The following is a 121,896-nucleotide window of genomic DNA, read 5'->3' on the forward strand; positions in this document are numbered from 1 at the left end:
CAAACTACCGCACAATTGCACTCATCTCACACGCTAGTAAAGTAATGCTCAAAATTCTTCAAGCCAGGCTTCAGCAATACATGAACTGTGAACTTCCAGATGTTCAAGCTGGTTTTAGAAAAGGCAGAGGAACCAGAGATCAAATTGCCAACATCCACTGGATCATGGAAAAAGCAAGAGAGTTCCAGAAAAACATCTATTTCTGGTTTATTGACTATGACAAAGCTTTTGACTGTGTGGATCACAGCAAACTGTGGAAAATTCTGAAAGAGATGGGAATACCAGACCACCTGATCTGCCTCTTGAGAAATTTGTTTGCAGGTCAGGAAGCAACAGTTAGAACTGGACATGGAACAACAGACTGGTTCCAAATAGGAAAAGGAGTCCATCAAGGCTGTATATTGTTACCCTGGTTATTTAACTTCTATGCAGAGTACATCATGAGAAATGCTGGGCTGGAAGAAGCACAAGCTGGAATCAAGATTGCCGGGAGAAACATCAATAACCTCAGATATGCAGATGACACCACCCTTATGGTAGAAAGTGAAGAGGAACTAAAAAGCTTCTTGATGAAACTGAAAGTGGAGAGTGAAAAAGTTGGCTTAAAACTCAACATTCAGAAAACTAAGATCATGGCATCTGGTCCCATGACTTCATGGGAAATAGATGGAGAAACAGTAAAAACAGTGTCAGACTTTGTTTTTTGGGGCTCCAAAATCACTGCAGATGGTGATTGCAGCCATGAAATTAAAAGAAGCTTACTCCTTGGAAGGAAAGTTATGACCAACCTAGATAGCATATTAAAAGCAGAGACATTACTTTGCCAACAAAGGTCCATCTAGTCAAGACTATGGTTTTTCCAGTGGTTATGTATGGATGTGAGAGTTGGACTGTGAAGAAAACTGAGCGCCGAAGAATTGATGCTTTTGAACTGTGGTGTTGGAGAAGACTCTTGAGAGTCCCTAGGACTGCAAAGAGATCCAACCAGTCCATCCTAAAGGAGATCAGTCCTGGGTGTTCATTGGAAGGACTGATGCTAAAGCTGAAACTCCAGTACTTTGGCCACCTCATGCGAAGAGTTGACTCATTGGAAAAGACTCTGATGCTGGGAGGGATTGAGGGCAGGAGGAGAAGGGAATGACAGAGGATGAGATGGTTGGATGGCATCACCAACTCAATGGACATGAGTTTGGGTGAACTCCGGGAGTTGGTGATGGACAGGGAGGCCTGGTGTGCTGTGATTCATGGGGTCGCAAAGAGTCAGACACGACTGAGCGACTGAACTGAACTGAACTGAACCTGTAAATAGTAAATAATCTGACTTTAGAACCTGACTCTTCATCACACTCTTGTCAACTCTCTTATAAAACTGTGTATATTTCTTGCTTCATGCTTGGGTTCCATCATTCTCATCAGGTTCTATTCTCTTTATCAAGTCCTAAATGAAAGTTTCCCTCCAGTTATTATTATTGGTCAACACCTAAACCAAATCTATTTAAATTTCTTCGCTGCTTCATTCCCCCCTCATTATATAATGTATTGTTAATAGTCTTTATAACTACCATTTTTAACTGAATAAATAACCCTTTGTTGAATAGATCTATCATTATTTGCTCACAATGATAAATAAATAGGGCACATAAAGCCCTATTATGATATATTTGGGCAGTTCCCAAATTTTTTATGTTATCAATAACTGCAGTATACTTCACCTTTTCTATACTTACCATATATATTTTACTTTAGGTTAGCAGAGTTTTAATTTTCTTAAGAAAGTCAAAGCATGATTTGTATCTTTGTGAGTTTAGATAGGAAGAGTTTAAGAAAACCTAGATGGGCCATGAGCTAACCCAGAGGTCTCAGTCAGTTCAGTGAACACCATGAAAGGCCTGCATAAATCAGCAGTGACAAGAAGAGAGAGTTGCCACATCAACCAAAAGAATATGCACAAGCAATTTAGGAAGGCTAGAAACTTCATCACAGCTCAGAGTCCTGGCTGGAGAGACAGCTCTTATATCATAGTGAATACTGGCTACTCATCTGGAGCAGTTTTTCAAAACAAGACAAGTTAATCATGATTCCCAGATCACTTGGGAGCATTCTCAATTCTTTGCAACAACCACAATGCACAGAGCACAGCACATACACACACATGCACACACGCACACACATACATGCACACACACACGCACACACACACACATTTGTTGTTCAGTCACTCAGTTATGTCCGACTCTTTGTGATACCATGGACTACAGCACACCAGGCTTCCCTGTCCTTCACTATCTGCCAGAGTTTGCTCAAATTTATGTCCATTGAATTGGGGATGCCATCCAACCATCTCATCCTCTGTCGTCCCCTTCTCCTCCTGCCCCCAATCCCTCCCAGCATCAGAGTCTTTTCCAATGAGTCAACTCTTCGCATGAGGTGGCCAAAGTACTGGAGCTTCAGCTTTAGCATCATTCTTTCCAAAGAAATCCCAGGGCAGATCTCCTTCAAAATGGACTGGTTGGATCTCCTTGCAGTCCAACGGACTCTCAAGAGTCTTCTCCAACACCACAGTTCAAAAGCATCAATTCTTCGGTGCTCAGCCTTCTTCACAGTCCAACTCTCACATCCATACATGACCACAGGAAAAACCATAGCCTTGACTAGATGAACCTTTGTTGGCAAAGTAATGTCTCTGCTTTTGAATATGCTATCTAGGTTGGTCATAGCTTTTCTTCCAAAGAGCAAAAGAATCTTTTAATTTCATGGCTGCAGTCACCATCTGCAGTGATTTTGGAGCCCAAAAAACAAAGTCTGACACTGTTTTTACTGTTTCCCCATCTATTTCTCATGAAGTGATGGGACCGGATGCCATGATCTTCATTTTCTGAATGTTGAGCTTTAAGCCAACTTTTTCACTTTCCTCTTTCACTTTCATCAAGAGGCTTTTTAGTTCCTCTTCACTTTGTGCCATAAGGGTGGTGTCATCTGCATATCTGAGGTTATTGAGATTTCTCCCGGCAATCTTGATTCCAGCTTGTGTTTCTTCCAGTCCAGCATTTCTCATGATGTACTCTGCATATAAGTTAAATAACCAGGGTAACAATATACAGCCTTGACGGACTCCTTTTCCTATTTGGAACCAGTCTGTTGTTCCATGTCCAGTTCTAACTGTTGCTTCCTGACCTGCATACAAATTTCTCAAGAGGCAGATCAGGTGGTCTGGTATTCCCATCTCTTTCAGAATTTTCCACAGTTTATTGTGACCCACGCAAAGGCTTTGGCATAGTCAATAAAGCAGAAATAGATGTTTTTCTGGAACTCTCTTGCTTTTTCCATGATCCAGCAGATGTTGGCAATTTGATCTCTGGTTCCTCTGCCTTTTCTAAAACCAGCTTGAACATCAGGAAGTTCGCGGTTCACATATTGCTGAAGCCTGGCTTGAAGAATTTTGAGCATTACTTTACTAGCGTGTGAGATGAGTGCAATTGTGTGGTAGTTTGAGCATTCTTTGGCATTGCCTTTCTTTGGGATTGGAATGAATACTGACCGTTTCCAGTCCGATGGCCACTGCTGAGTTTTGCAAATTTGCTGGCATATTGAGTGCAGCACTTTCACAGCATCATCTTTCAGGATTTGGAATAGGTCCACTGGAATTCCATCATCTCCACTAGCTTTGTTCGTAGTGATGCTTTCTAAGGCCCACTTGACTTCACATTCCAGGATGTCTGGCTCTAGGTCAGTGATCACACCATCGTGATTATCTGGGTCGTGAAGATCTTTTTTGCACAGTTCTTCTGTGTATTCTTGCCATCTCTTCTTAATATCTTCTGCTTCTGTTAGGTCCATACCATTTCTGTCCTTTATCGAGCCCATCTTTGCACGAAATGTTCCTTTGGTATCTCTAATTTTCTTGAAGAGATCTCTAGTCTTTCCCATTCTGTTGTTTTCCTCTATTTCTTTGCATTGATTGCTGAAGAAGGCTTTCTTTTCTCTTCTTGCTATTCTTTGGAACTCTGCATTCAGATGTTTATATCTTTCCTTTTCTCCTTTGCTTTTCGCTTCTCTTCTTTTCACAGCTATTTGTAAGGCCTCCCCAGACAGCCATTTTGCTTTTTTGCATTTCTTTTCCATGGGGATAGTCTTGATCCCTGTCTCCTGTACAATGTCACGAACCTCAGTCCATAGTTCATCAGGCACTCTATCAGATCTAGGCCCTTAAATCTATTTCTCGCTTCCACTGTATAATCATAAGGGATTTGATTTAGGTCATACCTGAATGGTCTAGTGGTTTTCCCTACTTTCTTCAATTTAAGTCTGAATTTGGCAATAAAGAGTTCATGGTCCGAGCCACAGTCAGCTCCTGGTCTTGTTTTTGCTGACTGTATAGAGCTTCTCCATATTTGGCTGCAAAGAATATAATCAATCTGATTTCAGCGTTGACCATCTGGTGATGTCCATGTGTAGAGTCTTCGCTTGTGTTGTTGGAAGAGGGTGTTTGTTATGACCAGTGCATTTTCTTGGCAAAACTCTATTAGTCTTTGCTTCATTCCGTATTCCAAGGCCAAATTGGCCTGTTACTCCAGGTGTTTCTTGACTTCCTACTTTTGCATTCCAGTCCCCTATAATGAAAAGGACATCTTTTTTGGGTGTTAGTTCTAAAAGGTCTTGTAGGTCTTCATAGAATTGTTCAACTTCAACTTCTTCAGCATTACTGGTTGGGGCATAGACTTGGATTACTGTGATATTGAATGGTTTGCCTTGGAAACGAACAGAGATCATTCTGTCGTTTTTGAGATTGCATCCAAGTACTGCATTTCGGAGGCTTTTGTTGACCATGATGGCCACTCCATTTCTTCTGAGGGATTCCTGCCTGCAGTAGTAGATAGAATGGTCATCTGAGTTAAATTCACCCATTCCAGTCCATTTCAGTTCGCTGATTCCTAGAATGTTGACATTCATTCTTGCCATCTCTTGTCTGACCACTTCCAATTTGCCTTGATTCATGGACCTGACATTCCAGGTTCCTATGCAATATTGCTCTTTACAGCATCGGACCTTGCTTTTATCACCAGTCATATCCACAGCTGGGTATTGTTTTTGCTTTGGCTCCATCCGTTCGTTCTTTCTGGAGTTATTTCTCCACTGATCTCCAGTGGCATATTGGGCACCTACTGACCTGGGGAGTTTCTCTTTCAGTATCCTATCATTTTGTCTTTTCATACTGTTCATGGGGTTCTCAAGGCAAGAATATTGAAGTGGTTTGACATTCCCTTCTCCAGTGGACCGCATTCTGTCAGATCTCTCCACCATGACCTGGCCATTTTGGGTGGCCCCACGGGCATGGCTTAGTTTCATTGAGTTAGACAAGGCTGTGGTCCTAGTGTGATTAGATTGACTAGTTTTCTGTGAGTATGGTTTCAGTGTGTTTGCCCTCTGATGCCCTCTTGCAACACCTACTGTCTTACCTGGGTTTCTCTTACCTTGGGCGTGGGGTATCTCTTCACGGCTGCTCCAGCAAAGCAAAAACCACAGAATAGTATAGTACATAAATGTTAGCTCTTACGTATTGTTATGTATGCATGCATGCTAAGTAGCTTCAGTCATGTCGGACTCTTTGTGATCCTATGGACTGTAGCCCGCCAGGCTCCTCTGTCCATGGGATACTCCAGGCAAGAATACTTGAGTGGGTTGCCATGTCCTTCTCCAGGGGACCTTTCCAACCCAGGGATCAAACCCAGGTCTCTTTATGTCTCCTGCATAGCCCTAGCACCCTTAGGGCATTGAGAAATGCTGACTTTGGAGACTTCCCTTGGGTACAGTGGTTAAGACTCTGCACTTCCATTGCAGGGGTGCAGATTCAATCCCATGTTGGGATGAATTCGTGATACAGCCAAAAGAAAAACAAAAATGATGGCTTTATTATATAATTAATATCCATCTTAGGGGTTGAGTGTGGAAGTGATTATATATGTAAAATTCGGTATTTTATACTTTCTTAACAGGGTACTTTACAGGCTAGTTGGGATTTTTAAAATGGGAGATATTGATGAATGATTTATATCTCCTGCTAGAGGAGATTCAAAAGAAAGAGTGGTATTTCCCCCTCAGCCTGCCCAGTGGTGTTCAGAGTCTAAACTACCTGTCTCACAGGTCTGAGCAGCTTTCTTGATGCTTGGCACTCAGAAGTCCCCCACCCTTCTTCCTTGCCTTCTTGTTGGGGAGGTAGGAGCCCATTTAATCAACTACTTATTTATAGGACCCCTGGAATCCTTGTAGACATTTGAGTTTGTGAACCCTCATTCTGAGAAGTCATGATCAAACCTTGGCAGTCTCTCTCACCTCCTTGTCCATTTGCATAATAAATTCAGTTGCCAAAATCTTTGGTTCCAGTCTTTCCATTGACGTCTCTACACTAGTCCTCCTGCTGCTATCCTAATCTGTCCACATTATATTACATCTTGCTTTGTCTAATGTGATCATCTATTTGGCATCCCTGCTTCTTAGTTTTCCCTCATTTCGGTCCATCCTACACATCACTGCCAGATATTAATTATATTCCTAAAATAGTATCACCTTTTGCTTCAAAATAATCTACAGTCTCCAGTTTACTTGAATTAAGTGCAAACTATTCCAACATGGTATTCAAGGGGCTCTGCAGAATGTCCATGTAGCCAAGACTGCCAGTTTTTCTCTCCTCCTCTTTAATAAGAGACACTCTTTTCCTAATGTTAGCCAGACATATGGCTGTTCTGAATAAGGACTACATTTCCAAGCTTACCTTTTAGTTAGGGAACCATGTGACTTAATTCTGCCAATGAGATGTAAGACATAACATGTGCAAGCTCTGGGAAGTACCTTAGGGAAAAGACCCATACATTTTGCCCTTTCCTTCATCCTTCCTGATGGCTGGGATACAGATGCAGTGGCTGAAGCTCAAGCAGCCATTTTGAACCATAAAAGGAAGCCACACACTGAGCATGACAGACCCTGGCCCCATGGGGCACTGCATCAGTCCTGACTTGACTATCTTGGAACTTGTTTTATATAGGAAACCAACAAACTTCTGTCTTCATTGTTTTATTTTATTACACTTTCCCAAATATGCATTTTTCAACAGTTTTATTTTGGTATAGTTGATATACAAAAACTGCACTTACTTAATGTATACCATTTAATGAGTTTGAACATATGCATGAACTTGTGAAACACTGCAGTCAAAGTGATAGATGTGTTATCATCTCCAAAAGTTTCCTTGTACATTTTTGTTGCTGTTATTTCTCTTGTTGTTTTTGTAGTAAGAACACAACATGAGATCCATCCTCAACACTTTTGTAAGTGCACAATACAGTATTCTTAATGATAGGCACAATGTTGTTCAGTAGATGTCTACAACTTATTCAGCTTGCATAACTGAAATTTTATACTAATTGAACAACTCAATTTTCCTACCCTAAAACTCTCATAACCACCATTCTATTCTCTACTTCTAGAATTTGATTACTTTAGATCCCTTTTATAAGTATAATCATGCCATATTTGTCCTTCTGGCTTTTATCACTTAGTATACTATCCTTCAGGTTCATCTGTGTTGTCACATATGATAAGATTTCCTTCTTTTTCTTAAGGTTGAATAATATTCCACTGCATGAATACACCATATTTTCTTTATTCATTGATTTGTTGATGGACAGTTTGTTTATTTCCACATCTTGGCTATTGTAAATAGTGCTGCAGTGAACATAGCAGTGTAGTTACCTCTTTGAGATGCTGATTTCAACTTCTTTGGATATACACTCAGAAGTGGGATTGGGGTCCAGATATGCATTTTCATAAGATTTATTGAGATATAGTTCACATACCATTATTTTCACCTTCTAAAAGTGCCATCTTCTCATATGTGCTGTGCTCAGTCACTCAGTTGTGTCCAACTCTTTGTGACTCTTTGGACTGTAGCCCACCAGCCTCCTCTGTCCATGGGACTTTTCAGGCAGGAATACTGAAGTGGGTTGCCATTTCCTCTTCCAAGGGATCTTCTCAACCCAGGGATCGAACCTGCGTCTCCTGTGTCTCCTGCATTACAGGTGGATTTTTTACTGTTGAGCCATTGGAGAAACCCCACCATCTTTTCATATATTTGTCCCCTATCCTTTGGATCCATAACTTTTTTGTTTATTTGTTAAGGTTGGCCTTATTTTATAATTATTACCCACCTGTCACATCTTTTCTACTCATATTCTTAGTACCTACCATTTTTAGGAGCTCAGTTGTTTGTTAACTTTGCTTGCTGACTATATTTGTGAATGTATGAAAACACTGGTTAAGTTCAAATTCCAAGATGAACAAAAATGAAATACATATGAGAAACCTATGTGTACTTTGATTTTTTCCTGTATCCGACTCTTTTGTGACCCCATGGACTGTTGCCCACCAGGCTCCTCTGTCCATGGGATTTCCCAGGCAAGAATACTGGAGTGGGTTGCCATTTCCTTCTCCAGGGGATCTTCCCAACCCAGGGATTGAACCCGGGTCTCCTGAATTGGCAGGCAGATTCTTTACCACTGAGCTGCCTGGGAAACCCTGACTTATTCCTAGAGAATGGGTATTCTTTTCAAGACAACACATTGAATTTAAAGAAGTTTAGCAATGTTAACATAATATAATCCAAGAGAGGATCTTAATTAATATATATGTCAATTGTCCTTTCATTATGCAGATTTTAGTCAGGATCCTGACACAGAAAAAATGGGTACCTCTTACGCTTAATCAACCTTATCGATCCCATTTTTAAAATGAGGAAACTAAAGCCCAGAATAAAAAAGTATTATTTCAGGAAATGGTATCTCATTATTTGATATTATCTAAAGACTTTAATCATAACCAGTTTCCTGCAGCTTGAGCATATTACTTCCCCTACATCAGTCAGCACTTCTCAAACTGTGAGCTGTAGAAGACTATAGATGCTTGATCATTATATGGATTCTGGGACTCCATCATCTTCCTATGAGTTAGAATCTCCGGGAATGGGGCTCTGAAATCTGAATTTTTTTTTTTTAATTTTTTTAAATTTTATTTTATTTTTAAACTTTACATAACTGTATTAGTTTTGCCAAATATCAAAATGAAATCTGAATTTTTAATAACCTCCTGAGAAGATTTCTATGTACATTGGAGTTTGAGAACCTCAAATCTGCATAATTAATAATACATTAAACCAAAGTATCTCAGCCTTGGTTGAGCATCAGAAGCCCTATGGAACCTGAATTACCCTACTTCTGGGCTCTAGTCCCAGAGATTCTGAGTCAGCCAGCTTTGAAGTCTTCTCCACTCTACTCTCATTTCACCAAGAAAGACTGAAGGCAAAAGGAAAAGGGAGCAGCAGAAGTGGGCAGTAGAAGATGTGATGGTTAGATAGTCACTGACTCAGTGGACGTGCATCTGAGCAAACTCTGGGAGATAGCAGAGGACAGGGGAGCCTGGAGTGCTGCAGTTCATGGGATCACAAAGAGTTGGACACAACTTAGCTACTGAACAACAACAACAATATGTTCTTCAGACTAAGTCATCCCTGCTATGAAAGAAAGTTGAACTACTGTGTGTGTGTGTGTGTATACACATTCAACAAGATCGTGTCAACTTCCCAGATCACCAGAAAAAACTGTTAATTAGGAAAAACTAAGATTCTTAGACTTACTGTAATAAGACAGAACATTAGCTTGACAGACAAGATTGTGTCTCAAAAGAGGAAAGTCAAGGGAGGATATTTAGAGGATTTTAAAGAAGGACAAATGACGTTGGGATAAAGGCCTTGGAAGTGAGGAAATGAACCGGGCAGAATTTACAACACAATAGCTTTGGGTTGTTGGGCATGGGGAGGTCAGGATCTTCAAGAGTCCTGATAGATGGGCCAGTTACTCCTTGTAAGTAAGTAATTTTCATCGGCTTTCAATTCTTATTCCCCAGGAGCAAATACATACTTCCTGGAGAAAGCAGGTAAATTATTTCGTCTGGTCCCAGGATTATTGAACACAGGAGGAAAATATGTTTATTTCCACTCTGAGTGCTCAGTCGCTCAGTCGTATCCGACTCTTTGCAACCGCATGGACTGTAGCCTGTCACGCTCCTCTGTCCATGGAATTTTCCAGGCCAGAAGGCTGGAGTGCCATTTCCTCCAGGGGATTTGCCATTCCTTGCCATTTCCTTCTCCCAGGGATCAACCCGACCTAGGGACCAAACCCAAGTCTCTTGCATCTCCTGCATTGGCAGGCTGATTCTTCACCACTGCACCATCTGGGAAGCCCCATAAATATTTGCACTGAAGCTTCAATTGTCCCTAAAAAAACACTTTCCAGAATTTTATATTCTGTGAGCCCTGTGGTAGAAATCTACCCAATAACATTTGTATTTTCACATTTTACAGAAACCATTCCAACACATTGTATATTATATTAGTGATACAATAACTTGTGAAGTTTTTAAGCTAAGTTATTTAATATTCTCATTTTACAGACAAGGAAATGAAAACTCAGGCAAGTTATGTAATTTGTCCTAAAAGTAAGGTGCTTTAGCTGGGAACTGAACACTGCTATTTAGACTCCTAAATCCATACTCTTAAATAGCACCACAAACAGGTTTTACTATGTTACACTGGAGGCTTTAAAAAGAAGAAGAAAGTGCTGAGAAATCTGGAGTTAGCCCTTGAAGCTTGCTTAATGTATGAATAATTTGGTCATGGCAAAACTGGAAGGACCTCATTATAATTTGGCCCCAACTCTAAGTTTCCAGAATCATGGACCCTAGAGAAGGAGCTATAACTGATCAACAGCAGAGCAGTAATTAGCCACGTATAAATCAACTGAGAAATAAGGGGAAAAAAATGACAGCATTCTGAGTGTAAAAAGCACTGCATAGCACTTTTGTCCAGATTGATTAGCTCCTTAATGCAGACAACCTAGAAGCTAGTTTTGTAGGTTCCAAATTATAAACTCTTACAGAGTGAAATGTGTTTTTCAAGGACACAGAGCACACCCCCACCCCCAAGTCTGACCAGGAAGTTACACAACTTTTCAAGTGGAAACTTACTTGTGGGGTACTTAATGACCCATGTCACTTCCATTAATGAAATGAAATATACCACACTTCCCAAAGTCTCTTTAAATTACAGATTTGTCTAAATGGTTCTTTTCAGATAAACAACTGCAAAAATTCCCTCCAAACTATAGAAGCATACTGGATGCATACAGAAGCATATGATGATCTGGAAAAAAAAATCATGAAGGAAAATAAGGGGAATAAGTCATTAATTTCTTCACTCTTCAAGCAGCAGCAGATACTTGAAAGTGTTAGTCGCTCAGTTGTGTCTTGAGTCTTTGAGATCCCATGGACTGCAGCCCTCCAGGCTCCTCTCTCCAAGGAATTCTCCAGACAAGAAGACTGGAGTAGGTAGCCATTCCCTTTTCCAGGGTATCTTCCTGATCCAGATATGGTAGGTCTAACACAAACAGTGAACTATCTCTTGGATACTGAATGTTGAAATAGACATTCTTCTGCAGTATCTTCTGCAGGGCTTCCCTGGTGGCTCAGATGGCAAAGAATCTGTCTGTAATGCAGAAGACCTGGGTTTGACCCCTGGGTCGGGAGGATCCCCTGAAGAAGGGAATGGCAACCCACTCCAATATTCCTGCCTGCAGAATTCCATGGACAGAGAGCCTGGTGTGCTGCAGTCCATGGTGTCGCAAAGAGTCAGACACGACTGAGCAACTAACACTTTCACTCTCAAATATTTTCTGCTGCTTGAAGAGTGAAGAAATCAATTGTGCTTTCCTCAAGTGGGGTCCATACACTAAATCAGGGCTCTCAGCCTTCACTGTACCTTGCAATCATCTGGGAAGCTTTGAAAATTCCTGATTTTCAAGCCTCACTCCAGACCACAGGGTTTTTTAATTACCCCAGGTGATTCCAAAGTGCCAGCAGAATTTAAAAACAGTGCTCAAAACCAGTGGTTCTCAAAATAAGCAACAGCAGCATCTGGGGACTTGTGAGGTATGCAAATTTTCCAACCCCACCCCAGCCTCTCTTGAAACAGAAATTCTGGGGGCGGGACCTAGCAATCCTGTTGCCACACGCCTCCAGGTGATTCTGCTTTAAGCCACAGTGCTACTCAGAATCATGGTTCTAAATATAAGGGCTGCATCCTTCCACCTGCAGCTTAAGACAACACAAGCCTGACCTGCCCCAAACACAGCTTGAGACCTGCAGCTTTTGTCTAAAACCAGAAGCCACTATTGACACAACACCCAGGCCTCTGGCTTTAGGTAAATTTTGTGAAGTATCCTGTGAGTATAAACTGTGGGGCTTTAAGGTAGACATGAACCACAGAAATCCCGGGCCCCAACTCCAGAGCTGGTCCTGTGAGGCAGGCTGGTCTGACACAGAGCACCTACTGGGGACCACAGTCAATAACCCATGGCCAACATTTGGGGGTTTCCTTGCAGGATACGTTACACCTTCTTCCAGTTGCCAAAATTTTTGCTCAGGAATTCACCTTTTCCCCTTTCAGTCCTTGAGCAAAGTCTCAGTCTTCAGGAACCAGGCCAGTCACCTAAAGGCTCTGGCACTGAGGACCTAGGCCCCACCTTCCTCTCCCCTCCATCTCCTCCCATTCTCCTGGCAACACAAGCATCACCCTGGAGAGCCATCCAGTTCCTCCACCACATACTTCTGAACTTCCTCATTTCCGAGGACCTTTCCCTAGGCTCAAGCTCACCCATTTCCCCTCCCCCCTACCCTCCACAAGTCTTTTAAATCCACTAATTCAAGCATCCCACCTCTGGCCCTCAGACTCCTCCCCTTCCAGCGCCTTTGCTTGGATACTCCTGGTTCACCTCACCTGCCCTTCTCATCTCTTGACCCTCATTCTCCTCCTTTTTTGTTTCTCCTAAGAAAATGAATGCCCCTCACTCAAGGGCAGGGAATTTAAAAAGGCACCTTTTTCACCCGTCCAAATACCCATCCTGTCACCACTATTTGAATTTCACTATTGCCTCAAATCTCTGCCACTCTAACATGATGGAGAAAGTCCCTTCTGCTTTTCAAAGGCTAATCAACCTACGTGTTCTGGTCCCTCCCTCTACCCCTTTTCTAAAAATTTTCACACCACTCAGTATCTGTCCTTATTTGTGTCCACTTTTTCAATCATACCTTGAAACTGGATCTTTCTCATCATGAAGAAACATGATGGCTAAACATGCTGGTTTCTCTGGTGGCTCAGATGGTAAAGAGTCTGCCTGCGACGCAGGAGACCCGGGTTCAATCCCTGGGTTGGGAAGATCCCCTGGAGGAGGGCATGGCAACCCACTCCAGTATTCCTGGCTGGAGAAGTCTATGGACAGAGGAGCCTGGTGAGCTACAGTCCATGGGGTCACTACTAACATATTAAACATGAACTAATCATTCCTGACTGAATCTTTCCCTGTATGAAGATGCATGCAGGCATTGTTCTATTCCCACCTTTCTTGCTCATTCTTCCCACAAGGGTTGTTTGCATTTCCTCTCTTTATGGGTTCATCGGTTGTTCCTCAGTCCTTCTGGTCTGGTTTCTGACCCCCTACACTACTTTTACCAATGAAGTCAGCTCCATGGGGTTAAACCCAGTGACTGCTCTTCAGTCCTCATTGTCCTTGACTCCTCGGAAGCATCTGACACCCTTGACCATTCCCTTCCTCTCCTCTTTCCTTACTTACTTTTTAATTTTTTTTCAATGGGGACCATTTTTAAAGTCTTTATTGAATTTGTTACACTATTGATTTTTTTGGCCATAAGGCAAATGAGATCTTAGTTCTCTGACCAGAGATTGAATCTGCACCCTCTTCACTGGAAGGCGAAGTTGTAACCACTGGAGTACCAGGGAAGTCCCCTCTTTCCTTTTTATGTTCACCCATTAATCCCCCCTAGAAGATACACTTCATGAAAACACATGGATTATCTGTTTTGTACCTGTTGTATCTATATCCTAGAACAGCCCTGGCACATAGTAAGTGCTCATTAAATATTTACTCCGTGAATGAGTGAATCAATTGCATAAATTTTCATCTCATTATAGAACATGAAAAGAAGTGCAACTAGGAAAGAACATATGATGGGGGTCTATCCTCATATTAGGGAGAAGCACGGTGTGAAGTCTTCTGGTTTTGACACTCCTACACTCTCCAACTTTTCTTTCCACCTCTCCAACCTCTCCTTCCCAATCTCCTTTACCAGATGCGTTCTCCTTCTCTCACCCTAATGTGCCATTCCTCAGGAATTGTTCCTGGACCCTATTTTCACCACACCTTACAACCCCTCCCCAGGTAACATTCATTTCAGCTCAGTTCAGTTCAGTCGCTCAGTCGTGTCTGACTCTTTGCGATCCCATGAATCACAGCACGCCAGGCCTTCCTGTCCATCACCAACTCCCTAAGTTCACTCAAACTCACATCCATACATGACCACTGGAAAAATCATAGCCTTGACTAGACAGACCTTTGTTGGCAAAGTAATGTCTCTGCTTTTGAATATGCTATCTAGGTTGGTCATAATTTTCCTTCCAAGGAGTAAGCGTCTTTTAATTTATGGCTGCAGTCACCATCTGCAGTGATTTTGGAGCCCCAAAAATAAAGTCTGACACTGTTTCCACTGTTTCCCCATCTATTTCCCATGAAGTCATGGGACCAGATGCCATGATCTTCGTTTTCTGAATGTTGAGTTTTAAGCCAATTTTTTCACTCTCCTCTTTCACTTTCATCAAGAGGCTTTTTAGTTCCTCTTCACTTTCTGCCATAAGGGTGGTGTCATCTGCATATCTGAGGTTATTGAGATTTCTCCCAGCAATCTTGATTCTAGCTTGTGCTTCTTCCAGCCCAGCGTTTCTCATGATGTACTCTGCATAGAAGTTAAATAACCAGGGTGACAATATACAGCCTTGACAGACTCCTTTTCCTATTTGGAACCAGTCTGTTGTTCCATGCCCAGTTCTAACTGTTGCTTCCTGACCTGTATACAGGTTTCTCAAGAGGCAGGTCAGGTGGTCTGGTATTCCCATCTCTTTTGGAATTTTCCAGAGTTTATTGTGATCCACACAGTCAAAGGCTTTGGCATAGTCAATAAAGCAGAAATAGACACTTTTCTGGAACTCTCTTGCTTTTTCCATGATCCAGCAGATGTTGGCAATTTGATCTCTAGTTCTTCTGCCTTTCCTAAATCCAGCTTTAACATCTGGAATTTCTCAGTTCACGTACTATTGAATCCTGGCTTAGAGAATTTTGAGTATTACTTTGCTAGCACGTGAGATGAGCGCAATGGTGCAGTAGTTTGAGCATTCTTTGGCATTGCCATTCTTTGGGATTGGAATGAAAACTGACCTTTTCCAGTCCTGTGGCCACTGCTGAGTTTTCCAAATTTGCTGGCATATTGAGTGCAGCACTTTCACAGCATCATCTTTCAGAATTTGAAATAGCTCAACTGGAATTCCATCACCTCCACTAGCTTTGTTCATAGTGATGCTTTCTAAGGCCCCACTTGACTTCACATTCCAGGATGTCTGGCTCTAGGTGAGTGATCACACCATCGTGATTATCTTGGTTGTAAAGATCATTTTTGTACAGTTCTTCTGTGTATTCTTGCCACCTCTTCTTAATATCTTCTGCTTCTATTAGGTCCATACCATTTTGGAAAATGACACAGGTAACATTAGCCATGTCATTTTCCATCTGCATACCCATACACCTTCAATGAGAAGACCTCAGCCTGGGCCTCTCTTCTGAGCTCCAGACCAGTAGATCCAGTATATCCCTGCCTGCTTAGCATCTGTGCCTGCATGTCTTATTGTTTGTTGTTCAGTCGCTAAGTCATGTCTGACTCTTCATGACTCAATGAACTGCAGCATGCCAGGCTTCCATGTCCTTCACCATCTCCTGGAGATTGCTCAGATTCATGTCTGTTGAGTCAGTGATGCTATCTAACCATCTCATCCTCTGTCACTCCCTTCTCCTTCTGCCTTCAATCTTTCCCACAATCACAGTCTTTTCCAGTGAGTCAGCTCTTCACATCAGGTGGCCAAAGTATTGGAGCATGTCCTGTATGCACCTCAAATGGAACGTGTCCAGAATCAAGTAGACACACTAGTGCTTCTCCATTCCCCATATTTGCTTATTTTCCGTTGTTCTCTGTCTCAACAAGTGACACCACCTTCTGCCTAGTTATTCACGCTTCCTTCTCCCTTATTAATTCTCCTTCCCAGAACTGAGGATAATGATTTTAGACATGATTATAATAAATGAGATTCAATCTATTAGGCCCCTCGTTCTTTTTTAATTTTTATTTATTTGGCTGCATCATGATCTTTTGTTGCAGTGTGAGGGCTCTCTAGTTGTGGCACTTGGGCTTAATTGTTCCATGGCTTGTGGAATCTTAGTCCCCTGACCAGGGATTAATCTATTGCTTTGGAAGGTAGATTCTTAACCACTGGACAATCAGGGAAGTCCTCCCTAATTCTTTTATTCTCTACTTACTGCTGCTGCTGCTAAGTCACTTCAGTCATGTCCGACTCTGTGTGACCCCATAGACGTCAGCCCACCAGGCTCTCCTGCCCCTGGGATTCTCCAGGCAAGAACACTGGAGTGGGTTGCCATTTCCTTCTCCAATGCATGAAAGTGAAAAAGTGAAAGTGAAGTCACTCAGTCATGTCCGACTCTTAGTGACCCCATGGACTGCAGCCTACCAGGCTTCTCCATCCATGGGATTTTCCAGGCAAGAGTACTGGAGTGGGGTGCCATTGCCTTCTCCATCTCTACTTACTAGATGTAGATAAATCCCAAGTATAGTACACATACATAACTTTCCTTTACAAAATTGCTTTACCTGGAGTTATTAATTGCCTCTTTTTGGTTTGTTCATTTGTTTGCTAACTATATCTTCCCATACCTCAAATAGCTCTATTAAACACTTCTTAGTACACTGTTTGACTTTGTCAAACTTGATACATAGTCCATCCAATCCATTTTCCTCCAAGGGATATATATTTTTTAAGAATCCTCTCTTCTTTTTATCTTCTCTCACTGTTCCCTTGTTTCCTCGACCCCATGTCTTCTTCCTTTCTTGGTTTACTCTTTCATTTTAATGAAGTATTTCCTTTAGTAGCTTCTGAGAAGCATCATGGGAAAGATTGAAGGTGGGAGGAGAAGGAGAAACAGAGGATGAGATGGTTGGACAGCATCACCGACTCAATGGACATGAGTTTGGGTGAACTCCGGGAGTTGGTGATGGACAGGGAGCCCTAGTGTGCTACAGTCCATGGGGTTACAAAGAGCTGGACACAACTGAGTGACTGAACTGAACTGAGAAGCATCAAGTAAATTTTTGAGGCAGCATGTCTGAAATGTCTTCACCTTATCCTCATATTAGATACTAATTTGGCTAATTTGGCTGAATATAGAATTCCAGGTTGAAAATAACTTTCCATCAAAATTTTGAACTTATTTCATTCTTTTTATTGTATAAAATAGGCTGTGGTTGAGAAGTTTGATGCCATTCGATTTCCAGTTCTTATATGTGACATGCTATCTATGGAAGATTTTGAGCTTCTCTGTTTCGTTCTGGAGATCTTAAATTTTGTAATGGACACTGATACATATATTTTTTATCATTCATTCCTTAGACTTTTACAATCTGAAAACTCAAGTTCTTCAGTTCTGATAACTTTTCTTATATTATTATTATTAATTTTCAATATATTATTTCCTTTCTAGTATTATTTTTTTCTATTCTCTCTTTCTGGATTTAAAGTTTTATTCTTTTTTTTTCATTGCATCATCTCTTTTTCCTCTAATTTTTATCTTCATATTTAATTTTGATTTCTCCCTTTCACACCACAGGCTTTCCCTAAAAGGCTGTCATCCTTGGATATTGTAATTCAGCTTAAGCTACACTGTGTGTTTGAATGAGTTTGTTGATTTGGTGGGCTTTACTGTGGGTCAATTGTATGGCCATCTGGCTTTTTCATGCTTCTGCTGCTAAGTCGCTCCAGTCGTGTCCGACTCTGTGCGACCCCATAAACGGCAGCCCACCAGGCTCCCCCGTCCCTGGGATTCTCCAGGCAAGAACACTGGAGTGGGTTGCCATTTCCTTCATAGGGACCTTCAAATGTCAATTTCTGCATGTTTTTATTCTGTGGTAGTTCAGTTTCTCCAGAGAAGATCCTGTGGTCTCCTGCTTGGTTGTGTGTATAAGCGTCCCTTGACTTCCTGGAGCAGGCGGATGGGAAATTTTTGAGGTCTTATAACCAAAAGTGGGATCTGGCTGCTCACTGCTCAAAAGCCAACAGAGAGGCTAGTTTGGTGGAAAGGAAAATTTCCTTTAGTTTGGATGCTGGCAACCAAAGGGAAAAGCAGATGCTTGTCCAAAGGCCTACCCTCCCATCCTCCAACAATCAGTGGGCAAGAGCTTTTATAAACAGAGTGTGGGGGTAACGTGCAGAAAGAGCATGGTCAGTTCTGACAGTCATCTTGAAATCAGTCATCGGCCATTCTTAGAATTGTGGCAGCTTATGTTATGGCTACAGTCTGGTCATCATGTAGTTAACTTCTTCCACCTGATGGAGGTTTCAGTACTACAAGACAGCTCACAGGATATGGCTCAGAATATTATATATAGCCTCTGAGAAGGAACTAAAGATCCTTCACTTTGATTAATGACTACATTATTATTATTTGGCCTCCTTTGACTATTTTTCTTTGTTTCTGCATTTTCTCACTTCTCTGATTAAATTTATTCTTTGGCTAAGTTTCTTCCACAGACAAAAGACAGGCTGAGGACATGTCAGACAAGGACCATAGGGGTCTTGCTCTGTTTCAGTCTCACTTTTCAGTTAGCAGACTTTCACTTAATCCCTCACTTTCCCAAATTCTGCATCTTGGTTCCGGAATACAGTATCCCTCTAGTTAAGTTTCTGCATGGGTGCTCTCCTGTCTTTCTGGGCTTTACAGAGTGATGATATGTAGGGAGCATTAAAATGAATTTATCTATGCAGAAATTTTGGAATCTGACCTTTCTTAGGAGCTGATACTATCTCCCCAGGGAGAAATAGCTGTGAGTGGCTGGATACAGGAAGGATTTCTTGTCCTTCCTCTGACTCCAGGTTTAGGGTCTCTTTCCTAATTCCCATGTTCCTTTTGCCTTTAGTATTTTATGTCGGATAGGAATATAGCCCTATTGATATGTAAAATTTGGGTAGACCTAAAAGGAAATCAACCCTGAACATTCATTGGAAGGACTAATGCTGAAGCTGAAGCTCCAATACGTTGATCACCTGATGGGAAAAACTGACTCACTAGAAAAGACCCTGAAGCTGGGAAAGATTGAAGGCAGGCGGAGAAGGGGATGACAGAGGATGAGATGGTTGGATGGCTTCACCAACTCAATGGACATGAGTTTGAGCAAGTTCCAGGAGATGATGAAGGACAGGGAAGACCCGTGTACTACAGTCCATGGGGTCTCAAAGAGTCGGACATGACTGAGTGACCAAACAACAAGTCTTTGTTCTTGTTGTTTAGTCACTAAGTTCATGTCCACTAAGTGGTGTCTCTTTTGTGACCCCATGGACTGTAGATTGCCAGGCTCCTCTATCCATGGGTTTTCCCAAATAAGAGAATTGGAGTAGGTTGCCATTTCCTTTTCCAGGGGGTCTTCCCAATCCAGGGATCGAACTCACATCTCCTACACTGGCAGGTGGGTTCTTTATCACTGAGCCACCAGAGAAGCCCAAACCTAACTCTTAAAGATTTATTTGTGCCAGACCTATGCAGTAGGGCTTAGACACATCACCCTTTTGTGCATTGTTGGGGTGATGGGAGAAATGGGAAGAGGCTGGTGAAGAAACCTAAGTGTTTGGCTGAAAACATCTTTGTGGGACTGTCTCTTTGACCAATGTTTCTTTCCTTGTTTCCTAGAGCAAAGCTACTGAGTAGTCATTGCCCATTTGTAAAATCACTGGATTTTGAAAGTTGTCCCCAGTTATGGCAACAACAAAGAAAAACCTTGATGTCTCACTAAAAGAACCTCAGAATTAGACCAAAAGAAGAACGTTATAGAAGGGGTGTGGAAAAAAGAGCTGGTGACTCTTTTCACAGTTGAGATGAAATACCTCACACTGTACTAGTCATTATAATGCACATAAATGGCTGAATATTTGTGAGCCTCATTAAGAAGGATTAAAAGAAATAGGTGAAACTAATTTTAATAATATAGTTTATCTAATTCACTATTTCCAAAACTATCACTTTGACATGTAATTAGTATAAAATGTCACTGAGTTATATGATATTTTCATGTTTGTTCTGAGTCTTTCAAACCCGGTATATGTTGTATTCCTCCAGCACATGTCAGTTGGGACTTAATCATGTTTCAAGTGCTTAATGTGGGCATTGGTTACTGTACTGGATAATACAGCTCTTAAACCACTCATTACCAATGGGAGGCAACGGGCTGTGACTATAAGTTATCACAACTGACTGTAAGCTTCTGGTGAAAACCCAGTATATTGAACCATTCAAAAGCAAAGCAGGTGTGATTGTCAATAAGCCTTGCACCTTTGAGCTGAGAAAACTGTGGGCCTGCTGGACATAAGGCCTTGGGAGCCATTGAATGGGAACAGGCTTTCTGTCTGAAGGATCAGCTCAAGAAATCCTGGGCATTTTCCTTTCTTGAGGCATCTAGTATTTCTACCCGCCCCTGCTCCCTTTACAAATGAAGGCTTTTATTTTCCTAATTTTCAATGGGAAATAAACTTTTGTGGTAACTAAGGTGTATTTTAGGTCATACCTGAATGGTCCAGTGGTTTTCCCTACTTTCTTCAATTTAAGTCTGAATTTGGCAATAAGGAGTTCATAATCTAAGCCATAGTCAGCTCCCGGTCTTGTTTTTGCTGCCTGTATAGAGCTTCTCCATCTTTGGCTGCAAAGAATATAATCAATCTGATTTTGGTGTTGACCATCTGGTGATGTCCATGTGTAGAGTCTTCTCTTGTGTTGTTGGAAGAGGGTGTTTGCTATGACCAGTGCATTCTCTTGGCAAAACTCTATTAGCCTTTGCCCTGCTTCATTCTGTATTCCAAGGCCAAATTTGCCTGTTACTCCAGGTGTTTCTTGACTTCCTACTTCTGCATTCCAGTCCCCTATAATGAAAAGGACATGGGGTGTTAGTTCTAAAAGGTCTTGTAGGTCTTCATAGAACCGTTCAACTTCAGCTTCTTCAGCGTTAGTGGTTGGGGCACAGACTTGGATTACTGTGATATTGAATGGTTTGCCCTGGAAATGAACAGAGATCATTCTGTCGTTTTTGAGACTGCAATCCAAGTACTGCATTTCGGGCTCTTTTGTTGACCATGATGGCTACTCCATTTCTTCTGAGGGATTCCTGCCCACAGTAGTAGATATAATGGTCATCTGAGTTAAATTCACCCATTCCAGTCCATTTTAGTTCACTGATTCCTAGAATGTTGACGTTCACTCTTGCCATCTCCTGTTTGACCATTTCCAATTTGCCTTGATTCATGGACCTAACATTCCAGGTTCCTATGCAATATTGCTGTTTATAGCATCGGACCTTGCTTCTATTACCAGTCACATCCACAACTGGGTATTGTTTTTGCTTTGGCTCCATCCCTTCATACTTTCTGGAGTTATTTCTCCACTGATCTCCAGTAGCATATTGGGCACCTACCGATCTGGGGAGTTCCTCTTTCAGTATCCTATCATTTTGCCTTTTCACATTGTACAGGAGACAGGGATCAAAACCATCCCCATGGAAAAGAAATGCAAAAAAGCAAAATGGCTGTCTGGGGAGGCCTTACAAATAGCTGTGAAAAGAAGAGAAGTGAAAAGCAAAGGAGAAAAGGAAAGATATAAGCATCTGAATGCAGAGTTCCAAAGAATAGCAAGAAGAGATAAGAAAGCCTTCCTCAGTGATCAATGCAAAGAAATAAAGGAAAACAACAGAATGGGAAAGACTAGAGATCTCTTCAAGAAAATTAGAGATACCAAGGGAACATTTCAGGCAAAGATGGGCTCGATAAAGGACAGAAATGGTATGGACCTAACAGAAGCAGAAGATATTAAGAAGAGGCAAGAATACACAGAAGAACTGTACAAAAAAGAGCTTCACAACCAAGATAATCACAGTGGTGTAATCACTCACCTAGAGCCAGACACCTGGAATGTGAAGTCAAGTGGGGCCTTAGAAAGCATCACTATGAACAAAGCTGGTGGAGGTGATGGAATTCCAGATGAGCTATTTCAAATCCTGAAAGATGATGCTGTGAAAGTGCTGCACTCAATGTGCCAGCAAATTTGGAAAACTCAGCAGTGGCCACAGGACTGGAAAAGGTCAGTTTTCATTCCAGTCCCAAAGAAAGGCAATGTCAAAGAATGCTCAAACTACCGCACAATTGCACTCATCTCACACGCTAGTAAAGTAATGCTCAAAATTCTCCAAGCCAGGCTTCAGCAATACGTGAACCATGAACTTAAGGATGTTCAAGCTGGTTTTAGAAAAGGCAGAGGAACCAGAGATCAAATTGACAACATCTGTTGGATCATGGAAGAAGCAAGAGAGTTCCAGAAAAACATCTATTTCTGGTTTATTGACTATGCCAAAGCCTTTGACTGTGTGGATCACAGCAAACTGAAAAATTCTGAAAGAGATGGGAATACCAGACCACCTGACCTGCCTCTTGAGAAACCTGTATGCAGGTCATGAAGCAACAGTTAGAACTGGACATGTAACAACAGACTGGTTCCTAATAGGAAAAGGAGTCCATCAAGGCTGTATATTGTTACCCTGCTTATTTAACTTCTATGCAGAGTACATTATGAGTGACTAAACTGAACTGAACTGAACTGAGGGGGTATTTTATGAGCCTCTTGGGGATTTCTGGAATTAAGATGTAATTTCATTGATGGTGTACTGATAAACAAAGCAGAACAGATTCCATTTTCCTTCTGGGATGGATGGGCCTGAACTCGATTATAACTAATTTCTATATTAATTGAACAAGCATGAATTCAAATAATATGCTACTTTGCCTCAAAATATACTAAGATTCCTGGGATCCCAAATGTATTATCAAGATGACCTAACTCATTCTCATTATTCAGACCCATTGTCTGGATTGGTAAATACGGCATTTTATCTCAATCTGCTTCATTCCATGAGCTGTTTGCTTGTTACTCCTAAAACAGACATGGCTGGAACAGGAGGGTGGGGTTATCCCCTTTCTAGACCATCTGGCCCCTCTTGTTTCAGATTCTAAGAACCATCCTTGGCTGCTCCATCCTCCATGTTTCTCATACACAGGTCTGATAGGCATTCATTAAGATGGAAGTGCACACCCTGTTTGACTTTCAGGGGAGCAGCAAAATTATTTTTTGTCTGCATGAAAGATGGCACCTTGAAATATTCCAGTCCTGGTCAACTCTTCAGACAAACGACCTGCTTATTGTCAAATTGCCAGCTCAGGCCAAGGCATCTCCCACTCCTGGTCTGCCTGAGTCCCAGCAGGCCTCTCCAACAAGCCTCTCACACGTCTAAAAAGGTGACATTTTAGCAGTCTGTTTATAAAACCGCCGAAGGAACATTTATCATGAGGTGCAAACAGAAGAGGCACTGGAGAGAAATGTTTTTCACCAGGTTTTCCAGAACCCTACATACTAGACATCTCTTGTTTCCCTGAGCAACCCCTCAAATATCAGAAGAACACGATTCAGCAGAACAGGGGACCCTGGAAGGCAGATACACGCTGTGTGAAAGCTTGGGCCAGGCAGACTGGAATGTTTAGAAGGGTCAGAATCCACCACAACTGTGTCCAAGGGATTATTAAAATAATATGCTGAAGGGAAATTTTTCTGATTACAGCAAGAGTCCAAGAGGTTAAGGAACTGCTGATAAAATATCCCTGACTGACTGGAGTTGCCCCTGGCATTATATTACATTTTGACAGGCTGCCCATGTTGGAAAACAAATAGATATTCCTTCAACAAGATGGTGCAAATCAATTCTTTTCCAGGAACAGTGGCCACTGGAGCATAGATTTAGGAGCATTATGCAGTTTTCTCTAGTGACTTATCCAGTTTGATCTCTGCCAACTTGTTTGAACTTCTTTGGGGGAAATACCAGAATCAGAAGTTAATGTCCTGAGGAGAAGCTACCATCAGAACATTACTCATTAACTGAGAAAACCTGAATATAACCAGAAAGATCTGGCTGCAGTCACTGAAGCCAGACCAATATGGAGCCGCTCTCTTTCCTCCAGAGGTCACTGGTCAGGCCATCCATGACATGCTTGGGAAATCAGGGAAATAAACTCTGATGGACCACCTAGCCTGTGTTATACTGTTCAAGCAGAGTTATGAGGTCTTCCAAGCACCACAGGATTCCCTATCACTGATCTCACTTAGATGTTTACAGCCGAAGGACGATCCACCTTGAGGCTACCCTGGTGGTTCAGCATAATCAGCCTGCCCTGGGTGGGGGAGATCCCCTGGAGGAGGGCTTGGCAACCCACTCCAGTATTCTTGCGGAGAATCCCAAGGGCAGAGGAGCCTGGAGGGTTATAGTCCATGGGATTGCAAAGAGTGGGACACAACTAAGCAATTGAGCACATGTGCACATACACACAGTCACACGCACACAAACACATACCCTCTCATACACTCACACTCAACACAAGCTCACACAGTCACACACACACACACTCACACACACACTCACACACATACACACACACACACTCGTGATCCACGTCAGATTCAAGAAACTCGCCTCAGCTGGACTAGCTGGCTCTCCCACCCTCCGCTCTCTTTCTTCTCTCCATGTTTGCACTCTCCTTCTCAGCCAACAAATGGAAATGGAGATTTAAGCAGTGGGGGCAGGGACTTCCCTGGTGGTCCAGTGGTTAAGACTTCACCTTCCATTGCAGGGGGTGCAGGTTCAATCCTTGGCCAGGAAGCTAAGATCCCTCATGCCTTGGGGCCCCAAATCCAAAAAAGAACAGAAGTAATATTGTAGCAATGTTCAATAGAGACTTGAAAAAATGGTCCACATCAAAAAACAAACAAACAAAAAAAAGGAATGGAGGGGTAGAGATGGGAGTCAGGCAAATGTCATGGTGTCCTAGGAAAGGAAAGAGACACACCCTGTGGCCCCTAATAATTAAAAGCCACTCAGAGGAGCCACTTTCTGGCTGAAGCAGGAGGTGGGTAAGGAACAAAGGTAAGTCCCACAGTGACATAACGAATATGTCTGCTTCTTTTCTAGGCTGTGGGCACCTTGAAGGCAAGATCTACATCTTAAGGTCTTCCTTTAAAGCAATATGGATTTTTTTTTCTGACTATGGAAGAAATCCATGCTCATTATAGAAAAATTGAAAAATATAAAAGATATTTTTGTACAGCTTTTTGAATAGTATTTGGAAAGTAACAGGCACTCAGTAAAATTGTGTTGGAAGAAAGGAAGGAGAGGAGAAGTCTAGGACGCCTATAACTGTGACATCAATCTCCTCATTAAGATGTACATTATTTAGCAATGGCCACGTGGGGGCCATGAGTCAGGAAGTGCTAAAGCTCAGAGCTGTTCAGGGTGGGGCTCAGGTTCACAGGCTGCCTGTGGCTTTGTTCTCTGGCTACCATCCTGTCTTTGCTCTCAGAAGCTTATCAGGAGGTATAAAGTGAATTTACCAGATTGTGAGGAACTGGATTACTTAGCCTGGAGAGAAGAAGCCTTCAGAACAACTTAAAATTAGGATAGCAATATTATTTCTATTATAAAAAGTAGTAAAATTTATTAGTGACAAATTGCAAAATATAAATAAATCCCCAGAGTTCCAGGCCTGTTGATATTTTGGCACATTCCCTCCAGGCAAGTTCTCTAGATGTATGTTTTTGTCATTTGCTCTTTTTCCATCTTTGGTATCATGCTCGATTAGTGAAGGGTCATAATCCTTCACTGGTGATGAAACCCATATGGTGGGTTGCATTGGAACTAACATCGGAAAAGATCCAATGGAAGCACAGATAAAATGCCAAAGTGCATTGCACCCAGCGTTGGCAAGCACTGTTTTCTGCAAATGTTATAAAAATATGTGTAAGGTGTCCTGGGTCAAGATGCAAAATGAACCGTGTGGACAAAGAAGGTTGCCTGCCATTCCAGTGAACAAGTGTTGGCTACCATCAAGCCATCAGCCAAAACACCACACCACCACACACCACTCTCAACCACGATGTGCCCTGAGGGGAATTCAGGACTTAGGATGGAGAAAAACAGAATAATGACCATAGATAATTATTAATAAGAAGCATATCAAAGGAATAGTTTCAATGAGCCCGATTCTTTCATCTTCCCATAGGTAGAGAAACACAAAAATCATTAACTTGAGGTGCCTGTGTTTTGTGATTAGCAGTAATCTTTTTATGTTCCACTACATGTTTTTGTTTTTCAGCAAAATTTTCTATATATCCTGGCTCCTCCCTTACCTCTTTGGCACAGTTTCTCAGAGCTATCTGAAAAATCGCCTTCTGGTCTACAGTCTTCAGTAATGTCCCTGAACAAAACATAACTAGCAACTCTTAGATTGAGCTTTTTTTTTTTTTTCCAGTCAACAACTGGTTACTCTGGGTCATGGTCAAAAGGTTTAAAAAATACAATATTTCTTTATGCTTGTTCCATGGACCAATTTAATAGAAAAGTAATTATATGCCATTTCATGTTAGCAGAAACATCATTGTAACTAGTAGTCTAATATGCCACCAGGTGGATGTACTATAATGTACCTAATCTTCTCCTACTGCTTGGCATTTAGGTTGCTTCATTATTATAAATAATATAGAAATAAAAAATATATCTGCATAGTTTTTTCTATTTTGAAGATTAGGTTTTCCCAAATAAAATGATTAAAGCATATGACTTAGAAAATGCTCAGAGAGCTCTATGCTTAATGACAGAGGCACAGACCCTATTTTGATGTTATTTGTCCCCAGCCCCACCCTATCTCCAGTCCACATTTTCAAAGATTCCTGTGGGAGTTCAAGTGCAGCTGGCAATGGGCATTTTGGATTTTCTTACTGAGAAAAGTTATCAAGAGGTAAATATAAGCTGATTTATAGCCGACTGGAGCTTTGTTTTTGTTACGCCATCACCTCTCCCAACCTAGGACAAATACTTCCCAAGTTAGGGTTGTGTGCCACTAAGATGACTTTATTTGATGGATATGCATGGCATTAGATGACCTTGAATTAAAACAGAAAACCGAACTCAGGATGTTCTCAATGACTGAAATAGCCTAGAGGGCAGGAGAGAGGAAGGCATCCTGGCTGGTCTGCTCATCTGGCTCTGGAGCCTCCAGTATGCTGGCCTCACTATTGGGCCAGCAGCATCTCTTCCCAGGGCTAAGACTGCTCCAGGCCTGGTGTTTGTACTCAACACAGGGGCCAGTCAACATTCAGAGTAAGAGATGCATTCTCTTTCAGGACCTCTCAAAAGAGAGAAAATCTTTTTTTCTCCCTCAAAGCCTCTAGGGAATTTTCTCCTCCTGTTTCAACAGCACAAATTGGTTCACATGGCCTTTTCCGAACAATTGAAGATTAGCCCTAAGCCTCAGGCCTAGGTCTGTGGCAAGGGGCCAGTGTGCTAAGGGGGTAAAGCAAGACTCTCTCCATTCCCTTGTTAACAAAAAGACAGCAGACCCCGGGATGCCTTTAGGCAAACAAGTGTCTGGCTTGCTTTGAATACCATACGGTGTTTGTTTTTGCTTTTCTTTTTTTCCCCCCATTGCTTTCTCTTGATGGCAAATAGTGCTAATTTTCTGTTTACAGTTGTAATAAGAAATTTTTAAAAAAAAATTATCATTCAGTTGTAAAACAAAATTTAGGAGATGAAGAATTCTATCTGGAGGGAGGAGTCAAAAGCACCACTCTGAGTTGGGGAATGGGAATATCTGAAGAGCAGTCACTGCCTTGAGACTGGGCCACAGTCACTGGGGCCATGCTCAGATCTCGCGATGTTTGGGCCGTTCCACACGGGAACTAGGGGCAGTTTCTCGCGATAGCCTGTGCTGAGGGTTCTGTGAGGCAGTATGTGCTGGTGTGTGTTGGTGTGCTGGTGAACATGAGCACTAGGAAGTGCTGAGGCTGTCACAGCGGTGGATCCTGAGGTACCAAAGCCGCATCCAGAATTCTGCTGTGGGCTCTTCTAAGCCCATTGTTTCTTTTAGATTTGCTGGGGCCTGGGCAATCTCAGTCGGAGAAGGCAGTGGCAATCCACTCCACTACTTTTGCCTGGAAAATCCCATGGATGGAGGAGCCTGGTGGGCTGCAGTCCATGGGGTCGCTAGAGTCGGACACGACTGAGTGACTTCACTTTCACTTTTCACTTTCATGCATTGGAGAAGGACATGGCAACCCACTCCAGTGTTCTTGCCTGGAGAATCCCAGGGACAGAGGAGCCTGGTAGGAGGCCGTCTATGGGGTCGCACAGAGTCGGACACGACTGAAGCGACTTAGCAGCAGCAGCGGCAGCAGGCAATCTCAGAGCCCAAAATTTGGCCTGGCTGGTACTGCGGCCTGAGCCTGTTGGCTTAACAGTAGCAATCGGAGTGGCAGCAGCTGCAGTCTTCATTCAGAATACAAGCCTGGGAGTGGGCACTTGTTTAACACTTGGAAATGAATTGTCTGAGTAGACACACGTGCTAACAAAGCAAAAGACTTTATTGGAAGGAGGTGCTGGAGCAGAGAGCAGCTGGGTAAGGAAACCAGGAGAACTGCTCAGCCAGGACTTGCAATCTCAGGTTTTATGGTAATGGTCACCTTGTTTGGGTCTGTATTCGGTTTGGCTTGGGTCCTTCTGACTTGGGTGCTTGCATCTCTCAGCCAGGATGGATTCCACTGTGAGGCTTTCTGAGCGGTTGGTGGGATGTAATATGGACTGGCGTCTCCTCCTTTGTTTTGGCCTCCCCTGGTGGCTCAGACGGTGAAGCATCTGTCTACAATGCAGGAGACCCGGGTTCGAACCCTGGGTCGGGAAGATCCCCTGGAGAAGGAAATGGCAATCCACTCCACTACTATTGCCTGGAAGATCCCATGGACAGAGGAGCCTGGTAGGCTACAGTCCATGGGGTCGCAAAGAGTCGGACATGACTGAATGACTTCACTTCAAATTCTGCCAGTTAGTTTTCCATGGCAGCACCCTGTTCCTTATTAGAACCTTCTTTTGTGACATGACTTGTGCAAGCGGTTATTGTTGTGCTGGTCAAGGTGGGCTATTTTAGTTAATGGTCCCCTAACACAACAACAAAAAAATCACAGACCAGGTGGCTTACAAGCAACAGATATTTATTTCTCATAGTTCTGGGGTCTGGAAGTGTAAGACGAAGGTGCTAGAAAGGTTGTGTGAGAACTGTCTTCCAAGTTGCAGGCTTCTCTTTGTATCTTTACTTAGTGGGAGGGGCAGGGTAGCTCTCTCGGGCCTCAGTTATAAGGGCATTAATTTCAACCATGAGAACTTGGCATTCATGACCTATTCACCCCCCAAAGGTCCCACCCGCTAATACTATCACATGGGGCACTAGGATTTGAATGTATGTATTTTGGGGAGATATAAACATTTAGATCAGATTAGAACCACGTAGGAGTTTTGATAAAGCAAATTTCTGGGCTCCACCCTCCAAAGATTAGAATGGTCTCCATTGGGGTCTGAGTATCTGTATTCTTTTTAAGAAAAAAAAAAAAATCTTCAAAGACTATTTTAATAGGTTTCCCAGGTGGCGCTAGTGGTAAAGAATCTGCCTGCCAGTGCCAGAAACACAGAAAACAAGAATTTGATCCCTGGGTTGGGAAGATTCCTTGGAGAAGGAAATGGTAACCCACTCCAGTATTGCCTGGAAAATTCTCTGGACAGAGGAAACTGTAGCCTTACAGTCCATGGGATTGCAGAGAGTCAGACATGACTGAGCACACACACACAAAGACTATTTTAAAGTAAGCCAAAGTAAGAACAACTGCTGAGAACTTTGGAGAATCCTTTTGAAACTGGACATTTAGAGGCAACATGGGTCTTGTTTGGTTTGATCTGCTGTCTTCATCCAAGAAATGTCATGTTTATCTTCACTATTAATCCAGTCAAAACGAATATAAAGATATGCAAGGTTGGCCATAAAGCAAAAGGGACAAAAGCTTTATTATAGATGATAAAACACATTTGAAAATACTGCTTTCCAATTAGTGTTCTCACAGTAAATTTGCAAGGATAGTTATAAATGCAAGAAGATATTAATTTTAACTTGTGATGTCTTTAATGTGTGCTTTTAAAAAAAAGTGTACATTAAAGCTTGGAGTGTTTGAAAACCTTTTTTAAAAAGCCAGTGTCCCTTTTGTTATTTTCTTGGTGATATGAAATATTAACTTAATATTTTGAAACTGAACACCTAAGGGTATTCAAGAGAAGGCAATGGCACCCCACTCCAGAATCCTGCCTGGAAAATCCCAAGGATGGAGGAGCCTGGTAGGCTGCGGTCCATGGGGTCGCGAAGAGTCGGACATGACTGACCGACTTCACTTTCACTTTTCACTTTCATGCATTGGAGAAGGAAATGGCAACCCACTCCAGTGTTCTTGCCTGGAGAATCCCAGGGACAGGGGAGCCTGGTGGGCTGCCGTCTATGGGGTCGCACAGAGTCGGACACAACTGAAGCGATTTAGCAGTAGCAGCAGCAGCAAGGGTATTCAGCTTCAAACTTCAGGTGTTCATCTGCTCAAGATTTCAGCCAAGAGTCTGAAGATGAGTATAGTCCCTGAGAGAGCAGAGTTACTACATTTTCAAAATGCAGTCTTTGTCATAGTCATTTGAAAAGTCATATATTTATACTTTGGTGCTTTTCTGCTGCTTTTGGCATTTACAAAATAAAGTACCTCACTCTTCACTAGTCAAAAGTAAGATCAATGTAATTTAGGAGGTTGCTAATCTTCCATAATTCCTCCCTATGAAATTATACTTGTACCTTTGGTCTTCCTTCTGTATCATGAAAGTGTTGACATTTTTAATCTCAACTACTTGTAGCATAAATGAGTGTTAATGAAGGGGCTTTGAGTTCCTATGTAAGAGCTGTTTAAAAATGATTAAAGAAGACAATTTAGATGATAGAAACAAACTACTTAACACTTCATGAAGCAAGAGTCTTCTTTTGCAGACAGCTGGAAGATAGGAACCTTTTATAGGATAAAGACTAAAAAGCAAGAAAGAGAAAAATAGAAACTCTCTGATTGGCAGGTACCACCTAGTCCACCCAGTTTCAGATGAAAAGGCCCAGAGTGGGCTTTGTGTTTGGGAATTGGCTGGATGGATATATTGCATTTCTGGTCAACTGGAGCATTTATAGGGACACAAAAGTTATCTGAGTTTCCATTTGCTGATGTGGCTCACCATCCAGGAGTGTCTCCATAATGGACCTAGAAAGTTACTTCAACAGAACTAAAGGTGAAATGGCAACAAAAGAAGAAACCCAGGCAAAGGACTGAATGAACTTTCTGAAACTCTGAAAGGTGCCTTGTTTGTTAGGGGGATTCCCATAAGGGCCCTGGTTCTAGACCACGAACAAATGATTTATTAAAGAAGGACACCAGATGAAGAGAATGTGCCCACCACTGTTAGCTCCACTTCCCATCCTGATCATATTTCTTTATTTGAAATTCATTTATTCAGCAAATATTTAAGCACCTACATGTGGACATGAGTTGAGCAAACTCTGGGAGATAGGGATGGACAAGGAGGCCTGGTGTGCTGGAGTCCATGAGGTTGCAAAGAGTCGAACACGACTTAGCAGCTGAACAGCAACAACATATATGTGCCATATTCAGGCACTGAAGTAACAAACATGAATATGGAGACCGCCCTTGGAGGCCTAAGTCAGGTTAGAAGGCAAAACCTTTGTCTCTAGCTAGAGAGTTCTTAGGACAGTGAGGCTGACATTCAGTTCCAGAAGGACTAAAATTCTACTGGGGATAGTAACAGGCAAAGAGACTTGAGGCTGGGAGGATAGAAGTCCTTCAGTGGGTGTCAGAGAAATTCTTCTGGCATGCTCTACTGTGTCTGGACTGCCTCTGACGCAGCAGGCAAGACCCTGGCTCAGGTTTTGTTTCCTCTCCTTGCCCTCCTGGTCACCACCGCTTCTCACACCATCCCCCAGCCCACTTTGGCTTAGCTTCACTAAACTACCATCTGCACCTGTGTGTGTGCATGTGTTAGTCACTCAGTCACGTCCAACTCTTTGCAACCCCATGAACTGTAGCCCACCAGTCTCCTCTGTCCGTGGAATTCTCCAGGCAAGAATACTGGAGTGGGTTCCCATTTCCTCCTCCAGAGGATCTTCCCAACACAGGGATCGAACCCAGGTCTCCTGTATTGCAGGCAGATCCTTTACTGTCCGAGCCACCAGGGAAGCCTGAGTCTCTGCACTATCTGGACCTCTGTTCCAGGAGCCCATAACCTTGGTGTGGTCCTCAAATTTTATATCTGTATTAGAAGCCATTAGCATGGAAATGTTATTTAATATTCCAGAATCATATCTGGAAGATCACTTTTTCACTCTTTTGTTCCACATTGAAAAAAAAATTTCACCTAAAATTTTTTCTAAGAATTAAAAAATAAGATAATTTATAACCTAGACCAACTGTATTCTTGATGCAATTGTGTCTTATACCATGATACATTAAAAACACAGGGACATTGAAACTAGCAAATAATGTGACTGTAAAGCATCAAGAATATTCCTACTACAGAGGTACCAGTAAGATGATTTATATGTTACCATCTTTTCAAGTTGTAAAGAAAGTACTTGAACTCTGCATCATTTGAAGTGTGATGGCATATAAACAGGATATTTAATTCCAGAGAAGAATCATGCATTGGCAATGTGATGCTTGTGTTTGTGTATGTGTTTAATAGACTGTTATATTCCAGTTTTGCTTTTTGACAAATATGCATTTAAATGTATGTCTTAACTATATACTTTTTTAACAAATGTTTATTTGCTACTCACCAAAGACAATATCCTTTGAAACCCAGCCCAGAAAGCGACAGCTTAGAGAGACTGAGTGAGGTCTGATACATTCTGCCTTTAACTTAGTTTGTGTGCGTGTGTGTGTGTGTGTTCAATCAGTACTGATGACTTTATGGCAAGATTTGTGGACAGAGAAAAACAAGGAGACGTTCAGGTAAACCAAACTATTATCTGTCAAATTATCTTTTTCTTTTCTAAAAAAAAAAAAAATATATATATATATATATATATATATATATATATATATATATATATAACATCAGAGATTAGAGCCCCAACAAAACAATTTTTTCCCTTTCTACTTAAAAGCACTCTTGCCTCATTGATGTTTAATGCTTAAAATGATCACAAGGCATGCCTTTGTTTGCATCCATGTAAGCTGCCTTCCTTTAAGTTCAATGTTATAGCCCTGGAGGGCAATTCATTTACTTAGTTGCTTTTGGTCAGAATGGTTCCTGGGCCCTTTAGAAGGATATTGATCATTCAACCACTAAACTATTTGCAGAAAAGCAGATGAAACCACTTCATGTCTTTCATAAAAATACTTTCAATGATAGTTGAAAGAGTTTTATTTACACCTGTCAATGCTGCCTTTTATGTCTATGTTTTACTTTCTGCAGAATTTATCTTCACTCCATCATATATTTAAATAAAGCATAGGTCACTGTGATTATAGTAAAACTCACAAGGCAATGTGGGACTCCCATGGGACAATTTCGGTTGCTTTTTTAGGGGGTCATTAGAGCCATTCCCAAATAGTCCAGTTCCCCCTCCTTCCCAACTCACCATAGGATTGCACTTCCCTGTCACAGGAGTTGGGAGTGGTCAGGAGACTTGCTCTGATGCAGAGATGGGTGTGGAAGTTGTGTGTGTCACTTCTAGACAGAAGGTTTAAGAGCTAGCCTGCCCCTTTACACATCTCTCACCGCACTGGCATCATAACCAGTCTTGATCCAGAACTGGCTTTCCTTTCAGCCTGAGTTCCAGAGGACATGAAGAGGTGGAACAAAGCTCCTGCTGACATTTGATAGACATGTGGCATCATTATAAACCTGAGCTGTTTTAAACTATCAAGATTTGGGGGCTGCTTGTTATGGGAGCATAACCTATGCTTTCCTATTTCATCTCTTTTTTTTTTTTTTAAGTCTCAAGGAGAAATTATCTTGTAAGTGCCAATTAAAAGGGAATTTTGTTTCAGGGTCACAATAACCAAATGAGAGCATTAGCTCTTATCTAAATGGAGCAAATTAATTAAAGTTCTGCATTTATATAATGAGCTGGTTGCTTCTCCCTCTCAGAAATAGTTTCATTCTTAAATAGAAGGAGAAATCATGGAAGCTTTTGGACCACAGACTGTCATTGCCACTTTTATTTTGAAAATTTTTTCCTTGTCATTTTATTACTAAAGAACACATGTCCCTGAGTAAGTCACTTCATTTTTCTAAACCTCAGTTTGCCTGCTATTGGAGGAGACTCACTGGTTCTCCCTGCAGCATCTCACAGCAGTAACATTCTGTGCTTAATGCACAGTTCATAGAAATCAGTAGGAAAATTAAGTGCAAACTAGAACTCATCTTTTAGCTCTTCTAGTTTCTGAAAAGTGTTATTAAAACTTGAAGTAATTCTGTGAGACTATATCCTCCCTGAGAGAGAGGCCTAAAGTGAAAGAAAGGATTTTCAAAGAAACGAAAATGTTAGAAAATTTGGGGTTTTTTATTTTGTCTGATTCTCAGTATATGTTTGATTGAAGTGTAATCTATAATACATCTGGGGAAAATGTAGATGTTTAATCTACATCTTCATAAGTGAAGAGCTCAGTGAATTTTCACAAAGTATACACACTTTTTAAGTTGAAATATGGCTCAGTGGTGGAGAAGGCAATGGCAGCCCACTCCAGTACTCCTGCCTGGAAAATCCCATGGACAGAGGAGCCTGGTGGGCTGCAGTCCATGGGGTCACTGAAGGTCGGACACGACTGAGCGACTTCACTTTCACTTTTGACTTTCATGCATTGGAGAAGGAAATGGCAACCCAGTCCAGTGTTCTTGTCTGGAGAATCCCAGGGATGGGGGAGCCTGGTGAGCTTCTGTCTATGGGGTCACACAGAGTCGGACACGACTGAAGCGACTTAGCATTGTTGAAATGTCATGTAACACTAAAGAAGGGCATGAAATATTTTTGGTTAAACTGGTTTTTGGAAATTTTTATGTTGGATTAAACTGATTAAGTTATATTTTAGTGGCCTTTGGAAAAGTTTTTTACAGTAACTTAAGATTATTTATATCTAAACAATAAAACTTTAAGATCCTATCAAAGATCAAAGAATTTTACTAATGTTCAATTCACAGGAATGCTGTGCTTCAAAAACATTGATGTAAGTTTAAATCTCAAGTCAAACAATTTTTATTAGCATATATTTTGTGACTGCATTGAATCTTTAACAAAGAGTACAAAGTAATCAAAGAATCAAATGTTACTGTGTGTATCCTAAGAAGGGGGAGAATGAAATGATTTAACTTTTTGTGTATTAGTAGTATCTAGCTTTTTGGAGCAGAGAAGGCAGTGGCACCCCACTCCAGTACTCTTGCCTGGAGAGTCCCATGGACAGAGGAGCCTAGTGGGCTGCAGTCCATGGGGTCGCTGAGAGTCGGACACAACTGAGTGACTTCACTTTCACTTTTCACTAACATGCATTGGAGAAGGAAATGGCAGCCCACTCCAGTGTTCTTGCCTGGAGAATCCCAGGGACGGGGGAGCCTGGTGGGCTTCCGTCTATGGGGTCGCACAGAGTCGGACACGACTGAAGCGACTTAGCAGCAGCAGCATGGCTCAGTGGTAAAGAGTCCACTTGCCAATGCAGGAGACACAGGAGATGTGGGTTTGATCTCTGAGATGGGAAGATCCCCTGGAGGAGGGCATGGCAGCTCACTCCAATATTCCATAGGATTGAACAGACTCTGACACAACTGAAGCAACTGAGCTCAAAGCTCAAAAAAAAAAAAGTTAATTTGCAATGTTGTGTTAGTTTCAAGTATACGGCAAATTGATTCAGTTATACATATACATTTGTTGTTGTTGTTGTTTCATCACTAAGTCATGTCAGACTCTTGTGACCCCATGAACTGCGGCCTGCCTGGCTCCACTGTCCATGGCATTTCCCATGCAAGAATACTGAAGGGGGTTGCCATTTAGTTTTTCAGGAGATCTTCCCAACCGCTGAGGGATCAAACCTGTCTCTCCTGCATTGGCAGGAGGGATTCTTTTACCACTGAGCCACCAGGAAAGCTTATATAGATATTTACACACATACATACACACGTACACACACATATATATTATATATCATATATATAATCTTTAAGATTATAATCTTATATAATAATTGGCTTCCCTGGTAGCTCAGCTGGTAAAGAATCTGCCTGCAATGCAGAAGACCCCAGTTTGATTCCTGGGTCGGGAAGATCCCCTGGAGAAGGGATAGGCTACCCACTCCAGTATTCATGGGCTTCCTTGGTGGCTCAGATTGTTAAGAATCTGCCTGCAATGGAGGAGACATGGGTTCTCTCCCTGGGTTGGGAAGATCCCCTAGAGAAGGACATGGCAACCCACTCCAGTATTCTTACCTGGAGAATCCTCATGAACAGAGGAGCTTGGCAGGCTACAGTGCAAGTGGTCACAAAAAGTCAGACATGACTGAGTGCTTAAGCACAGCACATACATATAATCTTTTTCAGATTCTTACCCATTGTAGGTTATTACAAGATAGTGTGTATAATTCCCTGTGCTATACAGTAGGTTCTTGTTGCTTATATGTTTTATTTGTAGTAGTGTGTATATGTTAATCTTAAACTCCTAATTTATCCCTCTTCTCCATCTTTCCCCTTTAGTAACCATAAGTTTGTTTTTGAAATCTGTTTCTGCTTTGTAAATAAGTACCTTTGCGTCATTTTTTAGATTGCATGTATAAGTGGTATCATGTGATACTTCATGGAGTATGATAATCTCTAGGTCCTTCTATGTTGCTGCACATGGCATTGCTTCACTCTTTTTTATGGCTGGGTAATACTCCATTGTATATATGTATCACACCTTCTTTATCAAATCATCCATCTATGGACGTTTAGGTTGCGTCCATGTCTTTGCAATTATAAATAGTGCTGCTGTAAATATAGGGATGCATGTATCTTTTCAAATTAGAATTTTCATCTTTTACAGATATATGCCAAAGAGTGGGATTGCTGGATTATATTATATTTTTAGTTTCTTAAAGAACCTCCATTGCTATTCTTCACAAAGCCAACACACTCTTAAAATCAGCTCCCCAGAAATCCTCCCTGTCACTCCTGCCTGACACAGGGTTCCACCCTCCTGACTTTGACTAGGCTCACTTCTAACAGCAGAGATTAGTCTTGCTGCTTTTTAATGTCAATGAAGAGCACCACAGGTACTCTCTTGTGCTTCACCTCTTAAATGGTAGATTCATTTGTGTTTTTGCGTGTGGTTGCAGTCTGTTCTCATTGCTCTGTCATGTTCTATTGTATGCATTTACTACAGTCTATCCATTCCAGTGTGATGGACACTTGGGATGTTTCCAGGTCTGGGCTAGTATTAATAGTGAATATTTTAATGGTTCAGGAGGTAGACATCTTTAGGCCTAAGTTAGAGGATCTAGCTCTGTTGCAGAAGATTGTATTTTGGAGCATCTCACTGTGGATGGAGGGGAGTAAGCCATTCTGAAGTCCTAGGTAGGAGAAGGGAGAGAAGGAGGGAGGGAGAGGGCGGAGGTTCCTTGGAGCTAGAGGACTGAGTGCTGCTGAGTTCTGCTGTTCCCAGCCAGAATGCCACATCCCTTTAGTTTAATCCTTTGAACCCTCAGGCAGTAACATCATGTGGAATTCCCTAAAAAGCGTTTTCTGGAGCAGCATTGTTGTGTCAAAGCAGGAAGTCAGCAAAAAAATGGTAGATGCTTAGAAGGAAAATGTTTTTTCTAGACTTGCTATTCAAAACTGAAGGAATCCTGTAAACACAGTATGTCAAATACCAAATAAAATACATTAAAATTCATAAGGGAGAGGGAGAATATGAGCAATTGCTAATCACCTGATTCCCTTTTTGGTGGATCTTGAAACTTACAGTTTCCCTGATGCCACTCTCAATCCAATTTGGGGTGTGTAATCATAGTAAAAATGGTAAGAGATCCTTAAGTATGACTTTTTCTTTGTTTTCTCTATAAAAATATGAAATTATGAGAGAATAAATAAAAGGCAACATACCAATAAGCTTGTCAGTTCAAATATCATACTTGTTTTCATTCCTGAAACTTGGGGCTTTTCTTGACCTCCTGGAATGCAAACTCCTTCTGCCACCAAATGCATTCCATTTCACCCTGAATTGCCAGCTCCTCTCTTTGGTCATGTTTTCTTCATGCATGTTTTGGTAAATTGACCCACTAGCTATTGGTCCAAAGAAAGCAATAGTTTAGTTAAATTAATGTAGCTTATTGAGTACTTTGTGTACCTTCTCTCTAATCCTTCCTGTAATTTTGAACATTATGATCTCTGTTTTGCAGAGGAGAGAATTGAGGCTCAGTGAGATTAAGACTTGTGGCTTAAAAGGTACAAGGTCAGTATTTGGACATGAATCTGTTCTTGACCTCCATCTTTCCATTGGAGGTATGTCTTGCTGAGACTTATATTCTCAACCCAAAGTTGCAGAGATTTAACAAATTGTGTGTGGTGATCTTAGAACGCTCATTTTTATCTGAAGGCTATTTTGTCCTGCACAGGAAATTTGGCAATGTCTGGACAAACAGAGGGAGGGGAATACTACTAGCATCTAGTGGGTGGAGGCCAAGAATACTGCTAAACATCTTTCAATGTGTAGGACAGCCCGACCACAAAGAATTCAGTGGAGTTCAGTCACTCAGTCATGTCCGACTCTGCGACCCCACAGACTGCAGCACGCCAGGCCTCCCCATCCATCACCAACTCTCGGAGTTTACTCAAACTCATGTCCATTGAGTCAGTGATGCCATCCAACCATCTCATCCTCTGGCATCCCCTTCTCCTCACACCTTCAATATTTTGCAGCATCAGGGTCTTTTCAAATGAGTCAGTTCTTCGCATTAGGTGGCCAGAGTATTGGAGTTTCAGTTTCAGCTTCAGTCCTTGCATTGGATATTCAGGACTGATTTCCTTTAGGATGGACTGGTTGGATCTCCTTGCAGTCTAAGGGATTCTCAGGAGTCTTCTCCAACACCACAGTTCAAAAGCATCAATTCTTTGGCACGCAGCTTTCTTTATAGTCCAACTCTCACATCCATACATGACCACTGGAAAAACCATAGCTTTGACTAGACAGACCTTTGCATTACCTTGGCAAAGTAATGTCTCTGCTTTTTAATATGCTGTCTAGGTTGGTCATAACTTTTCTTCCAAGGAGCAAGTGTCTTTTAACTTCATGGCTGCAGTCAGCATCTGCAGTGATATTGGAGCCCAAATTATCTGGCTCCAAATATATTTGCCATCCAGGTTTTTGTGCATCATAATGTGTTTATTAACCTTAAAAAGAAGAAGGAAATGGCAACCCACTCCAGTATTCTTGCCTGGGAAATTCCATGGACAGAGGAGCCTGGCAGGCTACAGTCAGTGAGGTCCCAAAGAGTCAGACACGACTAAGCAACTGAACACACAAGCTTAAAAGAGTGATAAATTGCATTTGAAGGGAGCAAAGAGGGATAGTTGAATATATCAATACATTAAGAATCAGAATATCTGTGTTCTGGTCCCAGGTCCTCTGTTAGGTAGCCTCATAACTTTTTGAAAATAGACTCTCTAAACCTCAGTTACCCTGTGAGTAAATGGTGAAAATAGTATCTGTCTTATCAATTTATTAATCCATCAGATTTTTTATTTATTACCCACCATGTCTCAGACTGTGTTAGACACTGAGTATGTAGCAGGGAAGGGCTACCCTGGTGGCTCAGTGGTAAAGAATCTGCCTGCAATGTGGGAGATGTGGGTTCGATCCCTGGGTTGGAAAGATCCTATGAAGGAGGGCTTGGCATGAATATTCCAGTATTCTTGCCTGGAGTTATCTCATGGACAGAGGAGTCTGGCAGGCTATAGTCCATGGGGTTGCAAAGAGTTGCACAAAACTGAAGTGACTGAGCATGCAAGCATGCAGCAGGGAACAAAATGGGCACCAACCCTACCTTCACATAACTTAGTGGGAAACAGAGATAAGAACTATGAGATAATCTGGTAACCTAGAGATGGGATACATAATCTAGTCCTAGGCAGTGAGAGAAGTAAGAGGTAAACTGATAACTAGAGAACACGAAGGTAGGCAAGCAAAAAATAAGGGAAGAAAGTAGAGAGTTCCATGTTTGCAAAAGCCCAGAAGCGAGAAAATACATGGGGTAATAAAAAACCTGAGAAATGTCCAGTATGACTGAGTACAGCATTCAAAGGGAAGAAAGAGGCATGCCTGGGGAGGGAATTCCTGCTCAGTTCTTGGAAGATTTCATGGGCCGGGGTAAGGAATAGAAATTTCAGCCTGGGGCAGAGAGGGAAAAATGAAAGGTTTTAAAAGCAAGGGGGTGACATAGTTAGACTTGAGTTTTAGGAAGATCATTCAGATTGCAGGAGGAAAATGGGTTCTAATTATGCTTGTGAACAGGAGACCGGGTGGAGCTTGCTGCTGCTGTCCCAGCGCAGATCATGGTGGCCTCAACTGGGGTAGAGGCAACAGGATTGACAGACATGAATACATTTAAGAAAAGATCAACCAATTCCTGCTACTGAGGGCTTGATGAGATATCCTTGTCGTAGAGCACCAAAGTTCCCAGAATGAGGCATGACTGTCACTGCTGTCTAGAATCCAGAAATATTGATTGGATTCTATGAGGAACTGTATCTTTGTCTCATTAATGTGAAGCCTTTGTGGTATGTTATCAGCAGGGCGTAGGTCATATGTCTGCACTCAGACTGCAAGGGATTTTGGGAAAGTATGTATCTGGCTTCCCCCTGGGGAGAATGCCCTAAAGTTAGGAAGGATGTTTAAGAAAGACAAATACTCCCTACAGTACCAATGGAATGTGATTTGTTAGAACCTATTTAAAAGCAAATCTGAAAATATCTTTCAAATTAAAAACATTCTTCCTCTTACAAGCCCCATTTCTCAGAATCTATTCCATAGAAGTAAAATTACCCATACGTAGAGAATATATGCATAGAGATATTATAGGAGCAACAATTCTGGCTATTCTTAGTGGCAAAATTTTTGTAACAAAGTGAGTTAGAGCTAAACCAATTGGGACTGGGATTCTATGAAAGGCTGAGAGATGTGCTAGGACACCTCAAATAGTAACCTGTCATATTTCACAAAAATCTGATTCATACCATCTTCCGGGGAATGAGAGGAGGAGGGTTTTGTTTTTTTTCCCCTGACTGACTCGCTCCTCCTCCTTCAACAGCCCTGTCAGACCAAATCACTGAATATTTTGCTCATATTTGCTCTGAGCTTCACTCAGGAAGTGACCACCAATAACAGGAAAGGTACTGAGTTTTAGTTTATGCAGCTTCCCCCAGAGCTCTCACACCTGCTCTTGGGTTCACCGTACATCACCCTTGGGCCAAGAAATTCTTTGTGACCTGTCCTGCAGGAAACAAGGTCTTCATGGAGAAGCCCCTGAAGTAATCCCTGGATCTGAGCTGAAACTCTTCTGCCTACAGTTCCTTGTCTCTCTGGGTAACAGCTTGGTTGTAACAGCTTTGTGGTCTTACTCTTCTTGGGCAGCTGTAACAAAATACCAAAGACTGGCTGGCTTAACAGAGATTTATTTTCTCAGAGCTCTGCAGCTTTCAGACCAAGGACCCAGCAGATTCAGTTTCCTGTGAGGGCTCTCTCCAAGCCAGGGAGATGGCCACCCCTCCCTGCATCCTCACCTGGTTAAGAGAGGGAGCTCTAGTGTCTCTTTCTCTTCTGATAAGGACAGTGATTCCAGCACAGGGGCTCCACCATCATGACCTCAGCTAAACTTCCTAAAGGTCCCATCTTCAAATACCATCACATGGGGAGTTAGGACTTCTGCATATAAATTTTGGAGGGACGCAAACATTCCCTTCCTAGCATGGCTTCTGAATGTAGTCATCAAGAACACAAACTTTGAGGTCAGACTAAGTCCTGGTTCTGCCACTTACCTGCCATATGAACTTGAGCAAGTTAGTTAGCCTTTCTGTGCTCCAGTCTCATCTATAAAATTGGTTAGGAACAGTATATCCGTTTCATAAGGCTGTTACGAGGATGAGTTGGTTAACATATTTATATGTATATTACATATAGCACATGTAATGAGGCTTCCCTAGTGACTCAGATGGTAAAGAATCTGCCTGCAAAGCAGGAGATGCAGGTTCAATCCATGGGTTGAGAAGATCCCCTGGAGAAGGGAATGGCAACTCGCTCCAGTATTCTTGCCTGGAAAATTCCATTGACAGAGGAGCTTGGCATGCTACAGTCGATGGGGCCACAGAGTTGGACATGACTGAGCAACTAACACTTTCAGTATGGCTGTAGAGGAGTGCCTTAAATGTACAAAGATCAAAAATGTGTTTTTCATCATTCACTTCTCAATGTATATTAAATTAGTATCTTCCCCCAAGTACTTAACCTGGTTGAAGTACTCTAGCAGCTTTCTTTCTCTCCCAACCTCTGGTTGATCCTTTTGTTTAAAAAACAAAGTTGTATTTATTATTAATACACAAGCAATATTATAGTAATGGTGATTCATAAAAGACACATGGCTAAACTTCTTGAGGGTGGGAGAGGAAAGGAGGAATTTCAGTTCTCTAGATCCATCCCTGAACTGGAGGATGTTCTACTACCCCAATACTTTCTGTACTTGCAATGTTGCTATTTTCCATTTTCTAAAGCTCTATTTAACCATTGTAATTTGCGGCTTTCTTCAAAGCTAAGTATAGAACAAAACATAATAATGCAAACTGGCTCCTGCTGAGCTGAAATGAGTAGTGTTCTCTCCCCAAATTCTCTTGTGAGCTTTAATAACTTCTTGAATCCCTCTGTTATTTTCCAATATTGTATACCTGTTCCAGAAGTGCTCATTTTGTCTTTCCTAAACTGGCTTTCCTCTGCTGGAAAAATGATTCTGCTCCTGTCCTCTTACCACACCTCTCTTTCTTGGTTTGCAGCTCGCATTCTGGGGTTATAACCAATTTAGCAGTTGTTGATCATGGTAAGAAGCTATAATTGAGTCAGCACTGGAGATGGAATGACTTGTCAGAACATTTCATTTGCGAGAAACCACTTCTAGGACCCAGAGAATGAGCAGGACCATCCATATGCATTATACTTGCTTGGGAAGTAGTAGAGGGGATTTCAAGATGGAGTTAGCTTGGGTTATATTCCTTGACTCTGTGGCATACTCTTCCTTTTTTTGTCTGTTTTAAAATTTAAGATTATCCTCTAACAGAGGCAGAAAAGTTCCCTGTCTGGGTTGAGGCCTGGACACTACGTTTAGACTGTAAGCTCTCAGAAAGAGCAAAATATTAATGCTCAGCTTGTCATGGGAACTCAGAAAACATTAATTCAAATCTACAGGCAGAAAGAAAGTGCTGTGCTTAAAGAGACATGTGTTGGTTAGTGGTGACCTTATGGCTGCTTTTATAAATAATGGGTAGCTATGTTTGTTTCTATATTCAGATTCCTACGAAAAGGAGAATGTTTGGACTTTAAAAAGTACCAGGGTAAAAACAGTAAGGAACTGGAGCTGAAGTTTAGAATGAAAGGGCCAAGAGAGAACTGCCTCCTTGCTGGAATGTGAGGGGCTCCAGAGTACTTTCTGGGAAAGGCTGAGATACTCTTCTATCCACATTCCCTCTGGCCTCAGTTGCCTACAGTTCCGTGAGAGGTCTGTGGTCTTCAGCAGCCCCATGCCCTTGTTTGCTCTACCTGAAGCATCTCTTCCCACAGGCGCACTCACTACCCCCACCCAGACCCCATTCAATGGTGCCAAGTCTTCTCCCAGCCAGGCTTAAATCCCCTCCTCCTCTGCATTCCCATTGCTCTCTGTTCATGCCTCTAGTACTTAACACACTCCAGTGTCCATACTTCTTTTAAAATCAGACCTAGAGTAATGGATTTAAGGAGAATAATTTATTTGGGAAGAGATCTTAGGAAGCACTGTGAGGGAGTAGGAAGTGGGACCAAGAAAGGAGAAAAGCGAATAAAAGGTGTTTTAATGGGCAGGTTATTGCTGTGAGCATCTGGCCTCAGTTCCACTGGGGACCTCCTGAGAGACTGAGTGACATGGGCTCAAAAAGTTTCCTACTGAAGGCCAAGGAACTGCCACTCTCATTGGATGAAAATTGTCCTGGAGGTGTTATTTCTCTGACAATTCCAGTCTGCCTCCAAGGTGCTGAGCTACTCCGAGGTTAAAGAGTGCCTTTACGTGGAGAGATGCCATAACTCCTGGTGGAACTATCCAGAGTGAAAGAAGGGGGACGCTGAGGGGATATAGACTTGGCAAGGACAGCCTGCTACAATGATTGACAGTTGTGTAAGATTTTGGAAGGCAGGATATGAACTGCACTCATCTTTATACACCCAAAATATCCAACATGCAGCCTTGTACCTAGTCGGTGCTTACTTACTGTTAAATAAATGAGGTTAATTAACATAAAACATATCTAATGAACCAATGATGCATTCGACTAATATATAGAGAAATACTGACTGTGCACCAGAGTAATCAGTCAGGCCTTGTCCCTGCTCTTGGTGGAGCTGACAGTCTCACAGAAATGACAGACAACAAACAATTACAGTGAGGTTGATGAGTATATTGACTGACATCATCAGTGTACTTATCACTCATTGGTACCCCCTCTCACTGGTATCACCCATTGGTACAAAACCTATCATTTGAATCTCAGCAGGTTAGATTTTTATCTTCTAAGTTTATTTTTCAGATAGAGAGTAGGAACAGAGATTAACTTTAATGAAGTTATTTCAGTGTGATTTCACATTCTGGATTGATAGACTTGGATTAGGATTTTAAACAGACATAAAAGAACATGATAAATGGAAATGTAGAAATACAACTTCCTGATTCCTTTCTGGTTTTTACTTGAAAACTGATCTGTTAAAATAGCTAAGTAGATCCTTGATTCAAGAAACCAGAGGAAACAGGGTATTTTCTTGCCTTGTCTGGTAAGTAATACTCAGTGAGTGCTGAAAAGAAGCTCAGAAAAGGAAAGAAAAAAGTGTCCCCCAAAGTGGGCTTGTCTGTTTCTATTTCAGTTTGAGATGAGGAGGCTAAACAATATACCAACAGAACTTTTGACCATAGCACTTCAGTTTTCTAGAACTTTAAAAAATAATGCCTTTCAGTTTCCAATCTGGTGTGTAAGGGACTTGGTGTTTACTCAAATGAATTAAAAACTTATGTGCACAGATGTGTATGGCAGCTTAATTCATAACTGCCCAGACTTGGAAGCAGCCAAGGTGTCTGAAGGTAGGTGAATGGATACACAACTGTGGTACCTTCAGATTATGGAATATTATTCAATGCTAAAATGAAATGAGCTATCAAGTTATGAGATGACCCAGAGGAAACAAACAAATACTGCTCCATGAAAGAAGCTGATCTGAAAAGGCTTTATATTCTGTGACTTCAATGATATGATTTTCTGGGAAAGGTAAAACTATGGAGACAATATAAGAAAAAAGTCAGTGGTTTTCAGGGGTTGTGAGGAAGGCAGAGATGATAGGAAGAGCACAGAGGATTTTTAGGGGACTAAAACTATTCTGTATGATATTACAATGGTGGAGTTAAATACATGTCATTAAAAATGTGTCAAATCCCATAGAATGTAACATCACAAGTGAACTGTAATGCAAACTATGGATTTAAGGTGAAATGCACTCAATATGCCAGCAAATTTGGAAAACTCAGCAGTGGCCACAGGACTGGAAAAGGTCAGTTTTCATTCCAATCCCAAAGAAAGGCAATGCCAAAGAATGCGCAAACTACTGCACAATTGCACTCATCTCACACGCTAGGAAAGTAATGCTCAAATTCTCCAAGCAGGCTTCAGCAATACATGAACCGTGAACTTCCAGATGTTCAAGCTGGTTTTAGAAAAGGCAGAGGAACCAGAGATCAAATTGCCAACATCCACTGGATCATGGAAAAAGCAAGAGAGTTCCAGAAAAACATCTATTTCTGCTTTATTGACAATGCCAAAACCTTTGACTGTGTGGATCACAATAAATTGTGGAAAATTCTGAAAGAGATGGGAATAGCAAACCACCTGACCTACCTCTTGAGAAACCTATATTCAGGTCAGGAAGCAACAGTTAGAACTGGACATGGAACAACAGACTGGTTCCAAATAGGAACAGGAGTCCATCAAGGCTGTATATTGTCACCCTGCTTATTTAACTTCTATGCAGAGTACATCATGAGAAACGCTGGGCTAGAAGAAGCACAAGCTGGAATCAAGATTGCTGGGAGAAATCTCAATAACCTCAGATATGCAGATGACACCACCCTTATGGCACAAAGTGAAGAGGAACTAAAAAGCCTCTTGATGAAAGTGAAAGAGGAGAGTTAAAAAGTTGGCCTAAAGCTCAACATTCAGAAAACAAAGATCATGGCATCCGGTCCCATCACTTCATGGGAAATAGATGGGGAAACAGTGGAAACAGTGTCAGACTTTATTTTTCTGGGCTCCAAAATCACTGCAGATGGTGATTGCAGCCATGAAATTAAAAGACGCTTACTCCTTGGAAGGAAAGTTATGACCAACCTAGATAGCATATTCAAAAGCAGCGACATTACTTTGCCAACAAAGGTCCATCTAGTCAAGGCTATAGTTTTTCCAGTGGTCATGTATGGATGTGAGAGTTGGACTGTGAAGAAAGCTGAGCACCAAAGAATTGATGCTTTTGAACTGTGGTGTTGGCAAAGACTCTTGAGAGCCCCTTGGACTGCAAGGAGATCCAACCAGTCCATTCTAAAGGAAATCAGTCCTGGGTGTTCATTGGAAGGACTGATGCTAAAGCTGAAACTCCAGTACTTTGGCCACCTCATGTGAAGAGTTGACTCATTGGAAAGACCCTGATGCTGGGAAGGGGGCAGGAGGAGAAGGGGATGACAGAGGATGAGATGGTTGGATGGCATCACTGACTCAATGGACATGAGTTTGAGTAAACTCCACTCTGGGAGTTGGTGATGGACAGGGAGGCCTGGCGTGCTGCAGTTCATGGGGTCGCAAAGAGTCGGGCACGACTGAGTGACTGAACTGAACTGAACTGATGTTTTAGTGCAAGTTCACTGATGGCAACAAATGTAACACTGTGGTTTGGGATGTGGTTAGTGGGGAGGTTGTGCATGTGTGGGGCTAGGGAGTATATGGAAACTCTGTACTGTCTGCTCAATTTTGCTGTGAACCTAAAACTGCTCTAAAAGTAAGTTTTATTAATTATATATCATTGAACTGTTAGAAACACAAGCCTATATTTTACCAAATTAAAAGAATTCTTTTTTTTTTTTTTTGAGTCATGGTGCAACTAATTAACTTTTGGGTGACATAATTTGACATGAGAATTCATGGTGCCTTTTTACATTTATATTTAAACTAAATATAATTCAATAAAATACTTATTATGGATTCTACTGCCACTCACGTTGAGAAGAACTATTGAGAAATATTAATCTTAAAATACATAGTTCAGAGATGCTAGATCATCTTTATTCATGAAATTATGTTCCCAGAAACAGTCTAGATTTCATTTACACAATTTGTGCTTCCCTGCATCTCATTCCCACATTTGTATTCTCTGCCTCCCTTTATAAGCATAAGGGCTCCACATAATGGGACATGATTTGCAATATACATTTAGAGAACGGTCCTAATTGCTCTGGATTTTCAGCTCAGAGTATACATATTGGTGGGTAATTGTTAAACTATCATATATTATTCTAAATACCAATGATAACTATTTTAACAGTCTTATCTATCAAAAAAAGAAATTTTATCCACAGGGAGGTTAGGCAACTGAATGGTTATCTTGTATCAGGCTCTGTAAGAATAAAAGAATGCCGTGAATATGGGGGCCAGCTCTCGCCTAACTTTTTCTTAGATTAAGAGATCATTGCATTAGTAGTGATGTCTTCTCCTATAACTTACCCCAAATAACACACATGTCTTTAAGTGGAATCACCAAGACTTCTGTTTTTGTTTATCTTTCCTCGCATTACTTTGTCTTTGATGAGCATGCATTAAGGATGTAATAAAAAACCTCTTTAAAGGGGCAGAGTTTTTAATTTGTTGTTTGAAAAGCTTCGGAATGGGACATTTTACTCAGGAATTCTTAACAACTTTTGCTCCATGCTGCCCTTTGGTGGTGTGGGGAAGGCTATCTAACCTTCACAGAGTTAGAACTGAAAGAGGAAATGTTTACTGATTTTAATAGAATGTAAGCCTAGGAAAAAAGTGAAAGTGAAGTGAAAGTCGCTCAGTCATGTCTGACTCTGTGCAACCCCATGGACTATACAATCCATGGAATTCTCCAGGCCAGAATACTGGAGTGAGTAGCTTTTCCTTTCTCCAGGGGATCTTCCCAACCCAGGGATCAAACCCAGGTCTCCCACATTGCAGGCGGATTCTTTACCAGCTGAGCTACAAGGGAAGCCTGGGGTCACACCCTAAGCTGAGTCAGGACAATGAATGAATGAATCACAAACAAGGGAAAGAAAACTGGCACAGGATTTTCCTGGAGCTCATGGAAAGCTTCTGATGGAATCCCTGCTGCTTTCTTACAGCAAGTGCTTTTTGAGGTAGCCAAGCTTATCTTTTTCATCATATGCACATTCCAGTCAAGACATTTTAAAATATGAAACGTCCCCATTTTCCATAAGGCTGGTTTAATTGCAAACATTCAAAGAAGAGAGGTTAGACCCTGACAGATGACATTGCTCCAAGTGCATCATCCCTCACCCTTGGGGTCGGCACAGGACTCCAAGCTGAGCATCATCAAAGGCTCTGCCAGAGGCTCTGTCTTAAGTACATCAGAATGACCTGGCCCTGATATTTGGTGGTGCCCCAGGGTATCTGGGAGCAAGACAGGAATTCACAATGAGAAAGTTACATGTGGCCTGTGTGGAGATCCTTTCAATTAAAGCTTTTAACGTTTTTTCACAAGCAACCCCTAGGGATTCAGTCATTCTTATCACTAGCTTTGATGGATGGCAGCCTAATGCAGCAAATGGCTCACCCAGCTCGTTTGCAGATACCAGCAAATTTAGATCCTCTACCTTCTCTGGAAAGCTCCTCACGCTTCTCATACGGACATAGGTCAAGAAGCTTTAAGAAATGTTGCATTTTACTTAAATAGGTGCATAAATGCTGTTTTCAGCAGAAATTATTCCTGTGGCTTGTTTTTGTCAGAATAATGTTCACTCATCTTGTGTTTTCTTGATAAACTGGGCACCAGCCTGGTATCAGGAGCAGAACAGTCCAGCTATTTATTGTGTGACTCAAGACAAATCACTTAACTTCTCAAAACCCACTTTTTCTCATATCTGCAATGGGGTAAAATGTCTGGCTCATAGTTCTCATTCTGATTCAAAGGAGGGTCCTAGTCAGTACCTAAGTCATTATTCATGAGTCTAACTCTAAGGAGCTGTTATGTATGAGTGGAGTTGTCTGTGCCTGTATGTGCACACATGTGTTAAATATTAATACATATCCATCCATCTATCTATACACACATACATATACATGAGCCAACATATAAGAACTGAAAAATTGCATACAAAAATGAAATATTTCCTGTTTTTTTAAAAGCAAAATCATAACATTTGGCAACATTAAGGTAAGTGACAACGGCTCCCTGAGCTATGGCAAGTACTCACAGTCCCCACTTCCTGGACCACGTCCCTTCCTCTGTGGCCTGCTCTTTGGTCATTTGACTGTACCAGATTCCATCTGCACCCACTGCCACCCCACCTTCTACTGCAGGTCTGGTGGCAAGAACTCTTCAGAAAGGCAGAGGCAAGCTCCAGTTTGAATAGACTGAGGATGTGTATTTATTTTTGTTTGTTTGTTTTAATGTTTTTATTGAAAAGACAATAAAATAGAATAAAAAAGAGCAGTGACCATTTTAATCAAACTTTAACTTTACAAAAGTTATATTTTATATATTTTATATTTTTATATATTTTATATATAATATATATTTTATATTTATAAAAATATAACCAAAACTTCAGTTTCTTTTATACATTTTTCTATAAACTTAATGCCAGAGTAATTCTCAAAGCCAAACTATAAATGATGCTTGTACATTATGATGTGAACACAGCAACCAAAGTTTAAGTTTTTAAAGTATTGATCTTTCCCTTAACAGAACATGATACATTTTCCCAACTTAACTCTAGTCTCACAATACAAACCAACACTAAAATACAAATTACATCTTAATTGGCTTAATCTAGACTTACTTAGGTTTTAGTCAGTTTTCTTTTTCCCCAAAGCAAGCTAGATAAATATAATACAAGCTAATATTAAAGTGTGTTTTATGGCTCAGTCAAATTACAGTGTTATGCTGCTCATTATGTATTTAACAAAAGCAAATTGCTTCAAGTGAGTCCAGTTTAACCCCAACAATGAGTGATGTAAAACATGTGGAATAATTATGGGAAGCCAAACCTTACAGTTATAAAAGCGGATTTGTATCAATCAAAGCCCACTAATGACAGACCTCCTTGGTCTCTCAACTTGGTTGGTTAAACTTAGAGGGATTCCAGAGGAGATGAGTCAGCTTTTTAAATTAAAAACTCTTTCCAGCCTAACCCTATTCAAAAAAGTCCTCTGCCTTTCTCCAGAGCTGCCAAACTGAGCAGATGGTGTTGCTGGAGGTGGGGATAAAACGATGGGTCTGAGGGCATATTTCAGCCATGACAGTGCTTCTCCATCAGTGCTTCTGCATCCTTAGGGATTGTGTTGGTAATTTGTGAGGCTTTTTGTTTTGGTTGTCACATGATTGGAGGGTACCACTTGCCTTCAGTGGGTAGGGCTAGGATAGAAGATGCCCTGTAGTGCTCAGAAAAATGACCCACAATAAAGAGGTTTGCCATATCCCCCCTAACCTTAATGTATTCTGCCAGATATTCACACAGGTGAAAAACGTAACTGTCTTAACTGGAACCCAACTCCACTGTACATACACAGTGTCCTCAGATGGCTTTAATAAGCACCCACTTTTCTAGGAGCTCAGGTACTGTGTAGATTGAGGGAAGAGTGTACTTTCTTTGCTCAGAGGTTTACCAAGTACTGATCTCCATTTCAGAAACTACCCGAAAGCATCACTGTTCAATGTATCTAGGGTGACAGTTCAACCAACTGAGTCAGTCCGCTGGTATAGATACTTTATTCAGGGTGTTTTTACCTATAGTTGTAAATATCTGATTACTTAATTAAGGATACCGTAGAGAAAAATTTGGGTTTCCTTAGGTGGTGCTAGTGGTAAAGAACCCACCTGCTAATGTGGGAGACAAGAGAGACATGGATTCAATTTCTGGGTTGGGAAGGTCCCCTGGAGGAAGGCATGGCAACTCACTCTAGGATTCTTGCCTGGAGAATCCCGTGGACAGAGGAGACTGGCGGGCTACAGTGCATAGGTTCACAAAGAGTCAGACACAACTGAAGTAACTTAGCAGGCAGGCAGAGAAAAATTCGTACTTCGATGAAAAGTGTGTGTACTATGGAATAGCACACCCCTCTGGGTTATCTGATTCTGTGGGAATGATTCTACAACTCTGTAAATTGTAGATAAGTGATAACAATGTGAGATAATATTTGTCTATAGACATCTGAGTTCTGTCCTTCCTAGTAGAGGTTCAATTATCCTCTCTTTTCCACTGCTGAAGAAACTAGCTTTGCCTTCATTTACATATCAATTCAATATTCCTAATTTATAAATGTATCCATTTTTTGGCTTCTCTCTTGAATGGGTTATAACATTTGCCTGGTTCTTTATTATGAGGTAATTGCCATAAATACATTTTATATCTCAGTGAGGGTCATGATTTTACCTGTTTGTTTGTTTTTTAAATTATCTTTCATCAGTTGTCTGAGTATTTGCAAGTTGAGAGACATGTCTTATTGAAGATTCCTTTCCCTTTGGTTCTCCTTTTATAACAAGGTGGTTTTTTTTTTCAATGTGTAATATATAAATTTCATTTCAAGATAACAAAAAGGGCATTCAAATACTTGTTATAAAAGGGAGCATGAGGTCTGAAAGGGTTGCAGTCATAGATTCCATCAGAAATTCTCTGAACAAGCCCACATATGTTACTGATTAACTGAGTCATTATTTTTTGTCAGACAGAAAGTTCTAGAGTTCCAAGCTACTTACAGCAGTCACTAAGCTATGAATTATTTTGGGAACCAGTCTCCTTCCCCAGCTCCAGCTTGGTTAAATAGGACAGGTATAAAGTAGCCTATTATGTGTACCACTGACCCAAGTTTCATTTTTCAATACTTTCCCCCAGATCATCAAAAGCCAAGAGTATTCCAGACAAACTGCATTGTCTGACTGTCTTGGGTAATATCAAGAAAACATAAATTAAAAGAAGTAACTTTCCCTTATTCCCCCTTCCTTGATCCATATTTTTTCATCCCAAGATAAACACCCCATGAGTACTCATTCCCCACATCAGCTCTAGGGAATCCTGATTCTGACTTGCAGTCCTGCAGTAAGTCTTAGGTCCAACTCCTATAATACATGTATCTGTTGTCACATTTTAAAGTCCAGAAAGGGTGGAATTTCAGGCTGAAATTTCTTTAAGCTCAGAAAGAAACATTGAAGTGGCTCACCCATCTTGACGCCATAAATTTCAACCCTAGCTGCTGACTGAGAATGTCTTCAGCTGACAATGATGAATGAAAAAGAAAAAATCCACTCCTGGTTGTTTACTACTAAGATATCCTTATTTTAAGACATCACTTTTCCTTTTATTAAGTAAACATTTATCTCCCAAAAAGTACAGAAGAGCTAGGCAAATAAAAATAAACTTTAGAAAATTTATAAGCCTGGTTTATATATTGCTTTATTTAGAGGATAATTCGCACATTTTTTTTCTTCCACCTACTAAAAGGAACATGCATAATAAATGAAACTAAGCTTGGCAGGAAATCCATCAATAAGGTTAATTTAAAGTGTAGGCAGGATGCAAATCTCCATATGGATATCAAGGGGTTTGTTCTTGTTTCAAAACCAATTGACTTCTTAGATATCTGAGTCTGCCTCTCTGAAGAATCACCAAATAGAAGGAAATTCCAGCAACTTAAACATCTACATCCTGATGATATGTTCTCTGAAAATTCATGTTTTGGATGGCCTAAAATTAAGAACAAAGCTTAGGCTAGAAATGGGGCCATTTGCTGCAAGCAGGCACTCAGGACCTGGGCTGCAGGATTCAAAATCTGGCACCATCACTTGCAAGCTCTATGACTTTGAGTGAGATACAAAAATATCCTGGGCCATAATTGCCTTATCTGTAAAATGATAGCATACAGTGCTGTTTAACTTCATATACAGTATATGTGGTTGAAATGACTACTGGAATCCATAAAAAAAATTATTAGCATTAGCTGGGCATTACACCATTTAAGACAGTTTTTAAAAATAATCATAATTGGTGAGGGGAGATATGTGTAGTAATATGAGGAAGTATACTTTTAAAGAGTACTTATTTTAAAAGAACAACTCCTCCAAAGAGGAGATAAGGACATAAGATAAGATCTTAGAAAATGGTAGAAATAATTTGTTTTTCAGCATGAGCGAACTTGGTTCTCTGTAGAACTTTAGTATAAAGTTCTATCTTCTTGACCTAAGTCCTCCACCAAAGAGGACTTAGGACCAGAGAGGACTCTGACCCTTACTAGGTAAAAGACAGCTTTCTTGCTCATCCCATTGGGATTAAGTGTGGGCATAAAACATGAAAAACAAGAATCTTGGGAAATGAAGAGCTTAAATATTTTCAGTAGTAAGACATTGCCTAACTCCTTAATTTTTTACTCTCCAAAATGAGGGCTTCCCTAGTGACTCAGCTGGTAAGGAATCTGCCTGCAACGCGGGAGACCTGGGTTCAATCCCTGAGTTGGGAAGATTCCTGGAGAAGGGAACGGCTACCCACTCCAGTATTCTGACCTGGAGAATTCCATGGACTGTATAGTCTATGGGGTTACAAAGAGTCAGACACGACTTAGAGACTTTCACTTTCACTTTAAAGGCAGAGCACTAAGGCAAGGAAAAGAAATAAAAGGCATCTAAATTAAAAAGGAGGAAATAAAATAATCTCTTTACAGATGACATGATCTAACTTGTACAAAGTCCTAAACATTTTACACACACACACAAACTGTTAGAACTAATGAACAAATTTGTTAAAGTTGAAGGATACAAAATCAAGATACAAAAATCAGCTGTGTGTCTGTACACTAACAATTACTAAAGAAAATTCTGTTCATAATAGCATCAGAAAGAATAAAATACTTAGGAATAAACCTAACCAAGGAGGTGAAATACATCGAAAATTAATATTTCTGAAAAAATTAAAGACACAAACAAATGGAAAGATATCCCATGTTCATTGATTGGAAACAATATTTTAAGATGGCCACATCACCCAAAAAAGCAATCTACAGATTCAACATAATCCCTGTCAAAATTTCAGCTACATATTTTGTAGAAATAAACTCATCCTAAAATTCATATGTAAGCTCAAGGGATCCCAAATAGTCAAAAAATTTTGAGAAAGAAGAACCAAGTTGAAGGACTCATGTTTCCTGATTTTGAAATATATTATGAAGCTACAGTAATCAAATAGTTTGGAACTGGCATAAAGACAGACAAATAGACTAATAGAATAGAGCAGACAGCTAGGAAATAAACCTTTGCATATATGGTCAAATGACTTTTGACAATAATGCCAAAAGGTGTCCTCTTCCCAATGGGGAAAGGACAGTCTCTTCAGCAAATATTGTTGGAAAAACTGGATATTCACATGCAAAATAGTGAAATTGGATCTTTATCTTACATGATACAGAAAAACTAAGTCAATATAAGACCTAAAGCTGTAAAACTGAGGAAAAATCATAGGAGGAAGTTTTCATGACATTGGATTGGCCGTGATTTCTTGACTATGACACAAAAAGCACAGGGAACAAAAGGAAAAATAGACAAATGGGACTACCTCAAATTTTAAAACTTTTATGTATCAGAGGACATGATCAACATAGTGAAATGGCAACCTGAAGAATGGAAGAAAGTATTTGCAGGTCACATTAACTCCTGATTAGGAGTTAGTATCCAGAATATATAAAGACCTCCTACAGCTCAGCAACAAAACATCAGCTAGCCTGTTTTTAAAACATGTAAAGAACTTGAATAGTTGTTAAATGGTCAACAAGCATATGGAAAGATGCTTAGTATTTATCATCATCAGAGAAATGCAAATCAAAGCCACACTGAGATGTCACCTCACACCCACTAGGACAGGTACTGTATGAAAGGAGGGCGGGAGGAAGGAAGGGAGAAAAACAAGAAAAAGGAAGTGTTGATCCTCATGTGGACACATTGGAACACTTGTAGACTGTTGGTGGGGTTGCAAAATGGTGCAGCAACTATGGAAAACAGTATGGAGGCTTCAAAAAGTTAAAAATAATACTACCATGTGATCTAGCTATCCTACTTCTGGGTATACATCAAAAACTGAAAATGGACTCTTGAAGAGAGATTTTCACACTCACATTCATAGAAGCACTCTTCACAATAGCCAAGAGGTGGAAGCAAATCAAAGGTCCCTCGACAGATATGTATATATGTTATATACATATAATGGCATATTATTCAACTTTAAAAAGGAAGGAAGTCATGTCACATGCTACAGAATGGATGAATCTTGAGAATACTCTGCTAAGTGAAACATGTCAGTCACAAAAATACAAATACTGTATAATTCCACTTATATCTTAAAATATCTTAAAATAGTGAAATTTATGGAAACAAAGTAAAATGGTGGTTATTACTGCCTGGGGGAAGTGGGAAAAGACAACGTGTTATTTAATTGGGTAAAACTCAGCAGTGGCCACAGGACTGGAAAAGGTCAGTTTTCATTCCAATGCCAAAGAAGGCTCAAACTACCGCACAGTTGCACTCATCTCACACGCTAGTAAAGTAATGCTCAACATTCTCCAAGCCAGGCTTCAGCAATACGTGAACCGTGAACTTCCAGATGTTCAAGCTGGTTTTAGAAAAGGCAGAGGAACCAGAGATCAAATTGCCAACATCCGCTGGATCATCAAAAAAGCAAGAGAGTTCCAGAAAAAATCTATTTCTGCTTTATTGACTATGCCAAAGCCTTTGACTGTGTGGATCACAATAAATTGTGGAAAATTCTGAAAGAGATGGGAATAGCAGACCACCTGACCTGCCTCTTGAAAAACCTATATGCAGGTCAGGAAGCAACAGTTAGAACTGGACATGGAACAACAGACTGGTTCCAAATAGGAAAAGGAGTCTGTCAAGGCTGTATATTGTCGCCCTGGTTATTTAACTTCTATGCAGAGTACATCATGAGAAACGCTGGGCTAGAAGAAGCACAAGCTGGAATCAAGATTGCCGGGATAAATATCAATAACCTCAGGCATGCAGATGACACCACCCTTATGGCAGAAAGTGAAGAGGAACTCAAAGGCCTCTTGATGAAAGTGAAAGCCTCTTGGAGAGTGAAAAAGTTGTCTTAAAGCTCAACATTCAGAAAACAAAGATCATGGCATCTGGTCCCATCACTTCATGGGAAATAGACGGGGAAACAGTGGAAACAGTGTCAGACTTTATTTTGGGGGGCTCCAAAATCACTGCAGATGGTGATTGCAGCCATGAAATTAAAAGATGCTTACTCTTTGGAAGGAAAGTTATGACCAACCTAGATAGCATATTTAAAAGCAGAGATATTATTTTGCCAACAAAGGTCTGTCTAGTCAAGGCTATGTTTTTTCCAGTGGTCATGTATGGATGTGAGAGTTGGACTGTGAAGAAAGCTGAGCACTGAAGAATTGATGCTTTTGAACTGTGATGTTGGAGAAGACTCTTGAGAGTCCCTTGGACTGCAAGGAGATCCAACCAGTCCATTCTAAAGGATATCAGTCTTGGGTGTTCATTGGAAGGACTGATACTGAGGCTGAAACTCCAATACTTGGGCCACATCATGCAAAGAGTTGACTCATTGGATAAGACTCTGATGCTGGGAAGGATTGGGGGCTGGAGGAGAAGGGGACGACAGAGGATGAGATGGCTGGATGGCATCACCGATTTGATGTACATGAGTTTGGGTGAACTCTGGGAGTTGGTGATGGACAGGGGGGTCTGGCATGCTGCAATTCATGGGGTCGCAAGAATCAGACACAACTGAGTGACTGAACTGAGAACAGAGTTTCAGATTTGCAAAATGAAAAAGTTCTGGATATCTGTTTCAAAACAATGAAAGATATACTTAACACTGCTGAACTGTACAATTGAAATGGTTAAAATGGTAAATATTATCTTTTAACACAATTTTTAAAATGAAGAGAGTTAAATGAGATGCATATGAAGGCTTCAGGAGGATGCTTTTCATGTAACAAATGCACATTAAATACTATTAGCTATTAATGAGGTTATCAAATGCAAGTGCTCCAACATGGTTCTTTCTGTACCACCCCCTCCCCAGCCTTTCCCTGTCAGCACAACATGTTCTTTCTCAATCTGCACTTGTATTCTGTCCTATTTCATAGCTACATTTATACCTTTCTATGGCAACCCACTCCAGTACTCTCACCCGGAAAATTCCATGGACGGAGGAGCCTGGTAGGCTGTAGTCCATGGAGTCACTAAGAGTCGGACACGACTGAGTGACTTCACTTTCACTTTTCACTTTCATGCACTGGAGAAGGAAATGGCAACCCACTCCAGTGTTCTTGCCTGGAGAATCCCAGAGACAGGGGAGCCTAGTGGGCTGCCGTCTATGGGGTCGCACAGAGTCGAACACAACTGACACGACTTAGCAGCAGTGTCAAATGCAGGAGCAATGAATTGCTGAACACTGTGTCCTTGCTGAGTTCCACTCACCACCAGGAGTTTGGTAGATACATATTTTTTTTTAAGTTAAGATTTTTTTTCCCTTTCCATTATGACCAAAGCACATCATTGATTCAGAAAATATGGACAATAGTAAAGTAAGAAACAGAAAAAGAAAATTGCTCAAAGTCTCACCTCTTAAAAGTAATTGCAGTCGGTATTTTCTTTAGTAACAATTCCCTGTATCAGAGTGAAAATATTAATAAAACACCAATTGTCTTGAAGGTAAGAATTTAATATTCAAGTACATTTGGGAATTGTTTTCCTTGAGAATATACCTCAGGGTAGGTTGAGGCACCTAGGTGCCAAGAGACTGATAGGAATGTTGAAATAAAAGACAGTATAACTGTGACAATGCAAATGTATATCTTTTAGTTAATATTATTGTGGTTGCAGTCAAAATAACCCATCTCTGGCAACTGAAGCAAAAAGATGAATTAATTGATGTCAAAATATAATTTTCAAAAAGGTGAAACATATGACTCTCCTACTTAATGATATAGTATGTGTGTATGTGATCTATCTATTTAATTAATAAGAGAACCAACAAGATGGTAAAGCTGGTTAAATGGAGGATACATTGAGATGGATGTAATGGTCAGTAAGAAACAGGATGCTGAAATCAAATTGCTAAATTAGATACAAAACAAAACCCAAAGTAGTACAACTATAGCTTCTGTGGATACCCATTCCACTGGACAAAAAAGATTTTTCTCTTAGACAAAAATTACACGTAACTTAATTTTAACATCAAACTTTTGGGAAATAGGGCCCTAATCAATTGTCCACTGTGGTCCTAAGTTCCTTCTCTACAATGTCACATGACCCTTAGACAGGCCCATTGGACACTTATCCAATATAACATTGAAAGGCATCAGATCAGATCAGATCAGTCGCTCAGTCGTGTCCGACTCTTTGCGACCCCATGAATCGCAGCACGCCAGGCCTCCCTGTCCATCACCAACTCCCAGAGTTCACTGAGATACAGTCAGTCTTTATTTCCAAAGATTTGATCTTTTTTTTTTTTTTAAGTGAACACAGTTTAAAGATTGTATATACCTTGCTGTTAAAGAGAGAATTGGTAAGATGTTACCACAGTTCAAAGGAAGAACACATTTATAGACCAAGAATAACAAAATGAATATGCAAATAAAGGCAAAACTTATGTTTTCCACAGTGGGTAACAGAAACCAGTTAAACCTCTATTGGATTTAATTTATATGTCTATAAACAAGAATTGTTTTGCATTACTACTTTTTTCTTTTTTTAATTGTGGTATAGTTGACTTATAATGTTTTATTTTCAGGTGTATAATACAACAACTAGTTATATGTATATGAATATATATATATATTTTAGATTTTTCATGTGTGTCTTTATTTTTTTTAATATAAATTTATGTATTTTAATTGGAGGCTAATTACTTTACAGTATTGTATTGGTTTTGCCATACATTGACATGAATCCGCCACGGGTGTACATGTGTTCCCCATCCTGAACCGCCCTCCCATCTCCCTCCCCATCCCATCCCTGTGGGTCATCCCATTGTACCAACCCCGAGCACCCTGTATCATGCATCAAACCTGAACTGGTGATTCATTTCACATACGATATTATACATGTTTCAATGCCATTCTCCCAAACCATCCCATCCTCGCCCTCTCCCAGAGTCCAAAAGACTGTTCCATACATCTGTGTCCCTTTTGCTGTCTCGCATACAGGGTTATCATTACCATCTTTCTAAACTCCATATATATGCGTTAGTATACTGTATTGGTGTTTTTCTTTCTGGCTTACTTCACTCTGTATAATAGGCTCCAGTTTCATCCACCTCATTAGAACTGATTCAAATGTATTCTTTTTAATGGCTGAGTAATATTCCATTGTGTATATGTACCACAGCTTTCTTATCCATTTGTCTGCTGATGGACATCTGGGTTGCTTCCATGTCCTGGCTATTATAAACAGTGCTGCAATGAACATTGGGGTACACGTGTCTCTTTCAATTCTGGTTTCCTCAGTCTGTGTGCCCAGCAGTGGGATTGCTGGGTCATATGGCAGTTCTATTTCCAGTTTTTTAAGGAATCTCCACACTGTTCTCCATAGTGGCTGTACTGGTTTGCATTCCCACCAACAGTGTAAGAAGGTTTCCTTTTCTCCACACCCTCTCCAGCATGTATTGCCTGTAGACTTTTGGAACGCAGCCATTCTGACTGGCGTGAAATGGTACCTCATTGTGGTTTTGATTTGCATTTCTCTGATAATGAGTGATGTTGAGCATCTTTTCATGTGTTTGTTAGCCATCTGTATGTCTTCTTTGGAGAAATGTCTATTTAGTTTTTTTGCCCATTTTTTGACTGGGTCATTTATTTTTCTGGAATTGAGCTGCAGGAGTTGCTTATATATTTTTGAGATTAATTCTTTGTCTGTTGCTTCGTTTGCTATTATTTTCTCCCATTCTGAAGGCTGTCTTTTTACCTTGCTTATAGTTTCCTTTGTTGTGCAAAAGCTTTTAGGTCCCATTTGTTTATTTTTGCTTTTATTTCCAATATTCTGGGAGGAGGGTCATAGAGGATCCTGCTGTGATTTATGTCAGAGAGTGTTTTGCCTATGTTTTCCTCTAGGAGTTTTATAGTTTCTGGTCTTATGTTTAGATCTTTAATCCATTTTGAGTTTATTTTGTGTATGGTGTTAGAAAGTGTTCTAGTTTCATTCTTTTACAAGTGGCTGACCAGAATTCCCAGCACCACTTGTTAAAGAGATTATCTTTTCTCCATTGTATATTCTTGCCTCCTTTGTTGAAGATAAGTTGTCCATGGTGCATGGATTTATCTTTGGGCTTTCTATTTTGTTCCATTGATCTATATTTCTGTCTTTGTGCCAGTACCATACTGTCTTGATGACTGTGGCTTTGTAGTAGAGCCTGAAGTCAGGCAGGTTGATTCCTCCAGTTCCATTCTTCTTTCTCAAGATTGCTTGGCTATTCAAGGTTTTTTGTTTTCCATACAAATTGTGAAATTATTTGTTCTAGTTCTGTGAAAAATACCATTGGTAGCTTGATAGGGATTGCATTAAATCTGTAAATTGCTTTGGGTAATATACTCATTTTCATTATATTGATTCTTCTGATCCATGAACACAGTATATTTCTCCATCTATTTGTGTCCTCTTTGATTTCTTTTCATCAGTGTTTTATAGTTTTCTATATATAGGTCTTTTGTTTCTTTCAGTTCAGTTCAGTTCTGTTGCTCAGTCGTGTCCGACTCTTTGCGACCCCATGAATCGCAGCACGCCAGGCCTCCCTGTCCATCACCAACTCCCAGAGTTCACTCAGACTCACGTCCATCGGGTCGGTGATGCCATCCAGCCATCTCATCCCGTCATCCCCTTCTCCTCCTGCCCCCAATCCCTCCCAGCATCAGAGTCTTTTCCAATGAGTCAACTCTTTGCATGAGGTGGCCAAAGTACTGGAGTTTCAGCTTTAGCATCATTCCTTCCAAATAACACCCAGGGCTGATCTTCAGAATGGACTGGTTGGATCTCCTTGCAGTCCGAGGGACTCTCAAGAGTCTTCTCCAACACCACAGTTCAAAAGCATCAATTCTTTGGTATTCAGCTTTCTTCACAGTCCAACTCTCACATCCATACATGACCCCTGGAAAAACCATAGCCTTGAGTAGATGGACCTTTGTTGGCAAAGTAAATATTTTATTCTTTTCGTTGTAATGGTGAATGGAATTGTTTCCTTAAGTTCTCTTTCTGTTTTCTCATTATTAATGTATAGGAATGCAAGGGATTTCTGTGTGTTGATTTTATATCCTGCAACTTTACTATATTCATTGATTAGCTCTAGTAATTTTCTGGTGGAGTCCTTAAGGTTTTCTCTGTAGAGGATCATGTCATCTGCAAAGAGTGAGAGTTTTACTTCTTTTCCAATCTGGATTCCTTTTATTTCTTTTTCTGCTCTGATTGCTGTGGTCAAAACTTCCTATTCTTTTTTGGATTCTTTCCCTTATAGGTTATTACAAAATATTGAGTATAGTTCCCTGTGCTATACAGTAGGTCCTTGTTGGTCCCTGTTGGTTACCTATTTTACACCGAGTAGCGTGTATACATTTGCTAGAGAAGGGAATGGCTATCCATTCCAGTATTCTTGCCTGGAGAATTCCATAGACAGAGGAGCCTGTTGGACTACAGTCTATGGAGTCGCAGAGTCAGACGTGACTGAGTGACTAACACACACGCACATACACACAGTATGTTAATCCCAAACTCCTAGTTTATCCTTCCCCACTGCTTTCCCCATTGGTAACCATAAGTTTGTAAATAATTTTTAGAAAACTGGGAACCTCAAGTCACGGAATAATCACTACTGACAAGTACTGAATGTGTGCCGTGGATCAGGCCTGAGCTAAATGCTTTACACGCAATATTTCACTTCATTCTCATAACCCCTGCAAATTGGTACTATCACTCCTTCATGTTACAGATGAGTAATCTAAAGTGGAGAAATTTACATCATTTCCCCCAGGTTATATCGCGGATAAAGTGGCAAAGCTCAGACAGTGTTTATCTGACCAGTCTTAAAGCCAAACAGGCATCTCCTTGACTCTAGGCTTTGTGAGGGTGGAGGAAAGGGAGGTTTGCCATTAAAGTGACTTCTGTGTGACTCTTAACTTCCTACCAAGGCTTTTAGAAATCACATTGTATGGTGACTGAAATGACCTACAGATGAAAGACAGTAAACCACTGGGTCCTCGCCTTAGAAAACTGAAGGGCAATGAAGGCTGGACACAGAGTCCACAGGAATTCAGATTAGCTTCCAGAGGCAAATGCCAGCATCATCCTCAAAGCCTAACTGAGGAAATGCTTGGAGCATTTGGAGCGAAGCCCTCCAAGTGTGCTGGAACATTCATATTACTGGGCACTTTCTGAAATTACTAGTTACACTCAATTGGATAAATGCTTCTAAAAGCAATTAAGAATGTATTCTTTGTTAACTTCCTGGATAAGCTAAGAAAAATACTCATTATCTTGTCTCTCTGGGAAATACTACACATTCTTAGAGGCTTGGTCTTCTTGCCATAGTTGCAGGGCATAAACAAAGGGGAGGGGAACCAGAGCTCCCCAGCCCAGCTGCAGGTGCCCCTCAGTGCCCACTCACCCACTCCACACCCACACCGCACACAGGCCTTGTCACCCAGCTCCCTTCCCCAGCTTGAGAAAGCCCAGTGTGATGAAGCTGGGAAACACAGCTTCCTGCCTAGTCCTGGTCACATTCCCCAAAGCAGATGGCCTTCAGGGACCTCCAGGTAATGGCTCAGTAGGGGCAGGTGGCCCCAGAAAAAGGAAGAGGCCTCAGAAAGGGCATGGTTGGGAACTCGAGCCTCACAGTGGAGCCCCTCAAATCAACCCTCATCCTTTTCCCACATGAATGGTATAAGCCCACCTGCTGATTTCACAATTACAAGGTGCTTCCAGAGGGTACTGCACATAGTGGGTTTCAGCTTCCCTCTACAGAGAAGTTTCCCCTTTTATTTGACAACTAGTTGTGGCAGGTATGGGCTTTTCCTGGTGGCTCAGATGGTAAAGAATCCATCTGCAATGCAAGAGACCTGGATTCGATCCCTGGGTTGGGAAGATCTCCTGGAGAAGGAAATGGCAACCCACTCCAGTATCCTTGCCTGGGAAATTCCATGGACAGAGGAACATTGTGGGCTATAGTCCATGAGGTCACAAAGAGCCAGACATGACTTAGCAACTAAACAACAACAACCCAGTCTTCATGCACCTGTATGGCTCCTCACACTTGAAAAAAGGCTGACTGTATAATAATAAAACATTGCAGAAATGATAAACTGCAACTTCCAGAGATAGGTCATAAAAGACATTGCACCTTCTGCTTTGCTGTCTGCTAGATTACTCATCTTGGGGGAAGCCAGCTGCCATGTCAAGAGTACACTCAAGTAGCCCTAAGGGAGATCCATGTGGCAAAGAACTAAGGCTGCTACCAACAGCCACGTGAGGGACTCATCTCAGAAGTGGATTTCCAGCTCCAGTTTAGCTTAAAGAGACCGCAGCCCCAGGCAGCATTTTAACTACGATCTCATGACAGATCCTGAGCCAGAACCATCTACCTAAGCCACTCTTGAACTCTTGACCGGAACAGAAACTATGTGAGATAATATTTATTGTTGTTTTAAGTCACTGTGTTTGGAGTAATTTGTTACACAACAATAGATAACCAGTATATCCACTGTAGTAGTCAAGTCTATATCTATCAATCATTATGTCTTTCTGTGTGTAAATCTTTCCCAATACAATTCTCATACCCAAGATCAACAGAAAGGAATAAAAAGCAGGGAATAAAATTCTCTTTCATTCTCATTTGATAAAATATTCCAACAGTTCCAGGCAAGCACAGAGCAAGCAGACCCAAGGTAAGAATGTTAGTTGGTGGGGGACCACATCCTCCCCACACCCCTATAGGTTTCCACAGAAGGAAGAGATTAACCATTCCATTTTCCAGGAGGAGGGGAAGGGGGAAAGTTTGAGAATTTCCCTTCCAGGAGCTTCTTTTTCTCCCTCACTCTCTCCTCCCTGGGCTAACAGACTTACCTGAACAGACTTCCCAAATGTGATGATTTTGGAGAAGGAACTCAGCCCTGTGCTCCCAACTACAGAGGGAGGCTGACTCTGCAACTCAACAGGTGAGCTTATTTCCTCTAAAGTCAGGAACAAGACAAGGGTGCCCACTTTCACCATTACTATTCAACATAGTTTTGGAAGTTTTGGCCACAGCAATCAGAACAGAAAAAGAAATAAAAGGAATCCAAATTGGAAAAGAAGAAGTAAAGCTCTCACTGTTTGCAGATGACATGATCCTCTACATAGAAAACCCTAAAGACTCCACCAGAAAATTACTAGAACTAATCAATGACTATAGTAAAGTTGCAGGATATAAAATCAACACACAGAAATCCCTTGCATTCCTATACACTAATAATGAGAAAACAGAAAGAGAAATTAAGGAAACAATTCCATTCACCATTGCAATGGAAAGAATAAAATACTTAGGAATATATCTACCTAAAGAATCTAAAGACCTATATAGAAAACTATAAAACACTGGTGAAAGAAATCAAAGAGGACACTAACAGATGGAGAAATATACCATGTTCATGGATTGGAAGAATCAATATAGTGAAAATGAGTATACTACCTACCCAAAGCAATCTATAGATTCAATGCAATCCCTATCAAGCTACCAACAGCATTCTTCACAGAGCTAGAACAAATAATTTCACAATTTGTATGGAAAAACAAAAAACCTCGAATAGCCAAAGCGATCTTGAGAAAGAAGAATGGAACTGGAGGAATCAACCTACCTGACTTCAGGCTCTACTACAAAGCCACAGTTATCAAGAAAGTATGGTACTGGCACAAAGACAGAAATATAGATCAATGGAACAAAATAGAAAGCCCAGAGATAAATCCACACACATATGGACACCTTATCTTTGACAAAGGAGGCAAGAATATACAATGGATTAAAGACAATCTCTTTAACAAGTGGTGCTGGGAACTCTGGTCAACCACTTGTAAAAGAATGAAACTAGAACACTTTCTAACACCATACACAAAAATAAGCTCAAAATGGATTAAAGATCTAAACATAAGACCAGAAACTATAAAACTCCTAGAGGAGAACATAGGCAAAGCACTCTCTGACATACATCACAGCAGGATCCTCTATGACCCACCTCCCAGAATATTGGAAATAAAAGCAAAAATAAACAAATGGGACCTAATTAACCTTAAAAGCTTCTGCACATCAAAGGAAACTATAAGCAAGGTGAAAAGACAGCCTTCAGAATGGGAGAAGATAATAGCAAATGAAGCAACTGACAAACAACTAATCTCGAGAATATACAAGCAACTCCTACAGCTCAACTCCAGAAAAATAAACGACCCAATCAAAAAATGGGCCAAAAGAACTAAATAGACATTTCTCCAAAGAAGACATACAGATGGCTAACAAACACATGAAAAGATGCTCAACATCACTCATTATCAGAGAAATGCAAATCGAAACCACTATGAGGTACCATTTCACACCAGTCAGAATGGCTGCGATCCAAAAGTCTACAAGTAATAAATGCTGGAGAGGGTGTGGAGAAAAGGGAACCCTCTTACACTGTTGGTGGGAATGCAAACTAGTACAGCCACTATGGAGAACAGTGTGGAGATTCCTTAAAAAACTGGAAATAGAACTGCCTTATGATCCAGCAATCACACTACTGGGCTGTTATACACACTGAGGAAACCAGAAGGGAAAGAGACACGAGTACCCCAATGTTCATCGCAGCACTGTTTATAATAGCCAGGACATGGAAGCAACCTAGATGTCCATCAGCAGATGAATGGATAAGAAAGCAGTGGTACATATACACAATGGAGTATTATTCAGCCATTAAAAAGAATACATTTGAATCAGTTCTAATGAGGTGGATGAAACTGGAGCCTATTATACAGAGTGAAGTAAGCCAGAAAGAAAAACACCAATACAGTATACTAACGCATATATATGGAATTTAGAAAGTTGGTAACAATAACCCTGTGTACGAGACCACAAAAGAGACACTGATGTATAGAACAGTCTTATGGACTCTGTGGGAGAGGGAGAGGGTGGGAAGATTTGGGAGAATGGCATTGAAACATGTAAAATATCATGTATGAAATGAGTTGCCAGTCCAGGTTCGATGCACGATACTGGATGCTTGGGGCTGGTGCACTGGGACGACCCAGAGGGATGGAATGGGGAGGGAGGAGGGAGGAGGGTTCAGGATGGGGAACACATGTATACCTGTGGCGGATTCATTTTGATATTTGGCAAAACTAATACAGTTATGTAAAGTTTAAAAATAAAATAAAATTTAAAAAAAAAAAAAAAAAAAGAAAAGTAGTCCTGTGGGATGACCCAAGGTGGTACAGCCCTTCCAAGGAATCTGTGCAATCTTAAATTAGGTGAGGTGTTAGGATCCATGTGTCACACACTTAAACTCTGTTCTCCAAGCCAACTTTATTTATGAATAGTGAAGTCTCACTTTGATCTCCATCTGTGTAACTTTGTGTCTATCTCTTGGTTCCAAATTCGGAAGAGGAAGGAAGGGGTGTTATTAGCCCCTGAAACATCAGCGAGAAGCATACATTCAACATAGATGTGTTATTCTCAATTACTTTTTTATCTTCAATCTTCCTCAACATTTTCCCAGTTATCACTTTCCCAAGCCACCACCTATATAAGAAACCTCTGTTACATCCTAATTACAGTCTCACTTTCTCAACATAATTGCTCATCTTCAAAACCTAAGTAGTACACAGCAGAGGGAGAATCTAGGTGATTGAGGAAGTCAGTCCATCTCATTGATCATAGTAACAATAAGGACACCTACCGTGCACTACTATACTACTTATGTTTATAGTCTCTCTATAATCCCCATGATAACTCTGATGTAACTAGAGCTTCTTTCCATTTCATTGAGGAGAAACCCCAGTCTCAACGGAATGGTTCACAGGAAAGTGACAGAACATCCTAGGTTTGTGTGCATGTCTGGCTGGCTCTGAAGTCTCTGTTGTTTCTAATACTCAATATTACATTTAAAGCCCTACTTTGGACCTTAGTCAGTTTAATAAGCATTATTGTATTTAGATGGCTTGAAAATTTTTCTTTAAGTTTTATACCTTGTAAATGATAATATCAAGTACATTTTTAGGATTATTATCAAATTTTGGAATTTCTCTCCCAAATTTCTTTCATACATGCTGTAAAATTACAGAACATTTCAAGTTTTCTTGTTGTTTAGTTGCTAATTTTGTGTCCAACTCTTTTGTAATCCCATGGACTGTAGCCCACCAGGCTCTTCTGTCCATGGGCTTTCCAAGGCAAGAATACTGGGAGGAGCCAAGATGGCGGAGGAGTAGGACGGGGAGAACACTTTCTCCCCCACAAATTCATCAAAAGAGCATTTAAACGTCGAGTAAATTCCATAAAACAACTTCTGAATGTCGGCAGAGGACATCAGGCACCCAGAAAAGCAGCCCAACTCTTCGAAAGGAGGTAGGAAAAAATATAAAAGACAAAAAAAGAGACAAAAGAGGGAGGGACGGAGTTCCGTCCCGGGAAGGGAGTCTTAAAAAGAGAGAAGTTTCCAAACACCAGGAAACCCTCTCACTGCCGAATCTGTGCCGAGCTTTGGAAGCACAGAGGGCAACATAAAAGGGAGGGGAAAAAAAATAAATAAACAATTAAAAATCGCGGATTGTGAGCCCTACGGGAACTCCCCCAGCGGAGAAGCAGCGCAGACGCCTGCACACGGCATTAGCAAGCGGGGGCTGGGCAGGGAAGTGCGGCACGGGCTGTGTCCCTTAGAGTAAGAATCGGGCCGAATGTCCTGAGCGCTATCCGAGCGAAATAATTTGGGCTAGCAAACCAGACTGTGGGATATCTACCACGCGAAAAGCCAGCCCTAACCTAAGACACCGCCAGGCCCGCGCACAGAACAAAGGACTGAACAGAGATAGCCGGCTGCAGACCTTCCCCCTCCGGTGACAGGCAGCCAGAGCCGGAAGGGGGCAATCGCAGCCCCAGAGAGACACTATCTATAAAACTGTAAGCAGGCTTCTTTGCTAACTAAAACTTCTTGGGGGTCTGGACGGTCAATATCTGCCTGAGAAGGTGCGCCGGTTTTACACCCAGATAACCGAGTGGCGGGGAGGCGATAAGTCGCAGCATTGGCGCCCGCCAAACACCTCATCACCTGAGCTGCTCGACCTGGGAAGAACACAAAACGCAGGCCCAACCGAGTCTGCGCCTCTGAGGACTACCCGAGTGCCTGAACCTGAGCGGCTTGGACCTGGGAGCTCAGTCCAGGGCCGGCCTCTGATTGTTCCCGGCGGAACAACCTAGAGCCCAAGCAGTGTGGGCAGGGAGGTTACACGCGCCGTGAGCGGGGGCAGACCCAGTGTGGCCGAGGCACTTCGAGCGCACGCCAGTGTTATCTGTTTGCAGCATCCCTCCCTCCCTCCCCACAGCGCGGCTGAACAAGTGAGCCTAAATTAAAAAAAAAAAAAAAATAGGGTCCTCCACCGTCCCCTTTGTGTCAGGGCGGGAACCAGACACTGAAGAGACCAGCAAACAGAAGAAGCTATAACAGAGGGAAACGCCTTGGAAGCTACAGGCCATAGATTAAAACCCTGTGGTTACTACGGATTACATAGGAAGGGGCCTATAGATCTTGAGAAATATAAGTCGGACTAAGGAACTGCCAAAAATGAACTGAACCCACAATACTCACAACAAACCAGAGAAAGACCTAGATATATTTTTACTATTTTTACGATCAATCTTTCTTTCTTTTTTTTTTAATTAAAAAAAAATTTTTTAAGTCCTCTATTGTCCTTTAATTTTCACTTTTATAACTATTACTTTGCAAAAAAAAAAAAAAAAAAAAAAAGACCCTATTTTTTTTTTTTTTTCTTCTTCTTCAGCAAACTTCATATATATATTTTATAATTTTTGACCGTGGTTTTTTTTTTTTTTTTTTTTTTCTTCTTTTTCTTCTTTTCTTTAACATTGCATTTTTGAAATTCCAAACTCTACTCTAGATTTTTAATTTTAGCCTTTTGATATATGTTATCAATTTTGTACCTATAGTTTTTTTCATAATTGCTGTGACTTTTTTTTTCCTCTGTTTCTTTCTCTTCTTCTTTTATATAACATCGTATATCTGCAATTCCAAACTCTACTCAAGATTTTTAATTTATGCTTTTTGGTATTTGATATCAATTTTGTACCTGTATTTTCTTTATAATTTTTGCGACATTGTTTTTGTTGGTTTGTTTGTTTTCTCTCTTTATTTTTCTTCTTCTTCTTCTTTTTTTTTTTTTTTTTTCAACGTTGTATTTTTGAAATTCCAAACTCTACTCTATATTTTTAATTTTTGCTGTTTGGTATTAGTTATCAATTTTGTACCTGTAGTTTCTTTATTACTTTCACGACCTTGTTTGTTTTTCTTTGTTCGTTTTTTCTCTCTTTCTTTTCCTTCTCCTTTTCATTAACATCGCATTTTTGAAATTCCAAACTCTACTCTAGATTTCTAATTTTTGTTTTTATGTATTTGTTACCAATTTTGTACCTTTAAGAACCCAATCTTCAGGACCCATTTTTCACTAGTGTACGAGATTACTGGCTTGACTGCTCTCTCTCCCTTTGGACTCTCCATTTTCTCCACCAGGTCACCTGTATCTCCTCCCTAACCCCTCTCTACTCTACCCAACTCTGTGAATTTCTGTGTGTTCCAGACGGTGGAGAACACTTAAGGAACTGATTACTGGCTGGATCTGTCTCCCGCCTTTTCATTTCCCCCTTTTATCCTTCTGGCCACCTCTGTCTCCTGCCTCCTTCTTCTCTTCCCTGTATAACTCCGTGAACATCTCTGAGTGGTCCAGTTGTGGAGTGCACATAAGGAAGTGACTACTGACTAGCCCACTCTCTCCACTATTGATTCCACCTCATCTCATTTGGGTCACCTCTAACTCCTTCCTCCCTCTTCTCTTCTCCATGTAACGCTGTGAACCTCTCTGAGTGACCCTCACAGTAGAGAAACTTTTCATCGTTAACGTAGATGTTTTATCAGTGGTGCTGTATAGAAGGAGAAGTTTTGAAACTACTGTAAAATTAAGACCGATAACTGGAAGTAGGAGGCTTAAGTCCAATCCCTGACTCCAGGGAACTCCTGACTCCAAGGAACATTAATTGACAGGAGCTCATCAAACGCCTCCATACCGACACTGAAACCAAGCACCACACAAGGGCCAACAAGTTCCAGGGAAAGACATAACAAGCAAATTCTCCAGCAACAAAGGAACACAGCCCTGAGCTTCAAGATACAGGCTGCCCAAAGTCACCCCAAAACCATAGACATCTCATAACTCATTACTGGACATTTCATTACACTCCAGAGAGAAGAAATACAGCTCCATCCACCAGAACATCAACACAAGCTTCCCTAACCAGGAAACCTTGACAAGCCACCTGTACAAACCCACACACAGCGAGGAAACGCCACAATAAAGAGAACTCCACAAACTGCCAGAATACAGAAAGGACACCCCAAACTCAGCAATTTAAGCAAGATGAAGAGACAGAGGAATAGCCAGCAGATAAAGGAACAGGATAAATGCCCACCAAACCAAACAAAAGAGGAAGAGATAGGGAATCTACCTGATAAAGAATTCCGAATAATGATAGTGAAATTGATCCAAAATCTTGAAATTAAAATGGAATCACAGATAAATAGCCTGGAGGCAAGGATTGAGAAGATGCAAGAAAGGTTTAACAAGGACTTAGAAGAAATAAAAAAGAGTCAATATATAATGAATAATGCAATAAGTGAAATTAAAAACACTCTGGAGGCAACAAATAGTAGAATAACAGAGGCAGAAGATAGGATTAGTGAATTAGAAGATAGAATGGTAGAAATAAATGAATCAGAGAGGATAAAAGAAAAACGAATTAAAAGAAATGAGGACAATCTCAGAGACCTCCAGGACAATATTAAACGCTACAACATTCGAATCATAGGGGTCCCAGAAGAAGAAGACAAAAAGAAAGACCATGAGAAAATACTTGAGGAGATAATAGTTGAAAACTTCCCTAAAATGGGGAAGGAAATAATCACCCAAGTCCAAGAAACCCAGAGAGTCCCAAACAGGATAAACCCAAGGCGAAACACCCCAAGACACATAGTAATCAAATTAACAAAGATCAAACACAAAGAACAAATATTAAAAGCAGCAAGGGAAAAACAACAAATAACACACAAGGGAATTCCCATAAGGATAACAGCTGATCTTTCAATAGAAACTCTTCAAGCCAGGAGGGAATGGCAAGACATACTTAAAATGATGAAAGAAAATAACCTACAGCCCAGATTATTGTACCCAGCAAGGATCTCATTCAAGTATGAAGGAGAAATCAAAAGCTTTTCAGACAAGCAAAAGCTGAGAGAATTCTGCACCACCAAACCAGCTCTCCAACAAATACTAAAGGATATTCTCTAGACAGGAAACACAAAAATGGTGTATAAATTCGAACCCAAAACAATAAAGTAAATGGCAACGGGGTCATACTTATCAGTAATTACCTTAAACGTAAATGGGTTGAATGCCCCAACCAAAAGACAAAGACTGGCTGAATGGATACAAAAACAAGACCCCTGCATATGTTGTCTACAAGAGACCCACCTCAAAACAGGGGACACATACAGACTGAAAGTGAAGGGCTGGAAAAAGATTTTCCATGCGAATAGGGACCAAAAGAAAGCAGGAGTAGCAATACTCATATCAGATAAAATAGACTTTAAAACAAAGACTGTGAAAAGAGACAAAGATGGTCACTACATAATGATCAAAGGATCAATCCAAGAAGAAGATATAACAATTATAAATATATATGCACCCAACACGGGAGCACCGCAGTATGTAAGACAAATACTAACAAGTATGAAAGGAGAAATTAACAATAACACAATAATAGTGGGAGACTTTAATACCCCACTCACACCTATGGATAGATCAACTAAACAGAAAATTAACAAGGAAACACAAACTTTAAACGATACAATAGACCAGTTAGACCTAATTGATATCTATAGGACATTTCATCCCAAAACAATGAATTTCACCTTCTTCTCAAGCGCACATGGAACCTTCTCCAGGATAGATCACATCCTGGGCCATAAAGCTAGCCTTGGTAAATTCAAAAAAATTGAAATCATTCCAAGCATCTTTTCTGACCACAATGCAGTAAGATTAGATCTCAATTACAGGAGAAAAACTATTAAAAAATCCAACATATGGAGGCTGAACAACACGCTGCTGAATAACCAACAAATCACAGAAGAAATCAAAAAAGAAATCAAAATTTGCATAGAAACGAATGAAAATGAAAACACAACAACCCAAAACCTGTGGGACACGGTAAAAGCAGTCCTAAGGGGAAAGTTCATAGCAATACAGGCACACCTCAAAAAACAAGAAAAAAGTCAAATAAATAACCTAACTCTACACCTAAAGCAACTAGAAAAGGAAGAAATGAAGAACCCCAGGGTTAGTAGAAGGAAAGAAATCTTAAAAATTAGAGCTGAAATAAATGCAAAAGAAACAAAAGAGACCATAGCAAAAATCAACAAAACCAAAAGCTGGTTCTTTGAAAGGATAAATAAAATTGACAAACCATTAGCCAGACTCATCAAGAAACAAAGGGAGAAAAATCAAATCAATAAAATTAGAAATGAAAATGGAGAGATCACAACAGACAACACAGAGATACAAAGGATCATAAGAGAGTACTATCAACAATTATATGCCAATAAAATGGACAACGAGGAAGAAATGGACAAATTCTTAGAAAAGTACAACTTTCCAAAACTCGATCAGGAAGAAATAGAAAATCTTAACAGACCCATCACAAGCACGGAAATTGAAACTGTAATCAAAAATCTTCCAGCAAACAAAAGCCCAGGTCCAGACGGCTTCACAGCTGAATTCTACCAAAAATTTAGAGAAGAGCTAACACCTATCCTGCTCAAACTCTTCCAGAAAATTGCAGAGGATGGTAAACTTCCAAACTCATTCTATGAGGCCACCATCACCCTAATACCAAAACCTGACAAAGATCCCACAAAAAAAGAAAACTACAGGCCAATATCACTGATGAACATAGATGCAAAAATCCTTAACAAAATTCTAGCAAACAGAATCCAACAACACATTAAAAAGATCATACACCATGACCAAGTGGGCTTTATCCCAGGGATGCAAGGATTCTTCAATATCCGCAAATCAATCAATGTAATACACCACATTAACAAATTGAAAAATAAAAACCATATGATTATCTCAATAGATGCAGAGAAAGCCTTTGACAAAATTCAACATCCATTTATGATAAAAACTCTCCAGAAAGCAGGAATAGAAGGAACATACCTCAACATAATCAAAGCTATATATGACAAACCCAGAGCAAACATTATCCTCAATGGTGAAAAATTGAAAGCATTTCCTCTAAAGTCAGGAACAAGACAAGGGTGCCCACTTTCACCATTACTATTCAACATAGTTTTGGAAGTTTTGGCCACAGCAATCAGAGCAGAAAAAGAAATAAAAGGAATCCAAATTGGAAAAGAAGAAGTAAAGCTCTCACTGTTTGCAGATGACATGATCCTCTACATAGAAAACCCTAAAGACTCCACCAGAAAATTACTAGAACTAATCAATGACTATAGTAAAGTTGCAGGATATAAAATCAACACACAGAAATCCCTTGCATTCCTATACACTAATAATGAGAAAACAGAAAGAGAAATTAAGGAAACAATTCCATTCACCATTGCAACGGAAAGAATAAAATACTTAGGAATATATCTACCTAAAGAAACTAAAGACCTATATATAGAAAACTATAAAACACTGGTGAAAGAAATCAAAGAGGACACTAACAGATGGAGAAATATACCATGTTCATGGATTGGAAGAATCAATGTAGTGAAAATGAGTATACTACCCAAAGCAATCTATAGATTCAATGCAATCCCTATCAAGCTACCAACAGCATTTTTCACAGAGCTAGAACAAATAATTTCACAATTTGTATGGAAATACAAAAAACCTCGAATAGCCAAAGCGATCTTGAGAAAGAAGAATGGAACGGGAGGAATCAACCTACCTGACTTCAGGCTCTACTACAAAGCCACAGTTATCAAGACAGTATGGTACTGGCACAAAGACAGAAATATAGATCAATGGAACAAAATAGAAAGCCCAGAGATAAATCCACGCACATATGGACACCTTATCTTCGACAAAGGAGGCAAGAATATACAATGGATTAAAGACAATCTCTTTAACAAGTGGTGCTGGGAACTCTGGTCAACCACTTGTAAAAGAATGAAACTAGAACACTTTCTAACACCATACACAAAAATAAACTCAAAATGGATTAAAGATCTAAACGTAAGACCAGAAACTATAAAACTCCTAGAGGAGAACATAGGCAAAACACTCTCTGACATACATCACAGCAGGATCCTCTATGACCCACCTCCCAGAATATTGGAAATAAAAGCAAAAATAAACAAATGGGACCTAATTAACCTTAAAAGCTTCTGCACATCAAAGGAAACTATTAGCAAGGTGAAAAGACAGCCTTCAGAATGGGAGAAGATAATAGCAAATGAAGCAACTGACAAACAACTAATCTCCAGAATATACAAGCAACTCCTACAGCTCAACTCCAGAAAAATAAATGACCCAATCAAAAAATGGGCCAAAGAACTAAATAGACATTTCTCCAAAGAAGACATACAGATGGCTAACAAACACATGAAAAGATGCTCAGCATCACTCATTATCAGAGAAATGCAAATCAAAACCACTATGAGGTACCATTTCACACCAGTCAGAATGGCTGCAATCCAAAAGTCTACAAGTAATAAATGCTGGAGAGGGTGTGGAGAAAAGGGAACCCTCTTACACTGTTGGTGGGAATGCAAACTAGTACAGCCACTATGGAGAACAGTGTGGAGATTCCTTAAAAAACTGGAAATAGACATGCCTTATGATCCAGCAATCCCACTGCTGGGCATACACACTGAGAAAACCAGAAGGGAAAGAGACACGAGTACCCCAATGTTCATCGCAGCACTGTTTATAATAGCCAGGACATGGAAGCAACCTAGATGTCCATCAGCAGATGAATGGATAAGAAAGCTGTGGTACATATACACAATGGAGTATTATTCAGCCATTAAAAAGAATACATTTGAATCAGTTCTAATGAGGTGGATGAAACTGGAGCCTATTATACAGAGTGAAGTAAGCCAGAAAGAAAAACACCAATACAGTATACTAACGCATATATATGGAATTTAGAAAGATGGTAACAATAACCCTGTGTACGAGACAGCAAAAGAGACACTGATGTATAGAAGTCTTATGGACTCTGTGGGAGAGGGAGAGGGTGGGAAGATTTGGGAGAATGGCATTGAAACATGTAAAATATCATGTATGAAATGAGTTGCCAGTCCAGGTTCGATGCACGATACTGGATGCTTGGGGCTGGTGCACTGGGACGACCCAGAGGGATGGAATGGGGAGGGAGGAGGGAGGAGGGTTCAGGATGGGGAACACATGTAAACCTGTGGCGGATTCATTTTGATATTTGGCAAATCTAATACAGTTATGTAAAGTTTAAAAATAAAATAAAATTTAAAAAAAAAAAAAAAAAAAAAAAAAAAAAAAGAATACTGGAGTGGGTTGCCATTTTCTTCTCTACAGGATCTTCCTGACCCAGGGATCTAACCTCCATCTCCTGCATTGGCAGGTGGGATTCTTTTACACTAAGCTATTTGGGAAGCCCCAGGTTTTCTTGGGTCATGACTAATCTTAAATACTCTTTAAATTAATAACCCCTACTAACTAGTTTGTTGCTGATGCCCAGGTTATAATGGTATTATATGTTTAGTTTTTATCTTAGTTGATGTCAGTGTTTTGTGTCAAATTGGCAAGGAGTTTAAATCTTTTTCCATGTGGTCAGACATTTTACTTTTCATTAATTTCATGTTTAAGCTGTCCATGTTTAAGCTTACTGAACCACCTTTCCTGCCTCCTGGGAAATCTGTATGCAGATCAAGAAGCAACAGTTAGAACTGGACATGGAACAACAGACTGGTTCCAAATTGGGAAAGGAGTACATCAAGGCTGTATATTGTCACTCTGCTTATTTGACTTACATGCGGAGAACATCATGAGAAATGCTGGACTGGATGAAGCACAAGCTGGAATCAAGATTGCCAGGAGAAATATCAATAACCTCAGATATGCAGATGACACCACTCTTATGGCAAAAAGCAAACAGGAACTAAAGAGCCTCTTGATGAAAGTGAAATAGGAGAGTGAAAAAGTGGGCTTAAAAGTCAACATTCAGAAAATGAAGATCATGGCATCTGGTGCCATCACTTCATGGCAAATAGATGGGGAAACAATGAAAACAATGACAGACTTTATTTTCTTGGGCTCTAAAATCACTGCATATGGTGACTGCAGCCTTGAAATTAAGACACTTGCTCCTTGGACGAAAAGCTATGATCAACCTAGACAGCATATTAAAAAGCAGAAATATTACTTTACCAACTGTCTAGTCAAAGCTATAGCTTTTTCAGTAGTCTTGTATGGATGTGAGAATTGGACCTTAAAGAAAGCTGAGTGCAGAAGAACTGATGCTTTGGAACTGTGGTGTTGGAGAAGACTCTTGAGAGTCCCTTGGACTGCAAGGAGATCCAACCAGTCCATCCTAAAGGAAATCAATCCTGAATATTCATTGGAAGGACTGATGCTGAAGCTGAAGTTGCCATATTTTGTCCACCTGATGTGAAGAACTGACTCATTTGAAAAGACCCTGATGCTGGGAAAGATTGAAGGCAGGAGGAGAAGGGGATGACAGAGGATGAGATGTTTGGATGGCATCACCGACTCGATGGACATGAATTGAGCAAGCTTCAGGAGTTGGTGATGGACAGAGAGGCCTGGCATGCTGCAGACCATGGGTCACAAAGAGTTGGACATAACTGAGTGACTGAACTGAACTGAAGCTGTCCAAGAATCCATATCTTACTTTTATCTGAAATGTATGCCTTCCTCTTGATGATTTACTACTCTTAGTATAATATAAAAAATTTTGCTTCTATTTGCTTTTTAAAAAAAAAATTTCTATGCCCCATGATAGTATGTCTATGTTTGTCAGCCAGTCATGTCCAACTCTCTGTGATCCCATGGGCTATAGCCCACCAGTCTCCTTCTGCCTGTGGGATTTCCCAGGCAAGGATATTGGAGTGGGTTGCCATTTCCATCTCCATCACCCTTGGTAGAGTGGAGGCTTAATTACCTTTATGTTCCCCATATAGAAAGTTACATTACAAAATCACTGTCATGTAAAGAGTCAAAAAAAATTGGGGAAAATGGTTCTATTGAACTATTCTTTTGATAAATAAAAATAACTTATTTTCTCAAAAAAAAAAAAAGGAAACATTATTTTGACTCGTTCCCCTTTGGGCTGAAACTGAGCTTGTGGTGGGTTTCAGAGAAGCATGGAATTTTAAATTCTGACCTAAAGATTCAGTTCAATCAGTAGAGTTCCAGAGAAGCATGGAATTTCTGGCCTTGAAAGTTCTCTGAATATCAAGTCCTACCTCATCCCCCTTCATTTACAAATGAGGAAACTCAGAAAGTTTAGATCACTTCCCAATAATTTAATGGTAGCTTGTAAGAACTATGGGTAGTCCAAACTGCTAATATGATTATGAAGTTAGCTGTGCAGAGATTTTATTCCCTAAGGTCTCTTATTTGACCATCTGAGATTTTATTCCCTGAGATCTCTTATTTGATCATCCAGTTGTTGGCTTGGGCCCAAGAGAACCAGACAAACTGAATTCATAACCAAAAGATGTGCTATTTACCCTCTCCTGTGACACCCAATTGCTTTGGAAGATAGTTTTATGGAGGTGAAATATAATTCTTTCGTAGAAGAACAGAAACATTTTGTTTGTCTCCATCCAAGCTCAGAGTTTAACATTTATAGTCAGTTATGGGATGGTGGTATTCACAGTAAAAACTCAGCATCTAGACCCAAAGAGAATTGAGCCCATGTCACAATTACAGATCTACAAGAGGGCTAGTTTGTCTTGGATGCAAACTCTGACATTTTGTAACATTTTGGATTTGGTTCACTTAGGAAGCTGTCAATTACTGCCACAAAACCAATCATTCTTTGCTAAAAATACACTTAGAAACTCCATTTCTGACACTTTTAGGAATTTCCTTGGCATTTTACCAAGAAACATCACTTATTTGGAAAGGAAAACAACTCCCATATTTTCTGCTGTAAATGACCGTTTGCCACTCGGGAGAGCACAGGCATATGGTGAGCCCACCACAAGCCCAGCCTCAGCCCAAAGACGGAGTAGTTGGAAATAACATGGAGCGTTCTGGACTTCACCTTTCTGTTCTGGTAATACTGCTATGACTTGTCCTAGTGACCAAACTTCAGTTGGTCCCTGGGTCTTTTCCTTGTCTCCTTCTTCATGGCCCAATGCCCTCTTGTGGTGCCCTTCTTACAGGATCCTTTCAGATGGAGTGCAAAGGAGTGAAATTCAGAGCACTGGCCTCAGAGTCAGATGGTTCCAGATTAGGTTTCCATGCTGGGATCTGTCACACTGGTTGTGACCCTGGTGATTTTTCTTGAGCCTCTGATCCTTGATTTCCTCATCTGTGAAATAGGCATACAATACCTAATATGGAGAGTTGTTGTGAAGGCTGAAGGAGATGCTATTTGTCTAACATCTAACACACTTGGCATGTAATAGGTGTCCATAAGTCAGAGTTCTCCCTTGTGGTTACACCTTAGACTCATAGGGGGCAGTTTTTAAAAATACCCATACTCAAGACCCATGACCCAGGATTTGACTTAATTGTCAATTTTTAGAAGCTCCCCATGTGAATCTGGGCTTCCCAGGTGGCGCTAGTGGTAAAGAACCCACCTGCCAATGCAGGAGATGTAAGAGATGTGGGTTTGGTCCCTGGGTCTGAAGATCCCCTGGAGAGGGAAATAACAACCTTTTCCAGTATTCTTGCCTGGAGAATCCCATGGACAGAGGAGTCTGGTGGGCTACAGTCCATGGAGTCACAGAGTCAGACATGACTGAAGCAGCTTAGTATGAGCACATGTGAATCTAATATACAGCCAGGATCATGCTGTTATAAATGTTTCTCTTTGCTTCTCTAGTTCCTTATAGAAATGAAAATTTAATCATGAATAATCTAGAATAGTTCTATTTCTGGAAACTGACTCAGGACATGCTATCCCAGGTTCGGAATCTTTGTAATGTGTTTAAATCACTCCCTGGTACATGGACTATAATGGCACATAGTGAATTCCTTCCATTGCGCCAGACCTTTCAAAACATTTGTTCGAATATTTAAATCTCAACTAATCTGAGTTTATCCCTATGAGATAAATTATATTATTGACCCCATTATACTGAGTGAGAAACTAGTAGTCATAAAGATACATTCAGTTTTTCAACAAATGTTTATTGCATGCATGCCTCTAGGTGATACATCAAAGGGGCACTTCTAGTTGAATGAGTTTGCCTCATTTAAGAAAGAAAGGGAGGCTGGACTCAATTCCACACTGCCTGACTCAAAGTACGCTTTCCATCATAGCTTTCTGCCGCAAAGTGGAATTGCTCAGCCCAGTAGCAGGAACCAGAAGAAGCTCTTGTCTAGTCATTCATTCAACTCTCACCCTCCAGGGAGCACTACTCACATCATACTGTGCCTGAATGATGCTCCAGGGAATTGTGCAAGCCAGTGGCCCTGCCATTTCTTTCCTTTTTAAAAAAATTAATTTTTATTGGCATATAATTGCCTTATAATGTTGTGTTAGTTTCTGATATACAGCAAAGTAATTCAGTTATATGTATACATTTATTCCGGAGAAGGCAATGGCACCCCACTCCAGTACTCTTGCCTGGAAAATTCCCATGGACGGAGGAGCCTGGAAGGCTGCAGTCCGTGGGGTCGCTGAGGGTCAGACACAACTGAGCAACTTCACTTTCACGCATTGGAGAAGGAAATGGCAACCCACTCCAGTGTTCTTGCCTGGAGAATCCCAGGGATGGGGGACCTGGTGGGCTACCGTCTATGGGGTCACACAGAGTTGGACACGACTGAAGTGACTAGCAGTAACAGCAGCAGTGTATATATGTCAATCCCAATTTCCCAGTTTGTCCTCTTCCTTCCCCTCTTGGTAACTGTAAGTTTGTTCTGTACATCTGTGACTCTATTCCTGCTTTGTAAATAAGTTCATCTGTATCATTTTTCTGGATTCCACATATTAGCAGTATTATACAATATTTGTCTTTCTCTGTTGACTTATTTCACATAGTATGATAATCTCTAGGTCTGTCGTTTCATTCTTTTTTATGGCTGAGTAATATCCTATTGTATATACGTACCACATCTTTTTTATCCATGCCTCTGTTGATGACATTAGGTTGCTTCCGTGTGCTGGCTGTAGTAAATAGTGCTGCAATGAACACTGGAGTGCCTGCATCCTTTGCTTACGAATGGGATTGCTGGATCTATGGTAGCTCAGTTTTTAGTTTTTTAAGGAACCGCCATACTGTTCTCCCCAACCATTCCATTCTAAAGGAGATCAGCCCTGGGATTTCTTTGGAAGGAATGATGCTAAAGCTGAAACTCCAGTACTTTGGCCACCTCATGTGAGGAGTTGACTCATTGGAAAAGACTCTGATGCTGGGAGGGATTGGGGGCAGGAGGAAAAGGGGATGACAGAGGATGAGATGGCTGGATGGCATCACCGACTCGATGGACGTGAGTTTGAGTGAACTCTGGGAGCTGGTGATGGATGGGGAGGCCTGGCGTGCTGTGATTCATGGGGTCGCAAAGAGTCGGACATGACTGAGCGACTGAACTAAACTGATACTGTTCTCCATAGTGGCTGCCATTTCTATCACTGCCATTCTGTAGATGGGGGAGCCAAGGTACCCTGAGGGTTTTAGGTTCACAATGCTAAAAAGTGCCTCCCAAACCTCAGGCTGGTTTGCAAGCTTCCAAAGGACAAGATGTCCATTTTCTGTGTGGACCGTTCATTGCCTTATATGCTGTGTTTGAGCCACATTAACCAACAGCTGAGAAATGCCTGGCAAGACCTTCCTGAGGGAGTCAGTGCCCTGAGGGACTGGGATGAATAGTGAGTCTCATTGTGGATTCCAAGCAAATGCCAACCCTAAGCGTGTGATTGTGCCGCTCCATGATTATATTTAGCTTGTATTGCATCACATATTCAACCAAACATATTAAAACACAGTGCCTGCATCCAAAGAACTAAATATACAAAAAGAGAGAAAGGAGGCTGTGTCAGGAGGAAGAGAGCGAGTCTCTCCTTTCCATGCTGTTTTGGGTTCTGGTTTGTACAGAGAGTTGATATCAGATACTGATTCAACACTTAGTGCTTTTGTTTTTCTTACTCTCAGATATAGTGGAAAGACATGGCCCTGAGAGCCTGATAATGTGGTTCTCTGTCCACCAATTACTCAGCTACATTGACCTGGAAGCAGCCAAAGCTTTGACCAGATGAGGCTAGGCTCACTCAGAAAGTCTAGAACTCTGGTTCTTGAACTGTAATGTGCATCAAAATGCTCCACAGGGCTTGTTAAGACACATTGCTGAGTCTCATTCCCAGAGTTTCTGACTTATTTGCATTTCTAACAAGTTCCCAAGTGATGCTGTTGCTGCCTGTCTGGGGACCACACTTTTAGGACTTCTAGTCTCCAAGAACATGGCAGTCCCATGGATACTAGAACAGTCCCAATCTAAGACTAAAAAGCAAGGGGAAGCAAGGGAAGGGTTCACTACTATTTATGTATAAAGTGAGTTGGCATATATTACATTTGCAGCTTGTATATACATAGACTATTTTTATTTGGTTATAAAAACCCATGAATAATAGTTGTTGGGGAGAGGGGGTGCTTGGGGGTCTAGGGTGGTTATGTTGATTGTTTTCTGGGTCTGACTCCAACCCAAACAAACATGAACTCATTTTCCTTTCTCTACTATGTTCCTTTCAGAGTCTGTCCTCCACAGCCTCCATCATCTAGTTCCCCTTGATGGTTGACTTCCTCTTGGATTTGGCCAATGGGAGGCACCAGCAGGGATCTGAGGGTGGTAAGAGAGAAAGATGGACAGATTTCTTCTCTGAGGTCTCCCCACTTTGGTGCAGTGTCTAGAACACACTTAGCCCCAGCTCTCACTGGACTTCAGTAAGAACCTTTCCTTCTTCAGCTGTTGCTAGTCTCTGGGGCTTCCACATCCCCCTTTTTAATCCCCTTAACCCTACCAACCCATCTTTGAGTAGTCCCTTTATTAACATCTCTGAATTTGAATCTGCTGGAGGTGAATTTTGTTTTCTAACTGAAAATGATGGGGAACTTACCAGTTCAGTTCAGTTCAGTTCAGTCGCTCAGTCGTGTCCGACTCTTTGCGACCCCATGAATTGCAGCACGCCAGGCCTCCCTGTCCATCACCATCTCCCGAAGTTCACTCAAACTCACATCCATTGAGTTGGTGATGCCATCCAGCCATCTCATCCTCTGTTGTCCCCTATTCCTCCTTCCCCCAATCCCTCCCAGCATCAGAGTCTTTTCCAATGAGTCAACTCTTCGCATGAGGTGGCCAAAGTACTGGAGTTTCAGCTTTAGCATCATTCCTTCAAAGAACACCCAGGGCTGATCTCCTTCAGAATGGACTGGTTGGATCTCCTTGCAGTCCAATGGACTCTCACGAATATTCTCCAACACCACAGTTCAAAAGCATCAATTCTTTGATGCTCTGCTTTCTTCACAGTCCAACTCTCACATCCATACATGACCACTGGAAAAACCATAGCCTTGACTAGACGGATCTTTGTTGGCAAACTAATGTCTCTGCTTTTGAATATGCTATCTAGGTTGGTCATAACTTTCCTTCCAAGGAGTAAGCGTCTTTTAATTTCATGGCTGCAGTCACCATCTGCAGTGATTTTGGAGCCCAAAAAATAAAGTCTGACACTGTTTCCACTGTTTCCCATCTATTTCCCATGAAGTGATGGGGCCAGATGCCATGATCTTGGTTTTCTGAATGTTGAGCTTTAAGCCAACATTTTCACTCTCCTCTTTCACTTTCATCAAGAGGCTTTTTAGTTCCTCTTCACCTTCTGCCATAAAGGTGGTGTCATCTGCATGTCTGATGTTATTGATATTTCTCCCGGAAATCTTGATTCCAGCTTGTGCTTCTTCTAGCCCAGCGTTTCTCATGATGTACTCTGCATAGAAGTTAAATAAGCAGGGTGACAATATACAGCCTTGACGTACTCCTTTTGTGTATCTTTTTCTATCGTTTAAATATTTTGTAATGTGTCTGTCATGGATGTTCAGAGAATGCAGATATTAAAAGACAAATCATCAAAATGAATCTTAAATAACCTAGATCAGTAAATTCCAAAGAGGATCGCTGGAGAATTGGTCTACTAGCACCTAATGTACTCTCATCTTGTTTGGCTTTAGTCAGATGCTAGCAAGGAATCATGATTTATACTCTTGTACATTCCAGCCTTGTCAGTACAGCTAAGGTGAATGTTCCTTAACAAGAGGTATCACTGGTATCTCTCTGCAGAGTGCACACGGCATCCAGGTACCAGGGTATAATATGGTGGAAGGAAATTTAACTTGCGAATCACATGGGCTAAATTCAGATCACATCTCTGGCACTTCAGTTCAGTTCAGTCATGTGCACCTCTTTGCAACCCCATGGACTGCAGCATGCCAGGCCTCCCTCTCCATAACCAATTCCTGGAGCTTGCTCAATTCATGTCCATCGAGTCGGTGATGCCATCCAAACATCTCATCCTCTGTCATCCCCTTCACCTCCCGCCTTCAATCTTTTCCAGCATCAGGGTCTTTTCTAGTGAGTTAGTTCTTCACATCAGGTGGAGAAAGTATTGGCACTTCAGCTTCAGCATCAGTCCTTCCAATGAATATTCAGGACTGATTTCCTTTAGGATGGACTGGTTGGATCTCCTTGCAGTCCAAGGGACTCTCAAGAGTCTTCTCCAACACCACAGTTCCAAAGCATCAGTTCTTCTGCACTCAGCTTTCTTTATGGTCCAACTCTCACATCCATACAAGACTGCTGGAAAAACTATAGCTTTGACTAGATGGACCTTGGTCAGTAAAGTAATATTTCTGCTTTTTAATATGCTGTCTAGGTTGGTCATAGCTTTTTGTCCAAAGGGCAAGTGTCTTAATTTCAAGGCTGCAGTCACCATCTGCAGTGATTTTAGAGCCCAAGAAAATAAAGTCTGTCATTGTTTTCATTGTTTCCCCATCAATTTGCCATGAAGTGATGGCACTGGATGCCATGATCTTTTTTGAATGTTGACTTTTAAGCCCACTTTTTCACTCTCCTCTTTCACTTTCATCAAGAGGCTCTTTAGTTCCTGTTTGCTTTTTGCCATAAGAGTGGTGTCATCTGCATATCTGAGGTTATTGATATTTCTCCTGGCAATCTTGATTCCAGCTTGTGTTTTCATCCAGTCCAGCATTTCTCATGATGTTCTCCGCATGTAAGTCAAATAAGCAGAGTGACAATATACAGCCTTGATGTACTCCTTTCCAAATTCGAACTAGTCCATTGTTCCATGTCTGGTTCTAACTGTTGCTTCTTGACCTGCATACAGTTTTCTCAGGAGGCAGGTAAGGTGGTCTGGTATTCCCATCTCTTTAAGAATTTTCCAGTTTGTTGTGATCCACATGGTCAGAGGCTTTGACCTAGTCAATAAAGCAGAAGTAGATGTTTTTCTGGAACTCTCTTGCTTTCTCTATGATCCAACAGATGTTGACAATTTGATCTCTCGTTCCTCTGCCTTTTCTAAATCCAGCTTGAACATCTGGAAGGTCACGGTTCACATACTGTTGAAGCCAGCCTTGGAGAATTTTGAGCATTACTTTGCTAGCATGTGAGATGAGTGTACCTGTGTGATAGTTTTAACATTCTTTGGCATTGCCTTTCTTTCAGATTGGAATTAAAACTGACCTTTTCCAGTCCTATAACCACTGCTGAGCTTTCCAAATTTGCTGGCATATTGAGTGCAGCACTTTCACAGCATCATCTTTTAGGATTTGAAATAGCTCAGCTGGAATTCCATCACTTCCACTAGCTTTGCTCGTAGTGATGCTTTCTAAGGCCCACTTGACTTCGCATTCCAGGATGTCTGGCTCTAGATGAGTGATCACAGCATCATGGTTATCTGGGTCAAGATCTTTTTTGTATAGTTCTTCTGTGTATTCTTGCCACCTTTTCTTAATATCTTCTGCTTCTGTTAGGTTCATATGATGCCCATCTTTGCATGAAATGTTCCCTTGGTATCTCTAATTTTCTTGAAGAGATCTCTAGTCTTCCCCATCCTATTGTTTTCCTCTATTTCTTTCCATTGATCCCTGAGGAAGGCTTTCTTATTACTCCATGCTATTCTTTGGAATGCTGCATTCAGATGGATATATCTTTCCTTTTCTCCTTTGCCTTTAGCTTACTTTGATTCCATGAGTCTCTTGTCCCTCCTGGGTCCCCAAAGGGGACTCATCCCTTGGATGAAGGATCTGTACTGTTTGGACATTGCCTCTTGGATGCCATGGCATTACTACTTTTACATTCTTCCATGAACCTAAGAAACAAACCATTAATCCCTTAGCTGTTTTCATTCCAACGTATGGACACAACATACCCTCACCCCATGTCCAAATCACACCCCTACTAGCTCGAGGAGGGGTGGTCCAGGGGTCAGGCATGAGAGAAGGCTTGAACCTAAGGCACTGAGATTTAGAGAACCCCAAAATTGTAAATAATGGTTTTGAAAGCTTAACATCTATTTAGCAAGAGTAATGGTTTAAAGTGGGAAGTCGCCAGATGGTGTGCACTGTTAATAATGCCCATCTGTGAGCCATGTCATGAATTATAAAATTGATTTGGAGGAGAACATCTCCTGCTGTTTGTCACAGGTGCCAGAATGTCTCCTCATGCTCTGGGGGTCAGGTATGGAATGAGGCAGGCTGAGGTGCATGTTGCTTAAAAATAACATTACATAGTGTTTTGTATAATAATATTAAAATACCTGAATGCTAGTTAATTTTTTACAAATATTTGTGGCATCCAGAACTTCCTGATTCACACACGCCTGCCTCCAGGAGCGTGGAGGTGTCTGGCTGTAGGTAGGGCTGCCTATCTCCAATGCTGTGTTGGGCCACTCTTGACCTTCTGCCCTGATTCTGGTAAGCTTGGCCCGTGAGCCTCTTCACTTCAATGTAGATTTCTGTCAATGGCCTCAGGTGCTCTAGATTTCTGTCAATGGCCTCAGGTGCTCTTGCATTCAAGGCCAGTTTGCTCCTGTGTCTCCACCTTAACCCTGCAAACTCTCCCTGTCTGATGTCACAGCTGCAGATAACAGAGGTTCTCTCCTTCCTCCTCGGTCCCTGAGGACCGGATCACTTGGTTGCCTTGCCTGAATGGTCTGCTAGGAGAGGGCATGAGCAGCTTCCTAAAATCTCTAAGGCACAGTTCTTCACGATACTTCACTAAGGAGTTTCAGTAAGGACTGATGTAAAGCATCAGTGGGAAGTGGTGATGGGGGCAGAGCAGGGCAATCCTCAACCGCCAGCCCCAGGACAGCCTGCAAACTATACCCCATGCACACTCCTTCCCTTGCTCTCTGTCTCACCTGCAGGGAGCACCCTCCCATTGCTCCACAAAGCCCCCAACTCAATGCTTCCCCTATGAAGCCCTTTTACCCTTCACACCCATGGGGGTCTTCCTTCCCAGAATCCTTGCAGGCATGGCAGCAACCTACCTGTACTTTGCTTTATGCTGCATTCAGTTATCTTCACTTGTGCTCGTCTCTCAGGTAGGATGGAAAACTCAGCGGGAGAGCCACGCTTTCTATGTCTTTGCACCCTCTCCCATTGTGTGTCTGACCCAGAATTGGAAAGACATGTGTGCTAAGTCACTTCAGTCATGTCAGAGTCATTGCGACCCCAGGGACTGTAGCCTGCCAATCTCCTCTGTCCATGGAATTCTCTAGGCAAGAATACTGGAATGGGTTGCCATGCCCTCCTCCAAGGGATCTTCTTAGACCCTGGGATCAAACCTGCGTCTCTTATGTCTCCTACATTGGCAAGTGGGTTCTTTACCACTAGCACTACTTGGGAAGCCCTGGGAAGACACAGAGAGCTTCATTATTCTTATCCATTGTGTAATTCATCTTGTCCTGTTATTTCAGTAGTCCTCAATCCTCACACTGCACTAGAATTATCTGGGAAACTTTCAAATATGCAGGTTCTCAGGCCCGTTTCACTAGATCTAGAATGGAGCCTGGTTTTGGATGTTTATATAAAAGCTCCCCCATATAAGTCTAAGGTACAGCTCAGAGCATGGTGTGAACCAGGATAAAACTTTGTCCTCAGCTGTACTTACTGCCACTTCAATTTGTCTGCTGGCTGCACTTTCTCCATTTTAATATTTCAAATGGTATCTTACAAGTTAAATTGCAACCCTCAGCTCCTTTTTGATATAATATACAAGGAATCATTTTTAAGGCAAGTGAAAATTTTTGCCATTACCTCATTGGGCAGAGAGTCAAGCTGTAAAAAACCATACGAGTGATTCCTTCAAATTAAGACTCTCATTAATCAGTGGGCCATCCTCCAGGCACCTGTGTAAAGCCAGGCAGTCACCATTTGTGACATTCTGTTTCCTTCATCCACATAAATCAGGCAGAACTAGCAAACAGCAAAGGTACTGTTACCTATCAGGGTCACCGACAGGTAATGATGAAAGAGTAGGTAAAGAGGGAAAAAGCAGGAATGATGAATCAATGAGGTTATTATGACAAAATGATTTAATATGTGAAAGTGAGTTAAGGAGGTTTTGATGGTATTTACAAGTTTCATTTCATTTGAGGATCGCAATGAATTCAGTATCTCCTGAAAAACTTTTAAGAATATTTTATTTTGAAGACATTCTGCTAACAAGACAGGAAAAATAGTCTTGAGGAATATTTTCATCATTTGCTTCTTTTTCGTTTAGTGCAGTTTTAATTACTGAGGAAAGGAAACCATGAGGTGAAAAGAAAAAAAAAAACAATTAACCCACAGAATCCTTAAAGAGTCAAGGTGATTCGAAATGAATATTTTTGTAAGATGGTTAAAACAGGGAAACTGTGAGGAAGTGTACACTATTTTATGTTTTTCAAAAATTTCCATTGGGCATCAATACACTTTTAGATATTCTGTCAGATTAATTTTCTTAACAATTGCTTTAAAAACAATTTTGTTTATCTGCTCAGAATTAAAAGAGCTATTATACTTTGTTATAAACTGTGGAGCTGCTTTACTGAAGATCTATTATTTCAACTTTGTCTCTTCAATGTACAGTTAAACTAGGCTCTAGAATCAAATCTATTCTGCATCTACACAGTTATTTTTTTCATGAGCAAAATTTCCATTGTCATGAATCTTTAGTTTAGAATGGATTACTTTTCCCTTGGATATCTTTTCAGGGTATTGTTTTTATTAAAATTTGCCATTTTTCTTTTATGGAGAAGCTCACTAGATATTACACACTGCTCATACATCAAGAGCTTTTGCATACCTTAATTCCTCCCTCTGAAATATAAACAGAGACCAAGGATCACCAATACTGTAAAATCCTCCAATATGAAGGAAAGTGACCCCGAAACAAATATACAGGCTAAAGGAATGCAGATTGATGAGAGGAGATGAAGAGAGCAGAAGAAAATGCTGAAACAATTAGAATTCACATCCTCCAGGACACAAAAGGAATTTCTGTACCCATTTTAAAAAAATAAATTAAACCTGAGGAAAAAGGAAGAAGACCAGGGGAAAGCAACATGGGTTAGAATGGTTAGTGTCAAGGAAGAAATGAGTCTCAAGTTTCATCACCCTTTGGGGGTGAGCATTCCATAATGCAGGAACAGTATAATCGAAGGTGTGGAATCAGGAATAAAGCAGTGTGTGTCTCAAAGACAGAGCAGTGGCTCGGATTGAGATTACACTGAGAGTAAGGATACATGCTGAGCAGTTGTGTGAAATAAGAATGGATAAGTAAGATGAAGCTATGTTGACGAGGGCTTTGACATTAGGGTTTTGGATTTGGTTCCATAAGCAATAGGTACACACTGAAGCTGGGGTTGCATGTGAGACTGGGAGCTGGGCCACTGAATTGCAGTTTCCGTAAGCTTCTTCAGGTTAGTAGTGGGATGGAGAGACACGAGTCAGGAGGACAGATTAAAGCTTATAGGAAATACCCAAAAGTTAAGCGATGTTATTGTAAAATAAAAATTACATCTATTACAATTTTTAAAAGAAACAGAAAGCATTATTTGCCTCCAAATTTTCTTGATTGATTATAACTAAAACCCTGAGTTATTTTGTTAAATAGCATTTCCAAAAAAAAGCATCCTGGCAGTAATTATTGCAAGATCACTGATGAGTATTCTCTCTCAAAAAAGCTCTCTATACACTACGGGGATGGTTATAATTCTGCCACTGCTTGGGGAAAAAAATCAAACAGCGGTTTTATGCTTTACTTACATAGAGAAGCATTAGAACTTAGTGGTCTATGTTCAAATTCAAGATAAGCCATGTTAGAGAAGTCATTTAGCCTTCCTAACCTCAGTTTCCTTATCTGTAAAATGGGTATAGTGATAATTAGGAAAATACCTGTCACATAATAAATGTTAACTGTTACTGTGCTGTGAGGTCAATGTTATGTTTATAGATTCATTGATTAGAATATTGGCTGCTCATTTATATTAGAAAGAATACTGCCATTTACTGTAGTGGTAAGGGAAGAGTTAAAAGATGCTGTAAGTAATAATTAAGTAATGAACAATGGGAAATTTAATCAAAGTCACCATTTAAGGACAAAGCACCATTCCTTGGTTTTGAATCTATTATAACTGTAGTATTATTAATAGCAATAAAGTGTTGGTTTCTATAGAACCAGGGCTTGGAAACAAAGCCAAGTGGCATATGTATATATTTATTTAATGGTGGGAGACCCAGCACATTTGGCGACGGGCACAGTGTTCCACTCAGTGGGATGAAATGCGTGCCTCACGCCAGCTTCTTGAGAGGGACTGTTATTCATCACAGCTGTAATGTTCCCTTCAGAGAGCTCCCACCAGAATGGAAAAGGCGCACTGGCAATTTATATACAAAAGCCAACCCACGTTTGGCTTTGAAAATTCACTGGGAAAACTGTATGCAGTCTGTTAGTTATTCACGGACATGCTCTGGTTTCTGATGGAAGTGCTGTGGTTTCGTTTGTTATCGTCACAGTAAAATTAGAAAGCAGCAAAGAAAAATTAAAGGACTGGCATGTAGACATATTCTAGCTGACAAATCATTATGTGTAAGTTTGCATGGTTCAGCTGCCATGTAAAAATAGTCATAATTCACATAGCCCTGTGTTTGGAGGAGGCAAACTGGCCTTTGGCCTGGTTGTCGGCCCTGCCCCCACCTTCCTTTGGTAAAATTATAGCGTCGTCCTCTGCCCTGGGACACTCAGCATGCCCTGCAGAGCTAAGGGTTTGGGACGCGGGAACACCCTGCCTTCCTCAGCAGTGCCATTTATGTAAACTGTACCGAAACATCTTTTAACATCTAATGAAACAATGTAACTGAAAATATAAAGTTGCAAAATGCTGCAGAGTTGAATCTTGATTGAAAGGGAGTGTTATCTCCAGTTAACATTTCAACTGAAATAGTTTCCCTGCCCCTTAATTAGATAAGTGTGTAAGTTTGGACACCAAGATTTTTCCTCAAATAACATTCTCTCACATCCACAGAGGAATGCTATGCTGTTCTAAAAGCACCTTTGCATCTACCATCACAACTGATCCTCACAAGAAAAGTGAGAGACAAGCATCACAACACCCATTTTACAGGTACAAACATCAAAATCCAAGAAAGGGAACTGCTTTGCCCCAAATTTCACGACTAGGAGAGACAGAAGTGGGGTTCAAATCCAGCGCCCAGTAAAGGGTCCAACATTTATGCCACTTTCTTGAAATGTGTTTTGAAAAGGAAGTAGGACTTTGTTTCCTATTTAATGATGAATTATTCCTATCAATAAGTTAATTTTGAATTAAATCTTTATTTAAATGATAAAGAATACAAATACAGTTTCTTTTAGTCCCAGTCAGAAAAGCAGGCATCCCTGGTGGCTCAGACAGTAAAGAATCTGCCTGCAACCTAAGAGACTTGGGTTCAATCCTTGAATCGGGAAGATGCCCTGGAAAAGGAAATGGCTAGCCCCTCCCGTATTCTTTCCTGGAGAATTCCAAGGACAGAGAAGCCTGGCGGGCTACAATCCATGGGGCCGCAGAGTCGAAGCCGACTGAGCAATAACACTTTCGCTTTCAGAAAAGCAAACGTGATACCGTAATGCTTGAGTATGGAACATGTAAGAAATGTGATGCTGTCATTTTGTTGGTTGATTTTTTGTCCATGGGATCAGTTCTGTACTCATTTTACTTCAACCAACCCAGAACTGGGCAACCACTATGTAGCAAGCAATCTGCTAGACACTGAAGACACAAAGGGTCAAGTTTCAGCCTTTGGCTCAGAAGTCCTTTTTGGAGACAGACAAGCAAACAGATGATACCTCACAGTATTCTAAATGCTGTGACAGAGAGGTGCACACAGGCTGCTAGGGGAGCCCAGGGGAAGGGTTGGGTGTGTCAATTAAGGAAGATTTCCTGCAGAAGGAAATCTCTCAGATTGGTTTTGAAGGATGAATAGGAGTTTTCCAAGCAAAGAAGAGGGGAAAGAAATACCAGGAATGTTCAGAGACATGGAGACAGAAGACAACAGGAATAAATACAGTTTCTGCTGAGGGACACAGGAAAGGAGGGGCACTTTAAAGGAGAATAGCCTGGAAAATCCCATGGACAGAGGAGCCTGGTGGGCTGCCGTCTATGGGGTCGCACAGAGTCGGACACGACTGAAGCGACTTAGCAGCAGCAGCAGCAGCATATAATCATAAAGATAGTTAAGTTCACACAGTGCTTGCCTTGTGCCAGGCTCTGTTCTAAGCACTTTATATGTACAAACACATTTATCATCCACAGTTTTGCAAGCAAGCAACTGAGACACACAAATATTAAGCAGTCCGGCCAATAGTCCATGGCCCATGCTTTCAACACTATGCTATACTGCCTTCCAAAAATGTGTGTGTAACAGAGAGAGGGAGAGGAAGAACAGAGGAAGCTTCCAGAGAAACAGAGATGAGCAGAATTTTGGAAAATCTGTACACTTTAGAAAAAAAATTAAACCAATGGAGGGACTTTATTCTGGAAAAGTGGGGTGAGAAGGCAGAGGAAGAAAATGAACCTCAGTATAATTAAGGAGCCTATACATTAAACTCAAACTCAAATAAGAATTTTCTCCTGGGTAGGAGTAAGCTGTGTCAGACCTATGTCCCCTATAGGGCTTGTCAAGGAGCCTTCTGGCAGGCTCTGCTCCCCATAAATGTTTTGAGTAGTCAGAATCCTGCCATGTCATTAGGGCAGCACAGGAGGAAAATATGAATTTGTTGGAATGCATGAGCCCTTTGGGTGCAGATGTTTAATAAATATTGATTGGTAACAAATCATAGTTAGTGCTATACCTAAGGTTAGTAAAATTAATTGGAAACACATTGAATGTTAGCTTAGTTGTTATGACTCATGGCTAACAGGTGAAAATTCAATAAGGAAAGTTTTACCCTTTTCCTCATTTTTAAGGACGTTAATGTAGATAAGCTGTCACTAGGTAATAAGTTCAAAGTCAAATTTGCAGTCCTCTTCTGTCAAGGAAGGAAGAACTCTGTGATAAGTATTCTAATCACTAATCTTGCCATCATTTTATCTTATTTTTTCAGTGCTTATTTCCTCTCCATATTTACTATTTCCTTTAAAACAATTTTTACTGCACTCTATGTATCTTTCAAAATGCCCACAAATTCTTTTGCAATGAGGTAAAGGTATAATTAAATACATACATAAACCAGATGTTACTTGAAGACCCCTTGGAGGGTTAGTTAAAATTAGTTTACCCCTGATCAGAGGAACTCAAAGAATTCCCATGATTTCCACACTCCTGTGGGCCATGTCAATTCAAACCCACTTATTCATTTTTCTTCTCGTTCTTTCAACAAGCATTTACTGACCACCTCTACATCCCAAGTACCATTACATCAATGGCAAGTTCCTGTCCTAGAGGATCTTCCATCCTAGTAAGTGAGAGGCAGGCAAAGAAGCAGACAAGAGCCAAAGAATTATGTACGTGAAAAGATAGTTCCAGGGAGTGAAAAGTTTGATGAAGAAAAGGAGACAAGGAGATGTGGGGTGGGGGGTGAATTTCCCCTGGGGGCTCAGGGAAGTTCTCCCTGAAAGGTGACCTCTGATTGGGACCTGAATGACCAGCCTGATGGCCTGCAGGTCTGGGGGAGGAACTGCAGGCAAAGACAGCCATCAGGATCAAGGCTTTGAGGTTAGGCTGGACAGGGGGAATGAGTGGCAGGGGGTAGATGCACTTAGGAGAGGGGGCTGGAAAAGATGAGTGGCCAAGGGGGGCCAGGTCACAAAAGGCTTTGTGAAAGGCCAGGGAAGATGGGAGTTATTCTTAATTGGGGTCTGACGGCTTCTGCCTTATGGTTTTTAAAGACCGCAGTTTCTATTTTGTGGAAGGAAGATTGCAGAAAAGTAGGAGATCCATTGCAGGGGACCTCTTGCAATTGTCTGGGGGACAGATAGTGGCCCTGGAACTACGAGGTATTGGGCGTCCAGGGAGAAATACAGTGGATCCTTGAACAGCATGGGTTTGAACTGTGTGAGTCCACTTATTACATGGATTATTTCCAATAAGAAATACTACCCTACTACACGATCTGCAGTTAGTTGAATATGTGTATGCAGAATCATGGATGTGGAAAAACCTCAACCTGTATTTCTCCCTGGATGCCCAATACCTCGTAGTTCCAGGGCCACTATCTGTCCCCCAGACAAATGCAAGAGCCGCCCACCCCCTACTCCAAGAGCTGACTTTAAATTATATGTGAATTTTCTACCACACAGAGGGTGGATGTCCCAAACCCGGCTGCTGTCAACTGTGGACAGCAGCAGGTTCACTTTTAGAGATGCTGAGACAGAGGCAAAACTCCTGCCTCAGTCCCCCACCCACACCCTTTGCTGACTTCTGCAAGAAATTTAATTGCATCAAAACTGTAATTTTTGGAATTTTACTGAAGTTTGAGGAGTTAGAAGGAAGGGCTTACTTTGGGGAACCTGTGAGCATCATTGACAGGGCCCCCTTTGTCTCACTCTGCCCTCTTTTAAGGGTCTATTGTGCCCACCCATGAACCCTCCTCTCTATGCAAATCCTCCAGCACTTATAAACCTGTCCTCACTGCCCCCTGCTTCACTGCCCCTTTACCTCAGTGCCAGTTGAAGATCATTGCAAATATATTAAATCAGATGGAAATCCACCCACCGTCCGCACTAAATGTTAGTTACATATGAACTGACTTGTTACTGACTAGGTGATACTGTTATGGTTTGTAAGCATTTCATTAGATTTTTATTTTATGGTTTATTTTTCTGTTACGATAATACGTTTTTATTTTTCAGGCCTCAAACATTTTGTGGGACATTACAAAACTCATGTCCTCTGTGCCCATGGAACTTCATGACTCAAACAACCGTGATGGAGGCACCAGGCTCACTGGCACTGTGGTGACATCACCTCCATGTGACTACAACGTGTACACCGAAGGACGAACAGCAGTGTCAGCAGGCTTCCAGGACACTGCTCACAACATAAATGCTCATCTCCCCACCCTCCCCTGTTACAATGGGCTTCCTGGGCCATCTGCCTTCCTCTTACTCACAGGTTCCTCTCCACTCCACACTCCTCTGCTCCCAGGACCTTGGGCCCAGAAAGGTCAACCCAGAGTCTGAAGTGGTAGAGAATCTGGGTCCTGGATTCTCCATGGCCGATCTAGGGTGAGAGCATGGCTTCCACTCAGGAGCCCCTGAGAGTGGGGCACAGACTGGGCAGAGAGAGGAACAGTTGGAAGAAGGGACTCAGGGCCCTCACATGCAAAGTCTTGAGGCAAAGAGATGGAGATGAAGCCTGGAGGAAAGAGAGAACGTGTTTGTGGTGGGGGGCGGGGGTAGGGGGTGCAGAAGCATAGTATAGGCCAAGGTCCGGCAGCTGCTGGGAGGACAGGCCTGCTCCTGGTGGATTCCTCTAAGGCAGCCTCATCTTCTTGGCTCCAGCAGGCCCTGCAGTCTGTGTTTCAGCAACCACACAGCTCACCTGGGCGCACCCTTCCTGGCACAGTTCTCATGCCGCTTCTCCTCACCTTCTTTTTCCAGCTCTTCTTAGAGATATAAGGGATCCTCCCCGTGTGTGGAGACTCAGACATCAAAGTCACAGCACATTTAGGGGTTGAACACATGACCCCTAGAGCCAGGTTGCCACAGCTTACATCCGGGCTCTGTGCTCAGTCACCTGGGGGTGTGGCTAAAACTCAGCCTCTGTTCACCAGTGCCAAATAGAAACATGGAGACAGCGTTTTGGGTGAAGTAGAAAAGAGTAGCTTTTATGGGTTTGTCAGGCAAAGGGGGCCACAGCAGGCTAATGCCCTCCATGTGTCCCAACCATGAGGTTATAGTGAGGAGAGTTGTGTTCAAGGAGCAGGTGTGATCAGCTCATGGACATTCTTCTGATTGGTTAGTGGTGGGGTAATTGGGAGTCAATATTGGGTATTGGGTATTGGGAGTCAATATCTTCAACCTTCTGGTTCCATCGAGTCTGGGGTCTATGTGCTTGTGGGCAGCAAACAGTTGACTTCTCCCACCTGGTGGGGGTTTCAGTATCTGCAAAACAGCTCAAAGGATGTGACAATATTATCTATAGACCTGACTTTGTTTAATGGCTAAATTATTATTATTTCATCTTGCTTGACTGTTTTCCTTTCTTTCTGCATTTTCTCACTTCTCTGATTAGACCTATTCTTTGACTAAAGTTTTTCTACAGACAAAAGGCAGGCAGAAGGCATGTGTGGGGGCCTATTCTGGGAAGGATTCATAAGGTTCTGCACGGTCACCTGAGCCCTGGGCCTACTTCTTATCATGTCTGTGCCTCAGTTTCCTCAGTTGTAAATGGGCTGGAAATAGTTCCCATTGCACCAGCTTGTGATGTCAACTGCGAAGTTCCTAGCATGTACCAAAAGTGAAAGTCGCTCAGTCGTGTCTGACCCTTTGTGTCCCCATGGACTGTAGCCTGCCAGGCTCCTCTGTCCATGGGATTCTCCAGACAAGAATACTGGAGTGGGCAGCCATTTCATCCTCCAGGGGATCTTCCCAGCCCAGGGTCTCATGCATTGCAGGTGGATTATGTACCAGCTGAGCTACAAGGGAAGCCCTCCTAGCATATAAGAGTTCACAAATGCTTCACTATTACTGTTTTAAAGATTTGTCAAAACAAGATCACAAAACTGTGGCATATTTTAAAGTTTACCTTAGCAAGTTATAATTTTAACTCAGAAAACACAATGGTATATAACTGTGCTATGCCGTTCCATGCTAAGTCGCTTCAGTCATGTCTAACTCTTTGCAACCCTATAGACTGTAGCTCACCAGACCCCTCTGTTCATGGAATCCTCCAGGCAAGAATACTGGAGTGGGTTGCCAGTACCCCTCCTCCAGAGGATCATCCTGACCCACAGATCGAACCCACATCTCCTGCAGCTCCCCCATTGTAGGCAGATGCTTTACTGATGAGCCACCAGGGAAGCCCATGGTGCTGCTGCTGCTGCTAAGTTGCTTCAGTCGTGTCCGACTCTGTGCGACCCCATAGACGGCAGCCCACCAGGCTCCACCATCCCTGGGATTCTCCAGGCAAGAACACCGGAGTGGGTTGCCATTTCCTTCTCCAATGCATGAAAGTGAAAAGTGAAAGGGAAGTCGCTCAGTCATGTCCGACTCTACACAACCCCATGGACTGCAGCCTACCAGGCTCCTCCGTCCATGGGATTTTCCAGGCAAGAGTACTGGAGTGGGGTGCCATTGCCTTCTCCAGGGGAAGCCCATATAAGTGTGCTATTCTCAGGTAATTACATGTTTGTTTTTCTTTAATTTGCAGCACCTGAAATGAGGTATGGGTCAATCACAGGACACAGTTTAGAGTTGAACAAGAAGCATCTGCATGTAATGCCTTTTTAGGAAATAATGTCCAAAATCCAAGTCTGAGATCCTTTGTGAATGTTTGTCTCCAGGCCAAGTGCTCTTCCTGGTCCCTCTCTGACCCCCCACTCCCACTCTCACTCGTGTCTTAAAATGATGACAGCACGAAAGTGTGGGAGCTGATTAGACTCCATTTCCTATCTCTGATTTTAAAATGGGATTAACAGGGTATGAGACAGGGAGGAATAATGCACGGCTAAAACTCCTATGCCCTATAAACAACTGAAGTCAGGCAGTCTTTGAGGAGATGAAGGCCCACAGGTTCTGGGCACAGGAGAGCTGTGGAAGGAAAGACAAATCCTCTCTTTTCAGTCACTAAGTCATGTCCAACTATTTGTGACCCCAAGGGGACTGCAGCATGCCAGGCTTCCCTGTCCTTCACTATCTCCCAGAGTTTACTCAAACTCAAGCTCTCTCTACCACCCAATTGTTTTAACTCATCATGTCTGTGGGTGATTTTCAACCAAATGGCACTTTAGGGCCACAAACTTGACCCTAAATTACAGCAGTCCATAAATTAGGAGGAAGTGGAGGGCATGGCAACCCACTTCACTATTCCTGCCTGGAGAATCCCATGGACAGAGGACCCTGGTGGGCTACAGTCCCTGGGATTGAAATTGAAGTGACTTAGCGCCTGTGCATAGGAGACAGAGAAGGAAGGCCAAGTTAACCCCACTCCCTGGTTTCCTCTGGAAACGCCACTGCATGAAGGGCTTTGCGGTTGCTACTGTAGGAATGTTACTTGCAGATCTTTAAAAACAGGAGTCTTGGCTGCTCTCTGGGAAGCTGAGATGAAAGCCTACCTAGACTGGAGCAGACTAGCTGACCTTTCAAAGACCCTTTTATCCTTGAGCGCCTGGTTTTGATGTAGTGTTGAGTATTTTTCAACTTCCTATCAAGAGTCAGGGAGATATGAAAAATAAGGTCGGGTTCTGCACTCATTGCTTCATGCATTTTTAAAAGGTTTTAAAAATGGATAAACATTGTAGTCACTCGATAAATAATATTCCAACAAGATGAGAAATTTAAATTTGTCTATTTTGCAAATCTAAAAGTTCAAAATTCCTATGCAAGAATCCTTGTGGGGGGGAATGCCATTTTCTTTAAAATGGGAGACAAGTCCTTGTTGATCAGCCCATAGTAGAAACACACCACATTTTTGTTGAATGAAGGAGATAATGAGGAACACAGCTTTTTATGTCTTAATGCTTATTATTTTGGAGGAAATAAAGTCAATGGATAATGATGACAATTTAAAAAAATAGCTGACATGTATTGAAAGGACTTTTTAATCTGTTACCTGCTGCTGTGTAACAAACCACTACAACATGTAGTAGCTTAAAAGAATATTTTATTATTTCTTAGCATTCCAGGTGGCACTAGTGGTAAAGACCCTGCCTGCAAATGCAGGAAATGTAAGAGACACGGGTTCAATTCCCAGGTCTGGAAGATCCCCTGGAGGAGGAAATGGCAACTCACTCCAGTGTTCTTACCTGGAGAATTCCATGAACAGCAGAGCCTGTAGGGCTACAGTCCATAGCGTTGCGAAGAGTCGGACATGAGTGAAGCGAGCAGGCAGGAGTCTATGGGTTGACTGGGCTCAACTGGGTGGCATTCTGTTCCACATGGTGTCTTCTAGGGCTGGAATGTTCAAGATGGATATCTTGCTGGATGGGATGCCTGGAACAGAACAGCTAGGGTTTGAGTTGGTATTTCTCTTTCTCTCCAGGGAGTTTCTCCAACAGGATCACCTAACTTCTTTATATGGTGACTCAGGGCTTTGAGAGCAAATGTCCCAAGGAGATAAACCCCTATATGCAAGCATTTATTAAGACTCTGCTTCCATACCACTTGCTAGTATCCCATTGGCCAAAGCAAGTTATCCAGCCAACTCCAGAGTCAGCGTGGGAGGACATTACACAGGGCTTATATTGGAAGGCATGGTTCATTTGAGGCCCCCAGTGTAAGTCAACCACACAACCCACTTGCCATATCTGTGTTGAACATTTTACATCAATGTATCCTTTTAAAATTTAGAGTACTGTAAAGTGTATACTACTTAGAATCTTCATTCTAAGATGAAAAAACCAAGATACAGAGAGGTTACTGACTTCATTACCCAAAGCCAAAACTGGTAAGAACTGACAGAATTGGAGTTGAATATAAACCATCTAACCCTAGAACCTGAACTCACAAATCTGAAGGCACAAGCACAAGAATCGAAAGTTACTAACTTAAAAGTAAATAATATCTGAGAAATATTTAGGTAATATTTGATTTAGAAGTTCAGGGCTTCCCTGGTGGCTCAGTGGTAAAGGATCCACCTGCCAATTCAAGAGATATGGGTTCAATCCCAAGTCTGGGAAGATCTCACATGCCATGGAGCAACTAAGCCCGTGTACCATAACTACTGAGCCTCTGTTCTAGAACCAGAGAACCCAACTACTGAGCCCTTGCCTGAAAACTACTGAAGCCTGTGCACACTAGAGCCCGTGCTCAGCAACAAGAGAAGCCACTGCCATGAGAAACCTGAGCACTGCAGCTAATGAGTAGCCCCACTCTCCTCAGCTAGAGAAAGCCCACACAGCAATGAAGAACCAGCATAGCCCAAAATAAAGAAAAAATTAAAAAAAAAAGAAGCTTATACATTCAGTAACATATATGAGAATTCTGTCCTCCTTTTTCTAAGAGGTCATATTATCTTACCTCCTAAAAGGATTGTGAACCAGGAGAGGCAGGAGCACTGAGTTGTCGAGTTCCATTGACCTGGGTTAGAATTTTTCTTCTCCTTACTCATAGAGTCACTTGATAACTTCATTTCCTCAGCTATAAGTTGGGAATGATCATCTATAACTTGCCGAGTTGTGGTGAGGATTAAATGAGATATATAGTGAGCACAAAGTGTGGAGAATGTTCTTGATGCATAGAAGGTGTTCATACCTATGTATCAGTATGCATCCTGGATAGAGCTGAGTGTGACAGGACAAACAGGGGGAAGATTTAGGGATTTATGATCTCCTACATGAGCTTGCTGGAGAATTAGAGCAGTGAGGTTTAACCATAGCATAGGCCATTATATTCACCCACAGCTGGGAAGCATGGACCAGAGTAGAGTGAGAGAAATTACAGGTCTGGAACACCCCCTCCCAGAAACAAAGGGAAAACAGGCACCATGGTCCCTGGAAGACTCATGGCTGGTATCCTCACAGAACTAGTCTAACGGATCCAACTCAACTTGACCAGGCTCTATTATCTGCAAATTTAATACAGTTCTAAGAGTCTCTGAGGGCATCCCCCAAATTTAGAGAGTCATATACTAGCTGAATACAGGTCAATCATCTGGTTCTGGTCACCTTCTAATACAGAAAATTATTTTTGATTCTACTGAAGATGTGGAAAATTGGAGAAAAGAAAAAAGCAATTCATCATGGGTAACTTTCCAAACCTTAGTTTCCATTGTCTGGTTATGCCCTTAGCTGTCTGTTGGTTTTGAGGCAATTAACAGCTGGAAGAAACAAGACTCCACATTTCTTCCTTTGGGGTTTGAATGATGGCTTTTTCCATAGTAGTATGGTCACATATGAGTTATGGCAGCTCTAAATTACAGCCACAATATTATGGGAAAAAGGATAAATCCCTCACTGCCTTCTTTCATCTCCAAAGCAGTTGGGAAGTGGGGAGGAGGCCACTTACCCGAAAGGAATAAAATGCTGTTGGGGGAGGTGTCTGGGTCAGAAGAGGCAGCTGGCAGCAGGCTTTGCTGAAAATGCTCTCAAACGCTAAATCATTATTACACAAATCTCTCTTCCCCAGATGCAAGAGGAAGGACAGAGCGAAGAGGATAAGTGAGGAAGAGGAGAACAGGGCAAACCCTCTTAAACCCTGCTCATTGCACTTAGCTCACTGATGGTAACTGCCCAAATACTACTCTACAAGGACTCAAGGATACTCTCTTCCCAAAGCAAGTTTTTGGTTTATTTAAAGGTAATCTCCAATACTCCCTTAAATGTGTTTCTCCCTATCTTACACACCTGAGTGATCCCTGAGTGCGGTGCCTCAGTTCTGTGGTATGATTTCCATCCTATTAGCTAGTAAACTCAGGTATGTTGATGTAACCTCCTTAAGCTCAGTTTTGTCATCTGTGAAATGGACCAGACACCTACATCGCAGTGTCATTTGGGGTAGCTAAAAGCTGTTGTTTGCACCTTCCTTTCTCTCACCTTCTTTCAGACTCTGCTAATTCTGCATCCCACGTGTCTCTGAGATGGTTTCCTTCTTCTCCATCATCTTGCTGATGCATTATCTCTCTCCTGAACCATGGCAGGGTCTCCCAACAAGTTTTCCTACCCTGGACAGTGGAGGGATCTCCAGAATACACACTGACCCACCGCTACCTAAAGCCCTTAGTTCCTTCCCATTGCCTATAGTATAAGTTCCAAACTCCGAAGCAGAGCACCCAGCTTTGTGGACACACCCTACTCCGCCTCCTCCCCCACCTCATTCTCTGCACACAGGTTCCCACTTAGTGAGCTGGTCGTCAAGTAACGTGGCCTTTGAGAGAGGAACAAAAGCTATTTGTCAGGTGGCAGGATTGAGAATCCAAAAGTTACATGCCACTGTACAGTCAGATGAGCCGTGGTCAAAGCTAAAGGTTTTGGTTGCAGTTAGTTGTACAGATTTCTGTTTGGGTCACATAGCTTTGTCCTTTGAAGACCTTTAGTGGCCAGGGTTTCTTTTCGATCATGTAGATTCCGTTTTATTCATTCCCCAGCTTAAGAATTGGTCTGCTAATTATAATTTGAAAGAAATAGCAAGCAGTGTTCCCTTGCTTTGATTTAAAATTTTCAAGGAATTCTAGTCCTGGGGCAAGTCAGAGGTGCTTTGGAGGTGAGGGGAGCTTGGTGAGGGACAGATCTGTTGTACCGGTGCAGCACGCCAATGACGCTGCGGGGGTCAAACAGCCGCACTCCATGTGTACTCCTTCAGTGGCCTTACCACAGTTTCCATCTCAGTATTTTCAGGCAGAAAGAAAATTATTTGAATGGAGGCTTCATATTCTACGTAGAAAGGAATCAAAACCTGAAGGACAACTTTGAAAACCACACAGAACGATAGACTTCTACTCAGCAATAAAAAGGAACAAATTATTGATGATGTGCAAAACCGTGGCTGATTCTCAAAAGCATTAGGCTGGAATGGGAGAAGCCAGACACAAAAGGTTACATACTGCTTGACTCCATTTATATGATGTCCTGGAAGAAGCACAAATTCAGGGACAGAAATCAGATCAGTGGTTGTGGGGAATGGAGGTGGGGGCAAGGGGCAGGAGGGAATTTGGGGAATGATGGAGCCGTTCTGTGTCTGGATTGTGGTATTATTACAAGACCATGTCAAAGCTCATCTAACTGTATGCCTAAAAAGGGTGAATTTTGCTGTATGCAAATCATACCTCAATGAACCTCACACATACACACACTCAGGAGGATGCCGCTAGGCTGGCTGGAATCAGGGCTGTGGGAAAGTCTAGGAAATGGCCACTGGGATGTCACCTGGGTTATACATGAAGATTCTGTGGCAAATTTGTTTGTAAAAAGATTCATGCTGCTAAAAACATTTGGAAAGACTGGATAATGTCAGCTGGGGGCAGCTGAGGCTTCTTAAGAGAGCAACGCTCTGTTGGTTTTTCTCCTGTATCCTACTACAAGGCAGAAACCACAAAGGGGAAAAGAAGGCTATATATATTTACCTTCTCCAAGAAAACCCCCAGAGTGTTTTCTCTCCCTGGATCTGAGTCTCACTAAGAGCTCTGTTCTCCTCCACACTTAGAAGCAGAGGGCTGGGCGCCATCTATTTTTGCCAGCCTGTACCGGCCAGTTGACAAGGACCCCTTAGTGTGAGCAGGTGCAAGGCAACGCGGCCTTTGTTCAGCTCAAACCCACACCCGATGGGCTTTCCTGGCCCACACAGCCGTGGGAGCTTAGCAATAAAAGGACTTTGAAAAGTTTGGCATGCCTGTGAAGCTGGCTGAATAAACCATCCTTGAAGCTGTGGTTTGGCTCCAAGTGCCAGACGGCTCTCCTGCATTCACCTACGTCACAGCTCAGTGTTCAGGCCCTTCCGTGGGCTGGCAACCCCCTTTACTGCAATCCCCACATCTTGTTCTTGACTTCCCTCGAACCTCCTGGTTTTAGGCCCCAGTCCTGAAGGTGTTTATGTTTGTGAAAACCATTAGGATTTGCTGAGTCACATTGGGACTAAATGAAATCAACCCTGAATATCCATTGGAAGGACTGATGCTGAAGCTGAAGTCCTAATACTTTAACGCCTGATGTGAAGAACCATTGAAAAGACCCAGATGCTGGGAAAGATTGAGGACAGGAGGAGAAGGGGATGACAGAGAATGAGATGATTGGATGACATCACTGACTCAAGGGACGTGAGTTTGAGCAAGCTCCAGGAGATAGTGAAGGACAGGGAAGCCTGGCATGCCGCAGTCCATGGGGTCAAAAAGAAGCAGATGCGATCTAGTGACTGAACAACAAATTGGGACTAAGGGTAACCATCAGATGATGAAATTCCTTCCTCCCGGTCTCTCTACTTCACGTCACATGTGCAGGTGTTTGGGTGTCCAATCATCCTGTGTCATCCACCCTCCCTGGGACTCATCCCCCATGGCCCAGGATGTGCCCTAATCTGCCTTCCTCTCCACCCTCCAGACCTTCCTAACATCCTGGGGAAGTCACCAGCTGACGCAGCTCCCATCAATGGCCTCTCTTTCCCAACTCCTCCTCCCAGCAGCCAGGAACGACTTCCCCTCCTTGTCCCCTCCAAATGTAGGGCTGCTAACAGCTTCCCTCTGTTGCTGGTTCCCACATACTTCACCCCTTTATCATTTCCTAGCCCTGCCTACACCTATGCGAATAATCCTTTCATCACCTTCTCTTCCGCTAAACAATGTCATGGTTTAATTTGATTTCCCTTAGGACCATGGTCATTCCAACTCTCTTGCTCCAAATTCTGTGATAACTTCTCAGTGCCTTTAGGATAAAACCCAACCACCTTTATGCCCTCCCTCCCTGACCCCATCTCCTATCATTCTCTTCTAGTCCGCTAGGACTGTGCTGTGCAAACTCTTTGTCATTTGGGGCCCTGTGCATCTGCTGTTCTGGAATGTTCTTTCTCCCTATGTTGGTGCAGTTGCCTCATTCTCATCATTATGGTTTTTGTCATACATTCACTCTTCAGAAAGCCCTTTCCAGGCCACTCTAGGACACAGCCCTTCTCCCTAGATGTCAATCAGATGGTCCTCCTTTTTTTTCTGAAGAAAATAATTTATTCAATTTAAACCAGGGACTGGACATGCAAGTAGCAGTATGACTACATGATTTAAAAAAGAAAAAAAAAAAGGCAGAAGGAAGGAGGTGCCCTGCTGAATTAGGCTATTAAGCGGCAGTGAGCAGAATCAGCTGGTGACTCCATCCCATTACCCTGTTTTACTTTTTTCAGCTTTTTCGCTATCTACAATTATATAAATTATACCTGCAAATATGTCTGTTTTTGGTCTTTTCTCCATGCTACTGTCAGCTCTGCCTTGTTGCTGTTTAGTCACTAAGTTATGTCTGACTCTTTTTACCACTATCTCTGTCAGAATTCCAGCGAGAAATCAATGATGGCACACTCGAACTGAGTCACATGAAAACAGTCTCTTAAAAGAACCATTTAGAAAGATGAGGGCGATGAGGGAGAGTGAGATCCCCTAGGTCTCATGACGGCAGGACAGTCAGAGTGCTCGACAGAACTCTGAGAAGGTAATGGAATGGAGAGGGCTGAGCCCCATGGCAACCTGGCAGGGGGCGGGTCCACTGGCACTCCCCTTCTTCCAGTCTCCTGCCCGTGGGAAGTTGGAGGGCAAGGGTGTTGATGCCATGCACGAGGTCTGTTTCCAGGGTCACAGAGCAGGGTTGGGAAGATCAGAGTGGGCCTCTGAAGATGCAAAGAGGTGTGATACAGTAACTGTAACACAGTCAGGGGCCTTGCTGTGTTCAAGATGGTGCTTGGCACCAGGACCCACCACATTTCACATTCACCAGGGCCCAGCGAGCACCATTTACCTAGAGTTGAGCGACATGGCAGCCCTGCCTGGCAGCAGGATCTCCGAGAAGGAGACATGGAATGAGTCCATGATTCCCCCACGGGTTTGGCTCCAGGTTCTGGGGACTGATTAGGGAACATTTACTCCCTCCGTCACAGGAAAAGAGTCACTGCATCATGGGCTTCCTGAACACTATGACCAACGTCTTGGCCATGGCTCTGTAAGATGGAGAGAGAGAATTCCTGTGACTGGTAGGCTCCTACGTTCTGTGCCAAGGACATTTCTGAAGTTGAAGAACAATCTCTATTTATGTGCAGCATGGAGAAACAGGAGTTTGTTTTACATTGTGTTGGGAGGCAGAGAGGAGTCAGGTAGCAAGCTGGCAACGTTCCTGATTTTTCATGGAGTGTAGAGCGCTCTGGGCATGGTGGGGGGAGGAACAGAATCATCCATCTGCCAGATTAGCGGCTGAGTGGGGATGAAGCCGAGTCATCACACACTGCTGCCATCAACCTTTAGCAAGGTGGAGAGCTGCTACTGTGACACGTAGGGAGCAGGTATCTCTAAATGGGTTTTTAATCAGAAATCCCCCTCGAGTGCCTACTAGTTGGAATGTGGCAAGAATTCACAACAAAGTGAAGATAGAGTTTACTTTTAACATAACATGCAGCCAAAGGAACTGTAGGTACACGATGGAGAACCAATTACAAGAGACATCATGAAGGGTGGAGTGGGAGATGCTTGTCAAAAGGGTTTGAACATTAAGCTAATGATGGGACGAAAATTGCTGCCAAAGTAGATTTCCCCATTTCCGCAGTGTAGGACAGATTGAAGGAGGAGGCGACCTGGGATGGCTGTGGAAATAGAGAAGCAGGGGCAGACAGGACAGACTGCCAGGGTCTGCAACGCCCTCATCCTGCTTATGCCTGCATATGTGTCCTTCCATAAACACAATGAACCTGCAAACAGCTGTGAGCTCTTTACCTGGTACATTCAGTTTCCCGACACATCCTTCTGTTTGATCCATCCTGTGTTATTTGCATGAAATAATGTTGCCATTGCTTTTAGTTGCTTTGCCTTAACTTTGTTACAAAAAAAGAATCACAGATGCATGTTAATTTCGGGTAGGAATTGTGCCTCCCCCATGGGGAAAGCTGCTGCGGGCTTGTTGACTGTTGACACACTGATCCACCGAAAAAAAGAGAATAAAAGAAGGAAGTACATGTCCTCTGGGGACAATAACTTCAAACTTATAATGCTGGAACTTGTTCTTTCTTGCCCTAAATCATACTGAGGCATCAGCTGATAATAGATTAAGAAATTTACTTGCTACATGAAATTAGCATTTGATCAGGTGGATCCTTATTTATTCAATATTTATGGTGCCCTTACCATGTGCTAGACTCTGTGCTAGGCATGGGCGGTATACCAAGATAGTTAAGACATAGCAGATACTCCTGCCTAGGAGCTCACAGTCTGGTGGGGGTGCTGGGGCAGGAGGGTATGGGATGTGGGCGCCTGAGCACTGCTGCAGTGGGGAGAACACAGGGTGTTGTAGATCTAATGGGAGAGGCTGCTGACCACGACTGGGGCTGAGGGTCGTCCGGGTGTCTTCCAGGTCCACGCTCCACCCTGCTCTATGCCCTGCTGCTGGCTGGTAGGGACTGCATCAAGAGGCTCCCACGCCTGCTGTGTTCAGTTAGATTTGGTCACTGGGGACCCAAAGCAAAAGATGAGCAGAAAGGGGGAGAGAGAGTCTGGGGTACTAGTTCTCTCTAGGATTCCTCCTCTCAGGATCATTGCAAGCTGAGTCTGTATCTACTCCTGACAGGTAGCCCTTGCCACACAACTCTTTCCTTGGGGCTCTAGAAACTTTTCCTTCTCTGGCGCTTTCTAGCCTCCGGGATGGTGACAGCACTACTAGTCATGGGCTGCTGTTCCAACAGTTTTTGGTTTCCTTGCGCCCTGCTCACTCCTTTATAACTAGTCCCTTCACTCAGTCAGTTCAGTTCAGTCGCTCAGTCGTGTCCGACTCTTTGCGACCCCATGAATCACAGCACGCCAGGCCTCCCTGTCCATCACCAACTCCTGGAGTTCACTCAGACTCAAGTCCATCTAGTTGGTGATGCCATCCAGCCATCTCATCCTCTGTCGTCCCCTTCTCCTCCTGCCCCCAATCCCTCCCAGCATCAGAGTCTTTTCCAATGAGTCAGCTCTTCACATGAGGTGGCCAAAGTACTGGAGTTTCAGCTTTAGCATCATTCCTTCCAAAGAACTCCCAGGGCTGATCTCCTTCAGAATGGACTGGTTGGATCTCCTTGTAGTCCAAGGGACTCTCAAAAATCTTCTCCAACACCATAGTTCAAAAGCATCAATTCTTCGGCCCTCAGCTTTCTTCACAGTCCAACTCTCACATCCATACATGACCACAGGATAAACCATAGCCTTGACTAGATGGACCTTTGTTGGCAAACTAATGTCTCTGCTTTTGAATATGCTATCTAGGTTGGTCATAACTTTCCTTCCAAGGAGTTAGCATCTTTTAATTTCATGGCTGCAGTCACCATCTGCAGTGATTTTGGAGCCCCCCAAAATAAAGTCTGACACTGTTTCCCCATCTATTTCCCATGAAGTGATGGGACCAGATGCCATGATCTTCGTTTTCTGAATGTTGAGCTTTAAGCCAACTTTTTCACTCTCCTCTTTCACTTTCATCAAGAGGCTTTTGAGTTCCTCTTCACTTTCTGCCATAAGGGCGGTGTCATGTGCATATCTGAGGTTATTGATATTTCTCCCGGCAATCTTGATTCCAGCTTGTGCTTCTTCCAGCCCAGCATTTCTCATGATGTACTCTGCATATAAGTTAAATAATCAGGGTGACAATATACAGCCTTGACGGATTCCATTTCCTATTTGGAACCAGTCTGTTGTTCCATGTCCAGTTCTAACTGTTGCTTCCTGATCTGCATATAGGTTTGTCAAGAGGCAGGTCAGGTGGTCTGGTATTCCCATCTCTTTCAGAATTTTCCACAGTTTATTGTGATCCACACAGTCAAAGGCTTTGGCATAGTCAATAAAGCAGAAATAGATGTTTTTCTGGAGCTCTCTTGCTTTTTCCATGATCCAGTGGATGTTGGCAATTTGATCTCTGGTTTCTCTGCCTTTTCTAAAACCAGCTTGAACATCTGAAAGTTCACGGTTCATGTATTGCTGAAGCCTGGCTTGGAGAATTTTGAGCATTACTTTACTAGTGTGAGAGATGAGTGCAATTGTGTGGTAGTTTGAGCATTCTTTGGCATTGGCTTTCTTTGGGATTGGAATGAAAACTGACCTTTTCCAGTCCTGTGGCCACTGCTGAGTTTTCCAAATTTGCTGGCATATTGAGTGCAGCACTTTCACAGCATCATCTTTCAGGAATAGAAATAGCTCAACTGGAATTCCATCACCTCCACTAGCTTTGTTCATAGTGATGCTTTCTAAGGCCAACTGGACTTCACATTCCAGGATGTCTGGCTCTAGGTGAGTGATCACACCATCGTGATTATCTGGGTCATGAAGATCTTTTTTGTACAGTTCTTCTGTGTATTCTTGCCACTTCTTAATATCTTCTGCTTCTGTTAGGTCCATACCATTTCTGTCCTTTATCGAGCCCATCTTTGCCTGAAATGTCCCCTTGGTATCTCTAATTTTCTTGAAGAGATCTCTAGTCTTTTCCATTCTGTTGTTTTCCTTTATTTCTTTGCATTGATCGCTGAGGAAGGCTTCCCTATCTCTCCTAGCTATTCTTTGGAATTCTGCATTCAGATGCTTATATCTTTCCTTTTCTCCTTCGCTTTTCACTTCTCTTCTTTTCACAGCTATTTGTAAGGCCTCCCCAGATAGCCATTTTGCTTTTTTGCATTTCTTTTCCATGGGGATGGTCTTGATCCCTGTCTCCTGTACAATGTCATGAACCTCATTCCATAGCTCATCAGGCACTCTATCTATCAGATCTAGACCCTTAAATCTATTTTTCACTTCCACTGTATAATCATAAGGGATTTGATTTAGGTCATACCTGAATGGTCTAGTGGTTTTCCCTACTTTCTTCAGTTTAAGTCCGAATTTGGCAATAAGGAGTTCATGATCTGAGCCACAGTCAGCTCCCGGTCTTGTTTTTGCTGATAGAGCTTCTCCATCTTTGGCTGCAAAGAATATAATCAATCTGATTTAGATGTTGCCCATCTGGTGATGTCCATGTATAGAGTCTTCTCTTGTGTTGTTGGAAGAGGGTGTTTGCTATGACCAGTGCGTTCTCTTGGCAAAACTCTAATAGCCTTTGCCCTGATTCAATCTGTACTCCAAGGCCAAATTTGCCTGTTACTCCAGGTGTTTCTTGATTTCCTACTTTTGCATTCCAGTCCCCTATAATGAAATGGACATCATCTTTGGTGTTAGTTCTAAAAGGTCTTATAGGTCTTCATAGAACCATTCAACTTCATCTTCAGCGTTACTGGTTGGGGCATAGACTTGGATTACTGTGATACTGAATGGTTTGCCTTGGAAACTAATTCTCCCTAATTGCTCAGTGATAACATGGTGTCTCCTTCCTACTAGATCCTGACAGTTATGGCACGTTTGGAGGGAGAAGTTTAGAAGTTAGGTGGCAATGGAAAGTAGAATAATTGGGATGAAGCGGGGAGAAAGGTCCAGTCAGAAGCAACAAGCAGCCAGTGCAAAGACATGGAGGAAAGTGAAATCAAAGTGTTCCAGAAGCCAGGGAATGATCCCTGCATTCTTTTTCCTTCATCCCAGCATCTACTTGGACACCAGGTCCAAGTTCCTCACCATCTCTCCAACCTGCCCACTTGTCTCCATCTCCTCTACTTTCCTGATTTCTTGCCTCCATTACTATATCAGCTTTGCGATCATTCTCATATCCCTGCCAACAACTCTCCGCATAGCCTTTAGGTTAAATGCAAATTCCTGGGCAGGGACCCCAGCCCTCCTGCAAGGATCTGGGCCCTACCTGTTTGTCACCTGCAATTGCAAAATATGGTTTAAAATCTTTTTTTTTTTTTTTTTTTTTTTAGATGGAGGGAAGAAGGTCCCAGGAACGCAAAAATACCTAATGGCCAGGAAAATCATCTGTCCCTATTTCTCTCATCGTCCTACTCTTATTATTCTGGATGGAAAATGTGCTTCAAAACTCGTTTAAGCAGCTATTATAAGATGGATACAGTGCCATGCAGATTGTAATCTAAAGAAGAGGGAGAGAGGCTCTTTGAACTCAGGGGAGAAATCGAGAAGCATGGAATAAAAAGTAAAGAGATGGAATAATCAGAGAGAAGTACTGTTTCCTCAAAAAACTGATGATGTGGGTGAGTGGGAATTTCGTAACACATGATCCCAGCGTGCTGAACTCTGCGTGTCTGCAGGAAAGTGACACAGCACTGTGGCACGAGATCCAGTTTCCAAGGCAGGAGCCTGAAGCTAAAATAAATAAATAAATAAATAAATATTCAGTTGATAAGACATAAAGCAGTAAAGGTATGACTTTCCCTCTTGATACATTTGTATCATGTCAGAGTTAATCTTGATTTTGCTGAAACTCCTAATATATAAGCTCAAAAGAGAAACAGTAACAACATGTAAAATGTAAAGTCATCAGTGAGTATCCAGATACAATTTCAACCACTTGGGCAAACAAGAAAATGGAAAGAAATGATCAGAACACTTCTGTAAGTGTTCTGTCAACTCCAGGATGAAGTGCTAGCTATAGCTTATCTCTAGGGGGTGGAATTATAAGTTATTTTATCTTTGTTTTGCTTGCCTCTCTATTTTCTTCTGTTCTCACAATGAATACCTGCAAATTTTGTCTCTAAAAATCAATACAATTTTTCAAGCCCAATTATACAAATTATAACGTCACACATTGAGGAATTCTTTTAAGAGAATAGAAATATATGATGTTGTTTATGAAACTGAAAAATTGAAATAAGCTAACTATTCATCAATACAGGACTGATTAAATATTATATTTTAGTCTACCCTCAAATGATCACTAAAAATTATTACTGAGATCTATATTTATTGATGTGGCAGATATTTACAATCCATTGTTAAAAATAATGTATAAAAATTATGAAAGGAGTAAGTATGACATACTTTCTTTTTTCAAAAAAATTTAAAATGCCCTTTTAAAGACGGGTAGGAATATACATTAAAATATCAGCCGTAGTTGGAGTATTAGAAATGCAAATAATTATTTCTTCTCTATATCTTTTTTACGAGTGTATAATTGCTTTACAATGTTGTATCAGTTTCTGCTGTACAACAACACGAATCAGCCATATGTATACATATATCCCTACCCTCTTGACCCTCTGTCCCCTCCACCATCCCACCGCTCTAGGTCATCACAGAGCACTGAGCTGCTGCTCTGCGTTATATAGCAGCTTCCCGCTAGCTATCATATGGTAGTATATATATGTCAATGTTACTCTCTCACTTTGTCCTACCCTCTCCTTCCCTACCACACCATGTCCGCAAGTCCATTCTTTTCATTTCTGTCTCTCTTCCTGCCCTGAAAATAGGTTCATCAGTACCATCTTTCTAGATTCCACATATATGTGTTAATATATATTTATTTTTCTCTTTCTGACTTACTTCACCCTGGATGACAGACCCTGGGCTTAAACTTAATTATTTTATTCTTTACTCTTTTCTAACTAGAAAAAAAAAAATCTAGTACTTCTACTTTTAAAATTAGAGTACAAGAAGATAGTCAGATGTGCATCAGACAAAAAGTTTTAATAAACATTCTCCTGAAACAACACTTCTCTCATTGAAATCCAGTGTGATTTTTGAAAGGAGAACCCCCCTCCAAAAAAAAAAAAGCCTACTGCCACAGATTTGACATCTCCAAGGTTTAATAAACCATTTCCCCATTAAACCTGCTTCCCCTCCCTGCTTCATTGATTGTAACCATTCTTTTTTTTTTAACTTAGTTTATTTATTTATTTACTTGGGTGCACCAGGTCTTAGTTGTGGCATGTGGGATCTAGTTCCCTGACCAGGGATCAAACCTGGGCCCCACGTACTGGGGCCACAGAGTCTTAGCCATTGGATCACTAGGGAAGTATTGTAACTATTCTTGAGCTCAGAAATTTAGTTGCTTGCTTCCCAAACCAATGGTATGCAATGGCTACAACAGATTCATGGCAAAAATAAGGGTATGTTTGCTAATCCGTCAGTCATGTTTGACTCTTTGTGACCCCCATGGACTGTAGTCTATGGATTCTTAACTGTCTGAGCCACCCAAGAAGCCACCAGGGAAGAAGGGCATGTTTAGGATGGGCTAAAGGGAAAGGTTGGGCTTCCCAAGTGGCTCAGTGGTAAAGAATCTACCTGTCAATACAGGAATCCCAGGAGACACGGGTTTGATCCCTGAGTCAGGAAGATCCCCTGGAGAAGGAAATGGCAACACACTCCAGTATTGTTGTCTGGAAAATCTCGTGGACAGAGAAGCCTCGCAGGCTAGAGTCAACAGGATGGCGAAAGAGTCAGACATAATTCAGCGACTAAACAACAAAAACAGAGAGAAAAGCATGTTCAGCAGGAGGAAGGGCATGAACCAAGGCTGAGTTGAAATATGCACATGATCTTTGGAAAATAGTGTTGAGAAGTTAGTGAATGAGTAGGGAATTCATGAGGGGAATGGTGGGAAGTACGATAAAGTGGTCAGATAGGAGGGTCTTGTATATCAGACTGAGGGGGTCTTCAGTTTATCCAGGTGATGACACCGTTAAATTTCTGAGCAGCAGAAAGATGGGAGGTAATTGGAATTTTAGAAAGACTCATCTGAGGGCTGAAAGCAAAATGATGGATTTTGCTGCTGTTCATATTCTGGGATGAAAAGCCTCTGGATTAAGACAGAAAGCAATTAGAGAGGAAAGAGTGACAAATGAGAGACTTTCTGTATTGGTCAGCATTCTCCAGAACATAACCAGTAGAGGGTAGGGTGGGTGGATAGATGGGTGGATGGATATAGATAGATAGATGATAGATTTATTGTAAAGCATTGGCTCATATGGTTATGGAGGCTGAGAAGTCCCAAGATCAGCAAGCTGGAGACCCAGGAGAGCAGATGGAGTGAGTTCCAGTCTGAAGGCCATAGGAATCAGGACGCAGGAAGAGCCGATGCCTCATCTCAGGTTCAAAGGCAGAAAAAGAGCAGTGTCCCAGCTCAGAGACAGTTGGGCAGGAGGAATTTCTACTCACTCCCTTGAGGGCTGGTTTTTCTATTCTCTTCAGACTTTTCACTGAAGGAATGCAGCCCATCACAACTGGGCGGGGTGATTGATCGATCAGTCTACCCACTCAAATGTTAATCTCATCCAAAACACCCTCACAGACACCTTCGAATAATGTCTGGGCCACAGGATGCCCAGAAAAGTTGACACATGAAAGTTGACCACTTTCCAAAGGAAAAGCAATATAGTGTTTGTGTTTTGGAGGTCCGCCTGCAAGGAGTATGCCTACAGACTTGTTTCACCTCAAGGAGACACACCCCGTGGCCTCTCAAACATAAGCCAGACACTCTTCCATCCCACAAAAGCAATGGCTATGAAGTCGTCCCCTGAGCCACTGGTCAGGTCTCACAGCGGTGATTGTTGTGTTTGCCTTCTGCACAATTTAAAGATAAGGAAGACTGAGGCCAGAAACATTTAAATTACTTGCTAAAAGCCTCTCTTGGGCACCTACAGTGGATGAGCCAATAGGCCAGTTCCTCATTATACTTTATTTTGGTTAATCCTCACAGTAACCCTGTATGCTATTATTATCCCCATTTTACAGATGAAGAAACTGAGGCTTATAAAGATTGGAAATTTCACCCAAAGTAGGCAGTGAGACTCAGGTTTGGAACTCACATCTCTTTGATTTTAGAGCCCTATGCTGTGATTTCCTGGTATATGACGGGTCGCATGAGAACAGAGGGAGAAAGTTAAAGGTGACCAGGGGCAAAGGGCCAGTGTAGCCCAGATGATGGGAGGGAATGAGCCAAGAAATTCTGATTCACTCTGCCGTGTCTATATTTCACTGCTCAGGCCTACGGTGTGGCCCAGATCTCTCTCAACAAGTTTCCTCTTCCATCCCCCCAACAGGCCTGTGTTCAAATCCTTGGTGCTGCTCAGAACCACAGAAGGGCTGGAACTTTTTGATCACACCAAAGAGGAACGTTTGCGTCAGCAAACTGAAAGCAGAAGTCCCAACTGTCAGAGATGCTTACACTTTGTACGCCGCCTATTCCGTAAAAACTAAGCAGCCCTAACTCACCGGCTGTCTGACTAATTAGCAGACTGTTCTTTAGGCAGACAGAACTCAGAAGCCTCCAACAAAATAGTGAGTTCAGCTCTTTGGAACGGCGTTTTTCTTTTTCTTTTTTTCTTCTGTCTTACAGGACAAAAGGTCTGAGTGGAATGCTTCGTGGCCAACTTTCAGCAGGGTCTTAAATATAATTTCTTCAAGGTGCTGAGATGAGTGGAGGAAGAAAAAGAGAAGAACTAGAAGCCCCCTTGGGAGTTCTCTTCATCTTTTCTGCTGATTTCTGTCCTGTGCTGCAGGGAAGGTACGAGAAACTGAGAATCAGTAGGATTCGTTGGCAGCATATTGTTCAGGTGTGCCCTGAAATTAGACCTCTGTTCCATCCCTCACCTGCGTTTACCTAGTTTCCTGGAGCTTCCATTTATAATGCTAGGCTCTAGCTACCCCGAAATAAGAAAATCAAAAAGAAACACACAGCTAGCATATATATGACATAGAAATGAATCTGACCAACCATCATGAAAGGCATTCTGTCCCTTTCCTATACACTATACACAGGCCATGTGTACATTACCCACACTGGTCTACACTTTTCCCAAAAACTCTGAACTGAAGACTCTCTGTGACCCCCAAGAAGCAATGTTTTATTTTCCTGAATCATACCCTTGAATTGGCACTTATATCATACAGGCACAAGGAGAAGGCTTCTCTGAGACTAAAGGACCGAGAATTGTGGGCCTTAAGTGGGGGTTGTTATAAGTGCACCTTCCTCTCTCCAGATGATTTGCCTTAGTCCCTGAGGCTAGGGGACTAGGCCCTGAGCCTCTTAAAGCCCCTACAGAGAGTCCAGTTTATGGTATGTCTCCAGAGGACAGGTTAGAAGTCAGAGCCCTAGAGAGAGAGCAGGTCAGGGAGATGGCCAGGATGAGAACAGAGACAGAAAAGCCAAACGCGGAGGAACATTTAAAGCCTGAGAACAGGCTGCTTCTGCAGTCCCCGTGATAATGCTGACTTGGATCTGATTTTGTCACGGAGTTCCAGTAAGGCAGGAACAAAGCCCAAAGCGGTGTCAAGTGGCTGCAGCAGGGACACAAGGCCACAGCCGGCTGGCAGCTAATGAACTGGCCGGAGCGAAACCAAAGAGGGTTCAAAGACAGCGGAGAGTGGCACCTGCCAAGCCCTGCCAAGGACTGATATGCCTGGGAAACAATGAGTGAAGCTTCAGCAATTACCAGCAGTCCTCGGCCCTGGGTGCTGGGTGGCATTGATCTATGACACAGCCTCTCTGTCCTGGCAGGCTTCGAGAGGGCAGAAAAGACATTCTCCTTTCCACAGGGATTTTCATAGTTACGATGGTTGTCTCAGCTGCTATTTTTGGAAACAGTCTGTCACAGGTTAGCTATGAGCGCTCCTTTATGATGTTGTTCTTTTGTGGTTGACACCCTACCTTGTAAAAGACACTTTTCTGTTCTTGGCTTCAAGAAGTGACCTGTCTAGCTATTACTATTCCTCCATGTTCATGGTCATGATTATAAAGTAGGGTATACATATTTAATGCATAGGTAAGCAAGAAGCCAGGGTCACTAATCTTCATTTTGAAGAGTACCATGCTTGTTGCAAAAACCATGCAGCAGTTTATAGAATGTTTAGTGCTAAGGCAGCTGCAGTATTTCCTGCCAGGGTGCCAGTGAGTTTGGAGATGGAGGAGAAGGCTGGAAACTGCATCTGCATGGCTCTTTTCACAGTATTGAGCAGACCTCAGTTCTCTACATCAAAGAGTGAGTGGGGACTTTAGTCCTAACTAGGATCCCCACCCCCCATCCCCAGCCCTCCTGCTTAGCTTAAGCCTTCATTTCATCCTGACTTGCAATCTTTTGCCACCCATCCCAGGCAAAATCTTGTTGGGTTTAGCATTTTAGTCTCAAATCAACTTCCTTGATTTTCAATATGTTCATTTCAATTTAAGTAGCAACACGAGTTAGCCTTTCCTCCTCTCTTTTGAACCCACCATCTCTTCTCCATCCCCCGCAGTCACAGCCTAACATCCGTTCCCTCTAAGCTCTCTCTATTGTAAGAGCCTCCCACCTTTCTCCCATTCATCCTGATGCCTGAAGGAACTCTTAATGTATATGTAAGCCAGTCACCCCACTTCTGGAACAATTCACTGCAGTATCCAGTCTGACTCCCTTAGCGTGACATCTCCAAGCTTTTATGATGTGACCCCTGCCTACCATTCCTGGAAACATGAAAATAGCTCTTTCCATTGATGCGGAGGTGAACAATTGTAATGAAGGCCTTTGTAAAGGGGCTCCAGGATTAGGAGGTACTGAACACTCTTCAGCATTTTGTAGCTGCCCCCAGATGACTTCCATTTCCACAGAGCAATTTCCGCCCCAGAAATAATGACCATCATTTGATTCTGCCCCAAAATGAACTCTCTTAGGCTCTTCCCCAGGTCAGTCCTACAAGGGGGTGGGGCTTCACATCAGGGCAGGTCACAGAGACATTCTTTTCCCAGGTAAATACCTTTACCTTGGCAGCATTTGCCATTTAACATGGCGGAAAATACAAGCAATGGAAGAGGATTAGTGATGCTGGGGAGCTCCCCTCACCTAGTGACATCAGAGCACTGGAGGAGACCGCCTATCTGTGCAGCTTTCCTTTGCAGGTGACTTTTCCCTGGGATGAGTGAGTGCTTATTTTTGAACCCCAACCAAAGAGTGCTTTGGAAGAACAGCCTCAGGGCATGGTCCTGGCCTCCCCCTCCCCCAAGACTTGGAGGTTAGGCTGCGGGTTTTTCTCCTCATCCCAGGAGCACGTTTCTTCTGGAAAGATTGCACTGGGGAGCCTTCTATCAGGAACACTTCTGCACCTCAGTCAGGCACCACCCACACTCAGCCAGCTTGTGGTATTTGGGGGCTGTCTTACTTTCTCAGAAGTTAGGGAACAATCTGGAAGGGCCAGTTTTGTGAGTTTTCTCCAACCTCACAGATGAATTCAACACAATGTTTAGCAGAGTACAAGACATTCTGACCTACCTCCTACCCTTTAGGGAAGCTTAAAAAACACATCAAACACAAAGTGATGGCACCGTCACCATTCGCCTTCCGGACGTCATTTCTGGCCTCGTGCAGCTTGTGTTCAGTTTTTAGTATGAGCAGCTGCTTCCAGAGAGAAGTCCTCATCCCTGGAGGCTGCTCTCAAGTAATATTCAAAACCATCATCCTTTGGGCTTCCCTGGTGGCTCAGATGGTTAAGAATCTGCCTGCAATGCAGGAGACCTGGGTCTGATCCCTGGGTCAGGAAGATCCCTGGAGGAGGGCATGGCAGCCTACTCCAGTATTATTGCCTGGAGAATCCCATGGACAGAGGAGCCTGGTGGGCTATAGTCCATGGGGTCACAAAGAGTTGGAAGCCACGGAGCAACTAACACTTTCCCTTTTTCACCATCCTTAGAGAAACCATTAGGATTTCTTTTCTAAAAGACCTGATTCCTGAAATGAGAGGTCTTTGTAGCTGATCATAACTCCTCCTGTCAGGTCTGTTCCTTTTGCCCCTCCCTAAGACGTGAATTCCCAGGTGGTGCTACGAGTAAAGAACCCACCACCTGCCAATGCAGGAGGCATAAGAGATGCAGGTTCAATCCCTGGGTTGGTAAGATTGGAGGAAGAAATGGCAACCCATTTCAGTATTCTTGGAGAATCCCATGGACAGAGGAGCCTGGAGAGCTACAGTCCCTAGGGTTGCGAAGAGTTGGACACGACTGAAGCGACTTATCATGCACACACGCAATGCATGAATTAAAACTATGTTGAAAAATGAAAACAGAAAACCCCATTCAAATTGTCTAAAGTAATAATAATATAAATTATTTGTTCAGTAGTAATGATGTTTCAGGTCAGGTTTGATCCAGCAGCTCACACAATGCCACTAAAGTCAACTTCTGCCTTGTCATAACATGGGCTCCACATGACATGAGCTGCAGCCCACCTGGCCCTATACCCTTCATCCCATGGCTACAGCAACTGTAGGACTCACATGTTCACATTCCACTGCCCAAGAATAAAATATCTTACAAATAGAAAAGAAAATGTTTCTTTCTGAGAAGCCCTGGCAAGCATCTTACCTTGTACTGTCTCAGATTGGTCTACATGCCCCAGAAATAATGCCACCCAAACCACAGGTAAACCCAGTTCTTTCCCCACAGTGAGACCATCTCCCTGCTAAATATGACAAGCCTAGTCATAAGTGTTATTCTGACTAAAATTCTAAACTCTTATCCTTTGCTTTGCTATAACCTTCTACGTGGAGCCCCTCCTGGCAGACACCCTAGGCTTCTAAATATCTCTTCTGAACACAACTTGGGTCACTGATCCCAGACTAGTTCTGCAATTGCTTGCCCCATTGGACCGAAGCTTAATTTTGAGGTGACCATCTGTCTAGCTCCCTCCTAGTACTTCTAGCTTTCCCCTGTAACCTAACTTCAGATCCAGCCATCTGCAGTACGGTGACAGGGGGTGGTAAGGTGAGGGATGGGCCCACCTCCTCAGTTACTCTAATAGCTTAGCATAAAAATAAACCATCCCAGTCTGTCCCAGACCATCCTCTTTTGGGTCCCTTCCAGTTAGCTGCCTTGCTTCCAACTCTAGCCCCTTAATGAAAAGAAACACTGGTGACAAGCATGATATTTGCTCGTCTACTGAGGGCTTCTTCAGCAAGTCAGCTGTTTTCATTTCTCTGCCATGGTTTTTCCAGTGGTCATGTATGGATGTAAGAGGTGGACTATAAAGAAAGCTGAGCACCAAAGAATTGATGCTTTTGAACTGTGGTGTTGGAGAAGACTCTTGAGAGTCCCTTGGACTTCAAGGAGATCCAACCAGTCCATCCTAAAGGAAATCAGTCCTGAATATTCATTGAAAGGACTCATGTTGAAGCTGAAACTCCAATACTTTGGCCATCTGATGCAAAGAACCAACTCATTTGAAAAGACCCTGATGATGAGAAAGATTGAAAGCGGGAGGAGAAGGGATGAGATGATGAGATGAGAGGATGAGATGGTTGGATGGCATCACCGACTCAATGGACATGAGTTTGAGTAAACTCCAGGAGTTGGTGATGGACAGCGAGGCCTGGCGTCCTGCAGTCCATGGGTTGCAAAGAGTTGGACACGACTGAGCACTGAACTGACTGAACTGAGGCAGCCCATGCAGATATGAGCACTAACCAGGAGAGGATGAGAATAAACCCCTGAAGGCAGGGCACAGACCTGTTTTCCTGTTCAAATTTCTCTTCCTTCTTTGTAGGCATCTGGATTCATGAACCTCTGCATGTCCCCTTGGGGCCCGCTGCCCATCCACGTGTGGTGCACCCTGGTCTGGGCACCCACCTCACCCAGACTTCATTCCAAACCACACCAGAGGCTCAGCCTGACAAGCCCACAGCTGAGCATTCCTCTGATCCTTAGTAAACAGCTTACCTAAACCTTGAGAACAACTGTGTTTGTGCTTCTTCCATGAGTCGCATGACTGATCCATCACCTAAGATGCAGGTGCTCTGTGTATCTACCTGAAAATCTGCCTGTCCTCCCCGGCTCTGTCACCGGAAGATCCTGGTCAGCACAGATGAGTCCTTTCCTACTGGAGCCCCACATCCACTCCCTGACTTTGATGCATAGATAGCCTCCCCAAGCATAGTAGTACCCCAGGATTCTGGTGGGTGAAATTCCCTAAATTGGCCTCCTAAAACCACTCCTTTTAGATAAACCTCCATCCTCATTCAGAAAATCCTGCTTTCCTTCCAGCTGTCTTCGTTTTTCCTCCTAAAAGCCACATTTCATTAAAATTTCACACGCTACTTTCTTCTCCCATATTTTCATCCTAAAACTGCTGAAGAAAAATATTTCACCCTTCTCTTTTAATGTTTAATGTACAAGTAGCATTCTTTCCTCTTATCATTAACATATTTAAAAATCCAGTTTTATACTTTTCAGTGCATCTCATTGCTCTGTGGTGCCCAGCACCACAGAGTATAAGGCTGGCTTGTGATCTGCTCCACAGTTCTGCTTTGCACAAAAGATGTTCAAGACTTCAGAAGAGCATAAAAATTAATTTTTCTTCCTTTGCATTGAGT

The 121,896-nt window shown here is 41.9% G+C and overlaps 1 long non-coding RNA gene across 2 annotated transcripts; it reads left to right on the forward strand.

Annotated features, from left to right (window-relative positions):
- Positions 1-27,965: 27,965 nt before the first annotated feature.
- On the forward strand, positions 27,966-121,674 carry LOC102400130. Of its 2 annotated transcripts, XR_006552389.2 has the most exons (5): positions 27,966-28,222; positions 95,748-95,852; positions 102,183-102,353; positions 115,904-116,071; positions 121,071-121,674. It is a non-coding gene; the product is annotated as an uncharacterized LOC102400130 (long non-coding RNA). The 2 variants fall into 2 exon arrangements; XR_006552388.2 differs by lacking the exons at positions 115,904-116,071; positions 121,071-121,674 and adding an exon at positions 111,534-112,330 and having other exon boundaries at positions 28,070-28,222.
- The last annotated feature ends 222 nt before the right edge of the window (positions 121,675-121,896 follow it).

The sequence above is a fragment of the Bubalus bubalis genome, chromosome 1, assembly GCF_019923935.1.
Source record: "Bubalus bubalis isolate 160015118507 breed Murrah chromosome 1, NDDB_SH_1, whole genome shotgun sequence".
Classification (NCBI taxonomy): Eukaryota; Metazoa; Chordata; class Mammalia; order Artiodactyla; family Bovidae; genus Bubalus; species Bubalus bubalis.